This window comes from Sander vitreus, chromosome 21, assembly GCF_031162955.1.
Source record: "Sander vitreus isolate 19-12246 chromosome 21, sanVit1, whole genome shotgun sequence".
NCBI lineage: Eukaryota > Metazoa > Chordata > Actinopteri > Perciformes > Percidae > Sander > Sander vitreus.
The window spans coordinates 18,220,957-18,336,594 of record NC_135875.1 but is presented as its reverse complement, the minus strand read 5'-3'; the positions used below and the strand labels follow the sequence as shown (position 1 = coordinate 18,336,594).

At 41.8% G+C, this 115,638-nt stretch overlaps 9 protein-coding genes across 13 annotated transcripts in view; 8 read left to right on the top strand and 1 right to left on the bottom strand.

Moving 5' to 3' along the window:
• Nucleotides 1-1,175: 1,175 nt before the first annotated feature.
• csnk1e (casein kinase 1, epsilon) lies at nucleotides 1,176-13,766 on the top strand. Its single transcript, XM_078279911.1, has 12 exons — nucleotides 1,176-1,433; nucleotides 1,792-1,879; nucleotides 2,821-2,918; nucleotides 3,102-3,212; nucleotides 4,259-4,407; nucleotides 6,618-6,846; nucleotides 7,172-7,342; nucleotides 7,509-7,657; nucleotides 8,235-8,433; nucleotides 8,522-8,667; nucleotides 11,205-11,270; nucleotides 12,335-13,766. Exons 2-11 carry the CDS (start codon nucleotides 1,845-1,847, stop codon nucleotides 11,235-11,237), a joined length of 1,320 nt encoding a protein of 439 aa, XP_078136037.1. The 5' UTR covers nucleotides 1,176-1,433; nucleotides 1,792-1,844; the 3' UTR covers nucleotides 11,238-11,270; nucleotides 12,335-13,766.
• A 1,415-nt stretch (nucleotides 13,767-15,181) lies between these two features.
• On the top strand, nucleotides 15,182-30,163 carry tmem184ba (transmembrane protein 184ba). 2 transcript variants are annotated; one of them, XM_078279320.1, is made up of 10 exons: nucleotides 15,182-15,519; nucleotides 15,616-15,658; nucleotides 17,684-17,917; nucleotides 19,238-19,403; nucleotides 23,663-23,753; nucleotides 24,173-24,340; nucleotides 25,160-25,329; nucleotides 25,427-25,621; nucleotides 25,938-25,964; nucleotides 27,119-30,163. In XM_078279320.1, the coding sequence occupies exons 3-10, from the start codon at nucleotides 17,684-17,686 to the stop codon at nucleotides 27,346-27,348; spliced, it is 1,281 nt and encodes a 426-aa protein (XP_078135446.1). In that variant the 5' UTR covers nucleotides 15,182-15,519; nucleotides 15,616-15,658; the 3' UTR covers nucleotides 27,349-30,163. The 2 variants fall into 2 exon arrangements, with proteins under 2 accessions (XP_078135446.1, XP_078135447.1); XM_078279321.1 differs by lacking the exon at nucleotides 25,938-25,964.
• Nucleotides 30,164-33,376: 3,213 nt separating this feature from the next.
• Nucleotides 33,377-40,867, bottom strand: maff (v-maf avian musculoaponeurotic fibrosarcoma oncogene homolog F). The gene is made up of 3 exons (XM_078278866.1): nucleotides 40,757-40,867; nucleotides 36,506-36,596; nucleotides 33,377-36,317 (listed from the first exon to the last, which is right to left on the bottom strand). The coding sequence occupies exons 1-3, from the start codon at nucleotides 40,843-40,845 to the stop codon at nucleotides 35,874-35,876; spliced, it is 624 nt and encodes a 207-aa protein (XP_078134992.1). The 5' UTR covers nucleotides 40,846-40,867; the 3' UTR covers nucleotides 33,377-35,873.
• Nucleotides 40,868-42,537: 1,670 nt separating this feature from the next.
• On the top strand, nucleotides 42,538-45,672 carry tomm22 (translocase of outer mitochondrial membrane 22 homolog (yeast)). The gene is made up of 4 exons (XM_078278867.1): nucleotides 42,538-42,851; nucleotides 43,340-43,458; nucleotides 44,234-44,351; nucleotides 44,544-45,672. The coding sequence occupies exons 1-4, from the start codon at nucleotides 42,762-42,764 to the stop codon at nucleotides 44,616-44,618; spliced, it is 402 nt and encodes a 133-aa protein (XP_078134993.1). The 5' UTR covers nucleotides 42,538-42,761; the 3' UTR covers nucleotides 44,619-45,672.
• Nucleotides 45,673-46,882: 1,210 nt separating this feature from the next.
• On the top strand, nucleotides 46,883-50,848 carry dmc1 (DNA meiotic recombinase 1). The gene is made up of 13 exons (XM_078279322.1): nucleotides 46,883-46,939; nucleotides 47,252-47,296; nucleotides 47,405-47,551; nucleotides 47,683-47,765; nucleotides 48,252-48,304; nucleotides 48,423-48,464; nucleotides 48,552-48,624; nucleotides 48,935-49,026; nucleotides 49,133-49,206; nucleotides 49,461-49,575; nucleotides 49,797-49,857; nucleotides 49,993-50,109; nucleotides 50,642-50,848. The coding sequence occupies exons 1-13, from the start codon at nucleotides 46,883-46,885 to the stop codon at nucleotides 50,709-50,711; spliced, it is 1,029 nt and encodes a 342-aa protein (XP_078135448.1). The 3' UTR covers nucleotides 50,712-50,848.
• A 539-nt stretch (nucleotides 50,849-51,387) lies between these two features.
• On the top strand, nucleotides 51,388-63,518 carry gspt1 (G1 to S phase transition 1). Of its 3 annotated transcripts, none has more exons than XM_078278616.1 (14): nucleotides 51,388-51,790; nucleotides 52,082-52,126; nucleotides 53,954-54,220; nucleotides 54,311-54,344; nucleotides 54,668-54,745; nucleotides 56,538-56,718; nucleotides 57,910-58,064; nucleotides 58,353-58,493; nucleotides 59,372-59,465; nucleotides 60,720-60,800; nucleotides 61,054-61,227; nucleotides 61,957-62,046; nucleotides 62,200-62,368; nucleotides 62,781-63,518. In XM_078278616.1, the coding sequence occupies exons 1-14, from the start codon at nucleotides 51,595-51,597 to the stop codon at nucleotides 62,831-62,833; spliced, it is 1,758 nt and encodes a 585-aa protein (XP_078134742.1). In that variant the 5' UTR covers nucleotides 51,388-51,594; the 3' UTR covers nucleotides 62,834-63,518. The 3 variants fall into 3 exon arrangements, with proteins under 3 accessions (XP_078134742.1, XP_078134741.1, XP_078134743.1); XM_078278615.1 differs by having other exon boundaries at nucleotides 52,082-52,165; XM_078278617.1 differs by lacking the exon at nucleotides 52,082-52,126.
• Nucleotides 63,519-63,935: 417 nt separating this feature from the next.
• Nucleotides 63,936-68,282, top strand: rsl1d1 (ribosomal L1 domain containing 1). Its single transcript, XM_078278618.1, has 9 exons — nucleotides 63,936-64,043; nucleotides 64,378-64,517; nucleotides 64,643-64,781; nucleotides 65,313-65,461; nucleotides 66,090-66,191; nucleotides 67,244-67,337; nucleotides 67,492-67,620; nucleotides 67,719-67,862; nucleotides 67,989-68,282. Exons 1-9 carry the CDS (start codon nucleotides 64,005-64,007, stop codon nucleotides 68,127-68,129), a joined length of 1,077 nt encoding a protein of 358 aa, XP_078134744.1. The 5' UTR covers nucleotides 63,936-64,004; the 3' UTR covers nucleotides 68,130-68,282.
• A 101-nt stretch (nucleotides 68,283-68,383) lies between these two features.
• Nucleotides 68,384-71,761, top strand: LOC144535871 (transmembrane protein 238-like). Its single transcript, XM_078278619.1, has one exon. The coding sequence runs from the start codon at nucleotides 70,195-70,197 to the stop codon at nucleotides 70,687-70,689; it is 495 nt and encodes a 164-aa protein (XP_078134745.1). The 5' UTR covers nucleotides 68,384-70,194; the 3' UTR covers nucleotides 70,690-71,761.
• A 5,003-nt stretch (nucleotides 71,762-76,764) lies between these two features.
• Nucleotides 76,765-115,638, top strand: part of snx29 (sorting nexin 29) — a 183,218-nt gene continuing 144,344 nt past the window's right edge. For both annotated transcript variants that reach the window (XM_078280045.1, XM_078280046.1), the window contains exons 1-13: nucleotides 76,765-77,172; nucleotides 77,941-78,005; nucleotides 80,686-80,738; nucleotides 81,446-81,570; nucleotides 84,919-85,099; nucleotides 85,382-85,452; nucleotides 86,475-86,732; nucleotides 87,730-88,132; nucleotides 89,867-89,979; nucleotides 90,386-90,482; nucleotides 90,657-90,739; nucleotides 96,542-96,605; nucleotides 97,301-97,429. In XM_078280045.1, the coding sequence (XP_078136171.1) occupies nucleotides 77,166-77,172; nucleotides 77,941-78,005; nucleotides 80,686-80,738; nucleotides 81,446-81,570; nucleotides 84,919-85,099; nucleotides 85,382-85,452; nucleotides 86,475-86,732; nucleotides 87,730-88,132; nucleotides 89,867-89,979; nucleotides 90,386-90,482; nucleotides 90,657-90,739; nucleotides 96,542-96,605; nucleotides 97,301-97,429 (1,649 nt within the window). In that variant the 5' untranslated portion in view covers nucleotides 76,765-77,165. The remainder of the gene's footprint in view (nucleotides 77,173-77,940; nucleotides 78,006-80,685; nucleotides 80,739-81,445; nucleotides 81,571-84,918; nucleotides 85,100-85,381; nucleotides 85,453-86,474; nucleotides 86,733-87,729; nucleotides 88,133-89,866; nucleotides 89,980-90,385; nucleotides 90,483-90,656; nucleotides 90,740-96,541; nucleotides 96,606-97,300; nucleotides 97,430-115,638) is intronic.

The following is a 115,638-nucleotide window of genomic DNA, read 5'->3' as shown; positions in this document are numbered from 1 at the left end:
GTCCAAGGTTCCCTCTCTGATTTACAACTTTAGGAAAGGGTGATTTAGGTTCGCAAACCTCGACAGACTTGGGTTTATCAATTGCGATACACGCCCATAACCGTAACCAATCCCAACCAGGCTGGTAGAACACATTCTGTTTATTATATTCATGTTTTATTTAGGGGTTTCATTTAGAAATAAAAAAAAATAAAGGCCATCGATTACTCGGAATTACTTTGGCTCATGCGCGTCATCTTACCTGCGTTTTCTCTCATTTTTCTGTCCATTTTCTCTCCAGAAAGCAACAAGAGAACCAACACATTACTACTGTACACTCGTAAGGTACAGGTTGTTGAAAGATGCAATGAATTAGTGTTTTTCATGACAAATTAAGCTGTTAGCTGTTAAGCTAGGACAGCTGTTTTTTCTTCTTTTTCGTTTGGGCTTTTCACACCTTGTAGAGATGCTTCGTCGACATGCCATTTTAGCAAAAAAACTAATGCTAGCAAAATAATGTCTGAGCGCTCCTTTTTTTGACTTAACGTTAGTTAGTTAGTCATAGCAACTAGTCCAACAGACAGTGTAAAAATGAGTTAGCCTACTTTTGTGCAAGTTAAGCCGGTGATGTATTCTACATTACACATTGTTGGCATACTTTTCTTCATTCCCCATTCAAAAAAGTTTTTTTTTTTTTAAATGGGGTTGCAGTTACAGCCATTTACAGTTTATTCTGTATACTGAATAATATACAGAAACGTACTCTGAATCGAATATAGTGCAATTCCACTTCAAACAGGCCTATGATTAAACGTTAACATTTAATGTTGGGTATAAAGCGATGCATTTTTGTAGGGAGTAGTAGGCCTACCACTAGATGGGGTTGACACTTCTAGACACACAGTTTAACACATACAGAGCACTTACCTGTCCATGCTGTAATTATCTAATGTGTGTAGGCCTACTTTAGGAATTCATTTAGGTGTATTGATGAACATACACGTATTAGCTTGGCGCTTCATTCACGTCTGCAAAAAACCGGCAGCAGCAGCACGACGGCTTTAAGATAATCCGGGCATCTCTTCAAGTATGTGGATGACATCATTGATATTGTCAATGGTGTAAACTGAGAGAGGGCTGGGGGGGGGGGGGAGGGGGGGGAGAGAGAGAGAGAGAGAGAGAGAGAGAGAGAGAGAGAAGGACCTCAGTGTCTGGTTTCGGCGTTTTTCCTCCCCCAGCATAAAAATCGTGACAGTGAAAATCCTCCAGAGTCGCGGGGCTGCAGTCGGCTCGGTTCAGTTGTATTCTGGGGGGTCTTTTTCGGGAGTGGGGGGTTCGGGTCACAGATCTCCGAGGTTATGAGCCGTCCGAAGCCGCGTCGGTGCGTCGCTGTCCAGGGTCCTGAGTGAGACGGAGCCATCGGGCGACCACGGAGCCTGCCATAACCCGGTGAGGTGAGGAGGAGGGGTGGGGTGGACTGGGGGTGTATGTTGGCTAGTCAAGGTGTCTGGAGGCTTTGTGTGTGTGTGTGTGTGTGTGTGTGTGTGTGTGTGTGTGTGTGTGTGTTTTGGGTTCGATAAATAAGGTCCAAATAGAGTCGTGTTGGGGCGGGCTGTGTGCTTGTTCAAATGTCCTACCTGTATATGGAGGGTGCGGTTATGGGAATTATTGCCACATTTGATGGTCAGTGGGGGATGAGCGATGTGTTTTTGCATTTAGCACCTTCCCCATTTCCTCTCCTGTGGTATCTGGGGCAACTGCATGAAGTATTCGCTCTGAAAATATATAACGTCTTGCCTGTTTTTTTTGCAGTCCTTTGCAGCAATATTGGATCTCAGTTTTGTAACACTGACAGTATAGCAGCTATGAGAGAGGAGGAGATGAGCTGGAGAGACCTCAGGTAAAGGGTTTGGTAATGTGCAGCAGTGGCTTGCTCTGCCTTCTTTTCCCTGCTCAGTGTATGTGGATGGGGTGTATGTAGGTCTACAATGCAGCCAAGACAAACAAAATGAACTTAGTCAGCGTTTAGCGCGATGCCAATCTGGCTTGTAAAAGCCATAACCTCTGTCGAAATAAGCCCTCAGTCAATTCCCCACTTTTAAGTCCCTATATTTCACGGCTGTTCACACAAGCTGGGGTGAGGGAAAACATGACTCATTCGAAATTTCATCAGGGGGACTCCAGTCAGAAATTGGGAGTTTATTGAGATGGCTTGTACACAGGAAGACTCCCTTGAAGTGCTTTAGGAAGAGTGTGTGAGATGCTGATCTAGCCCCCCCCTTGCAGCTCTGAATAAATCATGTTATACTAAACTACACGCCCGGTTCTTCTTTGATCGCACCTTTTCCCCATGCACTTTATAAACCCTTGATTGGCCTACATTGTTGTCCTCTGAGCTACCAGAGTTTATTATTGTGTCCTCTGAAGGTGTAATGTCTCTAACTAAAAAAAAAACAACAAAAAAAACATGGCTGACAGGAGCAGGGTGGTTACATTAGATCCTGCGTATTGAAAAAATTGTTTTTTTCCACACTGGGTTTAGTCACATAAAGTCAAGCTGGAAGTGAGCAACATTTTCATTCCTAGTTCCAGTGATTCAACTCAGGCTGCACTACGTCACTGCGTTGCCTCGGTAATTTGCACTTTTCATACTTTCTCATCTCTGCTGTCAATTTTTTCCCAAGCTTCCAGCATTATTTTCTTCAATGATAACAGCCGCACCAAGGCTCGAGGCTTTCAGTTTAAAGTCTGCAGCTTTGCACCACTGTCCTTTACTTTATTGATCACCACTGATTGATGACAGCTTTGTGTGTGTGTGTGTGTGTGTGTTTACCCCTTCAGTGAGTTAAAAAGCTCAGGAGCCATGGAGTTGAGGGTGGGGAACAAGTACCGCCTTGGGAGGAAGATAGGGAGCGGATCCTTTGGAGATATTTACCTCGGTGAGTTTGTGTTGTGTTTACCTGATATTGTTCCTTATCTTCTTTCATTGCAAAAAGTGAATATAACGCATATTCCAGTTTATGTGAACAATGTTAAATAGATCTCGCTCTTAAATTCCACAGGTCAAAAGACCCTTTATGTGTTGGAAATGATTGACATGTTGCTGGCATTTCTCCCATCAGGTTCTAACATCGCTACAGGAGAGGAAGTAGCCATCAAACTGGAATGTGTGAAAACCAAACATCCACAGCTTCACATCGAGAGCAAATTTTACAAGATGATGCAGGGCGGAGGTAAGATGCACAAAAAGCATTTCGGGGATTTTGAAAGCTTTACTAGCACTTTACACTGAGAGGCAGTGAAGAGTTTTAGGGGCGCTAAGGGGTATTTGGAGCTGGTAAGGGGAATCAACAGTGATTTCAGTTGTTTTGGAGGCATTGCAGTGCATTTAGAGACCTTAAAAGGCGTTTCAGTTAGTTAAGGCGCATTTAACTCAGTTTAGGGTTGTTGAGAGGTATTAATGGTCATTCAGCAGCATTGAGGTGAAGTCGAGGCTGTTGAGAGGTGCTGAAGCCTTGCATGGTAGTGATAGAATTAACAACCATAACAAACAACATGATAAGACTTTTTTTTTTTTTTGTGGCATTTTTAGGCCTTTATTGACATGACAGCTGAAGAAATGAAAGGGGGGGAGAGAGGGGGGAATGACATGCAGCAAAGGGCCGCAGGTCGGAGTCCAACCCTAAACGGCTTTTTATAGTTTATTTTGTTTCTGTCGACTTTGAATGACGTGTATTTTACAATGCTGAAATTACTGTTTATTTACATGGAGTCTGGTGGTTTTTTTTAAAGGATCTTACTCTTTAACAGAAAGGTTGACCTCCTTAGAAATCCTTTCCATAAGGTTGTCAGACACAGGCTCAGAATATTAATCTGAGCCTGTCAGTGGCAAAACAACCACTTTTGTGAAGGTAAATACAAGCTGGACATTTGCCCAGCACAAGCAAAGTAGCTTGTTTCGCCGCTGCCGACTGTTGTGATCTTGTTTAATACTGGACCAATGTCAAAGACTGTTGTTCCCATCAGTCACTAGTCATCAGACACAAAAACAAAGGAAAATAGGGTCCAGGTTGAAAAAAATTGTAGTTACCATTTAAATGAAAAATAGATGAGGTTGAAAAACCTAAAAGTAATGCAAAGGTCCATCTTCTGCTAAAGTAGCAGTAGTAGTATAAATGCAAACTGCAAGTACAGTCAAATAAGTGAAAAAAAAGTCTATGGTTATTATGCCCTATTCTGTTTCCTAACCCACTGATTCCCCCTCCCTTCCTCTCCACAGTGGGGATCCCGTCTATCAAGTGGTGCGGAGCGGAAGGCGACTACAACGTTATGGTCATGGAGCTGCTGGGCCCCAGTCTGGAGGACCTGTTCAACTTCTGCTCCCGCAAGTTCAGTCTGAAAACTGTCCTGCTGCTGGCCGACCAGATGGTGAGACAGACTGACTGCCTGCAGCCCACACTGTAAAACACAGTAGTTCGTGTAGGGGTGTTCCTGAGACCCAGAGCCAATAACTGCCACACAGTCCCTCCGTAGTAACTAATTACTTCAAGAGCTCACTGAACACTATTGTGTTTCACGGAGGCTCCATTGGGGTTTATTCAGTCTTTATAAAGAGGTCCCTCAAGGCGCCCAAGGAAAAACAATACATAAACAGTGATAGTTATGGAAATGTGCACGATAAAAAGACCACAGTTGTCTAAACTTGCACATAATGCACTGAAGTCAACCTCAGGCTGGGACGTTACACAACGATTTCAAGAAAAGGATGTGGCTATTTTTAGACTGGAACTAAATGGATCATTTGAAATCGGAGAATAATTCTCATCCAAATCTCTGAAGCTTGTTTCCTGGCTTGGGACAAAGCCTATCCCCTCACTATCTTGGACCATTCAGTTCCTCCATAAAAGTCAATTCCAATCTGGGACACGGAAGCTCTGCAAGACGGAGTAATCCTCGTCATATAGGGGTCAGTCTGTGGTGTCTTTGATCAGCCTCATATGTCATTCTTTAGTCTACAACTGGCACATTTGTTTTTTTCCTCCCCTTTTCTCTTTGGCAACTTTGACCTCCTCTCCTCTCCTCTCCTCTCCTCTCCTCTCCTCTCCTCTCATCTCCTCCTCTGGCAATACCTAAGAATTGAACTGTCCCATTACATAAAATGACCTTTATTTATCTGCAGACAGGCTGACAGGGTTATTGATCAATAGCAATGAATCAACTATTATTTCACTGGGCAATGAGACTTGTAGCCTTCAAAAGTCACCTTTAAACCAAACACTGTAACTATGGGAATATAAAGACTCCCAGCATGCCAGCTCTACCTATCAAGACCAGTAGTAAAAGTAATTGATTCTCTGAAAAGGAGTAACTGTTTACCAGACATTCAGACCAAAGTACTCACTCATCTTAAAACTTAAAAAAAATACAGATTCTAATTCACATATTTGTAGTCAATTTTCAATTTCAATTCAATTTTATTCCACCGTGGGTGTTTTTTAATGCATTTGACCAGCACCCACATGTTTTAGAGCAATATAGAAAGGATACTTAGCAAATACATAGCTTAAAGGACCCCACAATTGCATATGCTAAACTACTGACTGAATACTTCCCTATTCTAAAGCATACCGCAACATATTATTTTAGTGGAACTTTCTCCCTTATAGGCAGCCATTGACCTCCACTTCTTTTAATACGCTATGAAAATCACCTTGCAGAGATGTGAAAGGTAATCCATCACTGTTAAGATGTCATTACTTTTTTTGCCCAAATTCATAACTGTAGTTTGGTTTTGCAGCTGTGAGCATGGGCTGCTTAAAAAAAAGCTCATTGTTGTTGCATTCAGGGACACTATGACATTTGAGATATTATTGTTGCCTGCTTAAAGTCAATCTTTTAAAACACCCAAATTCATAAGCAGTATCATCCTTTTTTTACGTTTTCCATCTGTTATTTTTCGTCTTCTGACTTAATTCCAAAGCAATATAACATATTACAGTAATAGAATGCCTTTTGGTAGCTAATCTTGGATGTCAGAGCATCTTTTTTTCAAAGAATTTTAAACAGTTCCCGATTGCAACATGCATTATTACATGATAATGTTATTGTGTAACTGTGACAGAAGATTGATTTTACACATGAAGACCAGTTTACATGTCAAAAGGAGTACGACTCATCCTATGAACTTGGGGGTTAAGATGTGGGCATCTACTGAATGTAACAAAGTACCATATTGAGTTGCATTATGGGGGTTGTAGGATCCAGTGTTTTTTTTAGCTTAACCCATACTCAGGACTAACAGTCAAGATAGCTCTCCCTCTGCTGATTCGACTTTGACCATTTCTTTTTCAATCTGTCTGTTGTTAGTCCTCCAACCTTATCAAAGTGCAGTGCTAAATTGCAGGAGTACCCCTTTAAGACATGTTGTGGCTCAAGCCAGGTTCAAGTCTCTCTGAGGTTGATTTTTTACAGCTTACTCACATGAAATTACCCGGGGAACTCCTGAAGCGTCTAACCCAAAAAACTAATAGTATGCTCTTATGAATTGCACTTTTTATCAATGGGCTACAGCTTCCAAAACCACTAATATTCTCCTTTATCCCAACTAAATCCTGTTCCCCATCTCTCATCCGTTCCAGATCAGTAGGATTGAATACATCCACTCCAAGAACTTCATCCACAGAGACGTGAAGCCTGACAACTTCCTGATGGGGCTCGGCAAGAAGGGCAACCTGGTCTACATTATCGACTTCGGCCTGGCCAAAAAATACCGTGATGCCCGAACGCACCAGCATATCCCCTACCGTGAGAATAAGAACCTCACCGGCACCGCCCGCTATGCCTCCATCAACACCCATCTGGGCATCGGTAAGACAGCATCCACGCAGAGGTCGGCCAAGATACTGTATCGGTGCAGGTGTGAATGTGTGTGTTCTGCTAACCCCACTGGGGTCAGTCCACAGTCATTAGAATATGTTTATTGATCAGGACTGGATTCTCAGAACTGTAGCTTCATTTTGTTTCTTTTCCTTTCTTTTTATCTTCTACCTCTGTTTTTGTCTCCCTCTCTTCCTTTTCTGCTTCTCCCCCATGAAACTTTTTTTTGCCATTTCACGCATTCCTCCCTTCTCTCTCTCTCTCTCTCTCTCTCTCTCTCTCTCTCTCTCTCCCCGTTTTGTTTTTTCCTCCACAGAGCAGTCGAGGCGAGACGACCTGGAGTCTCTGGGCTACGTACTCATGTACTTCAACCTGGGCTCTCTGCCCTGGCAGGGCCTCAAGGCTGCCACCAAGAGGCAGAAGTATGAACGCATCAGTGAGAAGAAAATGTCCACCCCCATCGAGGTGCTCTGCAAGGGATACCCCTGTGAGTAAAGCCAATTTAAAAAGGGCTTTTGCAATATTTCTGTCACAGTTCTGCTCAGAAGGCTTGCCTCCTCACCTTGACAGCTTTGAGTCAAATTCCTTGTACAGTATGTGCACATATACTTAGCCAATAAAGCTGATTTTGATTTCTCTCTTGTCTTTCCCAGCTGAGTTCTCCACTTACCTGAATTTGTGTCGCTCCCTGCGGTTCGACGACAAGCCAGACTACTCATACCTGAGGCAGCTCTTTAGGAACCTTTTCCACAGACAGGGCTTCTCCTACGACTACGTCTTTGACTGGAACATGCTGAAGTTTGTGAGTGGCTCATCCAAAATTCAGACCTGTCAACGCTCCGTAACAGTTATAGTAACAGAACGCTGTGGGCGTCATGCTTTTGCTTGTCTCGCATTGCCAGACCTTCCTCCACAGCGCTGCGGAGGAGGGTCTGGCGAGTCCACACAGCATTCCGGGATGGGAGAAAAACGTGTCCAATCACAATCGTCTTGAGCCACGGTGCCGCTGCAAAATAGCCTCGGGAAAGGAACTTGTTTTGGTGGAACGTGTACGTTCAAAAGTTGTTTTAGTCGTGCAACAGAAAACTCAGATTGGACAGATAGTCTAGCTAGCTGTCTGGATTTACCCTGCAGAGATCTGAGGAGCAGTTAACCAGAGTCCTCATAAATCCACCGGAGTTTAAAATTACAACACAAAGAAAGCGGAACGTAACGGACATCCGGCCGAAAAGAGTGACTTCCGGCAGAATTTCTGGTGGCAACAGAGCAATCCCGGAAGAGGAACGAAGTGGATATAGACTATGCTTTTGCAAATTACTTCCAGCTTTGAGGTTTAAAAGCCATCCGTTCACATTCTGTCCTGTTTCTCTGTGTTTCAGGGGGCCAGCAGGACCGCAGAGGATGGAGACAGAGAGAGGAGGGAGGGAAAGGAGCCGGAGGAGCGAACAGGAGGAGGCCAAAGAGGAGTTGGAGGTAGAGCTCTGCCGCCTGGTCCGAACCCTTCAGCAGCCAACAGAGTCAGGAACGAGGCCGACGCTGCTCCCTCCAACCCGGCCGCACGTGGGGTCCAGCAGTCAGGTCAGGATGTTGTTTGTGGTTTTGGCGATACAACTGTAACAGACTGAAGGCGTTCAATTCAACCGCGTGTGTCTATCTGTGTGTGCAGGTAACCGCTCTCCTCAGGCGGGGCGAGCAGAGCGAGCCGAGCGAGAGAGGAAGGTGGCCATGAGGCTTCATCGCGGGGCGCCCGCCAACGTCTCCTCCTCCGACCTGACTGCACGCCTTGACCAATCACGCATCACTGCGTCACAGGTAGGCAGATTGTGGCTTTACAGGTTGAGCAAGAAGAAGGGAGTTGCTGCATGTTTTGAACCTAGGGGTTAATAACACATGTGTACCGAGTTGACCATTCTTTGGGATATGTTTTCATGCTAATCGAATGTGGCCAGTCGAAACAACGAACGCCTTGCTTGAGCTATGTTACTTGTTACTGGTTACACGGCGTTCGTCGGGTCACGACTGTTTATACCGAACAGTACTGTCTTTATAAACTATGTTTTTAATAAACTGTCTGTACACTTACAAAGTTCTCAATGCTTCGGTTTACATGTAGGGACCCTCATTATCAGAATGGAAGTGTGGTGCTATTTTGAGCCTTGTTAGTGGTATAGAAATAGCGTTTTCTTTTTACTTTCGCATGCCCCGACAACTAGCGTTATAAGCTAATTAGCGGTTTGCGCCAAAACTGGTCACATTCGATTAGCATGAAAACATATCCCAGAGAACGGTCGACTCGGTACCCATGTGTTACTAACCCCTAGGTTCATTTTGCGCTGGAATTGTCCTTTAAGGTGGCGATTCAATGGGCACAGCGCTAACAAACAGTCCCAGTCATCACTAGTTGCAAGTGCAAATTACATGCTTTATGTAGATTTAATGCTGCATGCACCTAATATTTAGAGAAGGCTCTCATTGATGCAAGCTGAAGGGGTTTGTGTGCTTCCTGAATCCTTTTTAGCCATGCTAGTCGATCGGTCCACCACTCTAGTCCAGATTGAAATCTCAATAACTGTTGGGCTGATTGCCATGACATGTTGTCCAGACATTCATGGTCCCCTGAGGATGAATCCTACTGGCATTGGTGATCATCTTACTTTTCCATGGTTCAGCATGTCAAAATGTTCACTTATATGTGAAATATCTTGACTTCTATCTACTTGATGGATTGGCACAAAACTTGCCATGTACACGCTATGGTTTCTTTATTTTATAAGGCAACATTTGCCCTTTTTGCACATTTTTTTTATCCAGACAAAACCAATGCCAATAAGTGTTTAATACTGGTATTATTAAAGTTATCAAATACTCGCCCACAGTTCAGTTTACCTGTCATGGGGACTTCTGCTCTGCCTATGAAAACAGTTGTTTGGTATTTTCTGTGGCTCTGTAGAGTTATTATTTTTCGCGGTCCCTGGATGCTATATCCTCACGACTTCGGTGACCCCCTGACTTTTCTTGTAGCGCCACCATCAGGTTCACATTTGTGTGTTTTTTTTTTTTTTAAATCTGTCCAATTCTGACCTAATACCTGCATTATCAATGCCATTCCCATCATTCACAGCTGAGGTGGTATGCTAACGCGCTAAACTAAGACGGTGAACATGGTAAACATTTTTGTTGTTTAGCACCAGCATGTTAGCATTGTCATTGTGAGCATGTTCGTAAACTGGCGTTAGCTTGGAACTCAAAGCACAACTGTGCCAAAGTGAATCTTTACAGAGCCGTTAGCATGGCTGTGGACTCTTATTCTTGTTATTTAAGAATTTATAAAACTCAATCATAAATAAACTGCAGCTTTTTTTATCTTTTCATATGTAGCATTAATTGCTTTTTGTGTGTGAATAAAATGGATCAGAAGGATTTCTCTTTACATTTGACTGCTGACATTGGATTCTCTGTAATGCTTTCCACTCATGTTGATATAAATTCATAATTCATGATGCCAAATTGCAAATAGTGGAGCTGGGAAATTATTCAAACATAATCTACTCATAATTACCGCCACCGGTATACTAATGTGAAGAGTTTTTGTTACTGTGCTCAGTTTAAGTCTGACATGATACAAACACAGAATAGACTAATCCACCAAGGGCCAAAGCCTCTTATAATCTATAATATGTAATTGGACTCTCTCCAATGCCTCTTCATTTATTAGGGATCATGTCTGCATCCTGCAGTAATGTCACCAGCCGTTCTAAATATCCAGGCTGTCTTTACATCACTACTCATATAATCTCACATGCATTATAACAATTTGGTGGAGCAGATGTTTCAAATTCAAATAGATACAATCTCAATTTACATTGTACAGTCTGAATTTGCATACATTAACTATGATGCAGACAAAACAAGCACATTTGCAACATATCCTATGATCTTTGAAAGTTGTAAATAATTCAGTTCAGTTTTGGTAGCCATCCACTGATCCTCAGTGAATAAGGTGACTTTATGGTGGTTTTCTGATTTAGTTTTTTTTCCTGAGCTTGATCTTTCTGGTCCAAACCTTTATTCAATTCCTGTGCTTCAGTTTTCTCTGTGGGTCTACCCAATTTCTAAAACGTTTCCGTGCTAGCAGAGAGGAAAACCCCTGTGAAACAGCCAACAGATCACAAACATCCATATTCTGATCAAATAGCCGGAAAAGAAAACTAAACTCAGGATGTAAATCGAGAAGTAAGAAATCGTACAAGATATGGGCTTGGAAGAGCTCAAATTGTAAATACAGTTTCAGGATTCTGTCTTCTCCCTTTGATCTGCTTCAAGCTTCTCATCTTTCCCTCCACGCTCAGGTCAGTGTGCCGTTTGAACATCTGGCAAAGTGAGTTCCTCCTGGCTGGCCTGCAGGTCAGTGGCAGGTATGGACACACGGACAGACAGACACACACACACACACACACACACACACACACACACACACAGACACACAGACACCCACAAATACGATTGATAAAAGACACCAGTTATTAATCAAATGAATTAATCAAATAGCCAGGGATAAGGTGTTGCTTTTAATAAGTCAAGTACATTTAACATTTAACATGACATCTTTGATGAAAAGATTTTTTTATTCTAGAATTCAAAAGTTGTCTCTGTAGAGTGAATGTTGCTTGTCCTCTTGCTATTGCAATTTAAAGCAATGCAGCCACAAACGATGTTTTTCATTGTGTAAGAAATGCATGTGATCATAAAACTGGGTGTTCACAAATGAGTTGGCTAGTTGGTTTTATTTTGTCTAAGCTATTCTGGAAAATGTAGAAAATCGAGAAAAAAAAGACACAACATTTCCACACGCTTAACAAAAAAAACTCAAACACACTAAACATTATAGACCAAATTGACTGAATGTATCATTGTCACGTTAACAATGAAAAAGTATTTGAGGTTGGATGCAAAAAAGTCGTAATGCTATGTATTTACAGGATAAGTCTTCTTATTCTCCACAAATGATTGTGTCTGTTTAAAAGGCTAATATATCTTATTCATGTGTGCCATAGACCTCCATTGTTGTCCAAAAACTATTTAAAACATCAATGTTGACATGCACCTTCATCACCATGAACTTATATTTTCGGTCGATCCTACATACACAGTCCTGCTGCTGTAAATACTCACTAGGGCATCTAATGTGCTGATGATGAAAATAGTCACCAACAAATGCGCCATTTACTCCTGTTTGAGTAACTACCAGCTTTTTCAGCCCTTTTTAAAAATGAAAGTATATATCTGTGACCTTCAGTAGGAACCAAGGCTTTGGGATGAATGCCACAGACAGGGTAAAGAAGTCAGAGAGTTTTGGGAGACTGACTCAGACTGAATAGTTTGTATCATTTCAAGGAAAATATAGCATATTTCCATGTTATCCTTTCCACAAGCTAAAAGCTGACATTTCCATTCTGTGTTTTGTTGTCTTGTGGTTCAGCAGCTGCAGGGTATCAAATACCCCTTACTTTTGAAATGGATGAATGAAAACATGAATGAGTGGAGGAGAACAAGAGGAGCAGGAGGAAGCATTTCTGACCCTTGAAGAGGGGATGGAGGCCATTCGTGTGTTTGTCAGTATGCTGCGTGAACAGTGGTGACCTGGGAAGAGCCGAAAGGAACACTGACATGATAGAAACCAGCGGGACAAACTCTTGGCTGGAACTGGACGGTACAGCTTTTTTCGGGATGTGGCCAGAGGGGGAAGTGGGTGAAACTACACACTGGGCCCGCCCCTCCTTCATGCATATTCAACTGTCCATCGACTCAACTTGCAGAAAAAAAAACCCATCAAAGTGCACAAAAACGGACTAAATTTCAGTTATTCTGTGGTTTACACCTGTGATAATATCATTTGAAACAAAAATCAACTATCAACCCGATCATGTTTGAGAGCTACATCCGCTGCTTATGGTGTCCTTGATTATAAATAAATATGTAAACAACTATGGAGATGAACATAAAACAAAAGTGTATTCAGGCCTATCACAGATGTGACAGGAGAATGCTTGGAAATGGATCAAAGAGAGGATCAGAGGAGGATGAATGAATTAGAGAGACTGCGGGGAATTTAGTGAATGGGAGCGAGGCTGCTTTTTGTCAATAAGTGTCAGTGACTGTCTGTGTGTTATTGTCTTTAATTGTTCGTTTTGCCTCTAGATTTGCTTCAGAGAGCCCGAGGGCTGGAGGAGGGAAAGGTGACTGTGTATGGTGAATTACCCATGAATCATCACAGAAGACGTGTCCCCAATTAGAACTGTGTCTTCTTCAGCACACTTGTTACTGTCTTACCTATGAAAGCCTAACAAGGAAAACCATGTTCGTTGAATGTGGAAAGAGAAGGAGGAGGAGGAAGACTGCTTTGAGTTGAGGAGAGATTTAAAAGGGAGAGCCATGAGGATTGTATGATATGATAAAGCCTAAATCCAGCTTGTAACTCCGGGTCTGAAAAAAAGACTTGAGAAAGTTATACGACATTGGTGGTTTGTTCTTTACTTTTGCTTTCTGTTTTTGTTTTATAATATATATGTAAAAAATATGTAGATACGTTTTGCCAGAATGTGACAGATTGTTTAAAGATGGAGGCTGGAGAGAAGAGTACTGTTTACTTCCTGACAGCCCTGGGGGGAAAAAGTGAAACAGGGATTTGTACCACTAAACTTTAGAGTCTGCCAGAAGTGTGTGTTTTGGTTTCCACTGTGGCAGGCAATGACAGAGAGGTTCTTATTCATATTTTAAGGAGTGTTTTTGACCCAGGCCTGTCAGGATGGATGGATGTCACTGATGGGAATGAGCTGCCTGATGTCCTGTACATTTCTATCCCATGCTTCGACTTTATTACCATGATATTTGTGTATATTTTCTGAATCAATAAAAATATACACAGCTTATACAGACTTCTAATTGATTGCAAAGTATTTGACCATTCATATTTATTATGTGATCCTTTTTTTTCACATTTCCACCTCATATGCATTTAAAAGTGGCGTCTACCCCTTGACATTTCATTTTACACATTCAGCTTAACTTGTTTAAGAATTGAAATGGCTCCTTTTGTATATGCGTATCTTTATTATCTTGATTTTCTTTTTATGTACAGTATATGTTGTATGTGTTTATTGCTTTGTTTTAATACTAATACATTGTGTTTCTTTTCTTAAGATAGGAGTCATTATATCTGATTGCCTGTGTAAATCAAGGCAAGGGAAGTTTATTTGTATAGCACCTTTCAACAACAATTCTTTACGTAAGACAGAATGTAGAGCCCCCCAGACATGACATCCGAAAAAAATAAAATAATTTGTGGCCACAAATTAGTATTTCGTGTGCACATTACACCTATTACGTGGCCACAATATAGGTATAATGTGCGCACTAAATATTATTTCGTGGCCACAAATTAGTATGTTGTGCGCACATTATACCTATATTGTGGCCACAATTTATTTATGTCAATTTATGAGGGGGCTCTGTATTAAGAAAATATCTATATAAAAAAGAAGACACAAGGCACAGGGCAATGTAAAAAGCATAAAACATACAAATAGGATTTTAAAAAGAGTAAAACTAATTAAGATGGGGAATGGGGACCTGTCCCAGATGATCTAAGAGTCGATTGTCAGGGTTTTCGAAAAGCTGAAACTGGGACTTTCTTTTTTAGTATTTAAAAAGTCGGATTCATTTATTTAACTGGTAATTATATATCCTGCAACTGGTTTTGAGTTTCAGAGTTGCCCAACTTTATGAGAGTACAATAAGATGTTGCTGGAGGACCTCTTTAATGTTTTAACCAAAGCCCCAAATTGTACTCAATAGTTGGCCTTGAATGTCCTAGGAAAAGAAATGAAAAACAAAGCTCAAACTATTTATTTTTTTAAATTGAAGTTACATGTAGTAGGCTACTGGAAAAGAACAGTATAACATAACAAAAGTACCAATTAATATTATGGTTAGTATTTTATGCCCACACACACAGGACAAGAAGTCGTAAAGTAATAATTCGTCAATGTGTGGACGCTTGTGGGCTTGTACACCTTACATACGTCAATGCTTGTACACATCACCCACATTGCCAGTGCTGATGTAACCTACCTTTATGTGCTGTGTACCCATGGATGTATGGCTGTACCGAGAATAGACCAATAGACCCGCGCATGCTCAGTGTCCAATGAACAAACCCCGCCTTTTCCGGGTTATTAATGGTAGTCTGTGTGTGATTGGCTGAACCGGCTCGTTCTTTGTAGTGTGGGCGGAGCTCCTCTGATCTGCAGTTAATCCGACAGGATTGGTTTGAAGTCAGCGGACTGGAGAAACAGGAGCGGAGAGGAATGACGGAGTTCACTGTTTTAGCTCCAGAAACACGGACTTTAGACGATGTTAATGTACAAAAAGGAGTACTAAAAGGATAATATATAAGTTTTTAGACATGAGAGACTAACTTTGGAGGTGAGTTTTTGGGGGAGACGCAGAAGTTGACGGGGTAGTTCGCCGAGGTCTGAACATGGATGTCCGGGGAGCAACGGTGCGGCTCTGAGGAGGAATTAAGGCCGTTTCTGGGTTACTTCTGGTCGCGAGTTTGTCTGGCGGAGCTGAGGAGGATTTAAAAATCAGCAGCCTATTTACCAGGTGAGCCTAGCCTCTAACACAGGTTAGAAATACTTTGCTTTTAACACCTTTTTTTTTTTAAACCTGACTAATAAAGTGTCTCTTTCTCAATTCTAGGTTTAAAATTCAAGTCTGAGTTGTGGCTATAGGCTAAACTAAGGTACGTCTTTTCAAGCTTTGCTATTTACGGTTCATTTATTTGAATTTGAGTGTCGTTTAATGTTATTCAAACATGTTTAGGCAGATTTACCCGCAGCATTAATTGACAGCCGTAGGCTACAATAAAAGCACTCATATGGAAGTAATGCTAAAGCAAAGCCAGAAGTGGTTAAATGTTTGGAGGCTTTCTGTTGGATGAACCCCAGTGTTGCTTCAGCCAGTATTCTAATCCAATCTGGCTAACCCATGGAATTACTTTTTATGAATTATTATAAACACACCCCGCCTGCCTCCCATCACCCCTTTCCATCTGTTGCTTTGCTTTTTTCCTAACCCCCTGTCTCACTGATATATTATTCCTGTGTGTGTGTGTGTGTGTGTGTGTGTGTGTGTGTGTGAGAGAGAGAGAGTGTGAGTGAGAAAGAGACTCACAGACTGACCTTTTTTGCCTTTTAAATGAAACACACAGATGCCCCTCTGCTTCAGCACAGCATAATTTCGCTGGCATTGTGTATGTGTGTGGCTGCTGATGCCTTCACTTCTCCTTGTTGACATGTAGAGCTGCTGATCCCTGGCAAACTAATACAAATGACCTGCTGTGTCTCTCTGTCTTTCTCTCACACACACACACACACACACACACACACACACAGAGCGAAACCATAACTCCTCTCAGCCTCACATATAAAAGTGTGAAAGCAATCTAATTCATTTTATCGTACCGCCAAATTAAATCGCTTGGTTTTAATGTAATCAGTGTTGTAAAGAAAGAGGTGTGTGTGTGTGTGTGTGTGTGTGTGTGTGTGTGTGTGTGTGTGTTATAGCATTATGTCAGCCTGTCATTGTCCCTGCTGTTTGTTCTGTATGCTGCCTATGTGACTTATGGTAGCCACGCCACTCTGGCAGACGAGACATGATCGGTCAGAATGAAGGATACCCTCTCTCATTGTCTCTCTTTCTCATCCAGTTTTTCCTTTCTTTTTTTTCTTTTTTTAGCACTTATGTCCACTCTTTTGTTATTTCAGTCCTATACGCCAGCTGTCTGTCAGTGTACAAGAACAAACATGGCCTGAGAACTAGACAGTGTCACCTTGGAGACGGTGACGAGCTGCAACTTACGTAACGTGTCTTCTGGCCACTTTAAGTCCAATCATCTTCAGCTGCAAGTGGATGCTGCAGCATATATGACGTCTTTTTGTCCATCCTGAGCTAAATTTGGTCAGACTGAAGGCGGTTGATTCTTGTTCGACTCACTAGTCAGATATGGAAACACATGAATATCAGAGGTGGGAAAAAACGTTCTCAAAACATTTTTTAGGTCCATTCTGTTGTTTTGAGTCTGTTTTTTTTTCTTTTCTTACTTCAGAAGATAACTGGACACGTCCAGGTTTTTGGAGCACATATGGAGTTTGATTGCAGAAACATTTCAGTGATTGAAAACATAACTTAGCTTTAAATACCAGCGTTGCTTTTTTTCGTCCTGTGAATGAAACCGCATTTTCTTATAGATCTCACCATTTTGCCCCAAATGTTTAATTATCATACAAGGAGGAATCATCGAAGCCTAAAAATACCAGAATGCCTTGCAGCTATATGACATGTTGCTTTCTGTTAACGTGGAGAAACGGTGGAGCGTGTGAGCTACTGAATAGTAGATGTTTGGGCATGTAATCTGGCAGCGGTCAAATGGCATTCTGGAGATGTAGGTTAGTTCCAAAAATCGTTTCTTTCCATACAGTCCCACACAGATACCATTATACAAATGACACACACACACACATCCTTGACTCATGGCGTAATGTTGACCTGCACTGTATCTGTGTGTCCTCTATCTGTCAGGCTATCTCTGATCACACATTCTGTTATCAATATAATGTGTAATCTGTATTTCAGGTTGATGATTACTAGTGGAAATGGATGCTCATTCTCAACAAATTGTGTCACAGCGTAGTCACTGTTAGAAATGTTAGAATGTACACACACACACACGTACAGACACCTTATCTTTGTTCTGTGTCACTTCCAGATGCTGAAGCTGTTGAGGCGAGATGTGCCGCTCTCAGAGAGGCTGGGGGATGACGCTCCTCTGGCTGCAGCGCCCGGCCCCCTGCCAACGGCAGCCCCAACGGGCCCCAACATTTCATGGCTCCCTGAAGCCCCACTGCTGAGCCCGGACCAGCCTATCTTCCTCATGACTCCCGCAGCGCAGGCTGTGTCTGGCTTCTTCGTCTGGACCGCACTCATTCTCACCTGTCACCAGGTAACCGCTTCCAACCAGCAGCAGAGGGAGGGAGATTAAATCATCATGTCTTTAATTCTACTTGATACTCTTTTATTTCCACTTACTAAATATAAACTCGATTTGGTGTGTGTGTGTGTGTGTGTGTGTGTGTGTGTGTGTGTGTGTGTTTCCTACAGGTTGAGAATTTACTTGTGGGTGGCGCGGGATGTGACATCGCGGCATCATGCCATCTTTGACTAGCCATCACATGGCGTTTATGAACTATTTATTGAAACAAAATGACTACATAACAAGATAATTTAGAAACAAACTAACTATTTACAATATTAAACAAACCAGACTAGAAGATGAAAAAGAAACGTAGATGAAAGCGTTTTAGACGTTACAGAGCTGCCTTGGTTGCTGTCCGTTTGTCTGTTTCGAACGTTGTCGTTACTACCGCATTGCATTGTGGGATACTTATGCCGGTGTAGTGTCCAGTGTTTTCATACTGTAATATCTACCGGAAATAGTATGCAATTCACGTACTTTTTGGTTAAATACTAAGATTTCTGTCGGCGCGCAAGTTTACGAGGGGGAGGGGCTGGAGGCCACTGGTCTGTGTGTTTAAAAATGATATTGTTAATTGGAGAGAAAAAAATGTAATTCGGATTTTATCTACCTGGGTGGGTATCAATCTACCTGGGTGGGGCGTCCAAGTAGAACCTATGAATGGGAAACACTGGTGTGTGTGTTTAATGCACAAATGATGTCATCTTGCAAACACACAGACCTGCTCAGGCCCAGAGAAGGGCAGGGGTTGCTTGGCAACATCCCTCGGCAGGTGTTTGTCAGAGCATAAATACACACACACACACACACACACACACACACACACACACACACACACACAGGTGTCACACTAGTCCTGGTGGACGATGTAGGTGAGGTAATGAATTGACACGCTGACCAGACAGCAAAGAGACATTAATGATACACTATATAAAAATCTGAATATTCTCAAGAATCTGTATCCTCATGACATATAATAACAAGTTTCTTTTTTAGTTTCCAAGTCCTTTTTTTAAAGCTCACAAAAGCTCTGCTCCAGCCTAACTTGTAGACTCGCTGTCTTACCTTGCTACACAAGTGTTTAAGCCCTTTGTTACAGGCTTACTCGTCTACAGCCATAGTAAGAACAGGGAAGCAGCTTTTTCTTACTTTTGCCACAAAGCTATGAAATGTGTTACTTTTAATCCAACTTTAGCACCTTGTGTGTAGTTTTATTCCGACGCAGTGCAGATGTTTTAAACTTTCATTTTCCGTCAATATTTAAAGTGTCTCCTCTGTCTGTCCCAGATCTACATGCACCTACGTTTCTACAGCTCGCCGAGGGAGCAGCGCCACATCATACGGATCCTCTTCATCGTTCCTATCTACGCCTTCGACTCTTGGCTCAGCCTCCTCTTCTTCACCAACGACCAGTACTACGTGTACTTTGACACCGTCAGGGACTGCTATGAGGGTAAGGACATGGTTTCGTCCTCCAGTTCTGTCCCGTCACAGCTCAGTACGTGACTTGCACTGATGATGCAGTTTTTTTAATGCCACTGATTCAGCAGACAACAAGGGTGAGGGCACAAAATCGATGAACTGTCAGCTTTGACGGTACCGTACGCAAGAGAAGCTCTTGTTTGTTGAATGCTGTTTTGGGACCTGGAACAAAGACCGATTTAATGGCTATTTTTTTATTCCATGGATAGATTTTTAAAATCCTTTCCACCACCTGGTTTTAATATTATTTTGAGTTGACTAGGTGCGACTGAAATCTAGTAGAAGGGATGTAAACATGGAGCAATGGCTTACTGCTCACTGTAGAATATGGACAGTGTTTATTTATGTCGGGTCAGAAAAGTTGATGGTGAGCTGGCAGCTTTGGTGAGCCGATGGATGACGCAAACAAAACAAATGCTGCCTGTTGCTTTGAATCTTGGATGACTCTTACATCTTTGAATTGGCAGAAAGGCAGCCGACTGCCTCCGCTCCTCATTTCTCCAGAGTTGTCACGTTCAGGGTAGAAATAGTCCGCTTCACTGTGAGTGACACTTAGCACAGGCGTCAAGTCTCGTGTCAGCGAATGGATGATGTCACTTGCATTCAGCTGTGGAGTGGAGGCGCTCTATGGCTACATCCAAACAGACAGATGGCTCTCCTCCTCCTCGTTTTTTTTCTCCTCCTCTCTTGACATTATCCTTCCTCCCTTCACTGTTTCCTCCCGCACCTCCGCCTCACTCTCAGCCAAGTCGTTTTCTTATTGTCCGCATCTTCTCCTCTCTCTTCCTCCTGTTTGTCTTCCCCTTCCCACAATGCTGCCGCTGAGCCCTGCCCAGAGCCTTTCCTGGGCAAGGATGGCCGACCTGTTGCATGGCAACCGCGCCTGCAAATCTTTCTCATCAACCAGAGTGGCTGCATCAGATAATGAGTTTCTCTCAACCAAACTTACTGCAAAGTTCCCATTCTCATTGTATGTAGGCCTACTGTATCACCGTGGCAACTAGCACTGCCGCCGGGGTCCGTGGAGAGAAGGGAAAGAGCATAATGGTAAACAGCTGAGGCATAGTGAGAGCTACGCACATCAACCAGTTCTCACCACGCGGCTCTGTACGCTAGCTGTTGTTAAAGTCAGACTGTGAACTGGCCGTTATGGAATCTTATTACCTAAGTATTGTATAACAGGAGACTGACGTCAGACAATAGACCTCAGAAGTGTGTGTGTGTGTCAGAGTGTAAAAGGAAAATACAACAACAAGAGCCGTTGCCAGCCGTGCAGCTGCTTTGAAAATCAGTGTTGTGACACAACACTGCAACACACACAGACATCCTCCTGAACCTTTTACACACACACAAATGCCATGGCAAACACCCGGGATACATTCAATTTTCACAACTAACTGGTATACACTCCTCACGCCAACCTTATCTGACCTCACATGCACAGTCTTCTTGAGATGAGAGAGTGTGTGTTAACAGGATTAGTCTGGCTGTGTTTTTGCCCTTTGGTCGTCATCACCCTCTCACTGAAACAGCACAGAGGAGAGATAATCCACTGGCCACAGGAGACAGGCAGGTTAAGATCAGTCGCACAGTGCGTGTGTGCGTTTTGATCTTCTAGCCTCGTGAGATCAGCCTTGAGATTCTCGCCCAGAAAGTGAAGATGTTTCTGCAGCTTGAGGCCAGAAACAAATTCCTACCATAATTTAGGTTAAGTGTTCATTGTAGAGGGAAGATTTATGGTTAGGCTTAAGCTTGTGTACGCCAGTGAAGGGTTCATAGAAGGATGGAAACACAATCTGTGCTTTCTGTTCATTATTTTGTTACTTATTGGATAGCATTTTATTTTTATCGACACACACACACCAACGCACTTTGTATAAACTTCAGGCCACTTACGTAGGCTACGGACAAAGCTCTGCGCGGAGCCTCCGCAGGACCATAAATCACGCTTTAGTGGGCCCCTTTTACCCTTTTGATACATCCGCTCTCGTGTCTGTACATATAACTGATTCAACGTATTGTATAGTTAATGTATTTACACCATGTTAGTAGACAAAAAGTGTTTCTCCTATATATAGGGAATCCACGCCAGGCTAGAGTGTTTTCTGTCAGCAGGACTGTCGAGTGTCTGTTCTCTAAACTGCTAAAGTCAATTGAACAGGTTAAGTGAAGGTAACATTGTCAGTAGCCTACTGGTGAGTTTATGTGGAATGAGCACTGCACCGGGCTCAGGAGTTTAAAAAAAAACAGCATTTTAAATCCTACATTGCTTATCAGCATCCGGTTATAAGGTAACAGATTAATTTGGCATGCAGTTAACACGCCAGTTTGATTATTATTATTATTTTTTTTTTAATGAAATCTAAACTCCTGGGCCGGCATTTGCTCCTGCCGTTCTTCACCACTGTTTTGGAAGAAGAAAATAACAGGAGTAGCCAGCTTTAAAAGAGACTGCTTTTCTTTTTAAATAGGTGCTTTGTGGTGGATCTAATTCAGGCAGATGTGAGGAGTGGTTCACGTGGATTTTGGAAAAGTAACTAACTAAGTAATTTGGTGTGGTGGTAGCACGCCTCTAGACGCTGGTCTCTCTGGTGTCCACAGTTCATCTCCATCACCAGCTCACGGTCAGCGAGACACTTGAGCCTGACGTATCTCATCTCCAGAGCATAGAAACCCACCTCATAAGCAAACTGCTCTGGGGTCCCCAGCACTGCTATAGTCTGTTCCATCTCCACATCCAGCACATAGTCTGTTGAACAGCAGACACAGGACGTGCCAGGCCAAAGCCAAGAAGTTTGACTTTAAAGGTGCTGTAGGTAGGATTGTGAATATCCAGGACTTATCCAAAGAATTTGAACATCGACAACTTCTCAGTCCCTCCCCCCCCCCCTTTCTGCTAAAGCCCAAACGGTCTCCTAAGCCCCTCCCCCCACGAGGGAGAATGAATGCGTGTGCATGAGCAGTGACTGGTGCATCTGAACAGGGAGCATGGATTTTTGCAAATGGCACTACAGGCTGTAGGTGGTGCCAGAGGAGCCAGATTTTTGTTTTTAATTACCTGCTTCATGTGGTTCTACTGGAACATAGGGTCAGTTTCAGCAAATATGACAGAAAGTTAGTTTTATAAGTCTTACCTACTGCACCTTTTTAAGTGTTGAAGTAGAGGCACATATGATCTTTGTCGAAGAATGACAAGAACCTCCCAATGTTGCAAGAATCTCGATCCAGCCCGTTTCCTCTCTTGCCTGTCAAACGATGACAGGGTGGTCTCAATGGCGACCGCCTTGTCTGTTTTCCCGAATCTAGTGATGGTGTGTACCTGTTTTTAGACTTTGAGGTCATGCCTTTGTACAGTTCCTGAATACGTAGTCAAATGTCACATGATTGGTCTGTACCCAGTGTTATCAGCGACAATCAGCACAGTCTGTCAGGCCGTCGCATATAAATAACAAAGGACTCTGCAATAGGTTTGCTTGCAGATGTCAAAGCAAGTGTGACCGTAAGTGAAGTGTGTTTGGGGGTCTGTGGGTGACTGAGTGATTCATCTGCTGTGCCTTTTTAGTTTGGTTTTACAGTTTAAACAGTTTTCTCAGTTTCCAACTGCGGCTCGACTATTTTATAGGCTATACAACAAGTGCTGTTGAATCTGTTTTCACACAGGCTACATTCAGTTGAAATGTGTTTGTCACAATTATAGTTCATGTGACAATTTGAAGATCGTAGCTCAAAGCAGCAATCCAGTGAACACTTACTTGGTCATGGAGGAAGACATTTTGACTTGGCTCACTGTCACACTGTCATGACTTACTGGGACACTTTAATGCAATTAGTAATATTTTCCTACAGTGGCAAGTTAAAATTTAAGTTAAAGTGTTAAGTTAAAGTTAAGTTAAAATGTCTGTTGTAAAAAATAAAATAACAAAAGGTCTATGAACGGCTTTTCAAAGGAGTTATTATAGAACCACTGCATCAAGCTGCAAAATAAGACCAATAATGGAAAACAACCCAAACAAATTGCAGAATCAGTTATTGAAAAAACAGTAACTTGTATACATCAGTTTTATTATAAAGGAAGTATAAAATTCCAAAATCAAGCCAAGAGCCAAACAGTAAAACATCTTGGTGGCTTGTGAAGGGCTACCATGATTATAAAATATAAGTAAATAATAATAATAATAGAGATAATAACAACCAACCCTTTCTCTCCTTGTTTTTTCCCCCCCTCCCCAGCGTTTGTGATTTACAACTTCCTGAGTCTGTGCTATGAATACCTGGGAGGAGAGAGCGCCATCATGGCTGAGATCAGAGGAAAACCCATCGAGTAAGTCTCCTATTCCCCCAGTTGAAGGATTAGATTCTAACAGGCCGTGGAAAACCCCCAGCATGTAACCAGGGTCTTTGATAAGCAAATGTGTTTGCGTTCAAAACAATTATTGCACGCATGTTCCTTTTTTTTTTTTTTTACTGCTCTTCTTGTACACTCAATTCACCAGAAGTATCAGAAACAGCATCAACGGTGCCCGGATAGTAGAGCGGGCGCCCATATATAGAGGTTTACTCCTCGACGCAGCGAGCTCGGGTTCGACTCCGACCTGCGGCCCTTTGCTGCATGTCATTCCCCCTTCTCTCTCCCCCTTTCATGTCTTCAGCTGTCCTGTCAAATAAAGCCCTAAAAAAATGGCCCAAAAATGATAGAAACAGGGTTGTACACAGTGTAATCGGGGTGTTTTGTCCCATCAGGTCCAGCTGTATGTACGGTACCTGCTGTCTGAGGGGGAAAGCCTACTCCATCGGCTTCCTGCGCTTCTGCAAGCAGGCCACTTTGCAGTTCTGCGTGGTCAAACCGCTCATGGCCGCCATCACCGTCATCCTGCAGGCCTACGCCAAATACAAGGACGGAGACTTCAAGTAAGTGCTGCAAACAGCGAGGTGGACAGGAGGTCTGTCAGCTGATCCTGTCTTGACCTCTGGGTTCATATATCGCTTCTGATTGGTGGAGCTGGTACTGAAAACCTCCGAGTAGGGTTGAGTACCGAAACTAGGTTCCACTATGGAACCGGTTCCTACGCAATCGGTAGGGAATCGGACCGGATTACAACGCAAATTTCGGTTCCACTTAATGTGTCGACTGAAATATTTTCCCTCTGTCGCACCGAAATGGACGTAAAAATATCACCCTTTCTCTGTAGTTGACCGTTAGCTAGCTACCGTAAATGTAGGCTACTTTTAAAATGCCATATTTTCCCTCTGGGCTCACCAAAACGGACGTAAAAGCATATTAACCGTTCACTGCATGTGATCGCTAGTAAACCTATTACATCTTTGATGTCAGTTTTCAGTTTTTCAAGAATGGGTTTAGGAATTGGAATCGTAAAAATCCACACGGTACCCAACCCTACCTACGAGTAGTAGCTGCGTCGCGAAACACATAAAATGCAGTACAGAAAAGTAGTTAACAAAGATGCCATCACATTTCGGAAAAAAAAACTTGGAACTTGTGGAATATTCCTTTTTTTTTTTTTTAAATGTTTAGATGAATTGATTGTCCCAGACTGATCATCACCCCCTCCCTTAATGGTTTCAGTTTGGGGCATTCATCTCTAATGGGACATTTAGGCTTTTAGCACGACCTGCAACAACAGCAGTCAGAACCAATCCAACCTCTAAATCAACACCAACGCAACTAACACCGTTCTCTCTGACTTCTTCTTCTTCTTCTCTCGACAGTGTTGCCGGCGGTTACCTGTACGTGACCATCATCAACAACATCTCGGTTAGCTTGTCTCTGTATGCCCTCTTCCTCTTCTACTTCTCCACCAGGGAGCTGCTCAGCCCTTACAGCCCCATGCTCAAGTTCCTCATGGTCAAGTCCATCATCTTCCTGTCCTTCTGGCAGGGTACGCCACGACGCACAGCATGCTTTTTATTCCCATACTGTATGTACGTGAGGATAGTTTGATCTTCATTATGTACCATCTTATCATTTGGGGTCAGGCGTGTTGCTGGCCATCCTGGAGAAGTGCGGGGCCATCCCCGAGATTGACTCCGTGGAGGTGTCTGTCGGCGAGGGGACGGTCGCCGCCGGTTACCAGAACTTCATCATTTGCATCGAGATGTTTTTCGCGGCGCTGGCTCTGCGCCACGCTTTCACGTACAGAGTCTACATGGACAAGAGTCTCGACTCCCAAGGTGAGAGAAGAAAGGCCACTTAACTGCACGATTTCTAACACTGCACGTCTTACAAAAGGAAGGATCTAAAATATTCTAAAACGGCATTTTGTCTCCATTTCTTTCTATCTGTTGCATGTTTTCTCCCTCATCCCCCCTTCTTTCAACCAAAATTGTTCCCCCTTTTTATTTATATTTTTTTTATTTTCCATTGTTTTTCAACTTTTTAACTTTTTTTTTTTTTACACTCTTCTGCCCATCACTCGTGTTTTTGTTTGGGCCGGTTTCTACACCTCCTTCTTTATTTGTCTCTTTTCTTCTCTGCTGTGCCATAAAGGATCTGTTCCTACATATGGAGAGTTTGGTAGGTTAACCACTGATGCTGTTTACTCCACAGTCCCCTAGTCACGCCCTTCTCCCATGTATTCAATCACTTTCTGTTGTTCTATTTTTATCCAAGGATTCGAATGTAATTTAACCCTTGTGTTTTCTTCTGGTCGACCATGCACTTGTTGTCTTTCTGGGTCAAAATTAACACTTTAAAAAAAAAAAAAAAAAAAACATATTTTTGACACATTTTCTGACGTTTTTGTCACTTTTTCCAATGTTTTTGCCACGTTTTCGATGCTATTTTTCACTAATACCAACTTATTACCAATAGTTTTACACGTATTTTTGGAATTCATGGTCAATAAATCTCATTCATAGGAGATTATACATCATTTACTACTAATATTAGAGGAACGTATGTTGATGGAGAATCACAGACGTGTGCATCTCAAAGTTTAAAAAATTGAATACCCACAATTCAATGACAGTAGTAATCGAGTACTTGCAATTGTACTTCATTTTTTTGAGTAATTTGGATAAAAAGAAACCCATATTTCTGATATACAAGTTTTGAGAACGGGTCAAATTTGACCCAAGGAACAACATGAGGGTTGATCGTTCCCATCCTCTTTAACTTTCCTTTATTTTAATTTTTTTTACCTGTCTCCATCACTGTGAAATGAACCATTTTCCCTTTTTATTCCCTCTCTCTAAATCACATCCACTGTCCCTTCACAATCCCCCCCCCCCATTTCTCCTCCACCCATTCCTTCCTTTTGTCTCGCTGTTTAACACCCCTCTAAATCACCTGTTCTTCTCGTCGTCTCTGTTTTTCGTCCTTTTCATTTCCGCTCCCGCCCTTCTCTCCTTCCACTAAATCACTTCTCTTCTCCCTCTGCTCTGACTCTATTCTCTCTTCTTCTCCCCTCTCCATTTGATTTGCCACATCGCTGCCTAAATCACCATAAACCCACCCTCCCATAATGTTTTCCCTCCTTTTTCTCTTTTTTTTTTTTTTTTTCTCTTTCACTCCTGTCCTTCCTTTCCTTTTCCCTCCCTTAAATCACTCCTGGGCCTGTCTACACCCTTTACGTCCTCTCCCCCTTTCCTCTTCCTTTTAAACCCCATATACTCTCTTCCACCTCTTCTCTTAACCTCTAACTCTTCGGTCTGGTCCCCCCCCTGCAGGCCGCTGTGCCCCTATGAAGAGTATCTCCAGCAGCCTGAAGGAGACGATGAACCCGGGAGACATGGTCCAGGACGCCATCCACAACTTCTCCCCGGCCTATCAGCAGTACACCCAGCAGTCCACGCTGGAGCAGGGGGTGCCGCAGCCCGTCTCCCGCACGCACAGCGCCGTCAGCGGCCGCGGCGACACGGAGAAGACCCTCCTGCTGAGCTCCGACGACGAATTCTAGAGCAAAAAAAAAAAACAAGACTGTTTTAATGGCGGAAGGTACTTTATCCTCCTGTGTAGCCAGCCCTCTTCAGTGTGTGAATGGTTAGAGAGATGTGTATTTCAGTGTTCCTGTTACGCAAGGATCTTCCTGCATTACCTTTTCTGCACCCACGTTTCCCAGAGCGTCTTATTTAGCGGGAACACTTTAAGCTGATTTGGTTATAAACCCTTCTCAAGAAAATGAAAAGGCTTGTGTTAAGTTTTCAGGAAAGTTTGTGAGTCACACTCTTACATACTGAATCACACTCGACGTTTCCTGGCTTGCCGATAAGCTTAATTTCACATTTCAGCTCAGTCATGTGGCAATGCAATCATCCTAATGGATGTTCTATTTTTTTTGTCCTGGGCCTGGATTGGTTTTGCATTTTGAAGGCCCTGTTGTTTTTTTAGATAGTCATTGTGTTCATCAAGCCATGCAAATCCTTTTGTGAACTTAGAACAAATATTTAGATACAAATTTGCAACAATTGGACAAATTAGTTGGTCTGCAAATACATTCATGTGCTTCAAACAGAAGCTGTTTTCAGAAGAAAGCCGCCATAAAAATGTTTTACGAAGTCATAAACTGAACATAGATGAAATTGTAAGTGAGCTGGGGAGACCCTGGTGTATTGTGGGATTTAAGGGACACCCTTCACTGCAGTGTGGGGATGGATTTAAAGGGAAACTAAGTGGGGGGGAAAACACGAGTTAATGTCAGTTGTATGGATCAGGAGAGCAGATTATAGATTATACAGTACAGCTGCTCCAGGAGGAGACGAGCAGCAGCATCAGAGCCGGTCAGGATTACGCCGGGGTTACCGGGCCGCTATTTGAGTGGCCCGGATTAGAGTTTGTGCCGGTTCACTCAGGGAGTAGACCTCTGCAGGACACAATGTAGGTTAACTGGGTTGAGGGAAAAACAAGGGAGGAATATAGGTCAGTTAGAGGAGCTTCATTGAATGAATGAAAGCTTTCCTTTGATAATACACATTGAAAAAAACCCAGAAAGGCTCCATACATACGTCATTGTTTCAGTCATTTCATTTTAAGTAGTGCATTTTGAAATCTCCACCCATTTCACAACCTTAAGTTCCGGATTGGCTCCAGATTCTTGAGAGAGACTAAAATCCATCCAAAGCAGGTGTGTTTCTGCACTGGCCCCTGGCACACCCACTGTAGTCACTGCTTCGTCAGCCAATCAGGTTTCAGTATTGTGCGTTGTTTTGCTTGTAAGGCTCTAAGTCATAAGCTTAGCTTCAGTTTTTTGCACATTTTACAGTTCTTACCCTGAGCTCGTTGAAAGCTTAAAAAAAAAAAAAAAAAAAAACCTGAATATTGGCACAATAATATGGGGAAATATATTACATGTACCACATTTTTATTTTACGCATTTACAGTCAATATTCTCTCAGTTCAAAATAACATGTAATGTGTAAACTTGTTACATTTCTTCCACTTGGCTGCTCTTCTGTTGTTCCAGGCAGTCTTTTTTGCTAACTTCACCGCAGGCAGCGCTGGTTATTTGTTTTACACATAATTGAAGTTCTTGAGTCGTGAATGAGTCATGGCGAGTCTGCCGACGTGTTTACTGCGAGTACTGCCACCGCTCTGCTGTAGCTCCGTGTGAACACCAGGGGGCCGCGTGGAGACCACATGGACACATTCCCACTCTTATCAACAGGCAGACAGGCACTTATCACACACTTTAAGCTTGGTGCACATGTAACTGCTTTGTCTGAGCACTTTCCTTTTTGTCTTTCAACACGCCCCGGCCTCAGACAGTGGTCATGGGTCTTTCTTTTATTTCTGCTTCTGCCTGACATAATATTGGTTTTAAATAGGACAGAAGCCATGTCTGTACACAGGAGCAGTGTCCTATTTTTAGACTTTGTGTTGTCTGGGTAATTGGGTTGCTGCATTTTGACATGGATACAAAGTGGATTCTTTTTAACATAACTGAGCTTCATCCCTCTACAAATTCCACTGTATTTCTTTTATAAAAGCACTGGTCAGTTGATTGTGTTGCAATTACGGTACACTACAGTTTCTTATCTATATAAATGCATTTTAACGCTGAACCATTGAATGACAGTGCCGATATTTTTGGGTTAAAGACAATTTATTTATTTTGTGAGTTGGTTGGTGTGCTTCTTTGGACATTTTCATGCTACAAATTGAAAAACAAGTCTTGTCAGGGTGGAAATGAACCGATGCAAGTTTTGTTTTTTTAAATTGAATTACAGCTCCTAAATTTGAAAGCAAAGTTGACTGTATATCCATTGTACTGCACTTTGAATGCCATTATTCACTTTCGAGCTTCTTCCTCTTTCTCTACGTCTTCATTATCTGGTGACGTGTGAGATGTGCTGATGTATCTAGCTGAGGAAATGCTGCAGATGTAAATACAGCTTACAGTGCTGTCTACAGGAGGAGGAGTGATGTATGTGGGAATAGTCATATGTTGTAAAAATGGAGCGCAGGAGAAAAGACCTACTTTTGTATTTTTACTTAACTGTCTTTTTTTTTTTTATTTCACATGACTGTTTTTGGTTTCTAGTTGTTTGTATATGATAAAGCTGCTCATGATGCTATTATTTCATGTCAAATGGAGAAATATCTGCAGATATATTAAAAGATATTTAGTCTATAACAACTTTTGTACGTACGTTTCACCAAAACAAGTTCTTTCCTGAGGCTACTTAGCAGCGGCTCCGCGTGGAGCTTAGTGCCGCCCAAGACGATTGTGATTGGTTTAAAGAAATGCCAATAAACCAGAGCACGTTTTTCTCCCATCCCAGAATGCTGTGTGGACTAACCAGACCCTGTTTAGTTGTTCATTATCAAAATCTGTGTTGCCCGTTCACAAACTTGTCCTTTTTCATGAATATTTACCACCACCATCAATAACAAGTATTCCTTTTGGCTCGAAGTTTTACATTTGCATTCGCATGAACTGGGGTAGACGCTCCATATTCATGCGCCATCTTGAAATACGTTAGCCGGTAAGGGACATACAGGACATACTGCTCCACCTTACGCGTTTTTCGCTGTCACATGATAAACTCACAGGTGCTGCTAATGCTGCTAATGGGTATCGTAGCTTCCCGGCTGCGGCAAGTTTGAAGAAGGAAACATGGAGGACCACACGTATTCAAAATCCAAATTTCAGGAACAGGAGTCTTCTTCTTCGCCCAGAAAAAAGAAAAAAGGATGTTGAAAAGAGCAAGAGACCGGCTTTTTGAAGCGTGAAGGCTACCGTAGCTGTAATACGTACTTTGAACTGTGTGGCGCGAGAGAGTTGATTGCGATATATGATCTCAACGCTAGATGGGAGAAATTCCCACACATTGGACCTTTAATGTATCTTCAGGTGTCTTTGCAGTACTGTAACCCTTTTTTGTTAGTGAATTCCATCTTACGGGTGCTAAGTGTATCAATTTAAACTCAAAATGTTTATATTTAAACAGGATAATTGACCTCTGTGTACTTCAGTGGTATTAAAGGGGAACTACGCCAATTTTCAAAATTCATACACGTTATTCCTATGGTCTAAGACTGTCCACAAATATCAGTCAACATATACAACTCTTTCCCAAATCCCAGAACTAGCGTGCTAAAACTCAAATTTGTGATGTCAAGTATAAAGTGTGGAACTGCGTAATGTCACGTCACGTTCCAGTCTGTTCGTTGATTGGCCGCCTGGCTGGGGATGGGTGTGTGGCCTACTTGCGCCGCCAGGCTGAGACGTGTCTGTGGAGCAGACAGAGGGAGGAGCAGAGGAGGCTGCCCTAACAAGTTGTGTTATTATGTCATCGTCTCTAAATGTTTACCAAATGAAATGTCAAGCCTGTGGCGACGCCGTTGGATGCCACACCGACCGACGAAGGAAGAGGAGCGGGCTAGCCGACGGCGAAGCCGAGGAACACCAGGTAGGCCTCAAACCCTTACCTTCCAGTCCGGGCGGTTAAGCAGATAGCTCCTAGCATCATATGTACTAGCAAAACCTAAAAGTAAAATTTTAGAAAAACTAACATTTAAAAAAAGACATGATGTTCATAAAAGTCGGTTCACAGGTTCTTAGTGAGCTAATTGTTATATGCTAAAGTAGGCCAAAGTTCAGCCATAGCTACATTGTTAGCTACTAGCAAAAAGTCAGGCACTGCTAGGCACTGTTAGGTGAGGACACTAGTGGTGTGTCTCAGCATAGAGATCTAGCGGTAGGGGATTTAAACACAACATAAACGTGAACCACTGTCTTACATGAATATTTTTGAACGTTAAAAAACATTAAGTAAAAAAAAATCAAAAAAAGATATTTCCTTTTTGAAAATCGATACAGTATTGCAAAATAAAATATCGCGATACTCACATTTTTTTTCTTACACCCCTAATAAAATACCCAAATTCAATTAAGTAGTCAACTGATCATATATTTTACTTGTGAAGAGCGTTGTATGGAACCATCCACATTATTTGTTTTGACAGAAAGCCAAATTTCAGATATAGAAACTTTTTGAAAATGGGTCAAATTTGACCTGAAGACAACAGGAGGGTTAATCATGTATCCAGCCAATTTTAATAGCTCACGTTACTGTACTGTGTAAACTGTTACCTTCATGCTCCACCACAATAAGTTGCATTTGAATGTTGCAGAACCACTTTCGCTGTGTCTGTAGTTTATCGACATTCCACTTCCGGGATTGCTCCGGTGCCGCAGGAAATGCTTGTATTTTCGCCTATTTCCGTTTCCTTCCACTTTTTTTTTGTTGGAATTTTAGGAGGACTCTGGTTAACTGCTCCTCAGATCTCTGCAGGGTAAATCCAGACGGCGAGCTAGACCATCTGTCCAATCTGAGTTTGAGTTGCCGCCCATGACGATTGTGATTGGTTTAAAGAAATGCCAATGAACCAGAGAACGTTTTTTTTCCTTTCTCCCATCCCATAATGCTGTGTGGAGTAGACAGACCCTCCGCTCTGCAGCGTGTGGATGGTCTGGCAAAGTGAGACTACTGCGTCGGAAACTAAGCGCTGCCCAAGATGACTGCGATTGGTTTAAAGAAATGCAAACGACCCAGAGTGGTTTTTTTTTGTTTTTCTCCTATCCCAGAATGTGTGTGGTTTAGCCAGAGCTTACTCCACAGCGCTGTGAAGTTAGGTCTGGCGATGCGAGACTATGGGTACATTTTCTGTTTCAGAACTGAGAACATTACAGTAGAATTAAGCTCATTTGGGTATAAAAAAAAAAAAAAAAAAACATTCTGTTGGTCCACATAATCAGTCTCCTGTTAACTGTCTACTTGATGACATCACACGGTTGAGACTTCTCTGGTTTCTGGATCTGACAGAGAGTAGCTCATATTCACATTTATTTAACTTTCCTCGGCCAAATAACATATTGGAATTCTAAATTTAGGTGGCGTTCCCCTTCAAACCTAAACCATTAAATACACCATTTCCCCATAACCAACGGTCTAAAATAATCGGACTCTTTTCACCATCTGCCACTGTGAAAAAGTTTAAACTGTAGGAACAGAGCTTTATTTTGTGCTAGAAGGCCATCAACCCATGACAGATTTAATGTAACAAAATGTTGCATCGGGTATGTCATCCCTGTGCTGTACAATGTAAAAAAAAAAAAAAAAAAAATTTAAACAGCCGAGTAAACAATATCAGTGTGCTGAGTCAGCATTATTTTGCATTGTACTGCACGTAAATATGTACAGAATGCATGCAAGGTGAATCTGACCGTGACTTATTGATCGATTTGGTCACAGAATGAAGAGGAAAAATTGCTTCTCAGGTTAAAAAAAAAAAAAAAAAAACATGTAAACACGTATAGTCTCACTACATATCATCTTTGGTCAAAAACTTTTAGTTTTTACTTTAACCTCGAGTTTATCTTCTGATCCGGAGAGAGAAACTTGCGCAACACAGCCTAGATCCACTTCCTTTCCGTACCACGTGTGTGTGCATCTACTGTTCCGATCCAGCCCACAACCACACCATTTTATGTACAATATGTACAACATTTATTATAATTAATATATAAAATAGACAATGTACTTAAATTTTCACAATAGAAAAAATACAAGTAATAAATACAAAAAACATTTTTTTGTTTTGCAAGTCTTACAAAACATCCAGCACGGTTTTGACAGATGTGAGACGTTAAAATATTGAGAATAAATGCTTTTGCCACACTGATTCATTCATATAATAGCTAAATATATGCCTCATATCTTAAGGAGTTATTTGCCAACACAGTCTAATGTGTTTACAATGCCTGCTTATAAATGATATGCTAGCACTATTCAGCGGCCTAGACTCCACTGAAACCCAGGCCTGTTTGAGCACACCTCGGCTGAACCAGCGATGGAGGTTTTCACGTGAGTAACGCCCCACCTCTTTCCACCTTCTTTCCCAGCCCGCCTTGCCTACTTTCTTTCTCCATCATTCGACAACTCCTCAGCCTTCTTGTCTCCTCCTCATCTCAATCTTTCTTCCCACATTTTTCCTTTAACATCCTGTGGACCTGCCCCACCCAGCCAGTACAGAAGTGACCTTAAATTTTTCACACAAAACGACATACAAATCATCATAGAAAAATAATATCCCTCCAAGAATCCACTATGACAAGCCAGTACAAACATGGCAAAAAAAAAAAAAACACACACAACAAAAAAAAAAAAAAATCATCATACAGCAATATGGCCATTGGCTTTGAGCATATTTCTACATAGCTAATAATAATAATTAACATTTTGTAAAGTAATCATCGTTGCCACACAACACAATAATTAGACGTGAGAATATCCCCGGACTAGTCTTAAGTACTTCTGAAAAACACACAGTACATCACAGCACTCGTTAGCTTGTCTTTTCATAACAACTACCTTTAAATACAAATAAAATATAGAATATATCTCTGATAAATGTCACTCAACATCTCGTCTCTCAACGGCACGTACAAACAGTACAAATAAGAACACAAAACGGGAATGTATGCAGAGGATTTGCGTCGACTTCAGCGTGATTCCTACCAGATGCGACTCCGCTTTTACACGTTTGTAGCAAAATGACCAACGTTTGTTGTTGGCAGTCTAGCAGATATGAAGAAAAAAAAAAAAAGAAAAAAAAGGAAGCCACAGCAGACTGTAGCAAAGTTACTGCACAGTAGGGATTGTAAAATGAGCCATGCTGGATCATAGCTCAGCAAATAGCAGAATCCAGAGACACTCTAAAGAAAAATGTGCGGTCGTGAACAGACAACAACGAGCGATTACGGTCCGTTTCCACCCCTTCCCCCTCTTAGTTTTGCATTCTTCTAACTCCGACATACACTGAAGGCACTGCATTATTGTGAGAAATGTGTACACAAGCAGTACAAAACTACTTTCCCCGTCACGTGGAGGGGTAGAACAGGTGGGAAGTAGTGGCAGGTGAATCCCAAAATTAAGAAATGTCACAGAACAGCTTGAAGGAATTCATGATTCACAAATGCAGCATTTCTCAACCTTTTTCTGGACTTTTTCTGGACTGTGTGGCCACGTTTGCTCCCAAAATCCTCATGACTCAAGCACGTCTTCTCCCATGACCCCGCCTGCATATCAAGTGACACCAAGGTTGAGAAACTCTGCATTAATGACTAACTAAAAGTGAATGAATCATACTTTGGGACACTTCCTTGCACAGTAGCAGAGACACGTGGGCCCCGGGCTGGTTGTGAGAGCCAGCCAGTAACTTCAGACTACAAGCTGTACAAGGAAAGCAACCGTTGCAGAGCGTCCGCTCTGCCCTTGCACGTTGCTGTTGGTCAGGTGCCATGACCTGAAGCGGCGAGAAGCCCCCCCCCCCCCCAGGGACCATGCGGTAGCACGATCAGAGAGCACCAGCGTCAGAGCTGGACTTGTTGAGCCGAGAACATGTACAGTAACTCCGGTTGGGTTGGTCTGGCTTTAGTCAGAGTCCAGTTAGTCAAAGTCTACCCACCCCCCCCCCCCGCCCCCCGTGTGGACTGGGGACTGAGTGCGAGGGTTTTTGTGCGCGCGTGTGTGATGACTGCGAGTGAATCGGTGCTGAATGCCTCGTTCACACTAAACCTGCTGTGTCTATACGCTTTAAAAAAGGTACATTTCAGTCAACTAAGCTGCAGTGTCAGTGTCATAGAACGGCATTAAGTGGCGGACACCTCCACCGGTCCTAGACTCTTTTGCAACGGTTCCTGGCCCTTGCTTTGGAAAATTAGTCAACACTGTCACACAGGAATGAATGGCTCCTGCGTAAATAATCCTACGGAATTTCAAAACGAGGCGTGACGCAGGGCTTAGTATTTTCCTACTAAAATCGTCTTCTGTTCTCCGGCATGTGTGTGTATCTATATATATATATATATATATATATATATATATATATATATATGCCTGCAGGTGTATGCGTGTGATTTTGCATTGCATGTTGTGCGTCCCTGTCCACCCCCCCCCCCCCCCAGTCAAGCAGCTCCTTCTAGGACGGCTCCTGGTCCCTCTGTGGCTGAGGCTGTGGTGGACTCTTGACGATGGTGATGACCGAGGCGGTGTTGCGACGCGGGGCCGTGGCGAGCAGGTTGCCTCCTCCGGCCTCCAGGCCCCTGGCGAACCTCTGGAGCGCCGCCAGGCGCGCGCCGAGCCCCTCCAGCTCTTTCCTCATGCCGGCGTTCTCAGCCCCGAGCCTCTCCACCTCCCTCTGGAGCTCCGTTTTCTGCTGCTCCAGGGCTTCGCGCTGCGACACTCGCTTGACTCGGCAGCTGGCGGCGTAGCCCCGGTTCTTCAAGGTGCGGCGGCGCTGCTTCAGCTTCTGGATCTCGTCGCGGGACATGCCGCGCAGGTGGAGGTTCAACTCTCGCACTGTGAGAGACATGAGCTCGCTGTCCGACAGGACGGGCACATTTTCGCCACATTCCTGCTTTACCTGAAGGGGAAGGAAGAGAGGAGGAAATAGGAAGGGAGGGAGCATGTAGAAGGAAGAGAAGGGGGGGGAGAAACACAACAAATGAGATTGAAAAATGACTGATAAGGAAGAGAGTTAAACTTATTTTCCACAATGACTCATTCTTCTCGAGAGACTAACACGGAGTTTTCTGTCAGGCAGTGTGTTACCTTCAGGGCTTTGCTGCTTCTTTCTGATGACATGATCCGACTGTCTTCGGTTGTTTCCCCCCAAGCACCAGTCAACACAGATACAGACAATCTGCAAACACAGAAAGGGGACACAAGAAAAGGTATGTTATCACATGTGACTGGCCTGACATTTTACCATCCGCTCACAAGACAGCCAGTCATGCGCGATAAAGAGAGAAAAAAAAAAGGAGAACCCACAGATCTTTTATGCTTCTCCGAAACGCGCTCTCTCATTACAAACTCTGTGGTTTGATATAAAAAAAAGGAAGAGGTTTTGACAGCGACAGGCCCTTCCCCGTTTAGCTGAAATAGTCAGGAGGAAGTTATCATGCGTCTAACCTTTGGTTGCTCAAAGCAGGTGTCCTAACCAATTCCCTCAACACTTCCTCTCGTCTACTACACAACACCAACGGCTCAAAACTTTCACGGTGATAAAAGGACATGCAACTATTGTATTGTGGGATCTCTTTCTTACCGTTTCAAGTAACATGAAAAGGACTAGAAACTACATCAATAACCTCTACTTACACAGAAAACAGTTGAAACTGTTTTTATATAATGTTTGCATTTAAACCTAAAATGAAAACATATTAAAATTAAATTAGCCCATATCAAATATATGAGAATCATGGCCCGGGTTGGTTCAGTGGGTAGAGCAGGCGCACATATACTGAGGTTTATGCCTCGACGCAGAGGTCCAGGGTTCGAATCCGACCTGTGACAATGTCCTGCATGTCTTCCCTCTCTCTCTCTCTCACCTAGCTGTCCTGTCAAATTAACGGCGGAAAAGCCCAAAAAATAATCTATATTTTATCCTTTCATAACTGGGGGTCGTAAATTCAGCCTATCCCATTCGAAAGCAAGCAGAAAAGCACCTTGCTTTAACTTGATTACAGAATGATTACACCGAGTGGGTTAAACTATAATATTAATACAATTCAAAGATTCACAACAACAGATTTCCCCAAAGGTTTTGTCACAAACTGCTGTTAAAACTAGCATGATTGTTGGCGGGAAAGAGACAAAAAAAAGATCCCTCATTTTGGCAAGTGACATAGAAAACCCTGCAGATTTTTAACAGCTCAGGCAGGTTACATTCAGAAACCCATATCTCACTCAAAACAGCATGGATGGTTTTTTTTCCCCCAAGTTTGTATGCGTGTGGAAGCACCAGAGACACAAAGTAACACCCCAAATCCCAGAAAAGGCTAAGTTTTTTTCACAATATGGGCACTTTAAAAAAAAAAAAATATATATATATATATATATATATGAGAATGAAATGCCAGAACTAGGTCAGCTTTCATTTACATTTTAACCGCTGCTTCCAGGAACAACCTGTAATAACAGCAGGAAGAGAGTTTGTTTGAGTCTGTTTGCCTTAACACTACTGTATTTGGAAATTTTCTCCCATTCTTCTTGCTGAACGGTTCTCACAGACTGCATGGGGACTTTCTACACTCCTCTTAAGGTCAACTCACAAACGTTGATGTGTGGGATTAAAGTCCAACATCTACACTGGGCCAACTTGAACTACTTTTCCCCCTTAGTCACTTCTTGGTTAATTTGGCGGTGTGCTTCAGATCACTGTAATGTTGATTAAAAAAAATGACTCTGCACTTTAACTTGAGGCTGTTTTTAGCCACATCACTTTCGCCTCCATCCTGACCAGAGCTCACAGGAGAGAAACAATGGTATGCTGATGAGAAGCTACGCCTGTTACAGCAAATCTTTTGACATTAACATATAATTGAGACCCACAAGTTCTATGTTGACATCATCAAACCACAGGCGGTTTTCCCCCACATACTGTAGAAAGTGAGAGTGTGAACTTTCATTTTTACTGCAACATTGGATGTTCTTTTTTAGAGTAAGTGGGCTTCCATTTGGGCTCTTTGCAGCCCAGAAATGGTACAAAACACGAAAGAAATGTTAACAAGCATGGTTGCATGATAGTGCGTGTGCATAGAGTGACAAAATACAGTCAAATAGTTGCTTTGAGGTTGCTGAAGACCTTTTGACAGTGTGTGTGTTGAGCTCTCTGTTTTAGCTACAGAGTGAGACATCTCACTTCTGTTCCATCTTTGTTGGGAGTCACACATGTGCAGTAGCTAGGTAAGGACTACTAGTCATTAAGAAGCAGAGTATGAGGGCGTGCCACGCTAGCAGCTAGGCGAGCATTATAACGTGTGTTACAAAGTGACGCACCTTTGTCTCTGAAGTAAAAGCTGGACTACAACAGAGCTGTTTGGAGCAGTTTGTGAACAGTGTTTTCTGTTGGAGATGGTAAGTCCCTTTGGGGTGGACTTTGGGCTTTTTCACTTTGTAAACCTATAATATGCACAAAAAGATATATATAACACAATAAAGGAAAGGGGGAAAGCCAAAAAGCATAATATGAGCACTTTAAATAGTGTCTTTGCTGGGTACCAGGGTGTATTTATGATCTTTTCTTGTCTCTTTCCTCTTGTAAATCTATCAATAACAAAACCTTGAAGATACGCCAACAATCATGCTAGTTTTAACAGCAGTTTGTGACAAAACCTTTGGGGAAATCTGTTGTTGTGAATCTTTGAATTGTATTAATATTATAGTTTAACCCACTCGGTGTAATCATTCTGTAATCAAGTTAAAGCAAGGTGCTTTTCTGCTTGCTTTCGAATGGGATAGGCTGAATTTACGACCCCCAGTTATGAAAGGATAAAATATAGATTATTTTTTGGGCTTTTCCGCCGTTAATTTGACAGGACAGCTGGGTGAGAGAGAGAGAGAGAGAGAGAGAGAGAGAGGGGGAAGACATGCAGGACATTGTCACAGGTCGGATTTGAACCCTGGATTGATTCTCATATATTTGATATGGGCTAATTTAATTTTAATATGTTTTCATTTTAGGTTTAAATGCAAACATTATATAAAAACAGTTTAAACTGTTTTCTGTGTAAGTAGAGGTTATTGATGTAGTTTCTAGTCCTTTTCATGTCATTTAAATGTTCTATTTGAAAAGTAAAAGTTTTCTTGGCCTTTTTTTTCTCTCCGGGAATAATAACTGTCAAATTTAGTGTTAACAGAGAAGACTATTTGTGCCACTCTCCAGCACCATGTCAGGAAACAAACATGCTGTCAGACAGGAGGGAGAACCATACAAGGAAAAGTCACAATTCAGTTTCATTTTGAGTAGTTACAAAACAAAAACATTTTTTTCTCGTCCTTATTTCTAATAGTAAAATTGGAATTAACTGTACATGCAGGCCGCCTACAACTCATGTACATCATGTGTTGATGTTGATCTACATGAGCTAAAAACTATACACTGCATTTCCCGACATGCGTGGGAAGTGGAGGTTGCAGCAATAGTGGTCGTCCAACCAGCCGGCTGTGTAAACCGAGGAGACCGCCGTTTCGTAAAGTCAGGGTGATTCAGCAATAAACAGTTTGCTCAGCTCCGCCAAGCCTGCCAGTCAGTCCAAACCCAAGAAAACCAGCTGTGACCACGTCTTTCTGTGTTTGTCCAAACAGTACAGGATATCCACGTTTGTATTTCACTATAAATATCACTTTAGAGGACGTAGTACTTTTTTCAGTAACGCAACCTAAGTGAAACGCAACAAGTGAACGCAGCACTGCCAAACGCAAGCTACAACTAACGCTAGTTAGCGAGTTTTATACAGTTAAAACACCCTAATATCTATTCCGTTTTAATATTGACTGACTACATAACAAATAGCGAACACAGACAACCCTTTGCAAACTGTATTCATGAATCTAGCTAACGTTACATCCAGAATCCACCCTTATCCTTATAGGGAGAGGAGCTGGCCAGCTTGGGGTAAAGCTTGCTTGCTATAGTAAACAGCCATCACGAGTGCCCTCGACATCCATTTTAGTATGACTTTAAATAATCCATTTAAATGTGTTTCAAGACATACAGTTAAAAGGGGGAAGTGAGAATCTCATATGGCTGTCAAATGTTACGACAGGCGTAAATATTAAGAGCGGGGCCAAATTATGCGCATCATCTTAAACATGCTAGCTAGTAACGTTAGCACTTAGCATCAACGGTTTCTGACGAGCTAACCTAAAGGAGATTAAAGCAAACAGCTGCCTGCTCACTTGTCCTTGGTTGGTTGGCAATCCCCCGGCGGATACAAGTCCTTTGCTGTGTTCGGCTTTAACTAAAGAATTCGAGCTAAATATTTGAACGTTTAATATTTAGTAAAAAACTGAATTTACCTGCTGGATCGAAGCGACTCTAGCGACAAAATGTCAGTCCGCCTTTTCCCGGAATTACTCCGCTGCTCTCTGAGGTTGGATTCTTTCATTCACAAAAAAACACAAGCGACAATGACGTCAGGTCTAAAGAATGAGGGCGGAGCCAACCCCGCCCCCGCGTCGTACTCCGGGAGGATGTAAACAAGAAATCCCTGCGTCCCAAAACTTTTCCATGACCAGCCCACTTTCGCCATTCCCAGCAACAACAACTTCTCTGGAAAAAGATTAAAACATTGAGAGAGGCTTTAGAGTCACCCTTTATTGGAACTATTTAGCATTAGAAGCCAAATGATGGTGAAGTTTCAAATCAAGCAGAATCCAACAGTAAAAACAAGTAGCCTACTAAAGCTAAAAGCCACACACCCCACACAAATACTCATAGTTTACAGTATAAATGCCGTAGCCTATATGCTAAAACGTAGCCTACATTGATGGCAGAATCGTTTTCACTGCTGCAACACAGACAACCATGTAGAGTTCGTCCATTATGTGTCTGTTTTTCTAATTCACATGGAATTATTATAAGGGATGGGACTATTTTATTTAGTGACAAGTTCTATACAGCAGGGTATTTATGTAGCTGCCAATCAAAATAATGAATGACAAAAAATTTATAAATGGCCAACATGTATTTTCAATGTACATGCTGTTGCAATAGTAGGCTATGTAAAAAAAAAAATTGGGGTTAGGAGCAAAGGTTCCACTTTGAACTATACTGTACATATTTTGAGTGAATGCCATTCATTATTTTGTTCTACTGGTAGGCTGCATTTAAGCTGAGTTAGTCTCGCATTGCCAGACCTCCTGGCTAGTCCACACAACATTCCCGGGATAGGAGAAAAACGTGCTCTGGTTTATTGGCATTTCTTTAAACCAATCACAATCATCTTGGGCAGAGCAACGGTGCCTCTGCAAAATAGCCTCAGGAAGGAACTTGTTTGGATTGGACAGATAGTCTAGCTAGCTGTCTGGATTTACCCTGCAGAGATCTGAGGAGCAGTTAACCATAGTCTTCATAAATTGACCAGAGTTTAGAACGCCAACACAAAGAAAGCGGAAGGTGATGGACATCCGGCCAAAAATGGACATGGGACGGAAACTCTGGCGGCACCTGAACAATCCCGTAAATGAAATGTCGTCTTTATGGACTAGAGCTGAGTTGACCCATAAGGGAAAATGTGAATATTTTTGTAGTGTTATATTTTCCGACTGTTACCCAGCTCTGCTGACTGGCAAAGCAGTGGCAGATGTTGCCATGTCAAGCATAAAAATGCCTTTTAACAATATAGCCAAAAGGTGATACCCCCTTTCGCTATGTTGTTGTGTTTTATTATTGTTTTAAAGAATGTACTTGTTTTCCAACGCTTTATCAATGTTCTGACAATTTTTGGGTGTTCTACCAATCCTTAATAAATATGCACTATGTAATAGTTCCCTAACAATGCTAATTTAGTGGTCTAACATTATATGGGGGAGGTTTACCAATGCTTAATGAGTGATATACCGATGAATATCAAAACACAGTTTTGAAAGAATGCAGTTGTATAATTTAAACAAGCTAAATCTAAGGTCGGGTAAATTGGACTCAATACTAGGCAAAACGAACATACATTACATGAATATTTTTATGTAATGTACATAATGTTATTAATAACATTTGTTGAGACCAATGGCTGCTATTAGACAGCCTCTACGGCAGGGGGCGCAGTTTACTTTAGGGTGAAGTACAAACTGACCCCTGCCCTGGTCTCGTCATCCGTCCCTGACAAGCCTCACGTTTCCCCACTGTGACCTCAGACTGTCGTTGGACAGATGCACGCCTCTTAGCATTAGCTTTAATGAAAGCCGGTGGGAAATCATCAGAAATACACTAAACTGTCGGCTTTACCGTGTTTTCTAGCGACTTGTTCGCCTAGCACACAGCTTATCCAACCCGACAGAGAGGAGCGGGCTAGCAGGAGACAACATGGCTGCAATCGAGGAGCTTTCCCCCGCTGCGGGCCCGGTGTCTACCCGGCCCCCCGAGGACGAGATTGACGACGATGAAGATGAAGATGTAAGTGGCTGGTCATTCTGCTGTACTTCGGGAATGTGGATGAAGACAAAAATTGAACATAGAGTCGCACTATCTTGTTTTCAGCTCGTCCTTTTCTCGGCTAAAAATGGCTAGCGAACATTGAAACGTTACCAATGCTAACTAGCTAACCACCTGAGGTGTCTGTTCTGGCTCTGACAAACCTGTTTTTGAGTCTGCTGAAAGCATACACAATTGTTAGTTAAAAGTATTGTTTCGTCAAACTAGCTAGCTGTTCATTTCACTATCATGTTATTATTTTGAAAGTTATGACAGTGGCAAAATACTTCAGCACTGTGTTAACACTAGCTAAACCAACCTGTAGCAAACTTCAGGATGGACAAACTGCATTTCCAAAGTTTATAAAGGAGCGTGGATTTATTTCTTATGCATGCTTTTATTCAGATGAGATGCTATTTGATAGCGTACTCAGTCTTTTCGTGTCTGATGTTTGCATTTGTCTTCTACAGCTGGATGAGACTCTGATGGAGAGGTTGTGGGGCCTGACAGAGATGTTCCCTGACAAAGTTCGCACTGCTGCTGAAGTGTCTGCACAATGCTCTGTCTCATTGGCCAAGAAGTTTTACAGGTATGGAGGAATGTATGCAGTGTGGCATGGTAGCCCAGTGGATCAAGAGATTAACTGCTAATTCGTAGGTCTGATCCCAGCAGCAGCATATTGATCCAGTCTTTGTTTTCTTGAGCTAGACTCACATCTTCCAAATGAGTACACTTTATGAATTGCTGGAAGCTAATTTTAGGAATAGAAGTCATTGGCTGGTCCATACCTTGGACTGGCACATCTTAAAGTGCTCATATTATACTTTTTGGCTTTTCCCCTTTCCTTTATTGTGTTATATATCTTTTTGTGCACGTTATAGGTTTACAAAGTGAAAAAGCCCAAAGTCCACCCCAAAGGGACTTACCATCTTTCAGAGAAAACACTGTTCACAAACTGCTCCAAACAGCTCTATTGTAGTCCAGCCTTTACTTCCAAGATGAACGTGCGTCACTTTGTAACACATGTTTATAATGCTCGCCTAGCTGCTAGCGTGGCACGCCCTCATACTCTGCTTCTGACTGGCTAGTAGTCCTTACCTAGCTACGGCGCATGTGCGACTCCCAACAAAGATGGAAGAGAAGTGAGATGTCTCACTCTGAAGCTAAAACGGAGAGCTCAACACACGGGGTGAAAAGAGGAGCTGCAGCAATGTGCAGTACAACAAAAATATGGTGTTTTCTGAAAATTAAACTACATAAATCCTATTCTTGTACAACCTCTAAATACAATTATGAACTTGAAAATGAGCATAATATGAGTACTTTAAAAAGCAAACATTAATCAGGTTGTTAACTTGTTTCAGTTTTTCCCGCTCGGCACTCTGGGTCGGTACTACCTCCTTCATGATCTTGGTGCTGCCTGTTGTGTTTGAGACAGAAAGACTACAGCTGGAGCAGCAACAGCTACAACAGCAGAGACAGGTGAGTGTACATGTAACCAACACCTGAGAGACAGCCACAGAAACCTAAGGTTTTACAGGTGTGCGGTAGCAAGTATTGACACACGCTTAGGAGTGAATGTAGTATGACCAGAAATTGCAAATTATAATCGATTAATGTGCTGTATGTGACGAGTACATCAATGAACAACCTGAATGATCTCTCTTTTTTCAGATCCTGTTGGGGCCCAACACTGGAATGTCTGGTGGAATGCCGGGCATGATGCCTCCTGCACCTGGCAAGATGTGAGACACAGGAAGGGCCAACGTGAACCTGAGATCTGCTGCCAACCAAACAGCGCGGCCGGTCGCAAGGAGAGACAGAGAGACCATGGAGAAGGGCAAAGAACTGCAGTTAAATAAAAAATAAAAAACGGAAGCAAAAGCTGCTGCATGTCAACAGCATGGCATTAGGCTCACTCCAACGTATTGGATTGGCTGATGGGATTGGAGGAGGAGGATGTGATGCGTTTCTAACACTTCTCTCTCGCTGTCTCTCCTTACTCCATCATCATTCAGAGACTTATTTCCAGGAGCACTGCTTCTATTTTTTCTTTAGGGGATAGTGGGTTCAAGTGGATGCATTGAAAGACAAAAGGGTTAATTGTATGTCTTGGTGTTTGCAGTCTGGAGAACATTGCTATACCTACAGTATGTGGGCAGTTTTGTCCATGATCACGAGCTTGCTGGTTCTACTTCTATGTGGAGAATTATAAGAATAGAGTATCTGACAGACAGGTCCAATGCACTGTGGAGCACACTGTAGAAAAGGTTAACTGGTAGGAATGTGTCCCATATATTGCCTCTTGAAGTTCTACATGCTATATGACACACTTTTTTTTTTTTTTTTTTTTTTTTTTTCTATGTGGCGCATTCCTGTTTGTACATTCGTAACAGTTCAAAGTTGTACTATGTATGTATGTCAGAGTGCAATGCCTCTCATTTCACAGTTAATTGTTTTTATTATATTGCTCTGATTTTAAGCAATAGATTGTATAATTCAACAACACCAGGTTCCATGCTGTTTAACAATTCAAACATTGTTGTGTCCTTTTCCATTGATAGTATGTGAAAAGTCCGCACGCGTCATAAGGTTTTGGACAAATGTGGTTGTGGTGGTTGATGACGTTTTGATGCTAAATGTCTCTATATTACCCTAACATGTCCAGTCTGTAGAGAATGTTTTCTATTCTCTGTTGCCATCCATGTGAATTTACAATCTCTTACTCTGTTCAGTGAGCAAACTCTTGTCTCTATTTTGTCTTCAACATGACTGCAGTTATTAAAACACCAAATCAAATGGATATCCATGTGTTTACTTTCAGCATGTTTGTCATTAAACTGTCCATAAAGCATTAAATTATGATTTATGAATGAAAGACCAGACTAAGGGATTATTGTATTAGACATTAAAAAGTAAGCAATTACTTTTTTATGTTTTCAAATATTACAATTATTGTAGAGTATTTCTTTTCACTGATTTTTTAATCGCAAATATATTTTATGTCACAAAATAGCAATTACACTCAAATGTCTTATAAACAGTTTTTAACTTTTCACAGCAGGAAAAGTACAGGTGCAATCACAATGATTATGTATTGTGATAAGATGAAGGCACCTAAATATGCAGCCATAATTAATGTTATTATGTACACTTGTGCTTGTCCTGCTGTGACATGTCAACTTATCTGCAGTGAGTGATGATGATGCTTCAGTTTTTATTAGTGTCATGCATACAACTATACCATGGCCTTATAAGAAACTACAAAAAAATGACAAACCATATCCAGAATACAGCACATTCATTTTACAACAATATACTAAAAAGAGTCTAGACAATAAAAAATATGCACACAGTTCTTTTGAATGCCAGTGTCCATTGCTGCATTCACTGCTCTTTTTCAGCTCATCGTCCTGTTGGTTGTAATCATAGACTGTATCAAAGAATCGCTATTACTAGAACTTGTAATGGGAACATGTTCTTTTTGGCTCAGACAGTAACTAATGATCATTTAAAAAATTCAAACCCGCTACAAATCAATTAATGGAGTTGTTCATGTTCGCACCTGAAAGCAATAACGTTACTTGCTTGCAATGCCATGATTCATATTCGCTCAACTGATAAAGTTATAATTTCCGACTGCACTTGAATTGGACAAAAATCCCGAATTCCCGCCAGTTTCCGCGCGCTAGCCCCTTCAAGATGCATAGAGCAATTTACGTTTTTAACTCAAACTTGCATTTAGTCAGTAACTAATTAATATTTAACGTAGTTGAAAAAGCAAACGTCCTGGTTCTGATAGTTTTACTAACAGTGTTGTTTATGTCGTGTTGAAAGACCAGAATATAACGTTAGCTAGCTAGTTAAGTTAGCAATTTAGCTTAGCTACTTAAAAAAGGTTAGCTAGCTAAGTTAGTTGACCTTGGCTAAAGGCCTTTGCTGTATGAACCATCAGAATCCATTGTATCTTCAACGTTTAACCTATAAGTACTAGCTAGCTAGCTACATCGAGAATGAAAGCCGCAGAGGATCAGGTTGTTGAAGATGATACTTGTTTCCAGGATGATGAGGTGAGATTTCAATTTACGTTAATGTTGAACTTTGATCATTTTTAACGTTAGTGGCCTTCCATGACGTTAAGTTTACACAACATAAGTTAATATAAATCATTTGTATTCAAAACAAACAATTTCGGTAACGTTTCAAACACAAAAATAGTTTGACAGTCTAATATTTTTTTAATAAGGCTTTGGTAAATTATGGTTAAGTTATGCTACTGACGTTTTTAAGGTCAAAGCTGTATTCTTCCCTTAATAGTCAAGCTTAATGATACTCCTCAGCAACTACCTCATTTATATTTTCTTTTTCTCTAAACCTAACAGGAGTCCTTCTTCCAAGACATTGACCTCCTCCAGAAACATGGGATTGTGAGTACAGCAGGGCTGCCTGTGACATATAGTCAGAGTTGTCCCGTCAGATCAAAAGTCAGTTTTCTATGTGAGCATCTCTCTGTCCCTCCTATCCTGTGACCACAGAATGCAGCAGACATCAAAAAGATGAAGTTAGTGGGTATCTGCACTGTGAAGGGGATTCAGATGACTACTCGCAAGGCTTTGTGCAACATCAAGGGCCTGTCAGAGGCAAAAGTGGAAAAGATCAAAGAGGCAGCTGGGAAAATGCTGGTAAAAATGGGATTTCCTACTGAAAATGTCATTTCATTCTTCAACCTGTGCTTCCTTATTCTTGGGTCACTGAATTATTTGCGAACAGTACAGAACATTTTATGTATTAGGTCATTTTCTTTACATTGTAGAATGTTGGTTTCCAGACTGCCTTTGAGTACAGCTCAAGGAGGAAGCAGGTGTTCCACATCACAACCGGGAGCCTGGAGTTCGAGTTAAGATTTATTCCTAATGTTGACAACATGTATTGGATGTAATGGATTTACACTACTGAACATATTTATATGTGTATTTACAATTACATATACTCGAGGTGGGAGATAGTGATTTACAGTATCCTCTAGAACTTTAGATGTTTTAATATTATGACATAGCTCAAATAGTTTTCATCATGGTCTTAAAGGCGAGTTAATTGATATCATTTTCCTAATTTGACTTTTCTAGCAAAGCGAAATTAACACTGGACGCCTCAATTTGCTGGGTTATTTAATCAACATTACTTATGATTGTTTGGTTAGAGCACCACTGGTCATAACCAAAATATTGTCACACTATCAATATCAAGGAATTTTTCGACTTCACCAGATACACAGACAAATAAAAAATGATGTTTGAAAGTTTGGTTTTCTTTTCGTGAATCCGTTAAAGTATTGCTAATTCAAAGTAAAGATGTTACAACATATATCTTTGATCTCTGCAGTAAACTTTTGGGTGGAGGTATAGAGAGTATGGCTATCACAGAGGCCTTTGGAGGTGAGATGTCTTTTTTTATAGATAACAACATACGGTATATGATGTGATTACATTGTTTAAATATCACTCAGTTTGCAGCACTGGGTCAAAATGTTTACTACATTATTTCATCCTGCAGAGTTCCGCACAGGGAAAACCCAGCTGTCTCACACATTCTGTGGTGAGTAAGGAACCTTTTGAAAAATGGCTGCTTCAAAGTAGTTGATAAAACATTGTGCAAGTCAAATTCTGTGTTGTTTTTGTCTAGTCACTGCTCAGCTGCCAGGCGAGGATGGCTACTCAGGCGGGAAAGTGATCTTCATTGACACAGAGAACACCTTGTATCCTCAATGGGAACAACCACACACCACGTGACTTGCAGTGTGGTTGATGTTGTGTACCTCAGACTTCACTGAAGCATCACATGTTTGTTATTTGTTGTCCCAGGAAGAACCTTGGCTATAGATAGCATCACAGTCAACCCATTTCCCCATACATGGCATTCTACAATGTGCTGATTTTGAAAACATGTTTATGAGAGATATTCCTCCAGTAGTTGTCATAATGTGACTATACAATGACTGTGTGTGTGTGTGTGTGTATTGTTATTATGTTTCACATTATCCTTGACTCGTACCGGTCTGGTTCCAGCCGTCCAGACAGACTGAAAGACATCGCTGACAGGTTTAATGTGGACCATGGTGCTGTGCTGGACAACGTGCTTTACGCCCGGGCCTATACCAGTGCGAACATACAGTTCATTTAGAACAGATAACTTTGACACTATCTTTTGGCTGCAAGGTTATAATATTTTGGTGTATTAAACTTTTAGTCTTGCTCGCTCCTCAGGTGAACACCAGATGGAGCTGTTGGACTTTGTAGCAGCCAAATTTCATGAGGAAGGAGGAGTGTTTAAACTATTGGTGAGTAAACGAATGAACTCTAAACTAAAAGCACGTATCACATAGTCATCATGTTTGTGGTTTTACTTCCACCCTTTATTTTGGTATTCACTATATTGTTTTGGAACTCACTCATGAAGCTATTGTAGGGCAAGAATCAGCACTTTCTTGTTTTTCTTATGTTAAAAAAAACTGGCATACATTCTAAAAGTAGGGATTCTTCCCCAGCTTTCTCATCCCTTCAGTCTCCCTTCTTGTCTCCTCCCTGTTGTCAGATCATCGACTCCATCATGGCTCTGTTCAGAGTAGACTTTTCTGGTCGAGGCGAGCTGGCTGAGCGGCAGCAGAAACTGGCCCAGATGCTCTCCAGGCTGCAGAAGATCTCTGAAGGTCTGAACCAGGAGAGTATGCTTATGTGCAAATATGTAAAAGCCACAAACATTAGCCATATCTTACCTGCCATGTACATTACAGGGAATGTCTGCATAAATACATATTGCTGTTTGTTGACTAAATTAGCTTTGGTGTCTCTTACACGGTGGTCTCAAATATGCATAAAGTATAAAGGAATAATGATGGTGAGGTTTGGTTTTCATTTATGTTTTTCTTAGAATACAACGTAGCAGTGTTTGTCACCAACCAAATGACAGCTGATCCCGGTGCTGGAATGACGTAAGAGTCATTCTGAAAAAAAATCAGACAAGTTTTGTGCTTGAAATTCTGTTTAGTTGCTGACACATTGAGTGCAACATTGTTTGAAGCTTTGATGAGATGTTCGTTTTTATTTGTGTCCTGTCCCTGTTTAAGGTTTCAAGCTGATCCCAAGAAGCCCATTGGTGGGCACATCCTGGCCCACGCCTCCACCACCCGTATCAGCTTGAGGAAGGGGCGTGCAGAGATGAGAATTGCCAAAATATTTGACAGGTTGTTGGCAGTTTTTGTTTATAATGTCAATAATGCAGGATTTTTCATAATACACCATTTATTCTCTAAAATAATGGCACAAAGTAATGAGTGTTTTCTCTGATAATGACTTCTTAATACTAAAAGGGTCTTTGCTGTAGTTTAACATTGTTTTTAGTGTGTGCTCAAGTAATGCTCCACCCCAAACTTATCTTATGATTTGAGTATTAAACATTCATTTTCAAAGTAAACCTATCTTTATACCTGCTCATCGTCAACATAGGCTTACCTAAAGATATGAAAATGTATCTTGAAACACACCTTTGGTTGGATGATTTGATATAGTGGTGAGCATGCAGTGCATAGTGTAGGGCTGGCTTACAGTATAGAGATTTTATTTGAACTGGCAGGAAGGAAACTAAAAATGGTTGCTAGGACTTAAGAGTTAAGGACTTTGATCTCAGGCATGACCCTTAGACCTAAATAATAATTTTATTAAAACATTTGGGACTCACATTTGCTCTTTCTTTTTTTCTTTCTTGATATCCTCTAGTCCCGATATGCCTGAGAATGAGGCTACCTTTGCCATCCTTGCTGGAGGAGTTTCTGATTCCAAAGAGTGAAGGATAAAAGGAAGAGAGACACGCATGTTAGCAAAGCCTCCTGTTCCTGTCAGTTTAAAGTTATTTAAGGTATTTTTTAATGGATTTATTTATTTATATTAACTTCTTCAAGTTACACTGACAATCTTGGCCCTGGTACGATTTAATGTATTTATTCTATTTATATGCTGTGTTGTAGTATTTTTCCTGTCTTTCATAGATACAATAAACACAAAAAGACATCCGTTTGTTATGTACTTTTTATAGTTCATAGTTCCTGAGATTGCTCAGATTAACTACAGATATCCTGCTGCTGCTTTCTTGGTGTTAACATGCTTGAAAGGCCTCCAGAGGTCATGCTCAGAAAGGGACATGGGTGTGTAGAGGTGCACCCATCCATTAACCTCTGCTTCAGCTGTTTCTGCTTGTTGGCTGTCGATGGCCTCAAACCGACATTGTTGATAAGCCTATCTTTACGCTCACTAAAAGAAGGTATACATAACGGTGTCCGTCTGTATGCAATTGTTTATGGGTATGTTTACATTTTTAATGTGTGTGTGTATGTATGTATGTATTTTATTTTTTTCTCTTTAATTTATCTATAGACTATATAAAATCGATGATAACCAATTAGGTGGTACCGTGATTGTACACGAAGCAGAAGTTCGGTGCTGGCCTCTAGCGGTGTTTGCAAGACATGCAGTGGCTGTACTGCACACCACTTCTCGTCGGCAACGGGATCCATACGCTTGCGAAAGCAAGGTTTAACAAAGCGATGGGAACTTCACCAAATGTGCTGCTAAGAGTCTAAAACACACCAGCAACTAAACGCGTTTTATCGGAACTATAAAAACATCCACGTTCCCCGGCAGTGGAAAGCTTGTCAACTCTGGAAAAAGGAGCGATGGACCCGAGAGACACAGCCCCGGATTCGTGGGAGCTGGAGGAGGATGCCGAGGCCCCGGCTGCCGCGGCAGAGCTCCCGACTGCCTTCGCCGCACTCAACGTCAACGCCAAGCCGTTTGTCCCCAACGTTAACGCCCCGGTATTCGTACCAAGCTTCCTTCAAGCAAGTGCCGTAGAAATTCCGGCTTCAGATGGTGAGTGAATGTCAGACAGCTGGTTGGAAGTTAGCTTAACTTGCTAGCTTGCTTGCTAATCCAGCTAAATTAGCCTTCCTTTCTGCAACTCGCTGTGCTCAGTCCAGCCAGTGCCACAGTTCTCTAATTTCCACTAACTAATCAACAAGTCTGCTAGAGTGATAGTCATGTGTTGTAACGGTCAGTTAGCTCATTTATAACAGTAACGGTCACAGCAAGACGTCAAACGACCATCCTTGTCTAATACATATTTATGAAAGTTTGACATGCTTTGCTTTCTCTCCTCAAAAGGTGCCCCTGACCCAATTGCCAGCATGGAGGTGGCAGAAACAGCCGGTATGAATCCAAATTGTACTCCAGGCACTGCATGTTCAGGTTATTAAGTTACTAATCTACCTGTCAGGCAGGTTGTTCACCACAGGACAGGTGTGGTTATAGGCTCAGGTGTGCACATCTACCTGCAGCCAGATTCAAAATGTCAGCCCGAACCTCATGCAGACTAGGAGAACGTGGATGCTCTCCTTGAAGTCATGTAGGTTCACTTATTGAGCCATATTTGGGTTGCTGGCAATGGTAAACCAATGTGCATGGGCCTACATATAATATGATGCAACATCACTTGTCCATGCCCAAAATAGACATCCCACTAGCACACACTGTGATATGTTTCAAGCGCTGCATGGCTGAGACCTTGGTTTGCTGTGTGTCAGATTGTGTCAGTTTGAATGTATTTGGTTACTCCGGTCACTTTGTGCTGCTGACTAGTTGTAATTTGCCTAAATCGGGTTCATTCACATTTTTGGGCTGTCCCGGAATGCTGTGGGCCTCTACTCAAGTTACAGAGAACTGGTGGTGTTTTGGTTTTTTAATAAAGTGTCTGAGCACTGCAGCTGTAGCAGAGTGAGTGATTCAGGGACAAAAAAACAAAAAGGACGTAGTGTATATAAGAGACAGGCTTATTCATGGAAATACTTGTCCTAATACTCGACTCGTCACATTTTTCTGAACGTCTGAAAGAAAAATTATAATTACAGCATTGACGAGACTGTCGACAATTGGCACGACTGGCTTTCTGAGTTACCAGCAGCAATATCTCACTGGCTGATTATAAACGGGGAGGGTTAAGAAGAAAATAGGGCTTTGTACATGACTGCTGGGCTGCATAATTTCATAGTCACGGAAATGGGAAGCTTATTTGTGTGTTGCCATGGGAAGATGTTTCTTCGGCAGGGCTCAGCAGATTTCTTGTTACACTTTTTTTCTTCTTTTAGTGGTACTTGTTTGCTCTGCAGAACATTGCATTGATTGTGTTGTTTTAACAAGTGGACAGGACTAATGAACGATTAACTACATACCACAGACCGTGAAGTCTTGCAACTCTGTGAAAATCTGTGAAGGCAAATTCATTTTATGATGTTTATCCGTGAGGTCTTTATGTCACACACCACTGTCATCATTTTTACAGCGGTTTAGATAAAAAAATCTAGTCCAAATTACCAAACATCTGTAGAAATCTAGAAACCTTGTGGTTGAAAACCAAAGAGTAATTTGAGCTGTTGTGACAGCATATGCATTTATTTTACTCTGACAGATTGGATATTGAAGTTAGTTTATTTAATTAAATTATTTTTTGTAAATCGTGCCAAAAGTATTCCTAAACTCTGGTAAGGCAGTTTAACAACAGGTTCCCTGGAATAAAGATACATTTAGAATGAAATTACATAACTAAACCTGCATAATACACAATTATTATATTATAACACACAAAAGAAACGTACTGTCTACAATAGAGCATATGAATGAATGATAATGGTGGAGGAGATACAAGTGAATAGCATGACTTGACTCAGTTCTGAAAATGGAATTGTTTTCTGTATGTTTAATGTGTGCACAGGGTATCTTATTCCACATTTTTGTACAAATGTGGTAAAAGGATTTAAGTTTGGTATAAACATAAAACTGGCAGAAATGTCTCATCTTCAGAAGAATTCTCAGGATTCAGAATCAATCAGGATTGGTCAGCGCAGGGTTTCATTCCAGCCAAAAAAGTAGGTCCTTAAATAGTTCCTCCTCCTTCCAAGCTGTGGGTTGCCTGTAGCATCCAGACCTCAAAGAGAAATAGCAGGTGTACAGGTGTAGTAAATGTGTACTGTGTGGTTCCAGCTCCAGTGGAGAATGGAGGCACAGAGGCAGACATGACCACCGAGGAAGAGACGTGGGAGCAGAAGGAGGAGCCGGGGGGAGGAGGCGGAGGCGGAGGAGACGAGGACCTGAGTTCAGGAGGAGCCTGTGAGGGGGGCGCGGCGAGGAACGAGGACGAGGAGATGATGGAGGAGGAAGAGGAGGAGATGCCCATGCCCAAAGTGGCTCCTGCACTGCCAGATGCCCCCAAGAAAGAACACGTGAACGTGGTCTTTATCGGTCACGTGGGTGCGTCTCATTTTCATGTGTACAGTATGTTTATTCATTTGTCTAAGGAAGATTGTGGGAAGTTGTATTCATCTTCTTTTTGTCTGTTAGATGCTGGAAAATCAACTATTGGAGGACAGATCATGTGAGTAGTCCAATTTTAATTTAGTTCTGTGTTGGCTGATCACAGTGCTGCAGGGCTGCACAATAAATGAAAAATATCTATTTCTTTTAAATGTGGTAAAGTGTGCCTTATAATTCACCCACTGTATAGAGAACTGTTTAATTTAAAAAGAGAACTGTTAAAAACATTTATGGTTATAGTTGCCACAATAGCTTTCCGCTACAGTGTAACAGCTTTTCCAGTTGAAGCCCCAGCTTCACTTTTTAATGCCGCAGATACAATAAATATGACGTCACGTCCGTGGCCGCCTGTTGTGTTAACTTTCCCTGTTTTCTACTTTCTAGGTACTTAACTGGAATGGTGGAAAAGCGAACCCTGGAAAAATATGAGAGAGAAGCGAAAGAAAAGAACAGGGAGACATGGTGTGGAAAAAAAATCTTTTTCTTGTGTCCAAAATCGGCATATCTTTTAATTATCATATTTCTTTAGTATTAATATGTGTGAATAAATTGCAGTAATCGGTTTTAAATATTAAAATGAAAGCACCTTCAAAAGCGCGGTCAGTTTGACCCACCATATGTTGTTATTTTGGATGTTTTGCAGTTAATCACCATGGGAGTTCAATGTTCATCATTCAAGCAAATATTGCAAAAGGTTTAGATTCCAACAGGCTTGTTTGTTTATAATAGGGCTGGAACGATGCACCAAACCCACGATTCGGTTCGTATCACAATTTTTGCCCCACGATTCGATACAAACCTTGATTCTTTTAGAGGGAGAGAGGGGAAAAAAGAGCGATTTTTGAGAAAAATATATTTTTATTAAATAACATTTGAAAAACCTGTATAAACTGAACGCCAAAGAACAATATTAACTGTGCAAATTATTAGCAATATACCTAAGTAAAATAAATAAATAGCCAAAGCTGTAACTTTATATACTGTTGAAAAACAAACAGAACTAAGCTCCATTGTGGAGATGATTCGAGCATGTTGAAAATTCCTCTTCAATCAAGTTCTCTTACATTTACAAAGTCAATTTAAATGGCTACAGTTTCACAGTACTGTGCAGGGTCTGAAATTAACACTCGCCAGTCGCCAAATGTGGGGGGCGGGCCGACACACAAACGCATAAACACTGGCGCACACACCAGCCACCACCTTCTGTTTACTGATAGCTAGCGTTTAACTCAGGCTAATTAATTAGCTAGTAAGGTGCGATTTTTGGCAGCCAGCCTTCCAAGCACAGGAAACGGAGTCTCTAGTTCACCCGTCCGGGAGGCTCTGACACACTTTCCGCACTCCGTGTCCACGGACAGCTGTAGGCTTGTACCAGTGTTGATGTTCTGTGCATTGTCGGACACGTGTGGCCACTTTCCTGAAACCACTTGCGGGTAGGATTGGGCATCAAGAACCAATTCCTACTTGGAATTGTTTAAAAAAATTACGATTCCAGTAGAATCTAGGTAGAATAGGTTTCTTTATTGGAATCGTTTAGAGGATTGGGTTTCAAATCCGATCATCGCTTCCCAATTTAACATGCGCAAGTTTTGGTTTCTGAAGCGTCCAGGCGCTTGTTGTGTTGCAGCCTTGGAGCGCAGTAAGCGACGCTCTAGTCTGGCTTTATTTTACGTTGGAAAAAGCTGTAAAACTGCAAACCACCATTGAATCAAAATAAAACGTTCCTCTTATTTGTGAAAATAGGCACGTGACCCGTTTCAACTCCACCGCTCAAAGAATCGGAATCGATAAGAACCAGAATCGAAAGGAAGAATCGCAATTGGAATCAGAATCGTTAAAATCCAAAAGATGCCCAACCCTACTTGCGCGACTGACACAAGTCCACAGCGGCCCGCGGCGTGTATGTCCGAGCCCGTCTCCAGCGCTTCCACCTGCAGGTTGTCAGCGGTGTGTCTGCCTGGTATACTCTCGGACGGCCGGTTTAACTCGCCGGTCCTCGTCAATATAGTTCCATGTGTCACGTAGCTCTCCGCAGGCAGAAAAAAAGAGGAGCTTAAAACGCAACTTGCGATGTGATCTGGTCGGGAAGGATAACTCTGGGAGTTGGAAGGGGTGTGTCGTCAGTCTGCCTTCTCACAGCGCCACACAGGCTATCCGAGTGTCGCGCTTGCGGTTTCATATCGCATATCGTTACAGCCCTAGTTTATAAAGCAGTTATGTAAAACAAATGAATAAATAAACATGGCCGTTGCAGGTACCTGTCGTGGGCTCTGGACACAAACCAGGAGGAGAGAGACAAGGGGAAGACAGTCGAGGTCGGGAGAGCTTACTTTGAGACGGAGAAGAAACATTTCACCATCCTGGATGCCCCCGGACACAAGAGCTTTGTCCCCAACATGATTGGTGGAGCGTCACAAGCCGACCTGGCCGTCCTGGTGAGATGGACGAACAGACCCCAACACTAACTGGCCCTAAACCTCAGACACACACAGAGATTAAATTCTATACCGACACATATTACTTAAAGGGGCTTTACTCGATATTCAGAACATTCATATAAAAGCAGTAAATAACTATTTGCTGTGTAGAGATATAGTGGAGTAATGGCGTTCTGAGCAGAGAATGAAGTCACACTCCCTCTGAGTGTAATCCGAGCTTTTCTTTTCTTTGTTTTGATAGCCATTCCAGCTGTGCATGCATGTGCATGTCAGTGCCTTGTGCGTCGGTATCTGACGCCAAAGGGCGTGCCAAAGTGTTGGTGTTTGCCAAGTTGGGGAACAGCCTGTGAGAGCTGTTTGAAAGCAATCCCAGATGACCTTTTTTCTGAATATCAAGTACAGCCCCTCTTAATTATTCCACTGGTGAGACTTTTCACCGCAGCAAATAAGTTTAAACAGACGTCCATGTACACATCTGTGCAGCATAATCCATTTTTCCTTTTATATCCCTGGCTCTCTGGAGCTCTGTGCCCTGGGGACAATAACCTTATTTTTAGTTCCATTAAAAGGTACCCAAATTCACCAATATGTAGGTTATTACCACAGTCATTCCTGTTATTCTGTCGCAACTTCTGCTGTTGCTGTTTAGAAGTAGGCGAGCCTCAAAGGAGTGACTGTTGGTAAAACATTTCATTTCCTATAAATTCTTCACAATAAGTTATTTTGTTATTTACAAGCTTTTGTTATGATGCAGCAAAATCAGGAAATGTAACATGACTCCTACAAGCGGACATGAAACGTAAAATAAAGCAGATATAGAAACTAAACTTGAAACAACAGAGGTTCAGTTAGAAGCTACAAACGTACTGAGTGCTGAACACACAAAAACCTCCTTCTCTCCTGCACGGGTCACGCCCGGTGCCCGCCGGTAGACATGCTTATTTTTAGCTTCATAAAATGTACGTATAGTGCAGAGAAAAGTTAACGTCCTTCAGCACGCAGACAGACTGTAGGCAGCGCTTTTTCATTAGTCATCGCTCATTTCTTATCATTTGTGCAAGAGTAACAAGTGATATTTACACACACACACACACACACACACACACACACACACAACCAGGTGAGAATGGGGCCTAACTGTCTCTTAACACTGGAATTATTTCTGCCTCCTTTATTGGTTTGTATCAGGTGATTTCAGCGAGAAAGGGGGAGTTTGAGACCGGCTTTGAGAAGGGTGGACAGACACGGGAACATGCCATGCTGGCTAAAACGGCAGGCGTCAAGCATCTCATTGTCCTGGTCAACAAGATGGATGACCCCACTGTCAACTGGAGCCTAGAAAGGTGAACAGGGACTGGGTTCAAATAGATACGGCGTGTTCACGTTTGCTTTAATGCCGTGTCAGTGGCGTCTCCACATTTAGTTTCATGTGTTGAAATAATCAATTACAAAAACACGGCACCAAAAACATGGTCTATCAGTGAATTATTAGAATTGGTGTTGACTGTCTGTATTCAGATGTCCATTTTTATAGCTCTCACGTAACTTCTGACTCTTTTTTGTAAAAATCCATGATGTTGTGCATTTCAAATTCCAGTAAATAATTGCATCTTCTCATTACTTCTCTGCAGGTATGAAGAGTGTAAGGAGAAGCTGGTTCCCTTTCTAAAGAAGGTGGGCTTTAACCCCAAGAAGGACATCCACTTTATGCCTTGCTCCGGACTCACAGGTGCCAACCTCAAGGAGCCCGTAACTGAATGCCCCTGGTACACGTAAGTCGGCTCTGTGATGTTCTATGTTAGCAAAGTATGTCTTAGTACTCGCATTAATTTATATTTCAGCAGTCATGTTTGAACTCATGAGTATAAAATGACGACTGCATGGTTAGGGCTGCTCTATCCAAAAAGGAAAGGTAGTTTCAGGATAACCGGTTCCCCTGCCAGCAGTTTATGTTCCTGTATTGCTACATCGGTATCACCTTTTAATCTGTCTGGTAATGCGTCACTGACACGATGTTGATTCACAGCAGTGCTGTTCTTGGCAGCTTTGTACTGTAGACTTCTTAAGCACGTTGCCACTCAACAGGTGCTTATTCTTGTTTATGATAATGTTAAAGAAGGCCAACAACATCTCGTCATGGTCTCACCTTTTCATTTGCTGAGAGTATAAAAAGACTAGCACACTTTATAAATGCATATTTATTAAACACATTACAGTGAAGATTTGTACCAACTGTAATTAAGGAGACATTCGCCAATAATAAGTTCATTGGTATTAGAGAAGAGGAATTGTTAAGTGTGCACATGGTTTTATGAATAAGCTTGTCTCACAGCTCACACGGCTTACAGAAAAGGATTAGGGTTTATGTATTTCTTTTTATATTTTGTTTCAGTTGATGCATTGGCTTGTGTGAAGTCTGGACTTTTCTTAATGCTGGCTGGCATTTTTTTCTGCTGGTTCCCATTTAATACACAGCTGGGGTTTAATTAAAACTTACACGTATACATTTGCCAAAATGCACCTGAAATAAGAGTCTAGGCTGTCACAAATCACATAGTAGCCCATGCTAGGACACAGTAGCTGCACTCATGAAGACATTTCTGATAGCAGAAATAAAATGTGAACTAATTGTTGGTTTTTTCCTTACCAGGGGTTTGCCATTTATTCCCCATCTGGACAGTTTGCCAAACTTCACCAGATCCAATGATGGACCAGTCAGACTACCTATTGTAGACAAATACAAGGTAAACAGCTGAAGGCCATGTTTTTCCAAATAGAGAAAAACAGACCTCTGTAGCAGCGGGTCTTCTCCACGGATTTTTCCCAAGAAGAAATTGTCTTTTCTTTCAGTTTTTGTTCACTTGGCCCAAATCTTTTTTTATATTCCCTCTCCAATTTGTCGTTCTCCTTCCTGTTGGGGGATCTTCCATGAGCACACCAACATGATTATAAACACACACGCACGCACGCACACACACTGCAGCCTCTGCATAATCGGTGCTCTTTAAGATAATTCAGCATCTTGGCCCTCGCCTCGGTTTAGATGTTGGAAGCCATTCAACAGATACTGCAAGTGTTGGTGGAAATAAGTTATTTTGCAGCTCCGTCAGTTGTCCCTACATTACTGTAAGCATCTTTCCCTTTTCAACATATCTTTTTTATTTATCCTATTGTCTTTAAGTGGTTTAAATACTCTGATTATACAAGAGCCTTATGTAGTGGTTATATGACTAAGAAGTCCCAACTAGAGTTCTCCTGATGAGCTGATCCGCTTTCTTTGCCGAGAGCTAGATAAGAAGATTGACACCACTCTTAAGTCAGTTAAATATGTTATCTCCGTTAGCTTAGCACAAAGACTGGAAACCAAGGGAAACGGCTAGTGTTAATAAGTGAGCTTTAGTGGTGCTGGTCGGCAGATTTTTCTTAAATATGGACAGAGCCAGACTAGCTGTTTCATCTTTTTCCAGCCTCAATATCTCATCTAACTTTCGACAAGAAAGCGAATAAGCATATTTCCCAAAAGGAGGGTTGATTCTCTTCCAAATTTGCATGTTTTTCTGAGCATCGTGTTAGGCCATAGTTCTTGAAATTGTGTGGGAGTTTTTGGAGCTTGAATATATTCACAGTATACTCCGATCTTCTGGGCTGCTACATACAAACATACTTAATGGGCTCGAGGTGCTTAAATGATGAAACACTGTTTCCACTCAAATACTAGCCGCTGCTATGTAAATGAAACTGAGATGATTTATTATAAGACACAATTACTGTATATTAAATGCGAGAAAACAAAAGTGAACCGTTGCTTTCATACTGTATGACAGTATTTTACCAGCATTAGAATACTAATATTTGCCTGCTGTTATGTGAAAACCACATATCTCCAGAATACCAGCTTTTCACAAGTCTATAAAAGTAATGACTAATGTGCATCAACTTACTGATGGCTAACACTAAATTGCTGTGATCATTCTTAACGTGTGCGTGTGCCCCTGCAGGACATGGGCACCGTTATCCTCGGGAAGCTGGAGTCTGGATGCATCAGTAAAGCCCAGCAGCTGGTCATGATGCCAAACCGGGTGAGATCTCCTCCGTATGACTTTGCCGCTTCTCACAAGGGGCCAATAAACCTTCTACTAGGAATAACTTCAAGGCCTCATTCTTGTATTAAATTGACTGCAGCCTAGATGTAAAGAAGGTCCTGTTACCGAAATGATAACGTTTCTGTTCTCACTCCAGCCGTGTATCCTGTTTCAGTACAGCAATATTGTTTCTATTTCAAATATTTTAAAAGTGCTCTGTGTGTGTGGTGGCTGTGGGTGTGTGTTGCAGCACACAGTGGAAGTTTTGAGCCTGCTGAGCGACGACGTGGAGACAGACGATGCAACTCCTGGGGAGAATCTGAAGTTGAGGCTGAAGGGCATCGAGGAGGAAGAAATCCTCCCTGGGTTTATCCTCTGTAGCCCTGACAACCTCTGCCACTCCGGCCGCACTTTTGACGCACAGGTACATCAACACCAGATGACCAAAGTCACTGCATGCTGGCATCTGTTTTTTTTCATTGTACATCTGACTTTCAGAGTCTACACTACTTGTGGGGAGAATTTTGTATCAACATCTTCAGGTTGAGAGACTCGACTAGCTCTTATTTGTTCCATTTGATGCTAACGGACCCTCCACCACACACTATCTAGTGATATCCCAGTCTGATGCTCTATCAAAAAACACCTAAAAATGCTAGAATGATTTTTGCAGGTCCCCATATCAACAAATGTTGGTAATTGTCCGGGGTCTGTTTAAGCAGGGTCTTTGTAGGCCAGAAGCTGTGGTGCAAGCCGATTCATTTGAAGGGCACCCGTTTATGCAGAGCCACCGCTGCAATGCCTGTTAGCAGCAGCACTTGGCTGCTTGTTTGATGCACAACATTGTTGTGATTTGATTTACTGTTTGGTGTTTAGAGCAAGTGTGCAGAAGCCAGAGGGCCTAACAGATGAGAATGAGGCACTTAAAATGTGCCAGCTGATGCTAACCGATTTCATCAGTTAAAGACACATTTAAACCCATATTCGGGCCGCTTGTTTATAAATATATATGAAGATATTGGGAATATAGATAATGAACCAATACATAAACTAATATATCCGGCTCTATTTCAATACTAAATACGTATATACATGTATTATGAATATGTCAAGTCAACTGATCTTTGGACGTTGCTTTCTCCTTTTATTTCAGATCGTCATTATTGAGCACAAATCAATCATTTGTCCTGGTTACAATGCAGTCCTTCACATCCACACCTGCATTGAAGAAGTGCAAATCTCAGTAAGTTACTGCTCTACTTTCGAAACTGTTGCTGAAACATTTTACGATATTGGAGTGTGTTTTTGTTATGTATTTTATTTGCTCAGCCAGTAGTTTTTGATCGCCTCCTGGCCTTACTGAGCTGCGGTTCAACTCTTTAAATCCCGTCTGCAGGCCTTAATCTGTCTGGTGGACAAAAAGACCGGGGAGAAAAGCAAAACACGACCACGCTTTGTTAAGCAGGACCAGGTGTGTATCGCCAGGCTCCGGGCAGCTGGAGTCATCTGCTTAGAGACCTTCAAAGAATTCCCTCAGATGGGACGATTCACACTGAGAGACGAAGGTAAGGACGCTGAGGGTGTGTTAGTAAGGCAGCAGGTCAAGGTGCTATGTAGTTACTGTGAAAATATCAAAATGCTCAATCCGCACACAGTCCGTATTCAGACACTGCCTTTTAAATAAGCCGACAGGACTTCTGTACAGTCGTGATGTCACAACCATACTATATATAGAAGGAAAGAGCCGCTATAGTGCTGTTACAGTGCAATATAGTGCAAACATGTTCTTATAGAAACCCCAAATACAAGTATAAATCTGAAAATAAGCATAATATGGGACCTTGTAAGCTAATATGTTTTGGACACAGATGTCACAGCCGAGATAATACATTGTACAGTGTATTTACTTGCTACTGTTCATGTCTGGGTTATTTTTCCATTTTGTCCCTCACTTCTCTTCATACACTCCTCCACTAGGCAAAACTATCGCCATCGGCAAAGTGCTGAAGCTGGTGCCAGAAAAGGACTAAATGCAACAGTGGCAGCATGCATGGAGTTCTTCCACCTTTCACCAGAGGAGAAATGCTGCTAGAGCCGACCCAAATAGTTACTCTCTCTTTACACACAACTATGCTGAAGAGAAGAACAGGGACAACAAGGAGTGAAGGAGGTAATAAAATTGCGTCAAATGAAGAAAAAAAAAAAAAGACTGAATCACTTTTTATGATGAACAATATGAAATGAGAGACCAAGTCCAGTGTGTCAGCTTTCTCATATTGAGAGCTCAGCTATGCCACTAATGTAGCCACATGCCCCCCCCTTCTGTAATCCCACGGCGAACCGTGCAGTCGGCAGGCCACGCCATTTGTTTTTAGAATGGAGATGGATGCAGTGTAACTGAGTTTGGGGAAGAAAAACAAAACTACAGAATGATTTCATATCATACAAAAGACCAGAGTTAGCCTGTAGTTATAATTTGCAAAGTACATCTCCCGTTTTAAGAGTGGGATTAAGAATCCAGTGGACATTTTATTTGGTTTTAAGGACCGCTGTACCAAAAGTTTTTAAGTTTGGTCTCTCTCCACATGAGATGGTTTAATTGGATTGAGCTCACACTCTGATGAACCATGGGTACACACACTTACACTAACACAAACCCACACACAGCTGTTACATAATTGAAACTGAAAATAAATGATCAGGCTGCAACAGAAAGGTGTATTTGTTTTCCTTTTAATAACTATTCCCATTTGGGATGGCTAAATCAATATCCACAGTATCAATATTAATACCAAATCTTGACATTCAGCATACTACTATAGAAGTTTCCGATCCTTTTGTTGATTTATACATTTTAATATTAACATAATTGGATGTACTTTGTCAACTCCTCAGACTAAACAGCTGCTATTTCTTTTAATCAATTGTAAGTTGCCATACATTTGCAATTTACTAAAGTATTTTATGAAACATTCAGTACAGATATTTACATATAAAGACTGCAGTATCTATATCCATCATTTTAAATTGAATTAAAACAATCAGGAGACATCCTCGTACATATATCTATGAGGCAACCTTATTTACTTCCCTGGGTGTTCAGAGTTTTCGTACAAATAAAGTTTTTTTGTATTATGTGACGTAGAGTATACCAATTGCGCATGCGTGTCTACAGTTCCCACACGTGAAGCAGACAGCAGCATGGCCGATGGAGCAGGAATTGTGTTGGACCGGGCACAGGTAAAAAAAAAAAAGCTTTTATTGCTACAATACATTTAAACTCTTTATAAATATAATTTCAATAATTAAACGTTGACTGATAAATTACATTGTTGTGAATCGACAGCAGCTATAAGCTAGCTAGTCTCAGCTAACGTTAGCGTGTTTGCTTGCTGGTTTAGCATAGATACTACACTACTGTTTTTATATTGTATATTCATATCTATGGGTTTAGCAACGAAGCTAATTCACAGTGGCACAGCAACAAGTCGGAATCCCTAGAACTCTGGAAGAAAGTTTGTCGGTGGGTTTACAAAGTCTTTTGTGACAACGGAGTTAATGTAATGTCTGCTAGGTCAAAAAGGCCGTCCAGGCTTTGCAGGCTTTCCTGAAAACCAAGTCGACCAGTGACTCCCTGTTCCTGGACGAGACTCAACAGATCAGCATGCTCTTCACCCTCTGGAAGATCCCCAAAGCGGCACAGACCATCTGCATGTGAGTCCACCAGACGGGAACATAAAGCAGCCTTCATGCATGACCTGTAGTTCTTCTGTAGCAGATACTGACTCTCGTCTACCCGACTTAGTTGATATTGACGTGACGTCTCATTCCGCCCTCAGTCCCTTGCCCCATGGCCAGCGATCTGACACAGACGATATTTGCCTCTTCACCAAAGATGAGCCCAACATGACCTCCGAGCAGACCCAGAGGTTCTATAGGAAGCTGCTGGAGGAGAAGGGAGTGAAAAACATCACTGAGGTATCTACCAGGCAGTCATAATGCAGCTACTGACTTGATAATGCGTATAACAAATATAGTATATACATAGTGCTGGGCAATATGGAGAAAATCAGATGTCAAGATATTCTTGACCAAATACCTCGATGTCGATATTGTAGGGTTGACAATTGGTGCTTTTACAACATATTAGATACAAAAATTAAAATAATTTTAGATAAAAAATCAATAGTAATGTGGATATAATGACTAAATGGGTAAAGGCCTAGAACAGTCCGGTAAGTTAAGAAAATGACATCACTTTACTGTAATGTAGCCTTTAAAACCAGGAAAAGACAATACTTGCCATATTACGATATCCAAAATCTAAGACGATAGCTGGTCTCACGATATCGATATATCAATATATCGCCCAGCCATATATATAGCAAAGTTGGTTGATTAGCCAGTGGCTGGTTAGTCCTAAATCTTACAAAGCCACTAGTGTTTTACCAGGTTTTTGGAAAACCTTTAAACCTCATATTGATGGCAATGTCCCTGTATCCGGAGCAGATCATCCCATACAAGGCCCTGAGGACGGAGTACAAACCGTATGAAGCCAAGCGCCGTCTGCTCGGGAACTGTGACTTGTTCCTCTCCGATGACCGCATCCGCCGCCTGCTGCCATCCCACCTCGGAAAACATTTCTACCTGAGGAAAAAGTAAGCCCTGTTTCTTTGTGTTGTCAGAGTTGTACCTTCAATTCCTAATGTCTTCAATACACAGCCAACATTAGACGGTTGATCTCATTTTTAGGAGTCATTTTTGATCCTATTGTCATATTCATGTCAGAGGGACTGCTCTCCTCTGTGAGGCACTGTCTGAGAAAAAAATGTAAGAAATTGATTATGAAAACAGAATGCAGCTTTTGCAGTTACCCTACTAATTGAGTGCCTAATGTGCTGAAATGTAATTAAACGCGTAGAACAATATATGTAAAAAGAAAGTTGTCCTTAAAGGTCCCATGTCATGAAAATGTCAGTTTTTTTTAACATTATGATGAGTTCCCCCAGCCTGCCTATGGTCCCCCAGTGGCTAGAAATGGCGATAGGTGTAAACCGAGCCCTGGGTATCCTGCTCTGCCTTTGAGAAAATGAAAGCTCAGATGGGCAGATCTGGAATCTCCCCTTATGAGGTCATAAGGGGAAAGGTTACCTCCCCTTTCTCTGCTTTGCCCGCCCAGAGAATTTGCCCCACCCATGAGAGAGCGAGACATCATGGGTTGCAAACAAGCAAAGTGGCAGTTGGTCAAGGCCAAGGTCAAGATGTGTTCATTTCTGTCTTTACCAGAGAGCCGCTGTCTGTGAACCTGCAGAGCAAACATCTGGCCAGAGACATCCAGAGAGTCATCCAGGGCACCAGCTTGAAGGTTACCAACAAGGGCTGCTGCTGGTGAGATTTGCTCTGCTGCTCTTGGTGTTCCTTATAAACTACCTAATTCAGCTCTCTGTGCAACTAACCTTTTATTTTAGCTCCAGGGAAACCTGTCGTGTTTTAGTATTGCTTCAGCAAGACGACAAACGCAACAGTTTTTAAGTTTCACGGAATGTTTTATGTCTCGTCAAATTAAGAGCACCTCTTTAGGCCCTGACACACCAACCAGACGGGCCGACCGTCGGCAGAAAAGGAAGTCGGACTGATCAGTCGGGTCCACGAGGTCCAAAAAGTGCCTCAGAACACACTGAGGCGATGCCGACTTGAGCGTACGCTCTGCGCGTAACGTAATACGTCTCCATAGCAGCAGGCGGCGCTGCTCTGTATTGTTTCCATTAACAGTCAGATTATTTCCCAGAAAATGAAAACCGGCAGCTGATTGGACCAACGCGCCACGTGGTTCTTTTTTCTCTGGAAATTCACAGCCAGACTGTCATGGCGGCTTGTTCAGAATACGATCTCATATTGTACTAAAGTAGTTCACCGAAACGTGTTTCTGAAAACATTTTAAGCGAGAAATAGGCCGTGCAGTTGCTGAAATCGGTCTTCATTTCAGATCGACAAAGGTCAGTTTAAAAGATTTTCGTCAGATTTTGAGCGGCTCATCCGCTCCCCATTTCCGGGCGAGTCCCGACTGCCCTGTCTCCAGACTGAACGTGTCGGGTCGGCCCAAATGAAGGCCGACGGCACGGGACACACCGAACAGCCTCGAGTCACCGACCTCGCCAGACGGTCCGACGGCCGATTACCGGGCTGGTGTGTCTCCTCTATTAAAAACCCTGTCGGTTCTGTGAAGTGTGTTGATATGGGGAATTGCCGGTGCCAAAGAGATTCAATGTTAATCCAGATGGAGCCCGTCTCTACACCGTTGATACGCAACATGTAATGTAGACAGGAAATACAAAAAAAAACCTGCATTGTTACTACTTGTGTTGGTGCGGTTTACAGTGTCACATTAGAGTTTGACATAGTAACCCTGCATTCACTTCTATGATGGGTCTGTATCGTAGCATGGCCCGTGTTGCCCACGCCGGAATGACTGCAGATGAGGTGACGGACAACATCGAGGCTGCTGTCCAAACAGTGGCGGCCAAACTCTGCACGGTGAGTCTAGCTGCCCAGAGAAGGGTCTTGTGTTTTCATCAACTTTGTTGCTGTAGTGCTTGTACATCGATTTTAACTTTTGGCCACCCCAAGCTCTGTTATGCCCCCCCCACCCCGATTACTGTATGTGTTATATTTGCATTGGTGTTTACAGAAAGGACCCGTGATGAAGCTCATCCACATAAAGAGCCAAACGTCAGTGTCCCTGCCCATCTACACCTCAGACCTGAACCACCTCAGCGTGCTGGAGGCAGGGAAACCTGCTCAGACTTCCAAGAAAGAGGTGAGAACAGGTTTGCGCTCAAATGTCCGTCTTGTGTCCGAGCTAGATTTATAGAAACGACGTGTAAAATAACCTCCCCGTGTGTTTGGGATCTTCAGGGAGCTGCAGCCAAAAAGCAGGCAAAGAAGAACAAGACAGAGGACGTAAAGCAAACGGATGCTGCCGGAGAGGAGAAAAATGTGGAGGAGGAAATCCCGCTGCTGGTTCCCATAGCGACACCTAACAAAAAGCCTAAACTGGAGGTCAGTGCTACTCCCAGCTCCTAGATTTAAATACTTACCAGTAATTTAAATATTTCAGCTGACTCAGGCTGACCCTCATTTTCTTTCTTTCTTTCTTTCTTTCTTTCTTTCTTTCTTTCTTTTTAGAAACCATCCAAAAAGAAGCAGCTGGAGAAGGCACCCAAACCTGCTGCTGCCAAGAAAGGAAGAAAATCGCCAAACAAAATGACCAAGAAGGCTGGCAAGACTGACTCTAAAGTAAAAAGAAAAGTGCCTAAAGTGAAATGATTCTCAGTAGAGCATCTTTGCACATTACCCTCTCAACATGGACATTTTACACAGCACACAGGATCAGATTGTTTTATAGAAGGGTCAATATATTCATTCTGTTTTGTCTTTTTTTTCCTTGGATGAAGCAGATTATAAACTTATCTGAAACTATCCATGGCTATCTTGTGTTCCCTGAATTCTTTGTAACAGGCCTTTGTCACAGGAGGCACTTTTATCATCGCAGGAAAACCCCAGGTGGAACTAATAGTAACAATAGCTTTTTTTTTTGTTTTATTTAAGTGTATTGATAAGCCATGTCAGTGAGCCATCATACACAGCAACATGGCCCTCAAACTAGTAAAGCTTAAATGAAGCGCAGGCATTAATACTATTAATTAGACGTGTGGTTTTCCTGCCATGTCCAAATGTGACTGTGGAAAAAAAACCTATAAAATGGTTCTGATGGCTTGGCCAGTGATTATTCATGCTGGGTACAAGTGGGGATTTCTGAACTATTTTGGTACTTATTGAATAAGACATACACATTTACATTTGGGTATTATTGTTGACTTACATCTTATCATTTATTCTTTTTGACCTCCCATTAGAGTAGTTGGTTGTCAGCATGGTGGAGATAATACAGATGTATTTAATCATCATTGATTCAAGCAAAGTAAGAGTAACACCCAGTATGTAATGGATCCTCCTAGAATGCATTTCTCGAAATAGGAGTCCACTCATAACTGCAGAATGACTCGTTGGACATGAATTGAAAGAATGATGACGTCTTTAGCTTTTAAGTTTTTTTTAAAAACCCTTGGTTTCAAGTCAGCAGCGCTTCATTTTAAGACCATCACCATTAGGTTATAAATACTACATGGTTCAAAACACTTGTTAACATGAACTGTGTATACACCTTTTGTGTGCTTTAACATCTGAAGTTCATTAGCCTTGAGCCATCAGCGCTGTGCATGTATAGCTGCCAGCTGTATCCGATGACATGCCTATTGTTATTGAGATCATGGCTTGTACAGCTGCTGCCTGCTACACTCATGCAATAATGCTATGTGGGCACACCTATGAGGCTTTGCATCTTAATAATAATATGGTCTGAGACATTGATAAACAAATTTCCCTTCATTTCTACAGACAGTATTTATTCGGAGGTTTAATGCAACAAGATGGTCACGATGTTGTTAACAGGTGGGCTGGGTCTGTCTATTCATCCAAGCCCTTCCTGTGCTGTGTGGGCCATCTGGAATTACAGTGTTCACAGGTTACTGGGCAGGAGAGTAAGAGATGCATCATGCACACAATCTCGTATTGATCATAGAGAGGATATAGCTCCTTCATATGTCTCTGAGGAGGTGGCTGCATTGATTTCAACCGGGACTGGCTAAGCAGACCTGACAAGCTCATAGAGGAGCTGTGGATGGTCAGTGGCTGGTGTTTCCATTATTCGTGTGTGAAAGGAAGAAACAAAGCGGTAACAGGCAACTGCTCTGTGTAGCAACCATGGAAGCAATTGGAGAAACTTCATTCCCAGATGACACTGGGAGTCAAAGCCTGTGTCCAGGCCCTGCAGGCTGGGCCCACCTCCACAAACCCATCATCGTGATGGTGATGGGATCCCTGATGTCTGCTGCAGGCGGACTCCTCTTCCTGCTCCAGTCATTGGGGGTGACTGAAGCATGCCACTCTGTGGCCTCGGCCTGCCTGTCCGTCGGGCTGATGTTTGTGGTGATGGGGCTGGTGTGGATCCCCGTACTGAAAGAGAAGCAGAGGCGCAAGCGGTGCTGCCAGGAGGGTGCTTGAATAGAAGTGACTCTGTAATGTAAAAGTGGAAACTATTTTTTTTATTTTTTTTTTGTCAACAATTATGCAACCGTTTCTTTTGAATCATCCTACAGTCATAAAGCTGCCGTGGTTCTCGCTGATAACCGCTTGCGTACATTGTACTTTGACCACTGCAGGTTGTTTCGTGTGTGTATATGTGAGTGAATGAGGGTTACACTTCACTGTCCTGCAGATACACATCTGGATTAACTCTGGGAACTTGCTTTGGAGGCTCCCCACTGCCACCATGTCAACATCTGTACAGGTGGAGCCAGTCATGGAGATAAGGTATGGAGGAGTTGGTCGCTGCAAATGCTCCTTCTGGTTCGCAGTGGCCCACGACATAATAGGTGTCTTCGTCATGATGGTGGGGGTGTTTGGAGGGCTCTTTCTCCACGATTTGTTAATCTACGCGGGGGCTATCATCATCTTCCTAAGCCTGATCTGGTGGGTGTTCTGGTACTCGGGGAACATCGACGTGCCACCCGAGGAGCTGGAGGACGACGTGGGCCTGATCAAGCTGAAGAACCGTGGACTCAGCCAGGCGGTGAGGCGCGTGTCCGACCGCCTCTCCAGCAGGATCAGGAACTCTTTTAGAAAGAACAGCAGGTCCGTCAGAGAAGCCCCCACAGGCAACAACACAGCTTCAAACACTGGTACAGAGATGTCGCTCTCCACTGTCTATGACAGCACCATCGCCTCCTCGCCTCAAGGATTAGTGAGAGAGACATTGTCAGTATGAGCTAACCCATTGCAGACTGTAAAAAAAAAAAAAAAAAATGACACGGAGAGTCACTGAACCTGGATCTTTATATTTGCTTCCTTTGCTCCAGGTTAAAAGGGAATTTTTTTCTTTCTTTCTGTGTTTGCTTTGCTAACATGCACCAGTAATGATTAGACAACATTGACAAAGTCTTGTCTGGATAACATCCACATGTTCTTATCTAGCTGATAAGATTTTGCCCACTATAACACAGTGTTGCTAATGGCCCTGATTTAGAAATCTCAGCACGTAAATAGAAAAATAAAGGGTATAATAAGTTATGATGAGGCTGACTTTTATTTGGGTAGTATGTGACTAGAATATTTATTTATTTTGTAAATACTGGTAAATTTAAACTTTATAATCTCACCTGTACAGATAAAATATGTTCAAAAATGTCACAATGTTCACAACTGCACTGAAAAAGTCCCTGGAGGTTTTGAAGTCTCACATGGTGATTGTGTATTTCAATCTGTATTTGCAAACTGGACCGTGATTGGCTGTCATAATGTTTGTGATGTCACAATTTTTTTTTTGCTCCAAGGTGCACTTCTCCAGCTGACATTTCAGAGAGGCACAGATACACGTTCATCCTTCTGCAAAGCAGTGAGAAAACAGCCATTTAGCTGCAATCTGTGCATGCGCCAATCTGTATCCAAGGGGAGTCCTATAGCTTCATTATTATTGTTAAATAATGTTGCTCTGCTTCTGTATAGTAAATAATTACACAGAGATGTCCGGGGGTGTTGCAACACCACCTCTCTAAGAAATATTTGACTAGCCACCAAAAAAGCTGTAAAACGTTCTAGTTGTTGACGTTTTTAAAACATTTTATTAAGTTATTTAACTGCCTTATAGACATCTCCAGCTGCCAGGAGTATAATTCTAGTAGAGAAATTCTAAATCCCTTTATGTACTAAATATTGAACTCTCTCGTACCTATATACCCCATGCATCATCACTCACTTATGTTTTTTGTTTTTTTTAATACAAACAGTAGTAGTAGTACACCAATTGTTCTATATCAAACAGTGGAAATAAAGTTGTGTGATTCTACCTTCATCTTCTGGTTTAGCCAATGCTTTAAAGGTCCCATGTTATGCTAATTTTCAGGTTAATAGTTGTATTTTGGGTTTCTACTAGAACATGTTTACATGCTGTAATGTTTAAAAACCACAAGGTGTAAATTACACCTATGCCAGTACCCACCCTCTATCTGAAACTGTCTCTTTAAGCCTCTGATTGGTCAGCGTTTTTGGGTCTTCCACATCTGCGCTCTCTGAGTGTCTGCATTTTCATTGCAGCCGGGGGAATGACTGTAACGGCACTGTAGCGGCACTTTCTACCTATATATAGTATAGTTGTGACATCACAACCGTACAGAAGTCCTGACGGCTCATTTAAAGGCACAGTTTCTGAATACGGACTGTGTGCATTTCACTGTGGATTGAGCATTTTGATATTTTCACAGTATTTATATAGCACCTTGACCTGCTTTTTTATAAAAAAACAAAACAAACAAACAAACATGGAAATCTCACTCTTTACAGGATGGGACCTTTAACTTGTGTATTTGTCAAGCTGAAATCACATTTCACAGTCAATTCAATTTCAATTTCACTTGGCTTCAAAGGCCCACAACCACAGTTCACATCCCAAACATACAGTATACCGTATGGGCATTAAATGTGTTATATCTTGACAGAGCTAACCATGTAAAAGCAAAGCATAACTAGTATGAATATATAAGATCACACGCTAGTAGTGCCCAGTCATTGTTAAGTCTTTTTTTAAAAAAATTTTTTTAAAGAAACTCTTTTCAGATCAAGTATCCAAACTGTAGCCTCCAAGTAAAGGAGAAATCTAAAGTTATCTTGAGTTATCTAAATCACAGACAATCTCTTCCAGGTCTGGTCTGACAATATCTCCTGTTTGTGATCCTCTAATAAAGCTGCCACACACACACACACACACACACACACACACACACGCACACACACACAAACCTTAGATTAGATATGACCAAAATGATCAAAGTACAGATTTCGGCAGACTGTGAAGATTTTCAGGTCATCTAATTACCCCTAATCGAGTCATGATACCCATAAGTCAGTGGCTTTAATCCAAACTGGTTTGTTCTGCAGGAAACAGAGGCTCTTTCTGAGCTCACAGGAGGAGCCAGGGACACAAAAGTAAAGCTGAGGATGATGGAAATGTCATTAGTTTTGAATGTATTTGTTCTAAACCAAAGTATTGGACAAATGGAAATTCAACCTGTTAATGGCACTAGATCAAAAGTCAGTGAATCGTCAAAGTGATTACAAATCCACCTGAGTCTGATCCCGGTCCCAGAGGTTGATTGAAAGGCAAGTATCATCCTGAAATAAATACATAAACTGTGATTCAGTCTCACAAACGCCGCCCTGTTGTCGGAAATACTCACTAATGCAATAAATGTGTTATAATCTGACTCTGAAAATAGTCTTATTCACTGTTGCTTGAGTAATGTTACTCCCTGCAGTGCACAGCTGTGTTCAGGAGCCAACTGCGCCTTTTTAAATATTAATTCTGCAGTAGGAACCGATGTATTTGGGTTTCAGTACATTACAAAGAAGTCAAAGTATTGAGTGACGGACTTATGCATTGTTGGTTTTGGTATTTTAATGAGATTTCTTCACACAGGTAAACATACATAATATCAGCAGCCTCATCCTTTAGAATATAAAACAAAGAGTTCAAATGAAAGAAAAGGTCTTTTGGCAATGTTCGATTTTTTTAAATAATTTTTCTGGTATTAATGTGTGTCATATCAAACAAAATCAATGTTTAATATGTGTGTGTTGTTTACAGTATATATGCATCAACCACCAAGGCAAATTCCTTGTTAGTACTTACTGTAATTGGCAAAAAAAACAACTGATTCTGATTCCTCCAATGTCATCATGGATAATGTAAAATTGATTTCCAGACTCTTTAAAAACCAACGTTAGTTTGTGAAACTAGTGTGTGAACAACGGGAGTCATACATCAGACAATAAAAAAGAAAAACAAACGGGATCCTCAGCAATGTATAAGCAACAAATACAAAACTCCAAATATATATTATATATAATATTGTTCATGTTTAAAAGGGGTAGGGAGAAGTTTTCTGGTGCTACCCCCTCTTTATTTTTATTTTTGTATACATTATTCATAGATAAAAGAAATTCAATTTGCATCCATCTGTGTCCATGTTCATCTCAGTCGGCTTGAACGAATCAACCCTTTTGGACAAAAACAAGAACAAAATAATCTGAACAGATGGACCAAAAATCCATTGAACAGTCAACAAACAAGAAATAACCAACACAAAAAAATCACTGGTCCAGCTCATAGGCATTCAATATTTTGTTTCTGAATAGTATTTTTTTAACATTTTTTAGCTCATTATCACAGTTATTCCACAGACTAACACCCTTTGTTGTAATGCAGTGAAGTCTTGTTTATATATATTTTTTATATTTTGGAATATACAGATTCCCATGTTAATAATGGCACCAAACCTTTATTTGGATGTGATGTAATGTTAGGCCCATTTCAGCCACAAGAGGTCAGGCGCGCACAGTTCTAAAGTGTTTGTATGATCTTACATTTATGATATAATATCACAGTCTGTCCTCTGCTAATCAGTGTCTAAGCCAATCTGTCATTTCTAGCTGTTTTCAGTGGCGAATGTCATCTGGATACTGAGCCATGTAACAGAATAAGAGGCTGAACAAGAAGCTCCCAAAGCAGATATTCTAAATATATTGAAATGTCAGGGTTTTTTCTTCACATTACATGTTTACATAACAGGTCAGTAACAGTAATTTCTGTTTTCCTTTGGCATGTTAATTTTCTTGTAATGCTTTAAACCTGCAAATCCAATATTATCATCATAAAATAATGCACCTGGTAAAACAATAATATAGAAAATTGGGTTCTTTCTTTTCACAGTGCAGGCTAAGGTTTGCTGCCACAGGAATTTGAACATCTGAAGCTGGGAACAGGCTAGCTCCAAGACAGAAGAAAGGGCATGATCAGAAGGTAAAACTGTTCTTTTATGTCAAGTTATAACATACTTTAACATACTTTCTGCCCTAATGCATATGAATTTGGTACTTCAGTTGGATTTGCCTTGTTTGATATCTTGTTTGAGCGCTCCAGCACAGAGGGCAGATATCTCAGGAGGAACACAGAGCTGTGTTTGTGGGTTTCATTCAGCAAAGGTACTGATAGTATTTGCTTAAAGTGCTCATATTATGCTTTTTGGCCTTTCCCCTTTCCTTTATTGTGTTATATATCTTTTTTTGTGCATGTAATAGATTTACAAAGTGAAAAAGCCCAAAGTCCACCCCAAAGGGACTTACCATCTCCAACAGAAAACACTGTTCACAAACTGCTCCAAACAGCTCTGTTGTAGTCCAGCCTTTACTTCAGAGACAAACGTGCGTCACTTTGTAACACACGTTATAATGCTCGCCTAGCTGCTAGCGTGGCACGCCCTCATACTCTGCTTCTGACTGGCTAGTAGTCCTTACCTAGCTACTGTGCATGTGCGACTCCCAGCAAAGATGGAATAGAAGTGAGATGTCTCACTCTGAAGCTAAAACAGAGAGCTCAACACACGGGGTGAAAAGAGGAGCTGCAGCAATGTGCAGTACAACAACAATATGTTTTTTTTTTTGTGAAATTAAACCATGTAAACCTATTCTGGTACAACCTCTAAATACAATTATGAACCTGAAAATGAGCATAATATGAGCACTTTAAACATTCACATCATGGTACTGTGTGCTAATTGCGATGACGATCATCATCACCTGCCTATCAGGCTGTTCCTGCTGTTCCCACTGGTGCCACTGGTTACGTCCCCTGTACCAACTGCTGCCCCCTCCTGTGTTGACGCATTTACATCCGTTGCTCCGGCCATTTCAAAACAAGCTCTGAATGGTGAACACATTCATTGATTTATATGCCCTTGGTGCTGTTTATCTCATTTATTTTCTTGCAAAAGATAACTGAGTCCAATCAGATCAGAACTGATCAGCGGGTTGTGTTGCACATCCTTAAATGAACTATAAATGAGCAGTAATATGCACTTAAAAGGCTTTCAAATCATTTTTCATTTCATTAACGTTGAAATGGTTTAAAGCAAGATAACATCAGCTGCTTTTTTGAGTACATATTTTTTTCAACACTTGTTTTTCAACACTACAACAATTTCTGTTGCTTTTCCTGCTTTTGTCTAGTTGTGACATCATTCCGTTCTAGTCTGTGAAATCGTGGTGGGACCACTGACTCTAACAGTCTATGGGTGGGACACATGATGCTGCTGCTGCTGCGAGGCCCAACCTTCATTTGGTGAGAAAATATGTTATCAGAATAGTTAGCATCTTAAATGTCATCTTAAATACTATAATGCATTTATCAAAATTCTTCTGTATCTTTGTGTTCTGCTATATACAGTAGATATTTACTTATAGTGATGTATATTACAGATGAGTGACAACTTAAACACTTCTTTTTGGGTCCAATGGTTTCTTATAATTTCCCAGAAAGGAACTGATATGTGATGGAAAATTCTTCGACAAGGACTTAGAAAAGATTATGTTATTGGATATACAGTTATACTGTGGGATGTCCATTAGACCAGAGGTTCTTAATGTTTTCCAGCCAAGGACCCCTTACAACAGAGAATATACCAGGACCCCCTTGTGTGTCCCTATGTGGTGATGTATTATGTTATGAAATATATTAGACATTGTGATGCTGGCTCCTGACCATGTAGTAGTTCAGGCTGGTGTACCCCACCCGATGACAAGGCAATATATAGGACATGTAGTTATAAAAAGTATTTGCACCATCTCAACACAGAATACCCATAAAAGCTTTTTTTTAAATCTCGTAAAAGTATGTAAAAGTGTGAAAGTTAACTTTTGTAGTTCCACAACACTTACAAAAAGACTACAACTCCCACGAGGACTCTCCTGTCATATGACAGCTGTGTGTTTTGTCATGTGACGTTAACACTGCTCAGTCAGTCCGTTTCCTTTGCTCGCAGTGCCACAGGCTCCTTACTGAAACACTTCATTCTTCTCCTAAACGGACCTCCACATTTTAGACGGGTCCTTTCATGGCTCTGAAACTACAATTCGGCTTGCACTTAATACAGTTTATCTGCTCACCAGGCTTTATACAACTCTTACATGTCAGACTGTGGTAGACTTACAGCCCCAGCGGCTCCCCGGCAGGCCTCTCTGTTCACCGTGTGAGCATCAGCTCTCACGCCGCGGTTGAGTGGGTCCAGCTCGGCTACAGAGGCAGCATGGCCCCGGTGCAACGCTAGCCTGTGCTCTTTATGATTAAAAGCACATCATATCGGCGGTAAACCGTTTTAGCTTGGATGTCACTACTACCGGGGTCTGGCTGTCAGAATGAACGGTGAGTTTTGTTGTCTCATTGCCTTTTGCATGTCGCTCTCCCACAAAAAACATATCACTCACGCAAGAGCAGATTTAGTAAGTTGTTAGTTTCCCTCCGTGCTAAGACATTAAGTTTGGGATTTATACTGACTTGTTAACGGCACCGCAGCTACTTCCCCAATGTTAATAAACAGCAAATGACCTTTCTGGTCTGTCAAACCGTAGCGATTTATTAATAAAAGAAAGAAAATGAAAGCAATTCAACACTGTATGAACGCTCTTGAATGTGAATGTGAATCTGTCCAATGCATGACTAACTTCACCACCACATAACCACATGCTGTTAGGGTTCACTGTGACAACCTGGAAAAACACTTGATAGTTTGGTTTTGAAGTGGCAAGTTAACATGAGAGGCAGTTATCTTGAGACTAGCCTTGAGGTTCTAGAAGTGTGGTGATGACAAGTTTCTAACGTGGGTCCCTCCTAAACATGTGGGTGGCGGAAAGGGACTGCTCCAGTTTCCATCACTCTGCAACTGCCAAAGCACTTGGCCCAGAGCTGGTCCAGTGGGTTGGCAGCTTGTAGAAGATTGTGTAAAACTTTATAAACAAACTGTTTTCTATACTGACTGTGATGGCCATGACTTTCGCCAGCAGTTCTTTTCCTTCCTCTCCTCTTAAAACATGCATCATTTACAAAGGTATGAATTCAGTGACTGGTCATTTATTTTCTTAATCCATCATCAAACAAAATTTGGGTAATTTCCTGTCTGCTCACCTTTTGCAGGCACTCAGCAGAGTGATACCAAGAGACAGCACCTCCTGGAGAGACTGTTGGATGCTGTCAAACAGGTGAGTCACCTGTTATCTGTACGTTCTTTACGGTCGAGATCATAGTACCACACTTTATTCCAAAATCTGCCAGGGCTTTTGCATGGTGAAAACAAATCCCCTCACCTTAAACATGTGAGGTGTTGGGAAATCATTTACAATTGATTTGTGGTGTCAGAATACATATTAGTTCCTTTATTCACTGTGTGCACCAAAACAAACTAGAGGAAGCAAAACTGAGCATCATTTACAACTTTTGCAAGTTGATCTTCTATTGAATTAAATGCAAATATGTTGAGTGTATATATAATATTAGATAATACTTTATTCATCCCACATGTGCACTTGTTACAGCAGCAGTTTTTCCACAATAAAAACAAACCAACAAACAACCAAACAAACAGGCAAAAAGTACTGAATGAATGTAAAGTGGCATTATATAAAAAGTATTGTAAAGTGTGGTGGTCATAGTACGAACATTTTTGTAATGTAAGTAAGTAATTGACGTGAAATTAGATTAAATAATATGTAATTAAATAACATAGCAAAAGTAATTAACAATAATATAAATGATATTGAAGTGTGACCATAATATAAATAATATTGAAAAAGTAAGTACTCTGAATGGAAAAATATAAATACAGATAATAACAGTAAAGATATACATAGAGCCATGGTGAGTGGTGGGTAATTGAAACAGGAACAGAAAACTACAACATTATCTGGTGATAAAAATATAAGGCAAACAATAACGAGTAGAATATGAGTGGTTTCTAAGAGTGCAAGATTTTAGTTTTTGCCATTGAGCAAGGAAACATAACACTGTTAGATGGGGTTTGATGTGATGTCCTTTCCCATACATAGAGGCAAAAAGAAAGTGGGGACTGCATGTATAGTATTGGGGTTAGTCTGGGCTATTATATACCGTAGCCGTCAGAGTGGATGGCTATACCTCTGAGGTTGTGACTATCAACACCAGCGCACCTCAAGGAAAGGGACAGAGCAGACTGTTCTTCCTGAGGAGGCTCGGATCCTTCAGTGTGTACAACAGGCTCCTGAAGATGTTTTATCAGTCCCTAGTAGCCAGCCAGCGCACTGTTCTTTGCTGTGCTGTGCTGGACTGGTAACATCAAGACTAGTGAGGCCTGCAGACTGAACAAGCTGGTGAGGAAGGCCAGCTCTGTGGTTGGACTGAAACTAGACAGTCTGGAGTAAGGGGAAGGGGAATGAAGGACAGAATTAAAGCCATCCTAGGCATCTCATCCCATCCCCTCCATGATGAGCTGTGGCAGATGGGCAGCTCATTCAGCCACTGGATCTACCCACCCAGGTGAAAAACTGAGCGCCTCAGATCCTCCTTTGTACCTGCTGCTATCAGACTGTAGAGCAGCAGTGTGAACCACGGGCTATAACATCAAACACAGAGCCATTTCTCCACAATGTCTGGTCCACGCGGAACACTGTCTTACTGTTGATACACTCTTGTTATATACTGTATTATACCATTTTATATTATACCATATTATATTGTATATTATATATGCATATATATTGATATTGTTATTCTTATGTTACATTATTAACATTACATTATATTGTTGTGCTATACTATATTATGTTATTCTATAGTATACTACTGCACCTTATACTATGTCTCATTTCCCTCACTATTTCATACTGTATCATATTATACAAGCTCCAATTCCAATGAAGTTAGGACGTTGTGTAAAATGTAAATAAAAACAGAATACAATGATTTGCTCATCCTTTTTAACCTATATTCAATTGAATACACTACAAAGGCAAGATATGTAATGTTCAAACTAATAAATTTTTGCAAATATTCACTCATTTTGAACTTGAGGCTTGCAACACGTCCCCAAAAAAACAACAACACCTGAACATTCCACAGGTGAACAGGTTGGTCGTTCACAAGCAAGGATGGGACGAGGTTCACCACTTTGTGAACAACTGCGTGAGCAAATAGTCCAACAGTTTAAGAACAACGTTTCTCAACATACAATTGCAAGGAATTTAGGGATTTCATCGTCTACAGTCCATATTATCATCAAAAGATTCAGAGAATCTGGAGAAATCTCTGCAAGTAAGCGGCAAGGCCGAAAACCAACATTGAATGCCCGTGACCTTCGATCCCTCAGACGGCACTGCATTAAAAACCGACATCATTATAATATATATAATATATAAATTTAAAGGATATTACCACATGGGCTCAGGAACACTTCGGAAAACCATGGTCAGTTAACACAGTTTACCGCTACAGCTAGTGCAAGTGCAAGTTAAAACTCTACCGTGCAAAGCGAAAGCCATATATCAACCACACCCAGAAACGCTGTCGTCTTGTGTCCTCACCTTCCCAAACGCTTATTGAGTGTTGTTAAAAGGAAAGGTGATGTAACAGTGGTAAACATGTCCTAGCTTTTTTTGGAACGGGTTGCAGGCATCAAATTCAAAATGAGTGAATATTTGCAAAAAAAACAATTAAGTTTATCAGTTTGAACATGAAATACTTTGTCTTTGTAGTGTATTCAATTGAATATAGGTTGAAAAGGATTTGCAAAATCATTGAATTCTGTTTTTATTTACGTTTTACACAACGTCCCAACTTCATTGGAATTGGGGTTTGTACTATACTATGTTAATATCTTTCATTGACCATTATACACACTCATATTTCCAGTGCCAAATCCGCTTTGGAGGAAGAAAGGAGATTGCCACAGACTCAGACAGCAGGTAAGAGAAGCTGCCCGTTACCAAGAAATTCTTTAGTTATATAATTTAGTTTTATTCAGCCCCCAAGAGGCAGTTTGGTTTGCTTGTATAGTTCAAGGGCACTTGATGCTGTAGGCTGATACATTTAGCCTCTTCTGTACAGCAATCTGGCACATGCCCAGCTTGAGGATGGATTTCTTCACTACAATGAATAAAATAACCTTCTTTTTTGGTTGGTATGGCTATACTGCTCTCAACTCAGAGGGATATTTGAAGGAGCATCTCAGGGATTTCAGCACGTTTGGAGAGCTTTACAATATTTCCCGTCATATCTATGCAATAAGAAAGTTTTTATGATGTTCAAAAAAAGGAAAAATGGGTTATGTATGAAAGATGATGTACCAACCTTTTTTCGACAGAGTTCAATGCTGTCTGTGAGAAATATTTGATCAAAATGTCATATCCTGTGCTGCTCAGATTCTTATTTTGAGGTTGTAGCTACAGTTTTTAGTAGTACAGTTTTCTGCCTTGTTATTGGCGTTTAAAATGATTGTAGGATAGAATAATATTCAGAAAACTTGAGTTTAATGGTGGTCTTTCATCTTTTTTTATCTGAAACTATAAATGATGGTACTTCTAGCAGAGTTTAAAGTGCACCCATAAATTCAAGAGGCATAAAAACACTCATGGGGTGCACATACTCCAATAACATGTCTTTGTCTCTGCAGGGTGATCTGTCTGTGTGCCCAGTTTGAAGCGGTGTTGCAGCATGGCCTGAGGAAGAGCCGAGGTCTGGCTCTCACCGCCGCTGCTCTCAAGCAGGCTGCAGGCTTCAGCACCAAGACTGAAGGAGGTACGGTAATTAGCTGGCTGCATGGTGTCGGTTAAACTCATGTCTAAAGTTGGAAATCAAGGTGGCAACTTAACTTCAACCTACAGCATTTACTTTGGAAAAAGCAGAACTGAGTGCTAACCTTGCTAAGGTGACGTAGCTTGTTATTTTGGAAGTCATGGAGGGTTGGAGGACACAGATGTGTCAGTGGGAAGCTCCGAGCTGCAGGATAAGCACATGCACAAACGCACACAACCTGGCTGTGAGACCAGATGGTTAGACTACAGATACAGTTCAAAATGTCACTCTCTCCGTTGTCCTTATCTGTCAGTCTTTAAACCTCCGTCTCTCTGTCTCAGTCTGTGGTGGGCAGCACACCTGCTGTTTCTTTGCGCTCCTAAAAAAGTGTCATTATAAATGCATGCTGTGTGCTCAAGCATTGTTCAAACCCTCAGACGTTTGTTTTAAATTCCAGTCAAGATCTCAAAGATGCCAAACAGCCTATGGCATGCTGAACTACGGGGAGATGAAATTATAGCTGGCACAAAAATGTGGAAGACATCTGGGATATTTCCAGTTGATGTAGTAGTGCAGCCATAAAAAAACAACTTGGTTTAAATATTTCAATCGTTCAATTACAACCACCCTCCCATTTGACATTTATTTGAAATGTTTTCAAAGAAAGGAGCTTCTTATTGTCTTCATCCCACTAAATGAGTCTCATGTTTTTATTTGTTGCTGCTGAGATTTGTGCTCTACTGCAGTGGTTCCCAACCCTTTTTTGTCTAGATGAGGTCTAGCACCCCTTCATCGACACCACCCATCATGTTAAACAACTGTGAATTTGAATTGATTCTAAACTGGATATTATTTAACTTCTAATGATATAAAGTTGGTATAATAGTGGAGCTTACAATAATATTTTCATACAATTGAACTGTAAATGTTTAGGTGGGTTTGGTTAAGTTTGCATTTGTATTACTACCACATGAAGTTTCAACCGTTTATTCATTACTTTTAGCTAACTATTCCATCTGTTTATCCATTACTTTTAGCTAACTGTTGCAACCGTTTATCCATTATCTTTATTCAACTATTTCATCCGTTTATCCATTACTTTTAGCTATTTCATCCGTTTATCCATTACTTTTAGCTAACTATTTCAATCATTTATCCATTATTTTTAGCTAACTATTTCATCCGTTTATACATTACTTTTAGCTAACTGTTTCAACCATTTATCCATTACCTTTAGCTAACAATTTCAACCATTTATCCATTACTTTTAGTCAACAATTTTAACTATTAATCCATAAGTATTAGCTTTTTTAATCATCTGTCCATTAGCTAAGTATCGGTTTAATCTATTACAATTACTTTTGACCATTTCTTTTAGCGGTCTATAACAGCTTATCCTTTACTTTTAGCTAGCTACTGTGTTTTGACTGTGCCAACTATATTACTTTTAGCTATTTATGTTAACCAATTATCCAGTACTGTGGACCATTTATCCACTCATTTTACTTTTAGCCAAATGTTTTACTTTTGCTTCTTTGCTTGCTTGCTAACTATTCTCTTTTCTCTTTCATTTACTTAGTTGCAACTTATTGTGTTCAGTTATCATAGTTGACTTAGTCTATATCCTCGACGTTCCACTTCCAGGATTGCTCTGGTGTGGCAGGAAATTCCTCTGGATACATGTCTTTTCGCCGATGTCCATTTCCTTCTGCTTTCTTTGTGTTGGAATTTTAAACTCCGGTGGATTTATAAGGACTATGGTTAACTGCTCCTCAGATCTCTGCAAGGTAAATTGAGACAGCTAGCTAGACCAGGGGTCTTCAACAGGGGGTCTGGGACCCCTAGGGGGTCCTCAGAGTCAATGCAGGGGGGCCTCCAAATTATTAAGTTTTTTTTCAAAAATTAAAAACATGTATCCAACATTTTATTAGCAAATATGAATCCCAACTGATAATAGGCATACTTACCTTTTAGACAAGGTAGTCACTAAGGTAGCCATCCACAGATACAGTTAATTTTAAGGATTCACTGTGCCACATGTATGTTTAACATTAAAACATGATTTATAAAATCATGCCAACAATTATTTTAATAGCCTATGCAAACAAAGGTATGAAGGCTTTAGGCTGCCCTACATGTTATTGTAGGCCCAGTTTAATATGCAACTTCATTTACTATGTAGCAGGGGGTCCCTGTTCCATTGCTCTTTCAGTTAGGGGGTCCTTGGCTTAAAAAACGTTGAAGATCCCTGAGCTAGACTATCTGTCCAATCTGAGTTTTCTCTCGCACGACTAAAACAACTTTTGAACGTACAAGTTCCTTCCCGAGGCTATTTTGCATGTGGATTTTAGCACCGCTCATGACGATTGTGATTGGTTTAAAGAAATGCCAATTAACCAGAGAAAGTTTTTCTCCCATCCCGGAATGTTATGTGGACTAACCAGATCCTCCTCCGCAGAGGTGGAGGCTGGTCTGGCAAAGCGAGACTATAGTTGACTCACAATGTGTGGACATATTTTTGAAAGAGATGAAAGACTAGACCACAATAATTTCTGGTTTATCAAATTATTTGAGTTACTCCTACTCCACCTTTGCATGTACCCACTGAATAAGAAACACTGTGTCTCCATGCGGAAATGAACAGTATAAAAAGCTTTGAGATTCAGTTTTATTTGCAGCCATCCAGGCTTATAAAGACCTTAGGGACATTAGTTTCACATTATACTGAATTGTTTCTACTGTGTCATATTTAACAACCTCGTGGCTATTAATTCCAGATGGAGGAGAAATGCAGGACTTCTGTAATGGCTACCACGTCATTACCATTAGCATATCTGACATTTTCCTGTATTTCACAGTCAATTAGAAGAAAGGATTGTGGCTGAACTCTTGGATTTGGAGCTCCCTAATGAAGCCAAGCCCTCTGTCAAAGCCAGAAATAGCAACAATAAGTTTAACACATTGTTCTGGGGTTATATACTAATCATATGCAAAACAGTAGCATAACACTCATTCCTATTAATTACGAAAAACTTTACATTGACACAGACCCAAATGATTGTCCTTTTATCTTTTTTTCTTTTTGCAAAACATGGAGAGGTAACAGATAGGTCAGGATGGAGCTGTGTGTAAGGAGGTGTGGATATTTGTTAATGAATGTGCCGAATCAGGACTCTAGGAGTGTTTTTGCCACTGCTTCCCTGGCCTTTTGAACCTCTTGTGTAACTCAAGAACATTTATTTTTTATTTTTTATTTTATTTTTATTTTTTTTCCCCACAAATGAGATGGAACTGATTCTCTCCTTCTTTGTCTGTCTTTCCTCTTCCTCTCCATTTTTATCCCCTCACCAGAGTTGACTTTCTGGTTCTATGTGAAGGAGCATCTGAACCGCCACGAGCTCCAGCGGTTCTACTCCCTACGTCACATCTCCTCCGAGCTGGGCCGAGGCCGTGCCTGGCTGCGCTGCGCCCTCAACGAGCACTCGCTGGAGCGCTACCTGCACACACTGCTGGCTGACCGCCCACGCCTGGGGTTAGTTGTGTGTGTGTGTGTGTGTGTGTGTGTGTGTGTGTGTCCTTTTTCACTTTCACTGTAGTTCAGCGATCTCAATAATAAAGATATTAGCAATTTCATATGACAAAATGTTTTTAAACGTTTTCATATCAGTGTGATCTTGCATGCATGCTCTTTGCGTACGTTAAACTGCCACTCCAGAATCTATTCACCTCCAGAGCTGGTATTTCCTCAGCTGTGCAGGTTTGTTTTCTTTCTTTGTCTTGATAAGAGATGTTACTTCACCTCTCGGTTTTCTAGGACTTTCTATGAAGACTGGGCTTTTATTCTTGATGAAGAGAGAGCAAGTATGCTCCCCACCATGGCTGCAGGTGAGTTTGTGTTTTAATGTTGCAGATAGTTGCAGGATAAACCTAGTACACACCAGACTGTGGCAGGGTGGTGGGTTTGTCAAATGCTAGCGGCACGGTAAACATTACTGTAGTTTGAAATGCCACTCAAAGGGAAGTGTACACCAGTTACCATGTTAATGTTGCATGTCATGCTATATAGCATACCCAACATGCATACGACCTGTATGCTACATGCCACCAGTCAACATGTTGGCAAGCCTACACATGTCGGCATTAGCAAAAACATAACATGATATCATGGTCATTTTTGCATACATTTTTTTCACAGTTGGTATTTAACATGTTAACATTTCGCAGGTTAATATAACATGATCAAAGTAGAGCTAAGTCTGACAACATACAGCCGAGTCTGACAATTTGAGTTTGAGTCGTCCTAAATGGCCGACGTACAGAGGGAATACCCTTTTGATATATCTTCTTGTGCCACCCTCAGGCAAGGCTATATTTTAGTTAGTAATTAGTGGTAAGGATATAAAAACAGCAAAGTTGTGTCCCCATGTTTTATATATCCAAAGATGTTATCTTCTGGGGTTTAATGAGCATTACAGCTTGCTTTTAATCTCATTGAAATTTAAACATGCTTCACATAAATGGAGCTGCTGTAAAAGCAGCAAATTAACTGACGCTGCACTTTACTTGTTTGTCATGACTAGATTTGGTGGGAATTGATGTCCTAACCCTATTAGTGGTAATGTCTGTGCTCTTACTGTTGAACTATTGATGAGCACAAACTCTAAAATATTAAGAATATAAACCACTGATCTCACGCCAGAGCCTTTCCTCTCTGCTCATACACAGGCAGAAAGCCTGAGTTCATCTTAGGTTGCCCTCTCTGGCTGTGCGCGCCCAGAAAAGCTTACAAAGCACTGCAGATGCAGAAGTTCAAAAGCTTTGTATGATTTTATTACACAGATCTGTCATAAATTACATTTCCCCCTCTCTCTCTCTCTCTCTCTCTCTTTTCATGCTACGCTGTTCAGGTCTGAACTCCATCCTGTTTGCCATCAACGTAGACAACAGTGACCTGAACGGCGGGGTGACGCGAGGAGGCTCCTCGGTGTCCCACCTCCTCAAGGAATCCACGCAGGGCATCGGCAGCCTGTGGAAAGAGTCGACTCAGGGGGTCAGCAGCCTGCTGCGAGAAATCAGCACCGCCACGGCTGTGGTGCCCGGCTTCACCCCCAGAGTGGAAGGAGCCTCAGACCCGCTGCCTGTCCTGCCACGCAGCAGCTCTGCTGGTAGGACTCCCAAATCTTTAATATAGTTAGTTAGTTTTGCTGCAACACACAGAGAGTGCACCAAATAATGTACAATACAATACAATAGCTGTGCAAGAAATAGAAAGTAGCATATTTTCTTTAGCCTTTCTTTCTCTCACAGATTACATATTTTGATTTTGTTATTCATACACCAGCTGCGAGAATCAAACACTTCCTCAAAACTTTGCAGACATGACATCTGTTTTGGGACTATTTCACTGTATTGTAAGGGGTTTCTTTTGTCCAATCCTCGCATACAATGACTTACACAACATGTTCCTCTGGCTCTAACGTGAAATAAATCGCACAGATGCTGTATTTTAGAATTGCGGCATGCTGTAAATGTACTCCTAGAACACGTGTTTTATGTCACAAAAGCATCACAGAACCAGCACAAACATAAAGCAAATAAAACAACATACGGTTCAGTTGGAGCATGTTTAATGAATGCACTGGTGGAACGAATCCAGTGGACGCAACACAAGGCGTCTGCAGCAGAGTGCTGCAGCAGTGATGAAATCCCCCATGAAATGAAAAAAAACTTCCAGAATGTCGGTTCCTCCTTTGACCTCATTTAGCTGTCTACTAACCGGTCTATTCCATCAGGGGCGGAACTTTCACCGCTTTCTCCTCTTATGTTCTGCTCAGTGGGATGAACAAGCTTTTAAATTTGAACTGTGAATGAATGTCAATTCTAAGCTGTGTGCCAGTTACTCAAGGTGGGAACCCATTCAGAGTATTCACTGGTAGACTCACTATTGCACAGCCAGGCCTTTTGACTCTGAAAAGGAAGAGGGAGTTGGATAGATAGTGTATTAGAAAGGCTTAATTGAAATGAACTTAAGATGCTGATGTCACCAGTACTAAACGTTACTGTATGAACACTCGGAGGCAGCTAGTCCAGACGGGTGAAACGTACGGAATTCAGAGTTTCACTTTTTCATTCATTCCATTTTTTCCATCTTTTCCCACCCAGACTCAGGGCTGAGGAAGGAACGCCGGAGGAAAAAGAAAGTCACCAACATCATTTCCTTTGATGACAATCTGGATGGAGGTGCGGAGGATGAGGAGGAGGGAGAGGAGGACTCCCAGAAGATGGGCGCGATGAGGAAGAGCCACATTGCTCCCGCTCAGAGCAGTGTGGAGGAAGGAATAGATCCTTTGGAGCCGGCCTTCTCCGAGTCGCCAGCCCAGAACGGCCTGGCTGAGCCGGGCATAGTCAGCTGGGTGGGGTCCCCCCACCCCTCTCGTACTCCACCCACTACTCCACCTCCTCTGCCTGACAGGAAGAGTATAGACTACGAGGATGAGGAGGAAGAGGATGAGATGTACAAACCCAGAGCACAAACCCAGGAGGAGGAGAGGAGCAGCTCTGATCAGTGAGTCAGATAACTTCAGTTGAATGATTGTCGGGTTATAAAAAAAGTATTAAGAGAAATCTTTCATATTTCTCTTTTTGTTTTATTTTTATTCTGACAGACATTAGTGTGGGCGTAGGGCAACATACCCTTGGAGGTTGTTCTTTAAGTGCATGGGAAATTAAATAGGAGACCATTAACAAATAGTTATAATTAAAAAGTGCTCCTATTTTTGTTTCATCCTGTTTTTATTTGTTGAGTTCTCAAATGATCAGAAAACGAATGCATGCACAGCCTGCAGAAGCACAAAATAAACAACATTATAGAAAAGTGGAAGATGGATCATTAATGTTGGCTTCATTTTCCAATACACTGTGCAAGTTGCATTGTTTTTAGTTCAACAAAATTATCTCCAAAAAAAGGACTGAAATTGGTCCTGACATTTATTCACAACAGAATGAAGACCAGGGGTTTGAAGGGGGAGATGTGAGGCAAAGATGCTGTGTGAGGTGAAAGGGACAGGTGCATGCTGGGGAATTAGTTACTGTAGTTTGACCCACTTATTCGGCCCAGTTTACGGTCCGCAGTTGCAGCAGTGGTTGTGACACACAGCTGATACACAGAGGCAATTAATGTACCGAAGATACGGAGCCATAACTCAGTGAAATGTGTACATACCGACATAATCGTGTAGTTTTAGAATCAGTGGGACTTGCACTTTCTAAATATATAATTATCTCTGATGTCCATTGCGAATAAACTTCCATTAAACTGCTTAGAAATCAGAGCAAAAACTCTTTATAACTCCAGAGCTTGCCTGAGAATGGTCACATTTTTAAGTTTTAAAGGTGCTCTAAGCGATGTTGGGTGACGTCACTTCTTGTTGACGTTCGAAGTATTGTCAAACAAAATGGAGGCTAGCTCGCCCCTCCCTCCTCCTATATGTTGTGTTCACCAAGGTTAGTTAATTATATCCTTGTGTTGGTAGTAAGGCGAACATGAACGTCCATTTAGAAAAACCAAACTGGATTTACCCACCTGAATGTCGTTGTCTAGGACGGCTGTCCTCTAGCTAACTTCCCTCTTCACGCTTCTCTCTCCTCCACTCCCCACACCCCCCTTCATGTGCACACACACTAACCCACCAACCCCCACCCTCCAAATCCTTCTTGTCGGTTACTGGCTGGAACACTGTTTGTTATGTTTGGTGGTGCAGGTAGGTGCAGTTTGTTTTTTTTGCCGTTTGTGGAGCCTGGGCTGTCTACAGGGACTGTTTTTTTATTTTTATTTTTATTTATTTTTTTATACAGTGTGTTCAGGGGACAGGCAGCTCGCGGATAGTGAGATGTTTGCTGTATGTGACACAAAATGTTGTAGCCTCAAAAAAAACGTGTGACATCGCTTAGAACACCTTTGAAGTATTTGAATCATACTTGTGTGTACATCCATGGGAACACAGCAAAAAGGAACTGCTCATATCTAATTCAGCATACTTTTTTATTGGTGTCAAAATGTAAACATATAAAGACTTTAAAACAGGGCTGAAGTTGTAGCCCACAGCACAACTCACTATGTTTCCGGTTTACATCCTCCAAAGCATTATGGGAGGCACGGTTGACAATAGAATGTGTTGTGCAGTTGAGGTTTTAATCTAAAATGTCCACAACTGAACTATGGGACAGAACAGTGAAATGTACTTCTCTCTCAGGGAAAAGCCACAGCCACACTGACTGAAGTGTAATTGTTTTGATTTAGGGTGGTGGTAGGCAGCCTGTCCAGTGTGTCCACGTGGAGTCCTCTACAGGTGATGACCGAACACAGAAGCTCAGACATCCTCATTCCTCTGAACCCTGCAGACTCTCAGCCAGGTACTGTAGACAAAAGCTGGAGACATTATTTACAATCCTGCACCTTCAAGGAAGACAAAGAAATATTAAAAACACTTCCTGATGCATTGTGTTCCTGCATCCGTATAATATTACTTGAGTGCTTCTAGCCTGCACTGCTGCACTGCTCCTACATTTACATTCACTGCTTGCACTGCACAGTAACTATTTTACATTACATACATTCTATAAATATGTACATAAATAAAGAGTTACAGTGGCAGCTCTAAGAGTGCATTTTATTTCCCTGTTTAAGATTCGGTTCTGTTTGACTATTTTTACTGCTGATAACAGCTGCTTATGGCTTCAGCGTAGCGATCAGATTTCTGAAATCTCTGGACTTTCTCTGTTAGTCTACACCTTCACTTTCACTTCTATTATGTTTCAGTGAGCCCTGTGGAGGACTCTGATGCATTTCCTGCCCAGCGTGAGTCAACAGGACCGGTGGCAAACTGTGAGATCAGCAGATCACTGCTAACATTCAAGTAAGCTATCATTTCAGACGGAACTGATGTGCTGCTGTGTGAATTATTTGCAGTATAGTGCAAAATATTCATCATGGTTCGGTGACAGGATTAAACGGGCAAGTCTAGTCGGTGTGCTTTTCTGCTACAGCCTCAGCTTTCCTCACAAAAGTGAATTGTGAAATGTGTTTTCAGTATGGAGTCCAGTCCACCGGCAAAGTCTGCTCCACTCTCCAGTGTGCTGCCAACATCTGGTCTGCCAGAGTCCATGACAGTGGGTGAGTGCTTTTTTCCTCCTGTCTGCCTCTTCTTTCTCACTCTCTTTCACTTCTTGTTGGGTTTGTTCTTAAACCGGTTTTGTGTTGAGCACACGTGAGCGAGCACAAAGACAACCCAACAGTGTCTCTGCATACAACTTCACTCATAGCAATGAGATCACTTTACTTGCAAGGTTTGAACTTGCTAAGCAACAAAGTGGATTTCAATTTTATGAATAACGGCTGTGGTGCAATTTCCAAACAAAGACATGTCAGGAATTATACTGTTGCGATCTAAAGCAGGGATCTTCAACAGGGGGTCTGGGAACCCTAGGGCTCCTCAGATTCAATGCAGGGGGGAGAGGGGGGCACCAAATTAATCTTAATTTTTGAAAGTTTTTTTTTCAAAAATTCAAGTCTTAACATGAATCCACATATATTATCAGCAAATATAAATCCCCACTGCTTACTGACCTTTAGGTAAGGTAGTCACTAAGCCCATCCACAGATAGAGTTGATCCTAAGGATTCACTGTGCCACATGCCAAACATGATTTATAAAATCATGCCAACAGTTATGTTAATAGCTTAGTGTTCTATGCAAAAAAGGTATGTATTAGGGCTTTAGGCCGCCCTACACGTTACCGTAGACCCAGTTTAATATGCGACTTCATTTTATACAATATAATAATACAAAAACCAAATGACACTTACTAAAAGAAGTGTTATGTCATAAACATTTATGACTTGTTTATAATGTTTTTTACATGTTCATGACAGTGTCATGTCACTCTTATGTAGATACCTTCAAGCAAAGTGTTATCAAACATAGCCTCTACATAACCTCAAAACGAGTAAAATAGGCTTAGAGTTCAGCCTGTTTAGCTTCATATAAGGAAAGAATTGCCAGAAACGTATGTTAAATAGGCTTGAAACTAGATTTAGATTTATTTGTTTATGGACTGCACTCGTTCTGCTAAGCAGGCAGTCGAATCAGTGAACAGAAACGCTGAAAGTAGTAACGTTAAGGTTAGGGCCTAATGCAGCACAAGTTTCAGTAAGCGAAGTCACTTCTTTGCAGCGTCAAGGATTAATGAAATCAAACATGAAAATGATTTTAATTCGATATGGCAGCAAAAATGTAAATACAGTAGTTGAATCACCAGTTCCTCATGAGGTTTTATCCGAAGGCAGTCTGATCGCAGAGTGTATTTCCCAGATGTCTGCCATGGTACTGAATCCTATGGAAGTCCTGACATGTCTTTGTTTGGGAATTTCAGCAGCAGCTGTCGTCTGTAGCAAATTAAATCCCACTCTCTGATTGGTATTTTTTCAAACCTTGTTGTTTTCCCCTGTGATAAGAGATTGTTCAGTTCTTTAACCATATTTCACATTATAGCAAATGATCCACCAGGTGGCACTGTTGGTCCAGTGTATGCATATGTTACTTTGTACACACGTCTGCTCCCATCAAAGGGTTTTGCTTGAAAGAAAAAAATGGGAGCGCGTGACACAAAGTCAGATTGTGTGAATTCCTGTCATTTACATACAACTGTACGATTTCAGATGTGGATAAAACATGCTTGACTAGCACTTTAATGTGTGTGCGACTAACATCACACACACAGGTTTTTTTGTGGTTGGTGTTCTGCTCGGTGCCCTGGAGCTAAACAGACCACAAGACGCTCACACTGATGCTATTTGCTTCCTTGGATTGTGTGTGTCAGTCCCTCAGAAAAAGTGCACACAGAGCTCCTCTCCAGACTCACTGACACCCAACAGTCTCATAGGAAGAATTCCTTCGCGACAGAGGCAGAGATACCAATTTCTACACCTGTTGGCTCAGTAGACCAGAATGCAACGCAGCCAAAACAGCATTTTGAGTAAAAGACCATGACTTTTTCCTCGACTGGAAAAAAAAAAAACTCTCTCCCTTGCTAGCGCTGGCTCTGTTGTTTTTCTCCTCGAATACTCCTACTTCTGTGGCTGTGGAGGGAGCTTTCCAAAGTTTTGAAAAACATCCCCCTGATGATGTCATAGTGATGTCATCAGGGTTCATCTTAAAAAATGTAACAGAAACCCTTCTCTTCAAATTTAAGGTGAGGAATTTTGAAGAAGTCGGTATTTTGGATGCACTGTCTAACGAAAGACCCTATTGAGATGCATTATGGGAAATGCAGGATCCAGTGTTTTTTAAGGTTGACCCATATTAGGGACTAAATCTCAGGATACCTGGGCCTCTGCTGGTTAGTTTTTAACTCTGTCTCTTGAGTTCCCCAAATGTATGCATATACAATACTAAATTGCTTGAGCTTTTGATGAAGTCAGGAATCAAAATGAGCAGTTGATTGGCCCGTATGCTGACACAAGACAGGAATAAGACCTATGAATAGGAACATTTGCAATATATAATTACAGCGTGTGTATTTAATGCTAAAGAATAGTAAAAACAGCTAATGACAGTGTTTGCCCTCACCCATACACACACACACACACACGAATACCAAGCATGCTGGATTTTGAAGGTGTGTGTGGGAGAAACTGAGAGGAGAAATGTTGTTAGTGGATGAGGTGTGTAGTACAAGCTCTCCCTCTGTGATTTCCACCTGGCCTGACAGCTTGTGAGGCCAAGCAATCCATTGATTGGAGAGTATAGAGTCTATAATTCACAGGGCACGTCGATTACATGGCCTAGCTCTCTGCTAATGCATCTATTATTGGAACAATTGGGCAAGAGCGTGTAGGTTCCGGTGGGCGCACACACACACACACACACACACACACACACACACACACACACACACTCTAGCTGTAATTTGTCCATGTCCCCCTGCGAGGACTGAGGGGCGTCTGGCTCTACTAAAGTCCCTAATGGCTCGTCTGCGGCACCTGCTGTGAACGCGTGGTCGGACTTAAGGTCACGTTTATTTCTGGCCTGCTGATGTGGAGAATGGAGCTGTGGAGATAATAGACTTCCTTTATCTCTTCTAGTCTCTGTTGTGCTCTTCATCTTCTCCTCCTCGCCCAACCAGGCACTTCGCTCGGGGCTGGAGGAGACCTACTTGTGTCTTGGGCTACATCGACACCCTACATTAGTTATGAGAATTGAGATGTGGTCTCTGCATGTTGTGTGTGTGTGTGTGTGTGTGTGTGTGTGTGTGTAATGGTGGAATGCGATGTGCAGGGTAGATTAACTCCTTGTCCCGTGGTTATTTTTGGAAATCCTGGTAACAGCCTAGTTAGGGGCTTTTTAAACCTTCATGTGCACCCCCAAGCGTAACTATGGAGATGAGTCACTGTACCACCACACAGCCGGGCCCAAATCTGTCCTTTACATCAGGACGGAGATTAACATCAGCCAGTAGCTGACTGCTAGCAGACTTGGGCTGTAGCTGATGCAGTTCAACTGACTGATGCTTTAAGGCTAGAAAGGATTCTGTGGATTTCACACTGAAGTTGCTGCTATCTGATGTTGTTTAAATTCGAACAGATTCCATGGCAAAATGACACTTAGTGCTGCAGCTGATTATCATATTCAATGAATATTGTTTTTTTCCTACATAGTGATCCTGGAATTGTCTATATTTAGGCTTGGTTTCTTTTCTCTTAAAGTCAGAGTACTTTACAAGAGCTCAGTAATTATACTAGCTTTGGAGAAACATCCAAAATCATTACTCCAGATATATTTTTGGGTGACAGCTTTGCTACAATAACAATTTTCAGATGGTGTGTCTATCTATGCTCTCTTCAAAGCCACCAGACTCCTTTGACAAAAAACAGTAATTTTACCTCGCAGAACATGAGAGTTCCTGGTCTTGCGCTGCGTGGATCGGTTAGTTAGTTCATGTTAATATGTGACTTTGGTGAATCCAAACTAACCCTTGAAAGCACCAAAGTCACTCAATAACACAAACAAACTGACCAATTAGGCGCAGCGGTAGACCAGCAACTTCCGTGTTTTGCAATGTAAAATTACTCTTTTTGTCCAAGGAGTCTGGTGGCTTTAAAGAAAGCATAGATGGATATAAAGGCTTCCACAGCAATACATTATAGCTTCCGTGTCGGTACTCCTGCCTGCTTCTCCAAACTGGGGAAGTGCCATTCACCATCTACTGTAGATAATACACTGACTATGGATAAGTACCTCATACAACCAAAACGCAAATCTGAACAATCCCTTTTTAGGCACAAATATCAGCAGAATATATCAGTGAATTCATTAGAGGGCTTTTGGTACTTTGGTACTAGTAACTGTTCTAAGTGGTAACACAATAAAAATGTCTGGTGTTGGTGTGTAGATGTTTGAGCCAAAATAACCAAGAAGATGATGGTTTTCTTGTCCTGCTATCAGCTGTGCTCAATTATATAATCGGTTGCACAAAAATAATACTGCCTACCTCCTGCAAATGACACTTTCTCAGCGGACTATAATTCACTTGTAATTGTTGTTGTGAGTTTGGTTTCATATTTTCGTAAAAAGTGTTGTGGTGTTGAGTGTTTTGTTTCCCCGTTTTTGACTATTATTATGGTTGGTTGTATTTCTGTTTCTGTTTCCTTTATTTTCCATGGATTGTTTATGTTTAGTTTTCCTGTTTGTATTGTGTATGTTTCTGTGAGGATTGTTTCTGTTTCTGTTCCCTGTTGTGTATATTTCTGTTTCCTGTTTTATTGTGATAATCGGGTTTTCTGTCTTGTCTAGTTTTACTTCCTGTGTTTGTGTGTACTTCTGTCATGTCTTCCAGTGTCAACTCAAGTCAGTTTCTGTGTTTCCTGTAGTTACCTGTTTTTGTACTTCCTTTGTTTTTTGGATTCCTTTTTACTACCTCCTGTAATTGTTTTTTTGCCTGCGGCAGCTCTCGGGACTCCCTTGGTTGATTTTTGTGTTTTGTCAAATAAATCCTCAACGCCAACTTTCTCCTGCCTGCCTGCCTCTCTCTGCGATTGGGTCCTCTAATTCCCTGCTGTGTAACAATAAGTTTATGAACCCATGCTAAAGTTAACTAAAAAGAGGAATAAAAAAAATCATCTTTTGGGACTTGATCTTAATGCCTTAATTAGAAAATCCGACCTTTAAGGACACCAATTTTCTTTGTGAATGAATAATGTATCGTAAATAAATAAATAAGTAAGTACACCCCTATGTTAAATTCCCATAGAGGCAGGCAGATTTTTATTTTTAAAGACCAGTTATTTCATGGATCCAGGATACTATGCATCCTGATAAAGTTCCCTTGGCCTTTGGAATTAAAATAGCCCCACATCATCACATAACCTTCACCATACCTAGATATTGGCATGGGATACTTTCCATAAGATCATCTCTCAATGCAAATCAAACCAGCTATTAGGCTAACTGAAATAGAACCATGCCAATCTCTAGGTATGGTGAATTCCTCTTTTTAGTCAACTTTAGCATGCGTTCATAAACTTATGAGCACAACTGTACATAGTTTAATGCAAATGGTAGCCAGTGTCCCCTACATGTATCTCTGATTAGTTTATTTATTCAGGGATTTTTTAGTAGCTTCCTAAACAGTATGCTTTACTATCGCAATAAAAGTGTTCTCTCTGAGTCCAATTGATATTCTGTATAACTTTGTCACCTGGAAAAAGTAAAAAACTGATTTCATGAAAGCAGTTCATCTTACGGATGGAACAAAAGTGCAGCATTAAAAGTGGGATTCTGTTTTTTTTTTTTTTCTACATTTGAAAACTGTAGGTTATTAGTTTATGCATATTGCTGTGTGTATTGTCTGTGTGTGTTTTGTGTATTTGAAGTAGCTTTAGTGCATACATCTCACCATGGTCTCTCTCTCCTCTGCAGTGGAGCTGCGTCAGGCCATTGTAGCCATGATGAACAGGAAGGACGAGCTGGAAGAACAAAACACGTATGTTGGGATCATTTCTCCAATATTTGCTGCTTGCCAACCCCCAAACACACACACAATTACACACACATACTCACACTCTGGACTGGAGGAAGATATCGAATGACTTTTCTGTATAAATTGTGTCTGCTTGTTTTCTTTTTATCCTGAGACGAGAGTTTTTTGTGCTGACTTGGGGCCAGTAAACGGTTTTGTTTGTGTTTTGTTTTTAGCATTAAGCCACCAGAGGCTGTGATTTATGCTCATTTAACAGCTGCTTAAAAGGATCGGGGTGCAAACTGCAAAGCACAGTTCAATAAAAGTCTGTTGTAATGATGAAAATAACAGTCTAGTGTGTCTAGTCTAGTGTGTATACACCTTTGCGATTTATCCTAAATAAATGTTAATCTTCTGCCAAGCAGTATTTAAATCTTTATGATAACTAATGTGATTTGTACTCGAGGCATTAAGAAAACAGCGATGCAATCACACGATGGGTGTTGATTAAGTGTTTTGTATCAGTGCCGTGTGTGACTGCGATTAAAGAAGCTTAATAATGTTTATCCGCTCTACCGTTAATGAAAATAACATTAGCAGAATGTCAACATGTAATATGTCTAAATGTGAAGGATTAGGTCTGCACAAGACGTTATCACCTGAATGTAAATGGGACGGCAAATACAGAGATACGTGACCTAACCTCGTGGATTTGACAGGTCTCTTCGCAGTCTGCTGGATGGGGAGATGGAGCACTCAGCAGGCCTGAGGCAGGAAACCGATCTGCTGAAGAGGAAGCTGGCAGAGCTGGAGGAGAGACACACAGCCAAGGTCCAGGCACTGGCCAGGTAGGAAACAGAGCGTATAGCTTACAATGTGGAAGATTAAAGCTGCACTTGGCTCAAATTCTCCAAGAAAAATGGTCCCATTTTTATTTTTATTTTTTAACAACCATTAACACAGATTAGAGCTGAGACAGTGTACATTTACTTATTTGCTAAACTGTTGAACTAGAGCTGAGACGTTTAGTCGATTAATCGATTGTAGCAACCCAGTAGTGTTCTTTATGTATTCAAATCCAAACATTCACATTTTGGTCGAAGTACGTTACGTTTTAGCATCAAAATGCTGTTTTCCCAAGCCATTCTTACAACTCCTCTAACAAACTACGTGACGTGACGTAAGTTCTGTATGATGACAGCACACTACTGTCATGGATACGTCCACGTGTACAGTACAGTACAGTACACAACAGTAACTGTGATTGCTATCGGCACAGCCTCAGTTTAGAGAATCAGACAGAAAGGGAAACATTTTACTGCTGTGTTTGCCACGTTAGGTTGGATATGAAAGTCACACAATAACACAAACAAACTAACTGATCGAGGCAGGGGTAGCAACTCCCATGTTCTGTGAGGTAAAATGGCTGTTTTTGTCAAAGTAGTCTGGTGGCTTTGAATAGAGCGACATGTAATGCTGTGGTAGCCTGGCTCCGCCCTCCTACGTACTTCCGCTCAGTTTTCATTTTCCTTCAGTACTCCGTCTGGGTTTGTGGTATATTCTTGGGTTTTCTCCGGTCACATTTTTACCGGTCCAATCAGTGAACAGAGGGAGTGGCTGAGAACGATGATGTTGAGGACGTGCGCTAGTTTGAGTTGTAGTTCTGTAATGACGGCAGAGAAAGATGCGAGTGAAGCCATTTGGTCCATTGTGGCAACACCGCCGAATATCCAGAAGTTAAAACCCGAGCAAGAACAATCTTTGCTGAGTTTTGTTGGTATCCATGATGTTGTAGCCCTCCTCCTCCCCACAGGGTTTGGGGAGGAGGAGGGCTACAACATTTGAAGTTTTGATTGTCCAGCTTGCTCTGTTAGTGGTGAAGGAGTTGGCTAAGGCTAACGCTAGCAATGCTAAGCCGACGTCACGACCAAACGTTAGCGATTGGTTATGGCAGATCCAGAGTGGCTCTGGCCAGATCCAATAGTTTTAAACTTCAACAGAGTACCCGTCTTCAAGGAAGTTAACACTTATCAGTGGAGAGTGGCCAGACTCTCTGTACAAATGAAATGTACCAGAGTCTGGTAGGACCAGGCTACTGCGTCCACAGCAGTAACATTACATTGCTTAACTTCTGTGCCGTTATGTCCAAACTTAGCACAGCTTACATTGACTTAGCCAGTGCTAGCGTTAACATTATTTACAACAAGTATAAGCTAATAAGGTAAGCGGGCGTTTCCATTTGAAAAACCTGGAATAGAACGCAGATGGACTCGACCTTTTAATAGGCAACTATAATGATTATCTTGTAAGCAGTTTTCAAGCAGAAATCCCCCACAACCTCCAGTATCCCAAATTGTGAGGCTTTTCTTTATACATTATATATATATATATATATATACATATTACATGTACAGTAAATGATATATCTTTGGGTTTTAAACTGTTCAAATGAATTTAAAGATGTCACCTTGGGCTCTGGGAAATTGTAACCAGCATTACTATTTTCTCATATTTTCTACACCAAACGGTTCACTGATTTATCAAGATAATCTACAGGTCAATCAATAATGGAAATGTCATTACTGCCCTTGAAATAACAACTCAAGAGAGCTTTAAACTCCGAATAATTATCTTCTGTTTCCACCTGTAGAAGCTGGAAGTGTGGAGTTTTCTAACATAGTTCTGTATGGCCATCACTCTATTTTATCACGCTGTATCTGCAACAACATTGATTGTTATCTCTCTTTACTCCAATCAACATATCGTCATTTGAAATGTCTCTATAAGAAAAGTGTCTATTTTGAGGAGAAAATCCAGCACAAGCTACTAGTAAAGAGGAAGTAGATCTAATGCCCAGTGATGCACCTTCTACTTTGGAGTCTGAGGACAAAGGTAACTTTGTTGTTGTTTCCTTCATCATCAGCTCAAAATGAGTAGTAGCTGTGTATGGCTGATGGGAGGATGTTTTCCAAAGCAAAGTGCCTTGTTTTTTTTTTTTAGAAAAGCTGGCATTTTAAGCACTCGACATTGTAATGATTGTTTGATTGGTACTAGCCATTCATTCATATCAACCCCCTGCATATATTCGTTGGCTGTTTAGTGCTGTGGGATCGTTTTATATCATGCAGTTTTAATTGCAATTCAATTTATTTGACTAGCCCTTTCTCACATTTTGACTTGTCATAACAGGAAGTACACAGGTGGCATAATAACATTAACAATAGCCATGTTGAGTTCAGTCGAAGTTTGGGAACTTTCGTCTCATGTATCTACAAATTGTTTTTCAGTCAGTGAACATTGTGTATAAGCTGTAATAGCCTCGAGGGCCTTCATGTCTTGCGATTAAAGCTGCTTTGTTGCTGCTGATTGTGCTGGGCTGTGCCTTACACCTACAGTCGCTGCATCAGTGTATCACAGTAATTACCACTACACCGCCAAATGACAAGAGCTTTACACAGTCAGGAAAAGGAACTATATTTGTGCTATCACTATAACTATCACTAAGTCTCCACAGCGAGTTCAATTCGCTCATGATGAAAAGTATGGAGAGCGAAAGTCAGAACCACTTTTTCCCTTTAAAACCCATTGTGGTAGCCTGGTCCTACCAGATTCTCGTCATTTGTACAGAGAGTCTGGCCACTCTCCATTGACAAGTGTTAACTTCCTTGAAGGCAGGTACTCTGTTGAAGTTTAAAACTATTGGATCTGCCCAGAGCCACTCCGGATCTGCCATAACCAATCGCTAACGTTTGGTCGTGACGTTGGCTTAGCATCGCTAGCGTTAGCCTTAGCCAACTTCTTCACCACTAACTGAGCGAGCTGGAAAATCAAACTTTTGCCATCATCATGGCCACCAACAGCCACCAACAAAACTCAGCAAAGATTGTTCTTCCTTGGCCATTTATTAAATTAATACGTTTCAATGTCAGTGATCGATTTTATAATCGTTTCATCTGATCTGAGGCCATATGTTTTGGACACTCGGGTGAAGAGAGGGGCGGAGCTGTCAACCGATCACCATCTGGTGGTGAGTTGGGACAAGGGGTGGGGGAAGACTCTGGACAGACCTGGTAAGCCCAAACGGGTAGTGCGGGTAAATTGGGAACGTCTGGAGGAGGCCCCTGTCCGACAGACTTTCAACTCACACTTCCGGCGGAGCTTTTCGGGCATCCCTGTGGAGGCTGGGGGCATTGAACCCGAGTGGACAATGTTCAAAGTTTCCATTGCTGAAGCTGCGGCGAGGAGCTGTGGTCTTAGGGTCTTAAGTGCCTCAAGGGGCGGTAACCCACGAACACCGTGGTGGACACCAGTGATCAGGGAAGCCGTCCGACTGAAGAAGGAGTCTTTCCGGGATATGTTATCCCAGAGGACTCCGGAGGCAGTTGCAAGGTACCGAAGGTCCCGAAGGGCTGCAGCTTCTGCAGTGAAAGAGGCAAAGCAGCGGGTGTGGGAGAAGTTCGGAGAAGACATGGAGAAGGACTTTCAGCACAAGGTGCTTCTGGAAAACCGTTCACCACCTCAGGAGGGGGAAGCAGGGAACCATCTAAGCTTTGTACAGTAAGGATGGGACGCTGTTGACCTCAACTGAGGAGGTAATAGGGCGGTGGAAGGAGCACTTTGAGGAACTCCTAAATCCGACTAAGACGCCCTCTATGGTAGAGGCAGAGCTGAAGGATGATGGGGGATTGTCGTCAATTTCCCTGGTGGAAGTTGCTGAGGTAGTTAAACAACTCCACAGTGGCAAAGTCCCAGGGATTGATGAGATCCGTCCAGAAATGCTTAAAGCTCTGGGTGTGGAGGGGTTGTCTTGGTTGACACGCCTCTTCAACATTGCGTGGAAGTCTGGGATGGTGCCTAAGGAGTGGCAGACCGGGGTGGTGGTTCCCCTTTTCAAAAAGGGGGACCAGAGGGTGTGTGCCAATTACAGGGGTATCACACTTCTCAGCCTCCCCGGTAAAGTCTACTCCAAGGTGCTGGAAAGGAGGGTTCGGGCGATAGTCGAATCTCAGGTTGAAGAGGAACAATGCGGATTCCGTCCTGGCCGTGGAACAATGGACCAGATCTTTATTCTCGCAAGGATCCTGGAGGGAGCCTGGGAGTATGCCCAACCGGTCTACATGTGTTTTGTGGATCTGGAGAAGGCGTATGACTGGGTCCCCCGGGAGATACTGTGGGAGGTGCTGCGGGAGTATGGGGTGAGGGGGTCCCTTCTCAGGGCCATCCAAACTCTGTACGACCAAAGCGAGAGCTGTGTTCTCGGCAGTAAGTCGGACTCGTTTCAGGTGAGAGTTGGCCTCCGCCAGGGCTGCGCTTTGTCACCAATCCTGTTTGTAGTATTTATGGACAGGATATCGAGGCGTAGTCGGGGTGGAGAGGGGTTGCAGTTCGGTGGGCTGGGGATCTCATCGCTGCTTTTTGCAGATGATGTGGTCCTGATGGCATCATCGGCCTGTGACCTTCAGCACTCACTGGATCGGTTCGCAGCCGAGTGTGAAGCGGCTGGGATGAGGATCAGCACCTCTAAATCTGAGGCCATGGTTCTCAGCAGGAAACCGATGGAGTGCCTTCTCCAGGTAGGGAATGAGTCCTTACCCCAAGTGAAGGAGTTCAAGTACCTTGGGGTCTTGTTCGCGAGTGAGGGGACAATGGAGCGGGAGATTGGTCGGAGAATTGGCGCAGCGGGTGCGGTATTACATTCAATTTATTGCACCGTTGTGACGAAAAGAGAGCTGAGCCAGAAGGCAAAGCGCTCAATCTACCTTTGTTTGTTTTCGTTCCTACCCTCACCTATGGTCATGAAGGCTGGGTCATGACCGAAAGAACAAGGTCCAGGGTACAAGCGGCCGAAATGGGTTTCCTCAGGAGGGTGGCTGGCGTCTCCCTTAGAGATGGGGTGAGAAGCTCAGTCATCCGTGAGGAGCTCAGAGTAGAGCCGCTGCTCCTTCGCGTCGAAAGGAGCCAGTTGAGGTGGTTCAGGCATCTGGTAAGGATGCCCCCTGGGCGCCTCCCTAGGGAGGTGTTCCAGGCATGTCCAGCTGGGAGGAGGCCTCGGGGAAGACCCAGGACTAGGTGGAGGGGTTATATCTCCAACCTGGCCTGGGAACGCCTTGGGATCCCCCAGTCGGAGCTGGTTAATGTGGCTCGGGAAAGGGAAGTTTGGGGTCCCCTGCTGGAGCTGCTACCCCCGCGACCCGATACCGGATAAGTGGACGAAGATGGATGGATGGAATACGTTTCTCTATAGAGCTCCCCCTACAGCTTCGGAATACATATTTGGCAGCTCCTATGTTTACTTGTGTCTGACTCCTCGCTCGGTCTTCCGTTTCCTCTTTCTCTGTTCCTCCGACAATGCTTTCATAGCTTTCTGCTTCATTTTTGCCTGCTCAGCCACGACGATGACAAAAACTCGCCGGCCCAAAGTTGCAAGGGTGGTTTTTCAGCAACAACAGGCGCTAGGGGGGAGCAAGACGACCACCATTCAACAAAAAAAAAGTCATATAACCATTCCAATGACTCCGAAGCTGTTCAGTTGAGATAAGTTAAGCTAAAAAAATGGCATACTTCCCCTTTAAAGCAACACTATGTAACTTTTCCCACTTCGGTCCCCCTACAGGTTGTCTCATTGGAACTACAGCTGCAGCAAGTTACATAGTGCTGATTTAATTACGACAAGTGTACACGCCTCGTCATCATATAAGAAAGCCTACCTTGGACAAAAAACGAATTGCATTCCTTAGACTTGAAAGTGGAGAGAGAAGTGGGAATGACATACAACAAAGGGCCGCAGGTCAGAACCGAATCAGCAGTTGCTGCGTCAAGGACTGATCCTCTGTATATGGGCGCGTACTGAACCAGGTGAGCTACCCAGGCGCCCCCAATAAGCAGGGTTAAGTTAAAATGGATGAAAGAAAACTTCCCTATCGATATGTATTAGGGATGTAACGATTACCGGTGTAACGGTAAACCACGATAAAAATGTTGATGGTAACAATTACCGTTTTCATTTTAAAATATCATTATTATCACGTTGGATTACCACGGTGTGGAAACTGTTTGTATAATCCTTCCCAGCTTCATTCGAGTCTCCTGAAGTTGCCGCGCAGGCGCATTGCGTAGCCTACAACGTGCGTTTCTTGAAGTTGGAATCATGGCAGAAGGAGGAGATGACAACGCTCAGGACATTTATCAGCCCTCTAAGAGGACTAAGTCTGAAGCATGGGCATATTTTGGTTATTATAAGAATGCTGAAGGACAGTTATCCTGTCTGCAGAACGTGCAGGAAAAAAGTATATAATTAGTGGTGTGTCTTTGATTTGTTTACGTATTGTTCTTTATGTCTTAGCTTGAATGTTTGGATTTGTAATTTATAATAATAATAATAATTTATAACTACACTACTGGAAATGTTCCTGACAAATAAGCTGTTTACATGCTGATCCATTGCATCCTTTGATGTTAAAAGTTGCACTTTTGATAAGGTTTTGCCTATATTTTTGTAATATAATAAACACTTACACTTTGAAACTATTTCAGCTTGTGTAGGCCTATCAGTGCTTTCTGAACATATTGAACACACTTTTAAAATACCGCGATAATACCGAAAACCGTGATCATTTTGGTCACTATAACCGTGAGGTTAAATTCTCATACCGTTACATCCCTAATATGTATAATACAAAATGTAGCGCCTCTTGTACAAGAGCTTTTCGACAGTGATGATGACAATGTAAGAGATGATTAGGATTAGAATTATTTCACCCGTCCGTCCACGGTTGGTGCTGGGACGGTTCCTGTCATCTAAGCTGTTCATCACACATTCACTACGCTTGGCGCTGTGCTCCCCCCCAGTGTCCTGACTCCTTAGCCATCAAATGTCGGCAACAGGTTTTTTTTTTCTTTTTCTGGTAGCGCACTGATGGAAGTGGCGCGGTGTGGATGAAATTAGATCATGAAAAAAATATTATTATTTCAGGTGGTAACGTGTTACTTATCCCCAACGCTGCCAATAAGTGACCACCTGCAGTTTCCCTGGAAGTGAATTGCGTCACCTCAGCATTTACAATTGATAGCCTATATGCCAGAAGTCTCCAGTCGAGCCTAGAGCCCTTTAAATAGAGCATTAGTCATCCTTCAGCAGTCTAAACAGAAAGCCCCGGCACGTCTGCGTTCAGATAGTAGCCTCCTACAATAAGTCAAGCCACCAGCTAGGATTGATCGAGTGACTCAAGTTAATTGTGTAAGGACTGCTACAGCTGATGGGTCCCCAGCTTGGCGAAGGGAGTGCGGCCGCTGACGGGGGCTTTTTAAATTTGTTAATAAATTTGTTGATAATTTTCATGTTCACTTGGAACAATTTTGATGGAGTTGAAATGGCAAGTGAGGTAGCGAGAGTGTACAGGGAACAAGGGATGGCCCTCATGACTGCCTGACTCTCTCTGCAGGCGACTGTGACATACAGTGTGCTTTTTCTCCCAGTCAAACGCACACACTCCAACACACAAAGGCGATTCTATAGTCCGCCGCTAAATCTCAAGTGCTGCTTTTCCTTCTCAGTCAAATCTGTCTCGATCAATGGTGGCTATAAATACCACTGAAGGAGCAGCTAGCCACTGAATGAGGGCTGGAAGCTGTCAGCATCATTCAGTGAAAGGAGGCTACTGGCAACGGTTGCTAAGAATCCCACAATTCTTTGTGATTCACGCGCACTAAGAGTGAATCGGGAGTCAGTAAGCCTGACATAAAATCTGACACCGAACAGTAACATCTTAACACTTGAATGGACAGTTGGCTCGCTCGGTGACCGGCAGCTGGCTGAAGTGCTTTACTGCTGCTGAGTTAATTGAGACAGATTGTTAAATCCGCTCTAACGGTGACAGGAATCACTTCGCTGAGAGCGGAAATCTTCAGGTTAAATGTTTATCTTTACTATCTTGTGGCCCCGCTGTTTGAGGAAGGCGCCGTCAGTCATCTACTTATTTTAGTGCTTCTCCTAGTAGTACAGTAGTAGAGCAGCCCCCAAACCCATGGAAGTGGCGTGTGTGTGTGTGCGTGCGCGTCTTGAGCCCGGCTGCATATGGGGGTGGCAGAGGATGAGCGAGCCGCCATAGATAGATTTCGGCTGACGTAGACTCCGGCAGAGGGGAGTGGGCTAGAATCAGCCCGCTGCTCACTTACCCACACACAAAACTCAGATGTACTTTACAGCAGGACCCTTACTCACTCACACACACACACACACACACACACACACACACACACACACACACACACACACACACACACACATATCCAAATATAACATGAGAATGTAAGACTCTCACTCACACATTGACGCATAGCTGCCCACGTACTCAGCCTCAACTTCTCCCAGACTGGAGAAATCCGAGTGCACGTGCAATAGTCCTCATGTATGTATGTATGCACGCAGCGCCTCACCACTTGGTGCCAAACTTAATTTGTAATTCTGTCCTTTTATGGTATTCTGCAAGTGTTTGTAGTCAACTGTGCTAATTGGATTTACTGTTATTGAGCTTTCTACTGGTGGCAAATACCACGGTATTATGGACTGAAGATCAGTATTGTGACAGAATTTAGGGGATTGCCATTAGTGATACATAAACATACAGTATTTCCACACATTACCAATAATTGGTAAAATGCTTACTATGATTACCAAGCAAGTACAAACATTTGGTGCTCATTTGACTCTGCTGCTGCAACACTGAGATAAGGAAAGACAATTGAAATGCAATGCTTTGCAATACTTTTCAGCTGTCAGCATTCACTCCCATTTTCTACAGGAAATGCATTTTCTAGTAAATAAATATCGCTTTTGAATATATTATATGTATTTTCAAAATAAGTCGGTATCACTAATCCATACATTATCTTCCTAAACACTAAATCTGTAAATTTAGATTTGAAAAACTACTGAAGCTTACTTGTATGTTGACTTCTCTACAAAGAGAAGCTCCCTGTGAGGTTTCAACAACAAGTAGCAGGATCATTTCATCCAATGTTTTTGTAGAAATACATTTTTGTGATCACGCTTGTCACAAATCTACCTTACCTATTATGTAGACCAACAATGGCATTTTAATTTGTAGAAAATAATCACAATTTAAAGGTAGTCTGTGGAGTTTTTGACCACTAGTAGCGCTGAGCAATGTTTTTATGAGTGGCTGTCAGGTCTGTTGTATAGTGTGTGCACATGTACATGGCGCAAACATGCAGGGCAACTTGTTAGATACTAATTATTAAGCCCTACTTTAGGTCTAGATTTAAACATTTTATGATAACCCAAATCCGACGTGATAACTAGGGCTGTGCTTAAAATTTGATATGACAGTATATCGTGACGTAGTCCTCGTTTATGTGCGTATCGATGCAGATGCTTCTATATCAATACAATTATAGCAAATGTTGTAACTGCAGTTTTGAAAAAGAAACCTCACCTATAGTGCGGTGCACAATAAAGCCAATAGGTGGAAGCAGAGGCCAACCCACATTACACAATCAGCGCATTTTTCAATTTAAAACCAACATTCCTTCAAGCATGTTAAGTTTAAAAATGTAAGAATATTTAATATTAATATAAAGAATATTAACTTTGGGATAAGAAGGAGAATATTTTATTTAACTTTTAAGATCTCTATGGGCCTGAAAAATCAAGATGTATCGTATCGCGAGGTTGTAGGCAATTCCCAGCCCTAACGATATCTGTCCTCACATCTCCGTATCTTCATCACACAGCGCCTTTTATTTAGTTACCGTCACTGCTAATGATAAAAAAGACATTGAGTCGTTAAAAAGAACTGTTGCTTTAAAAATAGAATGAAATTGGCCTTGCTCTGAATGTCTAACCCTCAAACTTGTTCCCTCAAGCCTGCACACACACACACACACACACACACACACACACACACACACACACACACACACACACACACACACACACACACACACACACACACTCTCTCTCTCTCTCTCTCTCTCTCTCTCTCTCTCTCTTTCTCTCTTTTCCTCTCTTTCCCCACAACTACTTCTTGTCCCCCTTTTTAGACGTCAGTTGGCAGAGCAGAAAGCAGGCCTCTCGCTGCAGGAAGACGGGAAAGCGGCCAGTCGAGTGGGCTCGGGCCAGGAAGTGGTACCTCGTCACTGAGGGGGTGGTTGGACAGGCGGACAAATACACGCACGCACACACGCGCGCACACACAAATGAAACGGGAGCAGATGCCTTTTTCTTAGCTGGCTGGGCTGTCGTCTTTTCTCCAGGCAGTCTGGTGCAGTGATCTAAGAAGCGGCAGAGAGAGCGGCTGTGAAGTTTGCCTATTGTACTTGTTGGGAGAATTTAGACTCAATGTTTTCTTCCTTTTTGAAGTCAATTATATCACTCTGCCCGGGGCGGGGGGGCTTTTTCCTTTAATGCTGAAGTTTTAACAACCCAGCCCTGCACCCCATTGCCTTCTTGTGCCTGAGTGGATGTGTGTGTGTTTATACAGCTCTGTGCATTGAGTCTTTGGAAGTGTGACACGAGAGTGTATGCTTGGAAGTATTTTTTTTTTTTCCCCCAGCAAGGCTGAGCAGTAAATTGCACTCAGGAGCATTACCCAGCGACTGAGCTATCTGTCTCTGAAGGCGTCTTTGTACCTCTCATTTACTACTTCCAAACAAAACCAGATCATACCTGAAGAACAGCCAATTTAGCTGTGTTTAGTGCACATTAAGACGACTACTAAGTATGGGGATAATAAAGGAAGGAGTGGTGGGAATACAAGAGATAGAGAAAAATCACCCCAGGGCTTCTTTCAACTTAAGTAATTACTGCATGTAGTTTAGGTTTAAGCTTCCCTCTTGAGATACTTTTTGAGAAGCTAAGATTCTACATCCTTCCTCTCTTTTTAATAATCTCTTCCAGTATTTGCTTTATTAAAAACACGCACAAACATTACAGTCGTCACTAGCTTTCGCCCTTTCACACAAAATATTTACAATGTCTTTATCTCTTAAACGCACACTGTTTCTCTTTCACCATCTCCTCTGTTTGCACACAAAACAGTTACCAGTTTCTTTAAATCTATCTCGAAGGCACACACAGCATTTACAGTATATCTCTCTTTGTTTCTTTTGCAAACAAAAACGTATTTTATGAATCTCCTCTTGCGCAAACACTGCTTCCCACTTTTTTGCTCGCACGGAAGAAGATGAGGTGATTTCAACAGTTGTATTAACCAACGTGGTTAATAGGCTTATTCTCTGAGCAGGCGTTCACACTAACAATATTTCTGGGTCAGACTACTGCCCTTGATGAGAAAGTGGTTTGTGGCTGGTCCCATATCAGCTGGACGAAGAATGCAGTTTTCGCAACAGAGATGCCGAGCAAGTACTTCTCATTTAAAACTTTACTGTCCCTTGAGGCAGAGAAGACACTTAGAGTTTCAGATGACTTTCAGACCCTCCACATTTCCAGCGATATAGCATTCACTAGAAGCACAACATGAAACAACTTTAATGGATCGCTCTCAATTGGAAAGCATTAACGGAGAGCCAAAGCCGCTGTTTCTTGCTACAGTTTTAGGAAAGAGAAAATTGTGCAATATTGACGCTCCCACAGGGCTTTGTAGTTTAGATTTGTTTGATTTCCAATAGTCAAGTTCTGTCCTGTGGGTCTGAATAATGGTTGTCCACTAAACTGAGGTTGTAATGATGGACTCGCCAGAAGCCTGGAAGTGAATGCAACACAGAAATGTAGGCCTAAGTGGGTATTTATTAGCATATGGCTGTCCAAATGTATGGGTGCAGTTTACACACTGTGTATACAAGGCAGTTTACTCCCTGGGTCAAACGTATAAGGCAGAATTGAAAATAACTAATGTTTTCCTTTTACCGTGGAGAAATTCAGTTACTTGCATGGTGTACAAAGAAGTAATGCTGAAACATTTGGTCGATTTGTGTTTCTCAACTTGGGAGTCAGGGTTGATTAAGGGCTCACGAGAGAAATCTAAGTGGTTCCGAGATGAATATATGGTGGTCCAGACTAAAATATCTCAACAACTAATGGATGGATTGCCATGACATTTGGTACATACATTCATGGTGCCCAGAGGATAAATCCTAATGACTTTGGTGATCCCCTGTGTTTTAATCTAGCAACACGAGCAGGGCAAAATCTTTCAATTCATTCTGTGAAAGATCTCAACATCTACTAGACGAATTGGCAAAGGATCTTGTCCACACATTCATGGTCTCTAGACGATGTATCTTTAGGACTTTGGTGATCCCTTAGTCTCGCATTGCCAGACTGGCTAGTCCACACAGCAGAAAAACGTGCTCCGATTTATTGGCATTACTTTAAACCAATCACAATTGTCTTGGGTGGTGCTAAGCGCCGAGCAGCGCCCCGGTGCCGCTGCAAAATAGCCTCAGGAAGGAACATGTTTTGGTAGAACGTGTACGTTCAAAAGTTGTTTTAGTCGTACAACAGAAAATTCAGATTGGACAGATAGTCTAGCTAGCTGTCTGGATTTACCCTGCAGAGATCTGAGGAGCAGGTAACCATAGTCCTCATAAGTTGAGTTTAAAATGCCAACACAAAGAAAGCGGAAGATAACAGACATCTGGCCAAAAAGGACATCCGGCGGAATTTCTGGCGCCACCGGAGCAATCCCGGAAGTAGAAGGTCGTGGCTATAGACTAGTGATCCCCTGACTTTTCCTCTCACGTCACCATAAGGTTGACATTTGTGGTTAGAAGTGCAGCCCCACAGAGCCACGTAGCACAGCTTGAATCGACTCTACTTCACTCCCTTTATTTTGGATTTCCATTAGCAAAAATTGTGGATAGTACCTGGTACCTAATTTGTTTTTGTTACCACCTGGGTCGTGGTTCCACGTGAGCTGAGCAGATACTAGAAGTTGTAGTTAAAACACTGCAGAACACTTATTGAACAGAGAGAATCGTCACTAGTGGGACATGGGCCATCCTGCACAAACCCATAATTTTTAAATAGCCAAGCTGCTGTCAGTAATTCACTTGCCCCAGATAAAAACAAAAATAGCACCCCTCAAAACTAGTGAGGTCGTACACTAGCGAGTCCAGCAAGTGTCGCGTTAAAGTTGAGGTCATGGCAGTTTCATGCAGCTTTACTATGGCGATCAGCTGAGAATCCCGCCTACACTGAGGGGATACTATCCGCAGAGGGAAAAAAAATAGAGAAAAGCACCTGGTGCCAAAAGTGAGAGGAGTTGAGTCAGACCGTGTGGTGGAAATGAGGCCTACATTTTGTTTCATTAAAAATGCCAGAAAGTTTTACATCTTCAGACTACTACAAGCAATTAAAAATGATTGATTTAGTTAATTGACAGACAACTGTCCAGTTAACATTTTTGATAATTAATCATTCAAAAAAATTCATTAAGAAAAAATCCTTTTCCAGCCGTTTCCAGCTTCTCAAAAGTTAAGATTTCTCTGTTTTATTTCATTGTGAATTGAATTGGTTTTGGCCTGTTAGTTGGACAAAACAAGCAATTCAAAAATCATCTTGAGGGCTTGAGTTAAGGATAAATTGTAAAAAATAATTGATGGAATACGAAATAATGAATATGATTATTTGCAGCCCCGACGGGAAGTGTCGTATTACCCTGTGCCTTTGAGCCGTGATGGGAAACCTAATAGGAGCAAGGCATATATTTTCTCCTGATATTAAACCGAGGCATACAAGAGACATAAAAAGTAGAAAAGGAATGAAAATGTAATATCTGGGGATGTTGAGGAATGAGGTGGAGAGTTGGCTTATCAGTAATGAGCAGGTTAAACGCTCATGGGGGAAAACAAGAAGTTGTGTTTGATTTAGCATGTGGTGGCCTGGCCTGCTGTACGACCTGAGGGAAGCCGCTCCAACACAGAGGGTGTATTTTACACCCCCGGCTCGTGTTTTATCGGCCTGCTCTGAAATTGGATTTGAAAATGTACCGAGCAGGTGCGGCTGTTCCCTCATAACCTGCAGGACATGGCTTATTTACATTGTCCCACTGATAGCGCCAGTGATATCAGCTGACACCAGCGTGTGTACACGTCCCCAAATTTCCCTCAAGACCGCTTATATTGTTCTGTCAGGATTTGTTTTGTACTAGTGTGTCTGAGTGTTATCTGAGACGATGTAGATCATTTTGTCAGCTGGTTACTGGGAACATGCATATGTCTCTATGCAAGGATACATATATAGTATGGTTCAACCTAGGGCTACTAGTGTAAATTGGTATATTGTATATATTATAGTCCAGGCAGTGTTGTAGTCGAGTCGCCAACTGTTTGAGTCAAGTCTCGAGTCCCCAGTGTTCAAGTAAGAGTCCAAGTCCAGGTCACCAAAGAAGAGTACGTGTCGAGTCCGAATCGAGTCATCATTACCTGAGTTCAAGTCTGACTCGAGGCCCAGTCCAGGAGTCGAGTACTCCACCACCGCATATCACACATAAAAGTTTCGAGTTCTATTTCATGATTTCGTCGAGTCCGATTTCATAAATCCTCAAATCCGCGACCAAGTCCAAGTCATCAGCGCACAATTCCAATACGAGTCATGAGTCCCGAAAATAGCGACTTGAGTCAGTTTTATAATTTGTCACCAAAGATGATGACAAATTATAAAACATTTTTAACCTGACCTATTAATAACAAGCTAGGCTGATATGCCTGATCACTGATTATCTCTTTTAGTGGCTGACAAAGTCGATCCAATATAGTTCACAAGGTGACATTTTTCCTGTTTAAACATTCCTTTTGTTTTTCATATTGAGGGTTTTCTGTCTTAACGGTTGCAAAAAGCAAGCACATTACAGCAGAGTGATCAATATTTCAACAATTTGTGTTCATTATCAGGCTGTCGTAACCTGGAAAAGAAATTAAAGGATTGTTTGTTCAGAGAATCATTTATTCAGAGCAGTGATAGTTTGCTGTGCATCAATGATTCTCTGAATGAAGAAGATTAAACAAACCGTACTGTTCTTGATTACCTGAAGAGCTTTTGAGAAATCATTTATATTTGTAGCGTCTTAAATTGTGGCGAGCCATTAGAACTGTTGAAAAGTACATAATGGATTGGAAGCATTTTAGAAACCTGGACTGATGGAGCAGGTTAGAAAGGGCACACGGTACAATGTTGTTTTGTTAACATGGTGGATCAATAACACTGTCAGCCCTGGGTTCTTGTGCTATGGGTTACTGAAAATGTTCCAGCATTTGAACCTAAGGAACAACACAGCATTGAACTGATAGAAAAATATAATTACACCCATAAAAGCAGTGTTTAAAGTAATGAAATGGAAAATAACAGCAAGACTAATTGTAATTGACCTTTTCTTTTTTTTAAAGCAGACATTTTGACATGTCCTAGCACAGCTGTGATTTCTAACACTAACAAGGTGAGCCAGCTCCTGGTACGGAGCAATCGTTAATGTTGTCAGTAACACCTGTTATTTTCCTGCTATGACAATCAATGCGCACTGCACTTTATTACAGCTTCCCAGATGTTGGTGCAGTCTTTCCCTCACTTTTATTTCTTCTGGTATGAATTTACATTACAATAATTTGCTGACTGGTTTCTGTATTGATTTACCCCCTTAGTTTTTGGGCTTGACCGGAGCAGAATTTCTGGGTCGAAAAACCAAAACAACTAGCTAAAAAGGCTAAAAAGCTCTGTGGAGCCAAATGTAGTCTCGCATTGCCAGACCTATTCCACAGGAAGGAGGAGGGTCTGACTAGTCCACACAGCATTACGGGATAGGAGAAAAACGTGCTCTGGTTTATTGGCATTTCTTTAAACCAATCACAATCTATTTTGTAGAGCCGTTGTCTAGCCGTTGTCTATTTTGTAGAGCTCTACAAAATAGCCTCGGGAAGGAACTTGTTTTGGTGGAACGTGTACGTTCAAAAGTTGTTTTAGTCGTGCGACAGTAAACTATGATTAGACCGATAGTCTAGCTAGCTGTCTGGATTTACCCTGCAGAGATCTGAGGAGCAGTTAAATCGACCAGGGTTTAAAATGCCAACACAAAAAAAGCGGAAGGTAACGGACATCCGGCCGAAAAGAGTGAAATCAGGCGGAATTTCCGGCGGCACCTGAACAATCTCGGAAATGAAACGTCGTCGATATTGACCAAGCCAAATGTAAGAAAAGAGTTGGGTGCTGCTTAATGTCGAAATATTGATTAGTGCAGCTTTTACAATATCTCTATAAGGTCGACAAACATCACAAGGCACTGTAAATACAAAGTGCAGGATTGTAGTGCACCGGAATGACGCTCCGCCATTTCTTTTCTTCAAGTGACAAAATAAAATATTCTCAGTTCGCATAATCTCCTTAAAATTCATATTATTTTAAGGGCTTGAAGATCCAATCATCACTAAAGCGTACGTCATGCAAGAGAGCCAATACAAACAAATGGAATGGTCCAATATATACTTTACATCATATTGACTTTTAAGGTGTGTTGATTAATTCATGTCACGTCAACGATATGCATTACAGTAACATGGAAGAAAACATTCCACCTTGGAAGTTGCCGGTACCTGCTGGCAGTAGCCTTTGAGCGGCACAGTGAATACAATTTAAATTATTTTTTTCCCTCATGCTATAGCTAACTGATAACTAGTAAAGATGACAAGGCAGCAACACGTCCCGAAATGTTATAGTTCTAGATGACTAACGTATGTAAACTTTGTCAAAGGTGCGCTCCGGTACTTAAACAAATAGCACTACACCCCTTGATGAGACGTGTCATCTGAAGACCAAAGAGCTGAGGTTATTGAGGTACTAATAAGTAAAATCTCTACATTTTCTATAAGTGCATTGTTTACCTAAGCAGCTAGTATCACTGCCACCTCACTCACATTTTGTCAAATGCTGTAATCTGCCTGCTGGTGTGCCAACAGACACAAAACTCATTCTCAGTAAAATGAGACGCATCAGAATGTCTGCGTATCTCCCAGAGCCGCTACACACACACACACACACACACACACTTAGAGGAAGCGGCGTGTATTTGCTATAATTTAATCAGGCTGGAACAGCGTCTGGGCTGCGGGTGGTTCTGATAACTGTGACGTGGACAGCTCTTCAGAGAGCTAGTCATGCGGATTCAGGAGGTCTCCAGGCAAGCGCCTCTTTTGTTGTTGGGGAATGAGGGCTGATAAGCAGGGCACCAAATGAAGGGGGGGAGGGTAGGGGGGACGGCGGCGGAGCAAGACAAAGGCTGTTAAATGTAACTGCCAAGGGCATAAATGCGCACTCCAACTGATTGATTTCCTCCCCAAAGTCGTTGATGTTCAATCGGTTACGGCTTGTAAAGAGACTGCCTCTGTCTCTCACTCTTTATCACTCTGTCTTTGTGTTTGCGTTCCTCATCTGCAGTCCAGCACGCACACGCACTGCCTGGCTGCAAGTATTTGGTCACGTTAAACTGATTGTTGGCCGATGAAACCTGGCCTGCAGCAGGTTTAAGTTCATCCAAAATGTGTTGGTTGAGGTCAGGGCCAGTCAAGTCAGTCAGTCCTTCACTCCAAACTAGGAGAGTCATTTCTCTTTATTGGCATTTTTAGGGGGATGCGAGGGGGTTCCTGGGCGATGTCAAACCCAGTACGTTGTGGTTACTGTATACAGCGTTGTTGTAGTACTCGAGATCAGTCTTGGTCTTAAGACCAGTCTCAAGACCACTTTTTGAAGGTCTCTGTCTAGTCTCGGAATCGACCGCATTTTTACTCGGTCTTGGTCTCGGTCACGGATGAAGAGGACTCAGGATTTTATTTCAAAACAGGTCGAGACCACCACATTACTGTGATTGGATGTAAAACTTCCTACTTCAAATCCAACCAATAACTTAGTCTCGCTTTGCCGGACATTCCGACCACAGCGCTGCGGAGGAGGGTCTGGCTAGTCCACACAGCATTCCGGGATGGGAGAAAAATGTGCTCTGGTTTATTGGCATTTCTTTAAACCAATCACAATCGTCATGGGCGGTGCTAAGCGCTGGATGGAGCAACGGAGCCTCTGCAAAATAGCCTCGGG

Bases quoted from the DNA above. Each gene is read 5' to 3' on its own strand.
- csnk1e (XM_078279911.1), top strand. From the start codon at position 1,845: ATGAGAGAGGAGGAGATGAGCTGGAGAGACCTCAG. The intron at 8,434-8,521 runs GTCAGGATGTTG...CTGTGTGTGCAG, and splicing joins ACGTGGGGTCCAGCAGTCAG to GTAACCGCTCTCCTCAGGCG. The intron at 8,668-11,204 runs GTAGGCAGATTG...CTCCACGCTCAG, and splicing joins CACGCATCACTGCGTCACAG to GTCAGTGTGCCGTTTGAACA.
- tmem184ba (XM_078279320.1), top strand. From the start codon at position 17,684: ATGCTGAAGCTGTTGAGGCGAGATGTGCCGCTCTCAGAGAGGCTGGGG. The intron at 24,341-25,159 runs GTAAGTGCTGCA...TTCTCTCGACAG, and splicing joins TACAAGGACGGAGACTTCAA to TGTTGCCGGCGGTTACCTGT. The intron at 25,330-25,426 runs GTACGCCACGAC...ATTTGGGGTCAG, and splicing joins CTTCCTGTCCTTCTGGCAGG to GCGTGTTGCTGGCCATCCTG.
- maff (XM_078278866.1), bottom strand. From the start codon at position 40,845: ATGAAAGAATCCAACCTCAGAGAGCAGCGGAGTAATTCCGGGAAAAGG. The intron at 36,597-40,756 runs GTAAATTCAGTT...CTGTGTTTGCAG, and splicing joins GAGTCGCTTCGATCCAGCAG to ATTGTCTGTATCTGTGTTGA. The intron at 36,318-36,505 runs GTAACACACTGC...CTTCCCCTTCAG, and splicing joins GAAGCAGCAAAGCCCTGAAG to GTAAAGCAGGAATGTGGCGA.
- tomm22 (XM_078278867.1), top strand. From the start codon at position 42,762: ATGGCTGCAATCGAGGAGCTTTCCCCCGCTGCGGGCCCGGTGTCTACC. The intron at 43,459-44,233 runs GTATGGAGGAAT...AACTTGTTTCAG, and splicing joins TTGGCCAAGAAGTTTTACAG to TTTTTCCCGCTCGGCACTCT. The intron at 44,352-44,543 runs GTGAGTGTACAT...CTCTTTTTTCAG, and splicing joins AGCTACAACAGCAGAGACAG to ATCCTGTTGGGGCCCAACAC.
- dmc1 (XM_078279322.1), top strand. From the start codon at position 46,883: ATGAAAGCCGCAGAGGATCAGGTTGTTGAAGATGATACTTGTTTCCAG. The intron at 49,576-49,796 runs GTCTGAACCAGG...TGTTTTTCTTAG, and splicing joins GCTGCAGAAGATCTCTGAAG to AATACAACGTAGCAGTGTTT. The intron at 49,858-49,992 runs GTAAGAGTCATT...TCCCTGTTTAAG, and splicing joins GATCCCGGTGCTGGAATGAC to GTTTCAAGCTGATCCCAAGA.
- gspt1 (XM_078278615.1), top strand. From the start codon at position 51,595: ATGGACCCGAGAGACACAGCCCCGGATTCGTGGGAGCTGGAGGAGGAT. The intron at 52,166-53,953 runs GTTATTAAGTTA...GTGTGGTTCCAG, and splicing joins TCCAGGCACTGCATGTTCAG to CTCCAGTGGAGAATGGAGGC. The intron at 58,494-59,371 runs GTAAGTCGGCTC...TTTCCTTACCAG, and splicing joins ACTGAATGCCCCTGGTACAC to GGGTTTGCCATTTATTCCCC.
- rsl1d1 (XM_078278618.1), top strand. From the start codon at position 64,005: ATGGCCGATGGAGCAGGAATTGTGTTGGACCGGGCACAG. The intron at 64,782-65,312 runs GTATCTACCAGG...TATCCGGAGCAG, and splicing joins GAGTGAAAAACATCACTGAG to ATCATCCCATACAAGGCCCT. The intron at 66,192-67,243 runs GTGAGATTTGCT...TCTGTATCGTAG, and splicing joins ACCAACAAGGGCTGCTGCTG to CATGGCCCGTGTTGCCCACG.
- LOC144535871 (XM_078278619.1), top strand. From the start codon at position 70,195: ATGTCAACATCTGTACAGGTGGAGCCAGTCATGGAGATAAGGTATGGA.